The sequence below is a fragment of the Panthera pardus genome, unplaced genomic scaffold (assembly GCF_024362965.1).
Source record: "Panthera pardus isolate Hobbes unplaced genomic scaffold, ASM2436296v1 HiC_scaffold_24, whole genome shotgun sequence".
NCBI lineage: Eukaryota > Metazoa > Chordata > Mammalia > Carnivora > Felidae > Panthera > Panthera pardus.
Genome location: NW_026526810.1, coordinates 90,985,256 through 91,129,434, shown reverse-complemented (window position 1 = coordinate 91,129,434; position 144,179 = coordinate 90,985,256). Strand labels below are relative to the sequence as shown.

The window sequence follows — 144,179 nt, the reverse complement described above, 5'->3', positions numbered from 1 at the left end:
GTAGGAAATATGTTGGAATAAGAACAGAGCTGACTGAAGGATGAGATGGTGGGGGGTGAAGAAAATGGGGAAGCAAGAATGACTCCTAAGTGAGTAACAGAGAGATGGTGGTCCATTTGGGAACAGTGGAGAACATGTTTGGGAAAAGTCAAAGACTCTGTTTTGCACCCAGGAAATTTGAAATTTCAATTAAATATCCAAGTGATAATGTCAAATAGGCCAGTTAGAAGGGAGGCCAGAGAGGATGATAAACATTTGGGAGTCAGCAGCATATAGATGGTGCCTAAAGCCCAACATTCCTTAAGAAGAATGAGTAGGTCCATGCATGGACTGTACCAGGGATGGAAGTTTCTGTAGGCCAAGCCACGTTAGGACAAGAGGGACAGGAGGAAAATTTCTGACCCAATCCGAACCTACCTCAAGGCAGAGTCTCAAGATTCCGTGTAACATTTAAGGTCCAGACTCAGGTTCCACAAACTCATCCTGATTTTAGCTATAACCACAGAGGAGAGAGAAAATGTATATGTCAGAACTAGGTCATCATTTCTGCACAGACTTTTATCTTAGAGAAAGTAACACATACTTACTTGGGATCCTTCATCGTGGAGAAAACTCCCTGTACAAGCAGGAGACCAGTAAGAAACAAAGTGGTCCCTATTGATCCTTCTATCAACAAAGGATCTCATGGTGGACCATTTTTTCAGCCCAGAAGCCACCTGGGATGGGGGGTTCTCTATTCAAAATGGACCTATGGTTTAGTGTTTCACCACACACTCTAACATTTCTGTCATTGGGGAGGCATAGGGAAATCAGAATATGTAGGCCCCCCTCTGAGTTGGGGGTAGGGGCAGAGTGGGGCGATGGGGGTGAAAGAACCAACACTATTTCCAAAGAAATATCCCCAACTGCTGAAACAAACTTGCATCTGGGTTCCTTGAGAGTCACTCTTTTGAAACAGTAAGGTACCTCCTGCATCATAGGGGAATGGAAGTTCTGCCTGTCTGGAAGACAGGCACACTTAATAAGGTTTTAGGGAAAACTATGTGAATGTCACATAAAAAGAAGCACGGAAATAGAAAATGATAAAGAGGACACGAGCCCTCAAAATCTACATGTTTATGAAGGTAGCGTAGAAGAGAAAGAGAAGAGGGAAAGGAGGGGAGAGAACAGAGGAGAAAGTTTTTTTTCAGGAATGATTACTATTTAAGTATAACCCTCTTGCTCCCTCTGGAGGCCAAGGGCATGAATAACATGTCTGTAAAAGAAAAAAAAATCCTTGGATTGGAGACTCAGCTTCATTTGTCATTGCAACTTTCTTCTTCACATTAAAATAAGTCAGTATTGGGGCACCTAGGTGACTCAGTAGGTTAAGCATCTGATTCTTGATTTCAGCTGAGGACATGATCTCACTGTCATCAAATCAATCCCCATGTCGCCCTCCCTTACAGCCCCCCAACATGGAGTTGGGCTTGGAGCCTGCTTATGATTCCCTCACTCTCTTTCTCTGCCCTTCACCTCTCTCTCTCTCTCTCTCTCTCTCTCTCAAAAAAAATTTTTTAAAATAAGTCATTATTACAATAAAAGGACACAATAAGGGCAAGAAATAAAAATTCCTCTGGCTTTCGGGCACTTTCCACATATGTACTCTGAAATTTAAAGCCCCCAAATTTGAGGTTCTTTGTAAGCAAAGCCAGAGTACAGCACTAATCAAATACTTAAGGCAGGCCTTATAAGATGGGGAAAAGGCTAATGCAATACAATACTGCATTAGTCTTCTTTAATCTATTTCTCCAAACAGCTCATTTATTTTGTAAATAGGAAGATTCTTTTGGGTAGTGCTTCCTTTTTTTTTTTCTCTTTAAGAGTTTATTTTATTTTTTAAATGTTTATTTATTTATTTTGAAAGAGAAAGAGAGCACAGTGGGGGAAGGGCAGAGAGAGAGAGAGAGGGAGAGTGAATCCCAAGCAGGCTCCATGCTGCCAGCATAGAGCCCAATATGGGGCTTGAACTCACAAACAGTGAGATCATGATCTGAGCCAAAACCAGGAGTCAGATGCTTAAATGACTGAGCCACCCAGGCGCCCCTAAAGATTTTATTTTTACATAATCTCTGCACCCAATGTGGGTCTTGAACTCAGAACCCCAAAAGCAAGAATCTCATGTTCTGACTGAGCCAACCAGGTGCCCCTGGGTTGGTGTTTCTTCTCACATCAGCATAAAGCCATCTGAAAGGACAATGTCTAGACTTTGTTTCAGGTTTTCTGTATTTTAATAAGGATGCCATTGTTGCCAGGCAACTCTGTACCCTAGATGTAGGTGGACTCCTACAAAGTTAAATTACCACCTAATTCTAATGACTCTACTCTGGCAGTAATCACAGTATTACAATTTGTCTACCTAGATCTAGCAGCTGAATTAAGAAAACAGCCAAGGCGCCAAAGACAATGAACCTTCATAAAGCTAGGGCTCATGAGGCCATTCTTCACGTTCTCAATTCAGTAGTTCCAAACAAATAGCACTGAGACTCATTTAGGAAGCTTTATTTCAGCCTAATGATTTTACAATACAGCAGACACTGACACTGATAACATTTGGGCAGAAGGAGCCATGCCTTATAGCTGTGGGTTCAATTTAGGTAACAGTGTTTAATAAATACATAGCCAGAAGGTAAATTTCTCTAGCTTGATTATTCTTTCAGAACAAAAACCAATCTGGAGCATTATCTGTGGCCACAGGCAATGAGTAGGTAATATAACACCAGTCACACCATTACAAAGTACAAAAAGAGCAAAGATGAATTTTTATAGGTAATTCTATGCAATTTAGTATATGCTAAAAGTGACATCTCAAATCACTGGAGCAAAGATGGGCTTCTTAATAGTGTCAGGACAACTGGGTAGCCATTTGGAACAAAAGGTAAAATCAAATCTGTATGCATTCCATACAAAAGAATGAATTCTAAATGTGTCAGATATCTAACAAATAAAACTATACAAGTACTAGGATAAAATATGAGTAAATTCATCTTCAATTTTGGAATAGAGACAAAGATTTAAAATACAGAAGCAACAAAAGACTGGTAATCTGACCACATAAGAATAAATACAATGTATAACAAAAACAAAAGCAAAACCCACAATCATCAAAGACAAAAGACAACTGACAAACGGGGAGAAAATATTTGCAAGACATATCTGTTATATATATAAAGAGCTCTTGAAAATCAAGAAAGGACCAAAAAGCCAAAAGAAAAAGGGAAAAAAAGATATGGAGACAATTCATCCCCAAAATATAAAATAGTCCTTAAAATGTGAAAAAAAAGTTAGAGAAATGTAAATTTAAAAAAACACTGAGATAACATTTTTTATCTATCAGACTGGCAAAAATTAGAAAGTATGATAATACACTCTCTTGGCAAAACTGGGGTGAAATACTCTCATAATTGCTGGTGGGAATAAAGGCCAATAACAACCCTTTCTGGAATGAAACTTGACAACACTTAACAAAAACTATAGATGCACTTTTGCCCCAACAATCCCACTTTTAGGAATCTACTCTGAGAATAAACCTCCAACAATACAAAATAAATATGTACAAGATTATTCACTGCAGCACTGTTTGTAACTGTAAAATATTAGAAGCAACCTAGATGCTCAATGCCCTCAGTAGGGGAGTTGCTGAAGAAACTATGATATATCCACACAATGGAATAGTATGCAGCTATAAAAAAGAATGAAGATCTCTCTGAATTTATATGAAGTGATTTCCAAAACATATTAAATTTAAAAAGCAAAATGAAGAATATCTGTACTATGCTATCTTTCATGTAAGACAAAAGGGTGTATAACAATATATATGTATGTATTCATTATATATTCATTGATTTGTTCAAAAGAAATGCCAAAAGGTTAAACCAAAAATTAATGAGTTTTGCCTATAGAAAGTAAGTTGGAATAGTGCAGAAAAAAATGGGGAAAAAGAAAAGAGTATTTAAATGGGGGGCAGTGAAACTAGTCTGAATATACTTCGTTTAAAATAAATCTGACTCTAGGGCACCTGGGTGACTCAGTCGGTTAAGCATCCAACTTCGGCTCAGGTCATGATCTCATGGCTCGTGTGTGGAGACCTGTGCTGACAGCTCAGAGCTTGGAGCCTGCTTCAGATTCTGTGTCTTCCTCTCTCTCTGCCCCACCCCTACTTGCACTCTGTCACTTCTGTCTCTCCAAAATGAATAAACGTTAAAAAAAACTTTTTTAATAAATCTGACTCTTAAAATCATGTTATGTTTTCATACGTCCCCTCAAAATAAATGGTTAAAATAAATTAGGGGGTGGGGGTAACCCCAAAATGGAATAAACAGTAACAAATGAACTGAACTGTATTACATGAATAATATAACCACATGAAGAAGGTAGGAAAGCAAGAGCTAGCCTAAGAAACAGTATTTTGACTATCTACTGTAAAAAGAGCTAAGCCAAAGGAACTATGCACAAATATTATACTGTACTTAGTAAATTTGGTTTTCACGGGGTAGTTAGCAATTCTGAAGCCATCTTACTGGCTCTGAACAAATAAGTAAATACATCATGGATAATGGGAGCCATGTTTCGGACCACCAAAGAAAGATATTACGATATAAGAAAGGGCGGGGGGCGGGGGGGTGAAGACAGCTAGAATGAATCCTGTGATACTGGACTGTAATCAGAGGTATCAATATGAACTCATTGTTTTTAACATAGATACAGATAAAGAGCTATAAAAATAGATTAAAATATGTGTGTAAGCATGGGTTAACACACATACATATATCTCCTAGCTCTATCTTCTGAGAGGGCCCAGACACAATGAAATTCTCTAATTAATGGAACCAAAGCTCCTTAGAGAAATCTTAGAGATTCCAAACCTGGGACAGGAAAAACTGAAAACGTACCTGGAACCTCTTCTAGTGTCAGAAAGGAAGGAAGTGGTCAAAAATTAATAGGGGCACACTCAGGACATGGGGGCTAACTGGAAGGAGTGCCCAATAGCCAAGGTAAGAACACTTTGAGCAACAATATATGTAATAAGTAATGATGGATTATATTCATGACACAAAGTTGATGAAAATACTTAGCATTCCAATTAATCAATATGGAAGGAATGAAGTAAATAGGAAATCACCATTAGGCAAACACCATACCTAATAACTACTGCATAGAAGTACCATCAATAGATAATACAATGAGCAGGCAAAAGTTATTATGGGAAAAAGGATATTTGCATAGTCTCAAACTATCTGCCTACAAGACATGTACTAATTACAAAGGCAAAAAGAATTACCTTACAGGGAAGAAACCTGGTGTCTTAATCAAGGCATCAAAGTGAATATCACCACTAATAAGGCATAGCAATATCATGTGCCCCTGATATGATACACCGAGAAGGGTACAGCCTAACCTCTGTGGTGTTCTTGAAAAAAATACATCATCTTACACTAGTCGTCAGAAAACATCAGACAAACCCAAATTGAGGGAAATTCTAGAAAATAACTGACCAGTACTCTCTAGAAGGTCATGAAAAACAAAGAAAGGAAACCATGGAGACATGACGACTAAATGCAGTGTGTGATCCTGGATTAGATCTGGGACCAGAGGGGTTTCTTCAACGTTAGTGGAAAAATTATTGAAATTCGAATAAGGTTCATAGATTAGTTAATAGTAGAGTGTCAATGTTAATAGCCCTATTATGCTGTGGAATAAGTATAAACATGAGAGAGAGCTGAGTAAAGGTTATACAGGAACTCTGTATTATTTTTGCCAGTCTTTTCTGTAAGTCGACACTTATTTAAAAATAAAAAAAAATTTTTAAGGATTTTTTTTAAGTGTTTAAGTGAACACATGTCTATGTGGCACATTTCTGAAGGGTATTACATGCATGATACCTTTTTGGACTGCTGGATTTAAGTTCTGTAGATATTAATGTGTAAATTCTGTAGGAAGAATATTGGATACCATGAAAACATCAGCAGAACAATACTTTGTTTAAAACCATTATACAATAAAATATAGCCTATTTGTTTAGATTGGTGGAAATAGGAATAATAATGTGACACTTGTGCTATTTCTGTTGTCAGAGCGATAACCATGACGTTCAAGTCAGTAAGTGGTCACTGGATGCATAGTTTGTGCTCAGAATTGAGCTGGGTCCTATTAAGTTCACAAAAAATTTTTTTTATTTTTTTTTAATGTTTATTTATTCTTGAGACAGACGGAGCATGAACAGGGGAGGGGCAGAGAGAGAGGGAGACACAGAATCTGAAACAGGCTCCAGGCTCTGAGCTGTCAGCATGGAGCCCGACGCGGGGCTCGAACCCACAAACTGTGAGATCATGACCTGAGCCGAAGTCGGATGCTTAACCGACTGAGCCACCCAGGCACCCCAAGTTCACAAAATTTTATTGGACACTTCATTCACACCACTGTAAATCCTTTTGGTGCCACCTCTTGGAGCTAATGCTTGCATGGCCGGCCTTAGCCAATAGGAAACAAAAACCAATGGATAAAACTTCCCCCTCTTGTCCCTCAAGCAAACTATTATGAAACACATTTAAAAGAATACCCTATCAAGACTGAGCACAAGTCACCCATAGGAATGGACAACTCAATAATGTATCACTGTATGAGCTTCCCCTCCCTGCCTGTTCAATTCCCCTGACCCCTCATTCTTGCTCAGTGGGATTACTTCGAAACAAACTACTTTTTAGCACTTTTTGTCATGGGCTGTGCTTTGAAGGAGTATAGGGGAGGGGATGGTGGAGACCTAAGCTAAGAAAAAGATACATGCTTGCCCTTAAGTACAAGTTGCAGACACAAATATGAAGAAGATACCAATCAGTGACAGTATATTACTAAGTGCATAAAATAGCCTTATAGATATTTACAAATGAGAATTCTACTCATTAAGCAACATGTTCCAGATGGAGATAGACTGTGATTCCCAAAGGAGTGATAACTCTTTGAGAGAGTGATAGACTAAGCAATGAGGATATCCTACATCCATGAACAGACAATTCAGGAGCCAAATCAAGTTGGGTTTTCTTTTTGCCACATGGAGAAAAGATTGTCAGAAGATTGCATACGCACTGCTCAAGGACTTATTTGTACATGAGCTCCTAAGGAAGTCCATTGCTAAAATTGCTAAAACTTTTAATGTTTATCTATTTTTGAGAGAGAGAGAGAGAGAGAGAAACAGAGCATGAGAGGGGGAGGGGCAGAGAGAGGAGACACAGAATCTGAAGCAGGTTCCAGGATCTGAGCTATCAGCCCAGAGCCTGACGCAGGGCTCGAACTCAGGAACTGGGAGATCATGACCTGAGCTGAGGCCGGATGCTTAGTGGACTGAGCCACCCAGGCTCCCAAGTCCTACAGTTTTTTAAAGAAGAGATCTCTTTTGATGAATACCAGATAGGAAAAAGTTGACTTATACAAAGAATGAAAAAGCAAAGGAGCCTAAAAAAAATACAATTTAGCAAAATTTCCATTCAATTTAATAAAAATACATTCAGCCAGGATTGGAGCCAAGATGGCAGAACAGCATGGAAGCTTTTTGTGTGTCTCGCGTCCATGAAATACAGCCAGGCCAACACTAAACCATCCTGCACACCTAGAAAACTGATCTGAGGATTAACACAACAATCTGCACAACCTGAACCACAGAATTCAAGAGGTATACGGCACAGAGAGGTGAACTTGGGGAGAGAGAAGCCGTGGAGGGCAGGGAGCCGCTTTTGCATGTGGAGAGAGGACAGAGACAGTGGGGGAGGGAAGAGAATACAGGAAAAGCACCCCCACAAAAGCAGCTGGAGAGAAAGTAGAAAAGTGGAAACAGCCGCAGGGACTGAACTAAAAAGGGAGAAAGGAGAAAGGAGAGAGTTTAAATTTCATTAACACTATAAGCAGGGGGAGCTCAGAGTCTGAACACCACAGCTCAATACCTGGCAGTGCTCTGATGGGAAGGGCGAATCCCCAGGAGCAGAGTGGAGTCCAGGGTTCTCCAGGCCACATGGGGAGAGGTGGTTCCCCTGCTGGGAGGACACCTGGTAGAGGCTGTGTGGGTCCCCCAAAGGCAAGGCCCCAGTGGACCTGGGAAAACAACCACATTCTCTGGTGCTGGAACAAGGTCATTAAGGGTGAAGCCTGGTGTGTGTTGTGTGTTGTGATTTTCCATAATCCCTGAAACACTCCTGCTACACTATCTCACAAACTTTTTCTGGGATAGGCTGGCACCCAGCCGCAGGCTCTGGGCATCAGCACCAGCACAGTCCCGCAAATGTCCCTGGGTGCAGACAGCACCCAGCCATTGCTCAGTGAGACCCTCCTGCAGAGGGGCAGAAGGAGACAAAGTTGCAGTCTCTCAGAAGTAAGGGGACGGGAAAAACAGCCATATCTGAGACAAAACTCAGGAAGGAGGTGCTACCTGGGTCTTGGTCACAGACTGTGTAAAAGCGGGGAGTGGATGGAAGCCAAAAACAAAGGAGGGGTGTGCAGTTGCTGATCGGGGAGAACAGAGTTCTGATACTAGAGACTGTGTAGCTGGGTAACACCATTTTAACCGCTCCCACTCATGCGCATGCACACCTGCAAGTGCCACAATAATCCACCCCAGTAAGCTAAGCAGCTCCATCTAGTGGAGAATGGAGCCATTACACTAAGCCCCGCCCAACTGGGTCAACCTTGCTCTTCAGGAACACAAGTCTCTCTGCCTGCATAGTGTATGGACTATAAAGCGCTTCATAGTTTGACTTCTAGGGGAAAACAAAGTAATTTCAGTAATATTTCAGTCTGTTTACTGGTCCATCTATTCAATTTTCTTTCTTCCTTTTATTTTCTTTTTTCCCTTTTCTCTTTTTTGTTTATTTTTCTAAATACAGAAAGAGAAAAACTCATTTTTATTTACAATTGTTATTAAAAATATTTTTCTTTGGGGCGCCTGGGTGGCTCAGTCGGTTGAGCGTCCGACTTCGGCTCAGGTCACGATCTCGCGGTCTGTGAGTTTGAGCCTCGCGTCGGGCTCTGGGCTGATGGCTCAGAGCCTGGAGCCTGCTTCCAATTCTGTGTCTCCCTCTCTCTCTGCCCCTCCCTCATTCATGCTCTGTCTCTCTCTGTCTCAAAAATAAATAAACGTTAAAAAAATAATATTTTTCTTTAATTTTTTTCCACTATATTTTTTACTTTTGTGTAAATTTTTTCAAATTCTATTTTACTTCCATCATTTCATTTTGGTCTACTTCAGTGTATTCATTTTTTCAAATTTTCAAAGGATTTCCTTTTTTTTTCTTCTTTCCCCTTTTTTCTCTAATGTATCAAGCCCCTTTTAACACCCAGACCAAAACAAACTTAGGATCTAGCATCATTTATTCGATTTTGTGTGTGTGTGTGTTTGTTTCTAATTTTTTAACTTTAATTTTTTTTACCCCATTAATTCCTTTTCTCCCTTCAAAATGATGAAACGAAGGAACTGACCCCAAAAGAAACAGCAGGAAGATACGACACCCAGGGACTTAACCAACACAGATACAAGCAAGACGTCTGAACCAGAATTTAGAATCACGATAATAGGAATACTAGCTGCAGTCGAAAATAGATTAGAATCCCTTTCTGCAGATATAAAAGAAGTCAAAGTTACTCAGGATGAAATAAAAAATGTAACTGAGCTGAAATCTCAAATGGATGCCACGGCCACAAGGATGAATGAGGCAGAACAGAGAATCAGCAATATAGAGGACAAAGTTATGGAGAATAATGAAGCAGAAGAAAAGAAGGAGATTAAGGTAAAAGAGCACAATGTAAGAAATAGAGAAATCAGTAACTCATTAAAAAGGAAAAACATCAGAATCATAGGGGTCCCAGGAAAGGAAGAGAGAGAAATAGGGGTAGAAGGGTTATGTGAGCAAATCATAGTGGAAAACTTTCCTAACCTGGGGAAAGACACAGACATCAAAATTCAGGAAGCACAGAGGACTCCCATTAGATTCAATAAAAACCGACCATCAACAAGGCATATCATAGTCAAATTCACAAAATACTCAGGCAAGGAGAGAATCATGAAAACAGCAAGGGAAAAAAAGTCCTTAACCTACGAGGGAAGACAGATCAGGTTTGCAGCAAGCCGATCCACGCAAACTTGGTAGGCCAGTAAGGAGTGGCAGGATATATTCAATGTGCTGAATCAGAAAAATATGCAGCCAAGAATTCTTTATCCAGGAAGGCTGTCATTCAAAATAGAAGGAGAGATAAAAAGTTTCCCATAAAAACAAAAATTAAAGGAGTGTGTGACCACCAAACCAGCCCTGCAAGAAATTTTAAGGGGGACTCTCTGAGGGGAGAAAAGATAGATACATAGATAGATAGATAGATAGATAGATAGATAGATAGATAGATACCAAAAGCAACAAAGACTAGAAAGGACCAGAGAACACCACCAGAAACTCCAACTCTACAAGCAACATAATGGCAATAAATTCATATCTTTCAATACTCACTCTAAACGTCAATGGACTCAATGCTCCAATCAAAAGACATAGGGTACAGAATGGATAAGAAAACAGGATCCATCTATATTTTGTTTACAAGACCCATTTTAGACCTAAAGACACCTTCAGATTGAAGGTAAGGGGATGGGGAACCATCTATCATGCTAATGGTCAACAAAAGAAAGTCAGAGTAGCCATACTTATATAAATCTAGACTTTAAAGACTGTATCAAGAGATGAAGGGAATTATATCATAATTAAGGGGTCTACCCACCAAGAAGACCTAACACTTGTAAACATTTATGCACCAAATGTAGGCTACCCAAATATATAAATCAATTAATCACAAACATAAAAAAAACCTCATTGATAGTAATACTATAATAGCAGGGGACTTCAACACCCCACTCACAGCAATGGGCAGATCATCTAATCAAAAAACCAACAAGGAAACAATGGCTTTGAATGACACTCTGGACCAGATGGATTTAACAGATAGATTCAGAACATTTCATCCTAAAGCAGCGGAATATACATTCTTCTCTAGTCCACATGGAATGTTCTCCAGAATAGACCACATATGGGGACAAAAATAAGCCCTCAACCAGTACAAAAAGATCAAGATCATACCGTGCATATTTTCAGACCACAACGCTATGAAACTCAAAATCAACCACAAGAAAAAATTTGGAGAGGTAACAAATACTTGGAGACTAAAGAACATCCTACTAAAGAACGAATGGGCTAACCAAGAAGGTAAAGAGGAAGTTAAAAAGTTCATGGAAGCCAATGAAAATGATAACACCACAACCCAAAACCTCTGGGATGCAGGAAAGGTGGTCATAAGAGAAAAGTATATAGCAATCCAGGCCTTCCTAAAGAAGGAAGAAAGATCTCAGATACACAATCTAAACTTACGCCTTAAAGAGCTGGAAAAAGAACAGCAGATAAAACCCAAAACCAGTAGAAGACAGGAAGTAATAAAGATTAGAGGAGAAATTAATGCTATCGAAACAAACAAACAAACAAAAAAAGCACATTAGAACAGATCAATGAAACCAGAAGCTGGTTCTTTGAAAGAATTAACAAAAATCAATAAAACCCTAGCCAGTTTGATCAAAAAGAAAAAGGACCCAAATAAATAAAATCGAGAATGAAAGAAGAGAGATCACAACCAACACAGCAGAAATAAAAACAATAATAAGAGAATATTATGAGCAATTATATGCCAATAAAATGGGAAATCTGGAAGAAATGGACAAATTCCTAGAAACAGATACACTACCAAAACTGAAACAGGAAGAAATAGAAAATTTGAATAGACCCATAACCAGTAAAGAAATCAAATTAGTAATCAAAAATCTCCCAAAAAACAAGAGTCAAGGGCCAGATGGCTTTCCAGGGGAATTCTACCAAACATTTAAGGAAGAGTTAACACCTATTCTCTTGAAGCTGTTCCAAAAAATAGAAATGGAAGGAAAATTTCCAAACTCTTTCTATGAAGCCAGCATTACATTGATTCCAAAACCACACAGAGACCCCACTAAAAAGGAGAACTATAGACCAATTTCCCTGATGAACATGGATGCAAAAATCCTCAACAAGATATTAGCCAACCAAATCCAACAATACATTAAAAAAATTATTCACCACGACCAAGTGGGATTCATACCTGGGATGCAGGGCTGGTTCAATATCCACAAAACAATCAATGTGATTCATCATATCAATAAAATAAAGGACAAGAACCATATGATCCTCTCAATAGATGCAGAGAAAGCATTTGACAAAATACAGCATCCTTGATAAAAACCCTCAAGAAAGTAGGGATAGAAGGGTCATACCTCAAGATCATAAACGCCATATATGAAAGACCCAATGCTAATATCATCCTCAATTAGGAAAAACTGAGAGCTTTCCCCCTAAGGTCAGGAACAAGACAGGGATGTCCACTCTCGTCACTGTTATTCAACATAGTATTGGAAGTCTTAGCCTCTGCAATCAGACAACACAAAGAAATAAAAGGCATCCAAATCGGCCAGGAGGAGGTCAAACTTTCACTCTTCACAGATGTCATGATACTCTATATGGAAAACCCAAAAGATTCCACCAAAAAACTGCTACAACTGACTCATGAATTCAGCAAAGTCGCAGGATATAAAATCAATGCACAGAAATCGGTTGCATTCCTATACACCAATAATGAAACAACAGAAAGAGAAATCAAGGAATTGATCCCACTTACAATTTCACCAAAAAGCATAAAATATCTAGGAATAAATCTAACCAAAGAGGTGAAAAATCTATACACTGAAAACTATAGAAAGCTTATGAAAGAAATTGAAGAAGACACACAAAAAATGGACAAAGATTCCATGCTCCTGGATAGGAAGAACAAATATTGTTAAAATGTCAATACCAGCCAAAGAAATCTGCATATTCAATGCAATCCCTATCAAAATAACACCAGCATTCTTCACAGAGCTAGAACAAATAATCCTAAAATTTGTATGGAACCAGAAAAGACCCTGAATAGCCAAAGCAATCTTGAAAAAGAAAGTCAAAGCCGGAGGCATCACAATCCCGGGCTTCAAGCTACACTACAAAGCTGTAATCATCAAGACAGTATGGTACTGGCACAAAAACAGACACTCAGATCAGTGGAACAGAATAGAGAACCCAGAAATGGACCCACAAACGTATGGCCAACTAATCTTTGACAAAGCAGGAAAGAATATCCAATGGAATAAAGACAGTCTCTTCAGCAAGTGGTGCTGGGAAAACTGGACAGCGACATGCAGAAAAATGAACCTAGACCACTTTCTCACACCATACACAAAAATAAACTCAAAATGGATGAAAGACCTAAATGTAAGACAGCAAGCCATCAAAATCCTTGAGGAGACAGCAGGCAAAAACTTCTTTAATCTTGGCTGCATCAACTTCCTACTCAACACGTCTCCAGAGGCAAGGGAAACAAAAGCAAAAATGAACCACTGGGACCTCATCAAAATAAAATGCTTCTGCACAGCGAAGGAAACAATCAGCAAAACTAAAAGGCAACCGACAGAATGGGAGAAGATATTTGCAAACGACATATCAGATAAAGGTTAGTATCCAAAATCTATAAAGAACTTCTCTATTTCAACACCCAAAAAACAAAGAATCCAGTGAAGAAATGGGCAAAAGACATGAATAGACACTTCTCCAAAGAAGACATTCAGATGGCCAACCAACATATGAAAAAATGCTCAATATCACTCATCAGGGAAATACAAATCAAAACCACAATGAGATATCACCTCACACCTGTCAGAATGGCTAACAGTAACAACTCAGGCAACAACAGATATTGGTGAGGATGTGGAGAAAGAGGATGTCTTTTGCACTGCTGGTGGGAATGCAAGCTGGTGCAGCCACTCTGGAAAACAGTATGGAGGTTTCTCAAAAAATTAAAAATAGGAGCGCCTGGGTGGCTCAGTCAGTAAAGCATCTGACTTCCACTCAGGTCATAATCTCAAGGTTGGTGAGTTCGAGCCCCACATCAGGCTCGGTGAGGACAGCTCAGAGCCTGGAGCCTGCTTCAGATTCTGTGTCTCCTTCTCTCTCTGCCCCTCTCCCGCTTGTGCTCTGTCTCTCTGTCTCTCAACGATGAATAAACGTTAAAAAACTTAAAAAAAAAATAGAACTACTACCCAGCAATTGCACTACTAGGTATTTATCCAAGGGATACAGGTATGCTGTTTCGAAGGGACACATGCACCCAATGTTTACGGCAGCACTATCAACAATAGCCAAAGTATGGAAAGAGCCCAAATGTCCATTGATGGATGAATGGATAAATAAGATGTGGTATATATATATACAATGGAGTATTATTCGGCAATCAGAAAGAATGAAATCTTGCCATCTGCAACTACGTGGATGGAACTAGAGGGTATTATGCTAAGTGAAATTAGTCAGAGAAAGACAAATATCATATGACTTCACTCATATGAGGACTTTAAGACACAGGACAGATGAACATAAGGGAAGGGAAACAAAAATAATATAAAAACAGGGAGGGGGACAAAACATCACAGACTCTTAAATATGGAGAACAACAGAGGGTTGTGGGAATGGGGATGGGCTAAATGGGTAAGGGGCATTATGGAATCTACTCCTGAAATCATTGTTGCACTATATGCGAACTAATTCAGATGTAAATTAAAAAAATAAAATTAAAAAAAAATTCAGACTGGAATACAATCTAAACAATCTACAATAAACTATCATTATTCCAGTTAAAAAACAAAACAAAACAAAATAAAACAAAACAATGGTACATGATTTTTCAAACTATGTAATATATTCTCGATAAAGCAGACAAGTACTCTGCTAATATTAGAAACCACAAGTTTCAGTTTAAAGGGAAAAAAGTTACCAAAATAAAATACAAGACATTAATAAAAATATTGTCAACTTAAATTATAGTTGAAAATAGTAATATATGCTCATAATTTTATTTGTACTTTTTACTACTTTCTGTACCCTAAAAGTTCTAGAACCTATGAAGCCCATGTGCCACAGCCATACCTTCCATCTACATCTTGATTTCTAAAACCAGCCCAGTAAACAGAACCAGGGCCTCTTGAAGAACTGGATCATTTTAGGTGTAAGGCAGGCAATTTACAAAACAAGCTGGGATATCTTGTTGTTCCAGAAAGACCAATGCCAGCACATCATCTACTGAAGCAAGACGAAGGGGATGACCAGCCACCAAATGAGAATGATTTTGGCACCAAGAGGCCTAATAAAGGCAAATGAATATTTTTAAAAAATCTTTGGAACCACAGTATATGAGGAGAGTAAAAGGAAGAGAGAAGGGGAGCTCATTTGTCCACGGAGGGGTTTACCATTACACTAAAACCCTGCTATGACAATTGATAATCAAAGGTAAAGTACTAACCATGGATCCTGACACATTTGTTGTCTATACCCCAGTTGAGGCAGGAAAACTCTTTATGAAAGAATGCTATCTAAGAAATAAAAAAGAACGGAGGTATTAAAAAATCACTATGCTGTAAACCCCCCAAAAGCAAACTGTTGTAGACAAAACTGGTCAATGGATACCACAACCATTACTAGTGAGTGGCTAATGGAAAAAAAAAATGCATTTGCAGTGAAGAGGTCAGTCCGTTACAACATTCAAGACTGGCATCACTGGCAATGGCTGCTCACAAGGATTACATGCCCAGTGTGGTACAACGTGAAGCACGTGGCTGGCAAGTAGCTTCCAGCTTATCATGGAGAATATAGGGGATAGAGTCACAAGTTAAATGGCACCTTGTGGAAACACACAAGACAGGACACAGGTGTTCCACAGCCGGTTTGTGACATTGGAAAGTCAGGGTCAGGGGAGGAAATAGGTAACAGTTCTAGACCAAGTGAGGTTACAGGCATAAGGAGGCACACATCGTGATTGCATTTTTGTTGGAAAAATATACTCTCAGCAGATTGAGTATTGGTTAAAGAAATCTGGTCTTTGCCTGCGAGCGGATAATCAGGAGCTCTTGTTAATTGACTCAAGGGTAATGATTGAGCCTGGTGTAACAAAGGCAATAGCTAACAAAGAAAAGTAATAATTGTGACAATGTATATTTTACTCAGACATGTTTATATGTACAGACATGGTTATCATTTTGCCATATTTGCTTTAATAATTAAATAAAGACAGTGTATGTTGGCTGAAAGAGGTGATTGTAGTACGTTTTTCAGTATATTGGACTATTTTAATTAAATCTTAAAATGTTTCAGAAAAAAAATACATTCGGCCCTACTGATACTAAAAACAATTTTTTTACAAAGCAGCTGCCTAACAATTTATGCCAATTGTATCACTTTATATTTGGCACACTGAACTTTAGTTGCTCTCTTCTCCTGTTTTCTTTCTTTTGGTAATGTTCATGTGTTTTCTTTAAAAGATCTATTAGCTACTTTCCTTAAAAAGAAAAATTAGGAATTGTGAAACAAAATTATAGTGAACCAGTACCCAAGTTCCTTGCCAGTCTGAAAAGTCAGCTGAAAAAACAGTCAACAACCAAGCATGTATTTTAAGCCCAGTCTTTAAGAAATCCAGCAAGGTTTTGGGGCGCCTTGGTTAAGCATCCGACTTTGGCTCAGGTCATGATCTGATGGTTTGTGAGTTCGATCCCCACGTTGGGCTCTGTGCTGACAGCTCAGAGCCTGGATCCTGCTTCGGATTCTGTGTCTCCCTCTCTCTCTGTCCCACCCCTGCTTGTGCTCTGTCTCTCAAAAATGAATAAACGTCTAAAAATTTTTTTAAAAAAGACAAAAGAAATCGAGCAAGGTTTTGAAGATCTGCAAGACAGCCACTTCTCTTGGAATGAATAGCCCCTACCAGGTGTGGTAAACACATATACAAAGGATTTAGGTATAAATGAAAAAGAAATGTTAACATGAAAAATAAAGTCTGAGAGAGTTTACTCTTAATACCTCCACATTTAACATACCTGAGGAGGATGACTTTTTAAGTTTTTAAATCCCAACACCGTAAGACAAGTGTTGCTCAACATGTGAAATCAGGTTTCATTTAGCCTTTTCAATCTCTCAAACTATGGGATGCAAGCCTTTGGGAAATCTAACCACCATATACAGTTACAGAGTTTGTGTACTGCACAAATGTACCTCGCCAAAGGGGATGTGAAAGCCAAGTAGGGCTGGGCCCAGGAAAAGTCACAAATCTAAATATATATATGTAAGACTGTACACAATTTAAGGAGATCTCAAACCCTATGAAGCCCAGGACACAAGTTCAGAACCTTTTCTTCTATTCATTTCTACCCAAATAAATGAGGTTTGCATTTTACCATATTGAGACTTTGTTGTTGAGTCAATTGTACCTCAGGCATAAAACTAATTACAAATGTGCCTTTTTCAAGGTAAAAGAAAATTTATCTTTACCAGGTTAATTAATTATTTTGTCCTTTGTTACAAAACTGATTTTTATCTAAATAAGGTCTTAAGACAGTAACTCTCAAGTATTTTCTCTTGACTTCTCTTCCACTACATGAAAGGGTCACTCTCTGGCCTTTATAAATTTAATAAAAAGCTAACACTACAGAAAGCATATCTAGGAGTAAAAGTTTCAACATTTATAACTTCATGATATCTACTTTCTTTCATTTTAAAGTTTCATTCAAATAAGCAAAATTTATCAATTGAAGCTATCAGTTACAACAGCTTAAATGAATGAAATGACACAGGAACATACTCTTAGATACATACACTCATCTGTCAAAGTCAACTGATTTAATGAAAATATTTGACAAGAAAAGGAACAAAAGCATCACACTTAATTTCAGGATGCAGCTATAAATTTAAACTCAATTCTATGTGACATCACCACCCCATTCTTCAGTACAAAGAAGTCCCCAATGTCACAGCTAAAAGATCTTCCACAATAAAAAGTTTTTGTTAATATCTGATTTTCTCAAAACACTGTTAAAGTAATGTAAAGAGATCTTTTTAAGTGTATTGTAAAAATACAAAAAAGAACAGGAGAGTACTTCTGTTTCAGGCAAAATAACTTAGGAGGCTGGATAACTTAAGAAAAACTCCTGGGACAGATGCTGAAAAGTTCTGGATAAAATGTTTGTTTTGTTTTTTTAATCTCTTTACAATCATGGTTGGGCACTATGAAGAAACACTACACAAGCAAAAATGAAGCAAGAACGTAAATTAAGTGAGATAGCTAAGTGTAAGAGCTAACAGTTACCACTGATGCTTCTGATGATCGATGCTAGTGGATTCCAGCTTTTTGGTCTTTATGCAAATAAGAACACTGGAAAAAAGAAAAGAAAACGTGGGACCTAACATGACAGGTGAGATGAGAGGAGATGAGATGAAACCCAAAACTCCCTCGAAAATAAGATGAACACAGAAGCAGATAGGAAGGAAATATGCCTATTTTACCTTAGCTCTGGGAGAAGGAAAGATTCTTCTGGGAGTTTCTCCAAAAGCTGGCCCTGCATGCACAAACAAAATCTGTAGCGTCCTTGGGTGTGAAAAACTCCAAGGTGCGAATTTAATTTAAAACATTCCCGGATTCTAGAAGATGGCGGCGAAGGAGGATGCTGGTCTCACCACATCCTGCTGATCACTTAGATTCCACCTACATCTGCCTAATTTACCCCAATAATCACCAGAAGACTAGCAGAACAGACTCTCCGGAGCCAAGCGTAGACGAGAGGCCCACAGAAGAGGGTAGGAAGGGTGGAGGGGCAATGCGCGCTACACGGACTGGCGGGAGGGAGCTGGGGCGGCGGAGGGGCAGCCAGCCCACCAGGCAAGGCAGAGCCCCCGAGTCTGGCTTGCAAAAGTGGAGGGGCTGGACGGAGTGTGTTCTGACAGCCAGTGGGACTTAACATCTGGAATGTTATACGCCATCAGCTCTGCTCGGAGAGCGGGAGAGAGAGTTGTTGAGCCCTGGAGGACAGAACTCAGCTTGGCAGGGAACAAAGGCGGTGGGAATCACCGGCTCCCTCGCCCATCCTCCAGCCAAAATCCCAAAGGGAGCCAGTTCCCGCCACGGAACTTGTTTGAACCGCGCAAACACCCAACACTGTGCGTCTGTGGATCCATCCCTCTGGCGGGTCTGCCTCCCTCCCGGTGCTGCAGGGCCCCTCCTGAAGCGGACCACCGAAGGCAAAGAGAGCTGAGCCTACCCCTCCTGCCCCTGTGCACCTTGCGGATCCACCCCAGCTAATACGCCAGATCCCACTGAAGCAGCACCACAAGCCTGGCAGTGTGCAAGTAGCCCAGACAGAGGCCACACCACTCCAAGTGAGTCCTGCCCCTGGGAGAGGGGAAGATAAGGTACACACCAGTCTGACTGTGGCCCCCAACAGCAGGCTGGGGGCACACATCAGATCTGACTGTGGCCCTGTTTACCAACTCAAGTTACTCCAGACAGCACAGAGGAAGAGCCTTGCAGTTCCACGCCACCCCAGAGACTCTCCAAAATGATGAAACGGAGGAATTCTCCTCAAAAGAAACTCCAGGAAGTAGCGACAGCTAATGAACTGATCAAAAACGATTTAAGCAATATAGCAGAAAATGAATTTAAAATAATAGTCATAAAATTAGTCGCTGGGCTTGAAAAAAGTATAGAGGACAGCAGAGAATCTATTACTACAGAGATCAAAGGACTAACGAACAGCCAGGAGGAGCTAAAAAATGCTATAAATGAGCTGCAAAATAAAATGGAGGCGACCACAGCTCGGGTTGAAGAGGCAGATGAGAGAATAGGTAAACTAGAAGATAAAATTATGGAAAAAGAAGAAGCTGAGAAAAAGAGAGATAAAAAAAATCCAGGAGTATGAGGGGAGAATTAGAGAACTAAGTGACATGATTAAGGGAAATAATGTACGCATAACTGGGATTCCAGAGGAGGAAGAGAGAGGGAAAGGAGCTGAAGGTGTACCTGAGGAAATCATAGCTGAGAACTTCCCTGACCTGTGGAAGGAAAAAGGCATTGAAATCCAAGAGGCACAGAGAACTCCCCTCAGACGTAACTTGAATCGATCTTCTGCATGACGTATCATAGTGAAACTGGGAAAATACAAGGATAAAGAGAGAATTCTGGAAGCAGCTAGGGATAAACATGCTCTAACATATAAAGGGAGACAGATAAGACTCATGACAGATCTGTCTATTGAAACTTGGCAGGCCAGAAAGGAATGGCAGGAAATCTTCAATGTGATGAACAGAAAAATATGCAGCCTAGAATCCTTTATCCAGCAAGTCTGTCATTCAGAATAGGAGAGATAAAGGTCTTCCCAAACAAAAACTGAAGGGATTCATCACCACTAAACCAGCCCTACAAGAGATCCTAAGGGGGATCCTGTCAGACAAAGTACCAGAGACATCACTGCAAGCATGAAACCTACAGATCACAATGACTCTAAACCCATATCTTTCAATAATAACACTGAAGGTAAATGGACTAAATGCTCCAACCAAAAGACATAGGGTATCAGAATGGATAAAAAAAAAAAAAAAACAAGACCCATCTATTTGCTGTCTACAAGAGACTCATTTTAGACCTGAGGACACCTTCAGATTGAAAGTGAGGGGATGGAGAACTATCTATCATGCTACTAGAAGTCAAAAGAAAGCTGGAGTAGCCATACTTATATCAGACAAACTAGACTTCAACTTAAAGGCTGTAACAAGAGATGAAGAAGGGCATTATATAATAATTACAGGGTCTATCCATCAGGAAGAGCTAACAATTATAAATGTCTATGCGCCAAATACAGGAGCCCCCAAGTATATAAAACAATTAATCACAAACATAAGCAACCTTATTGATAAGAATGTGGTAATTGCAGGGGACTTTAATACTCCACTTACAACATTGGATAGATCCTCTAGACACAGGATCAATAAAGAAACAAGGGCCCTGAATGATACACTGGATCAGATGGACTTGATAGACATATTTAGAACTCTGCATGCCAAAGCAACAGAATATACTTTCTTCTCGAGTGCACATGGAACCTTCTCCAAGATAGATCACATACTGGGTCACAAAAGAGCCCTTCATAAGTATACAAGAATTGAGATCACACCATGCATACTTTCTGACCACAATGCTATGAAGCTTGAAATCAACCACAAGAAAAATCTGGAAAACCTCCAAAAGCATGGAGGTTAAAGAACACCCTACTAAAGAATGAATGGGTCAACCAGGCAATTAGAGAAGAAATTAAACAATATATGGAAACAAATGAAAATGAAAATACAACAATCCAAATGCTTTGGATGCAGTGAAGGCAGTCCTGAGAGGAAAATACATTGCAATCCAGGCCTATCTCAAGAAACAAGAAAAATCCCAAACACAAAATCTAACAGCACACCTAAAGGCAATAGAAGCAGAACAGCAAAGACACCCAAATCTGGCAGAAGAAGAGAAATAATAAAGATCAGAGCAGAAATAAACAATATAGTATCTAAAAAAACTGTAGAGGAGATCAATGAAACCAAGAGTTGGTTTTTTGAAAAATAAACAAAATGGATAAACCTCTAGCCAGGCTTCTCAAAAAGAAAAGGGAGATGACCCAAAAAGATAAAATCATGAATGAAAATGGAATTATTACAACCAATCCCTCAGAAATACAAGCAATTATCAGGGAATACTATGAAAAATTATATGCCAAAAAACTGGACAACCTGGAAGAAATGGACAAATTCCTAAACACCCACACACTTCCAAAACTCAAACAGGAAGAAATAGAAAGCTTGAACAGACCCATAACCAGCGAAGAGATTGAATCAGTTATCAAAAATCTCCCAACAAATAAGAGTCCAGGACCAGATGGCTTCCCAGGGGAATTCTACCAGACATTTAAAGCAGAGATAATACCTATCCTTCTCAAGCTATTCCAAAAAATAGAAAGGGAAGGAAAACTTCCAGACTCATTCTATGAAGCCAGCATTACTTTGATTCCTAAACCAGACAGAGACCCAGTAAAAAAGAGAACTACAGGCCAATATCCCTGATGAATATGGATGCAAAAATTCTCAATAAGATACTAGCAAATCGAATTCAACAGCATATAAAAAGAATTATTCACCATGACCAAGTGGGATTCATTCCTGGGCTGCAGGGCTGGTTCAACATTCAAAAATCAATCAATGTGATACATCACATTAATAAAAGAAAAGATAAGAACCATATGATCCTGTCAATCGATGCAGAAAAAGCATTTGACAAAATTCAGCATCGTTTCTTAATGAAAACCCTCGAGAAAGTCGGGATAGAAGGAACATACTTAAACATCATAAAAGCCATTTATGAAAAGCCCACAGCTAATATCATCCTCAATGGGGAAAAACTGAAAGCTTTCCCCCTGAGATCAGGAACATGACAGGGATGTCCACTCTCATGGCTGTTGTTTAACATAGTGTTGGAAGTGCTAGCATCAGCAATCAGACAATAAAAGGAAATCAAAGGCAACAAAATTGGCAAAGACAAACTCAAGCTTTCACTTTTTGCAGATGACATGATACTATACATGGAAAACCCGATAGATTCCACCAAAATTCTGCTAGAACTGATACATGAATTCAGCAAAGTCGCAGGATACAAAATCAATGTACAGAAATCAGTTGCATTCTTATACACTAACAATGAAGCAACAGAAAGACAAATAAAGAAACTGATCCCATTAACAATTGCACCAAGAATCATAAAATACCTAGGAATAAACCTGACCAAAGATGTAAAAGATCTGTATGCTGAAAACTATAGAAAGCTTATGAAGGAAATTGAAGAAGATATAAGGAAATGGAAAAACATTCCGTGCTCATGGATTGGAAGAATAAATATTGTTAAAATGTCAATACTACCCAAAGCTATGTACACATTCAATGCAATCCCAATCAAAATTGCACCAGCATTCTTCTCAAAGCTAGAACAAGCAATCCTAAAATTTGTATGGAACCACAAAAGGCCCCGAATAGCCAAAGTAATTTTGAAGAAGAAGACCAAAGCAGGAGGCATCACAATCGCAGACTTTAGCCTCTACTACAAAGCTGTCATCATCAAGACAGCATGGTATTGGCACAAAAACAGACACATAGACCAATGGAATAGAATAGAAACCCCAGAACTAGACCCACAAAAGTATGGCCAACTCATCTTTGACAAAGCAGGAAAGAACATCCAATGGAAAAAAGACAGTCTCTTTAACAAATGGTGCTGGGAGAACTGGACAGCAACATGCAGAAGGATGAAACTAGACCACTTTCTTACATCATTTACAAAAAGAAACTCAAAATGGATAAAGGACCTAAATATGAGACAGGAAACCATCAAAACCCCAGAAGAGAAAGCAGGGAAAAACCTCTCTGACCTTAGCCATAGCAATTTCTTACTTGACACATCCCCAAAGGCAAGGGAAACAAAAGCAAAAATGAACTATTGGGACCTCATGAAGATAAAAGCTTCTGCACAGCAAAGGAAACAATCAAAAAACTAAAAGGCAACCGACAGAATGGGAAAAGATATTTGCAAATGACATATCAGACACAGGGCTAGTATCCAAAATTTATAAAGAGCTCACCAAACTCCACATCCGAAAAACAAATAATCCAGTGAAGAAATGGGCAGAAAACCTGAATAGATACTTCTCTAAAGAAGACATCCGGATGTACTCACTTCAGCAGCACATACACTAAAATTGGAACAATACACAGAAGATTAGCATGGACCCTGCGCAAGGATGACATGCAAAGAAGACATCCAGATGGCCAACAGGCACATGAAAAGATGCTCAACGTCACTCCTCATCAGGGAAATACAAATCAAAACCACACTCAGGTATCACCTTATGCCAGTCAGAGTGGCTAAAATGAACAAAACAGGAGACTATAGATGATGGAGAGGATGTGGAGAAATGGGAACCCTCTTGCACTGTTGGTGGGAATGCAAACTGGGGCAGCTGCTCTGGAAAACAGTGTGGAGGTTCCTCAAAAAATTAAAAATAGACCTACCCTATGACCCAGCAGTAGCACTGCTAGGAATTTACCCAAGGGATACAGGAGTACTGATGCATAGGGGCACTTGTACCCCAATGTTTATAGCAGCACTCTCAATAGCTAAATTATGGAAAGAGCCTAAATATCCATCAACTGATGAATGGATAAAGAAATTGTGGTTTATATACACAATGGAATACTACGTGGCAATGAGAAAGAATGAAATATGGCCTTTTGTAGCAACGTGGATGGAACTGGAGAGTATTTGCTAAGTGAAATAAGTCATACAGAGAAGGACAGATACCATATGTTTTCACTCCTATGTGGATCCTGAGAAACTTAAGAGAAGACCATGGGGGAGGGGAAGAAGAAAAAAATGGTTAGAGAGGGAGGGAGCAAAAACATAAGAGACTCCTAAAAACTGAGAACAAACTGAGGGTTTATGGGTGGTGGAAGGCAGGGGTGAGTGAGTGATGAGTATTGAGGGCACCTGTTGGGATGAGCACTGGGTGTTGTATGGAAACAAATTTGACAATAAATTTCATAAAAAAATAAAAAACAAAAAACATTCCCAATGAGGCACCTGGGTGGCTCAGTTGGTTAAGCGTCCAACTTTGGCTCAGGTCATGATCTCGCTGTCCAACTTTGGCTCAGGTCATGAGTTTGAGCCCAGGCATTGGGCTCTGTGCTGACAGTTCAGAGCCTGGAGCCTACTTCAGACTGTGTGTCTCCCTCTCTCTCTGCCCCTCCCCATCTTGCTCTCTCTCTCTCTCAAAAATAAATAAACATTAAAAAAAAAAAAAAACACTCCCAAGTGACTGGCAGAAATAAATGCAAATCCTAGTCTACCCTGAAGTCTGGCTCCCAAGAATTCACAGATAAAGCAAATATGAAATTAAGACAAAAAATCCCTTAGGTACAAGAGAAAAAAAATCAGCATACGTGACTAACACTCAAACAGAACACAACCATTTCAGACTCACAGTGACTGGAAATAATTTACTGACTACATTTAAATATAAAAAGATAGTACTTAAAGTATGAACAGGCGTATTTCATAAGTAGAGTGTCTAGAAATTTAAAACATATCATTGGATTTGGAAACTCAATAATGAGATAAAAGAGAAGATTAGACGTGGCTGAAGAAAGAATTATTATCAAAGATAATTTTGAAGAAATTACTCAGGATGAAGGAAAGAATAATAGACGAAAAATATAAAAAGAAATGTAATAGATATTGAGAACAGAGGGAGAATGTTTAACACATCTCTACTAAGACTACCAGAAGAAACAAATAAATAATATAGGAATGAGGCAATGTTCAAAAACATAATAGCTGAAAATTTTCCAACACTGATAAAAGGCACAAATTCTCAGATTCAAGGATCCCGATGAGTCCTAAAAAAGCTTAAAGAGATTCACAACTAAACATTACAGAACAATGAAGGGAAGGTCTTAAATACAGCTAGAGGCAAAGATTACCCTAAAGAAATTAGTGTAACTGACTTCTAAAACTCACAAGACCTACTCCAGGAAGAAGTAAAATGGACTCCCCCCAAAATTGATTTGTGATGCAAAAATCAATGGTGAGCAAAATAAGCAGAAAGTCCATAAGAAAATCTAAGCTACTATTAACTGTATAATGCAGCAACAACTGTACTGAAATGTGGGGTTAAATATAGACAAGTAAAATAAAAAATAATAGTATATAATTTGGGTGATGAGCAAAAACAGTGATTAAATTTTGAATTTGTTCAATTAAACATGCTTGTTAGAATTTTTAGAACCACAAAAAATTAAAATAGAGACCATCACTTTCAATGGAGAAGATGAAATTTAAAACAAAATTTTAAAAAATCTCTATCAATCCAAGAAAAGGGAAAAAATATGTATGTAAAAAGAATGCTTACAAAACACAAAATCAGATGGTTAAAAGAACTCCAAAAATATTATTAACATAATAAATATTAAAGACTAAATCCTTTAGTAAAAGAAAAGGTCCATATCCAGTACCTGTTTTATAAATAAAGTATTATTGGAACATGGCTACACTCATTCATTTACAGATTACCCAAGGCTGTCTTTGTGTTGCTACAACAGCAAAGTTGAACTCTTCAATAGTGTCTCACCATGGCTTTTCCTAATTATCATAAACCTTTCTATTTGTACAAGAGGAGTTTGGGCAAGCTTTTAATGTTCTGACTCAATTTCAAGAGAATCACTAGAGGCCAAAGGCTTACTACAATCTTCTTCTTAACCTGGTGGCAAGACCTACTGACCTGGTAAGGGCGGCAGCTACAGCCGCCAACCTAGGAGAGGCTTCTGCAGACTTGGTTTTAGGGTCTCCTTTAAACTTGATGGTGTCCCATGCTGTACAATCTTTGCTGCTTACTAGTAATATACAGTTCTCACCAGGTGGGCTTATCTTCTATGAGATGCTATTTTTTTCCCACACATTTATGTTAATTATTATATTCAAAATACTGCTGCTCTACTTCTATTACCTGGAGAAGAGGACACTCGCGACTGTTTAACCTCTGTACATGAATGATCTATGCTCCAAATTGATTTATTAGAGAAGCCAGACTTAAACTTCTTTGTTGATGGACTTACATAGAAAATTATCAGGAGAGATACACTATAACAGGTCTCACACTTCCCCTCTAGGATAGGACCCCCTGCAAGAAGGTGAAATTTGCCTCAGTATATTCACCAGAGCCTGTTGGTTACTTAAAGAGAATTGATATATAAACTGATAGCACGTATGATTCTTGATCTCAGCAGAAAATCTAATTAAGATCAATAAGAAAATTAAAGAACTTTGAAGTACTCTAATACATCCTAAAGTACTGGTCATTATAATGGTTGGAACTTATCACAAAAGGGATAACATGACACTGAACAAAATGCCACGGCTGATCACGATGCGAGACAGGCATCCTTTACTAAAATCCTAGTGTTCATGAAATCCCAAAAGACCAAATCTTTGGAGAGGTGAGGCTATTACAAGATTCCAGCAATTAGATCCAGAATGAGAAGAGAAATACTGGAAGAAATCTGGATGCAAACTGCATAGGGATAATGTCTTGACACTCTCATCATGGAATATTGTAAAAAGTTTACACGAAACTACTTACCACAGCAAGGAAAAATTGGCCACAGTACTGAACCAACACTGGTATATTAGCCAGGGTTATCCAGAGAAATGGACACAACAGAATAAACACAGACAGAAAGATACACACACACACACACACACACACACACACACACACACACACACACACAGATATTATAGAAATTGGATCACATAGTTATGAAGACCAAGAAGTCCTGCAATCTGCTATCTTCTCTGCAAGCTGGAGAAATAGGAAAGCCAGTGATATAATTCAGTCCTCTTCCAAAGGCCCCCAAACCAGGAATCCTGATGTCCATAGGGAAAAGTAAAGAAAATTCAGCCTCCCTCAGCCTTTTGATTCTATTCGGGCCCTCAACTGACTTGATGTTGCCCATCCAAACTGATAGTGCAAATCTTTAGTTTAATGATTCAAATGCTAATCTCTTCCAGAAACAACCTCACAGACACTCCTAGAAATAATGTTTTACCAGCTACCTGTGCACCCCTTAATTCAGTCATAAATGTGACATAAATTTAAGCATCCCAGTGTGGAAACTTTACTAAGATTGCTGCTGGTGTCTCTGATGCATGTCCCATGTCACCAGCATAACCTTAGTAAAACTTTAAAGGTTGGCCTTGGACAAAAGCCCCAAATTCAGGTCCTCTTTGAACATCTCCAAATGGATTTCATCCAAGTATACCCTATTATGGGTTTTAAATATGCCCTGGTCATTGTTCTATCCTTATTCTCAGGATAGACTGAAATCCTTTCTTACTAGATCTTTAGCCCTACAGTATAAAAAATATTACCTAATTTCATGCTCCAACCTGAGGAATTCCAGCCCCTCTCTCTCTAGTAAACAAAGCACCAGTTTCCCTGGGACTATTTATTAAAGGGTTTTGTAAAGCCCTACCACTTACTCAGAAAGTCTGCTATGCATATTGCCCCCAATTTCTAGGAAACGTAGGGAAAAAAATGGAGTTCTGAAACTTAGTTTAGCAAAGTTCTCAGAGACTCTCCAAGTTCTATGGTTGAAGATATTCTCATTGGCTTTAATGACTCCACTGGGGTTCAACAACTTTTGCCTTATGAGTAGTTGACTTATCTGGGCATCTAGGAATATTACATCTGATTCTAGACTCCACACGCTACTAGCAAGCAGGCATGACCAAATATGGCAAGGGACTCATGTAATACCTCCGACCTTACCATCAACAGGTATGAGCAGACTTACCTTGGAATCCTCCTAAAGTATGGATAACCTTAAAACCCAAAGATTTGGCCTTCTGGAAGAGACAAATGACTCATGAACAAGTAGAGCATACAACCAAACTAACCATTGGAATTGTACATATTTCCCTTTGGGAGGAGCCACTTGGTTTCCCTTGGTTCCATTTCCTTGAATGAAATCTGGTAACTTCTGTGTAAACTCAATCATTTTATTAGGCTTTTTTTTTTTTACTTTTTTTTCTTTTATTTGCATTTATTTTATGCAGGATTTGTTCCTGGGACTTAAGTTTTTGTTTCTTCAGTTTCTTCTGCGAGATCTTTTTCTTCTGTGCAACCTCCTCTTTTGGTTTAGGAACAATCTGCTCTTTTTTGGTCAGGATCATCTTACTGTGGCAGGGAGAGCTCATGTACTGGTTAATACGACCACGAACTCTCTAAGTTCTGCATTGCATCTTGAGGGCTTCGTTCACCTGGATGTGCTCAATGTCCAGAGAATCTATATCTAAACCCTTAAGTTCAGCACTACATCTGAATTTTTAAGCATGTGCAGCAAAATTTCAGCACTCTTTTTGGGCCACCGACTGTGTGTCAAGCCCCACTGTTCAGCCTGGGCACACCTACCAACTCCACCATTGTAGCAAAGGAATGGCACACATAGCCCCTGCAAAGTGACATCTTTCAGATACTTGGTGGTTTTTTGGACATGCATATCCTTGATGGCCTGGCAGTTTCACATGTGTTCTTAAAGTAAACAAGAAGATCTGAACCTCTTGATTTGTATGATTTACTTTAGTAGGGTTTTCTGGATCCAGTGAATAGGGAACCATTTTCAGAGATCGCTTCAGGCCACTTAGGGCAAGAGTATCAGGCAAATTTTTAGATGGCAAACAACACACAGATAGACAGCCAGAAATCTAAAATCCTCTATCATGTCATATGTAGAAAAAAAAGACTCTTGTCTCCACCAAAACTATTATTTGGACCTTTTGTGGGATCTAGCTCTGGTACCTGAACTCTCAGATATGGAGCTTGGAAAAGAACTAGGGAACACATGGTAGATATTTGGAAGCTGTCTCACTTTACCCACTGCTACAGGTAAAACACACTATTTCTTTTACTTTAGATGTGCCTAAGTAATGGTCTTGACACTAAATTTTAACACCTGGAACCAGACTACTCAAGTGGCCCCAAATCATAAAAAAACTAATTGACAACCCCATTAGGGGTACTTTAACCAAAAACAGATGACTAAGTGGCCACCAAAGACTACATATGTAACACAAAACTGACTTTGTAATACAATTAGATCTGTAACACAAAAGTCTATTGGCTACAAACTGCAAAATGCCCAGGGGTTGTTACCATGGTAAATGGACAACCTGCCCTCAGGGTAGTCTGATATTACCCACTCGGCCTCATCAATTTGCCTCTCAGAAAAGGAAATTAGGTACATTAATGAAAGGAGAAAAATTGGACCTTGGGTTAAAAACTGAGCCCTAACGATTCACAGAGAATTCTGGATTGTTGTCTATTCTCTGCTAGACTATTTCACTTCGCAAGAAGCCTTGAAATAGGGAGACAGCTTACGTGCTATGGTTCAGAGAAAAGGAGAGCTAGACAAATCCACTAAGGCTATAAAGTTCCACCAAGGAAATCTTCATCCAAGAGATTCAGGAAATTGAACTGAAATAAAAGCCCATTAGATATAATATTGGTGTCTTGAGAGGAAGCATGTACTGTTTTAGGGGAAAATGATGTGATTATATCACTGCAGACCTCTCTGGCATCTTTAATACTACTAAAGAGATCTGGTAAGCTAACAAAAAAAAAAATCACAAAATACAGTAACTTGGCTAATAATCCCCTATCTGGTACTACAGACTCTAAATGGAAATGAAATGTCCTTCTATTTTAATTTGGGCACTCTTGGCTCAGGGTTTAAAAGAATTCTACAAACTCTGATCATAGTCCTTCTCTTAGAATTTGTTATACAGGGGCTCAGATGGCTGATGGCAAGTTTTAAATGTTGCTATGCAACTGGTGTCTCATCACAAAATTAAAGAAATGATCAAGAAAAAGAACAGAAAAAACTAACACTGTGCATGCTGAAACAGTCATCTGGGAACCGTGATACATGATCATGATGCCACAAATAGCAGTGACGATCTGCAGTAAAGACTGTGGGATCACATCCCTTGTTATGAATCTTTCAGCTCAGGCCAAAGAATGGCAATACTGAGAACCGAAACTATTTGCACTTACACAGCTTACTGTCAACATTAACAACTTTTACTATTTGACTGTCTTCATTCAATGGCATTAATATTCTAGGACACTTGCCCAGAAAGCTAAAGCTACAAAGAACTTTACTGTTCATTTTAAGAACTTCCTTTAAGTCATTTATCTGTACACTAAACTATTCAACGTCCCCCCTCAGCAAAGTATATACTCTTTTCTCAGAACAGGCAGCATTTAGTGACTATTTACTTTTCAAGATTTACTTTAAAATCCTAGTACCAAATTTGTCCAGCCACAAACAAGACCTCAAATCAAGAAACCCACCTTAAATCAGACCACAAAAAGAACTCACATAACTTGATTTTGCTCTCCCTTACTTCAAAACCCTAATAGGACTGTCAATGAAGTGATTGTCCTTACCACAGTAAAGAATAAACTCAGCTTTGCTTAAATCAGTAGGATTATTTTGGTATATTTTCAGAAAGCTAGCATTCGACAATTGAGTAGGAAGCTTAGATTATGAGGTGCCAAAAAAAAAGCCCCATATAAAATGAGGGTAGCATGGTATAGAAGTTACTACACTGGGGCTCCTGGGTGATTTACTCAATTAAGCGTCTGTCTTTGGCCTAGGTCATGATCTCACTGTTCCCAGGTTCGAGACCTGCGTCAGGCTCTGTGCTGACAGCTCAGAGCTTGGAAACTGTTTTGGATTATGTGTCTCCCTCTCTCTCTCTGCCCCTCCCCCACTCACACTGTCTTTCTCTCTCAAAAATAAACATTAAGAAAGAAAGAAAGAAAGAAAGAAAGAAAGAAAGAAAGAAAGAAAGAAGTCACTATACTAACATTCCCCCAAAGTACCCAAAAAGTATACTTGAAGGAATACTAATGTCTTGGGATATTTAAAGAATGTTAATTTAAAAAGAGGTTCTATGTTCAAATACAGTAAAACCTTGGATTGCGAGTAACTTGTTCTGTGAATGTTCTGAAAGATGAGCAAACATTTCTAGTAAATTTTAACTTGATAAACAGGCGATATCTTGCAATACTAGTACCTGATGCGAGATGTCACATGATCGTAACTGAGCCATGGTTCCTCTGTCTTTCTGTCTCTCTCTCTTACTGTGGGATTGTGGGTGATTTTCTCTCCCATGCTCAGATGCTCAGTCTCAGGCCAAGGTGTTTGGCAGAAATGAGTGATTTTTCAGAACGCTGGAAAGTGCCCACAACTCGCACTAGTGTGTTTTTGTCACTTCAAAGCACCTATGGACGGTCCTTTGCTTTTCCATACAAGAGTAAGCTCAGGAATGCTTTGCTTCATTCTAGGTCAGGCTGCCTTTAGATACAGACCCTTTCCTTTTCTGCCTTATTGCCAGCTATACTAAATACAGTATATGACAAGAGTTTATTAATACTGTGCTACAGTCAACATCTGAGCAAACATATACAATGGCCCCCATGCACAAAACATTCCATTGAGCCAATAGATAGCAGTGATTCCATTAGTGATAGTGAAAGTTGTCCTATATAATAACCTTCCTCTCTGTCTCCCTTACACCAGCCATGAAGGTTTTCAAAGGTAAGTGCAGATTAATTTATTTTTCTTTATATTTTGTATTTTATTATTTTGTACTGCATTACAATATTGTAATCGTTTTTATATGAATATTTTGGGGTTGTGGAATGAAGCACCCGAGTTTCCATTATTTCTCACAGGGAAATTCGCTTTGATACACAAGTGCTTTGGATTACAAGCATATTTCTGGAACAAATTATCCTCGCAAACAAAGGTTTTATTATAAAGGGAAATATCACAATGAACAAAGGTAAACTGGTCTTGTTGGTACAGGGACTGTGCTACGAGCATCCATAGGAACAGCATATACAAACCCATTTTACCACGAGACTCCATGAAACCTCTTGTGGGACTAGTGATCTAAAGATAATCTAGAAACACTGAACTCTATTAAAGTAAGTCAACCTAGGTTCAAGCCTTAAATCCACTACTTAATGGTTTGCAAACCTGAATCAGATCTATTGGCTGGAGTTTCCATTTCTTTATTGTTAAAATAATAATAATACTTGCCCTACCTACTTCTTAAGGTGGTTGTGAGTCAAAGAGACGTTTGTGAAAGCCCTTTGGAAGCTCTACCGCAGGACACATGTGACTAAAATGTTCTTCACAGTACCTCTCAGGAGAGATAAGGTAAATCCATGGGGATCAGGGGACAGTGTATTAGTGAAATAAAACGGAAAACATTCTAATAAAAATTATTCTGCACAAAGTTGGATAACTGGCACCACCAGAGTTTTCTTTGATTGTCTACTCCAGGTCAGGGGTAAACAGCTAAATAAATACACTGAGCAAACATTTAGTGAGCTACTGTAGTGCCAAGACATGAATACGACTGACATGAACTTAACCTCAGTATTTCTCCTTGATACTATATTTTATAATGATGCTTCAACCAGAAAAAAATAAGTTGTCAAAACCGCAGTGTACCCAACTGGTCTTTCTATTCCTTAGCACCAGTATAGATTTAATCTTATGCGTCTATATTTTTTTTTTAATTTTTTTTTTTTAACGCTTATTTATTTTTGAGACAGAGAGAGACAAAGCATGAATGGGGGAGGGTCAGAGAGAGGGAGATACAGAATCTGAAACAGGCTCCAGGCTCTGAGCTGTCAGCACAGAGCCCGACGCGGGGCTTGAACTCACGGACTGCGAGATCATGACCTGAGCCGAAGTCGACCGCTTCACCGACTGAGCCACCCAGGCGCCCCTCTTATGCGTCTATATTAACAAGTGGAAATGTTATTGATAAAGCTAAAATTCAGAGGCAATTATTCTCCTCCATGATTCCAATTTAAAACAGAGACACACAAAAATGAGACTGCTGCAGGCATAAATTGCACAGTAATATAAACTGTCACCTGACAGATCTATGAGCCAACAGCCCTGTTTGATCAGACTTGGATTCTTTCTTTCTTTCTTTCTTTCTTTCTTTCTTTCTTTCTTTCTTTCTTTTTTTTCTTAACACAGGAGGCTAAGTTCATTTTGAGAGAGTGAGAGTGAGTGTGCATGTGCACACAGGGGAGGGGCAGAGAGAGAGAGAGAGAGAGAGAGAGAGAGAGAGAGAATTCCAAGCAGGCTCCATGCTATCAGCACAGAGCCCAATGTGGGCCTCAAACTCACAAACCATGAGATCATAACATGAACAAAAATCAAGAATCAGATACTTAACTGACTGAGCCACCTAGGCGCCCAGGTCAGACCTGGGTTCGATGTAACGATATGAACAGAACATTTAAGCTTACAGTTGTATAACATGGCATGGCTTCCAATAACCCCACTCAGGGAAAAATTTGTGAAGAAAGAAGAAATCACTTGTGAGGAGACCTGAATTTTTATTTTCTATTTGCCTTTCATGAGCCGTCTAGGGAAGAAACTTCAGTTTACTCATCTTGGACAAGATAAGTGGTTCCCAGACTTCAAAACTTTATGGTCCAGTAAAACTCTCCAAATTTGGGATACTCACAAGAGACTGTCAACTCTTAACTTTAGTAAGGTAAGGCCATTTTTTAAAATCTAGCATTTTTAATTTTAAAACATTAAGAAGGAGGATATAACCTCAAAATAAAAAACAGCTCTTTAAAAAACTCATCATATTATCCTGTCTCTGTATACTATAATTTCTCTGTAAGCTCATATCCAAAGGTAAGAGTAAGTAACATCACTTTATGAAATTTACATATCTCCAGATTAAAAATCAGCCTGAAGGCTGGAGCCATTTAACAACTTGAACTCACACATAAACACTGAACACAACTAAAAATGTTTACATGCAGCATGCATATAACTCAAAGTTAGCAAGGCATCTGGTTCCTTCAACAATGAGGTACTTCAAAGCATGCACTGACAGCTCAAACATCAAAAAAAGTAATTGCATTCTCGACGGTTTTGCGAAATAAACACTTCAGGCTACAATGCAAGTTATAGTCTAGTAAGCAGTAGGGTTATTTGACTGGAATCCCCTTTCATAAACATTAAGAAATATTCCATATCAAGCTGTTTGCATGTGCTAGGTTATGACTGGCATTTGCACATACATTGTCATTTAATCTTGACAAAACACAAACAAGAAACTTAGAAAAGAGAGAAACATTCCAGAAGACATAAACAAATGTCACCCTTTACTCACCCATCCTTTTCTTCCTCCTCTTCAAAGGGGACAGAATGGCAAAACGATTCCTTCTTACCATCTTCAAACTTATATTATTCCCATTCTCAGTAGAAAATTCAAGTTACTATCAAAAATGATACATAGGAATTTGCTCACTAAACAAAATCCAAAGAGGATCTTACAAGCTAAACAAGGCTATTTTAGGCTCAAAGCCTGAGTTAACACGAAATGGTTAGCTATACTTACACTCAACACACTATTTTTAGCTTCTAGGATTTCATCTCTAATGCTTACAAGATTCTAATATTAATGTAATAAAATATGAGGAATAAAAAAATAGCCCCCCCAAAACAGAAAACTATACTCACTTAACTTCTCACTACCAAGCCTGTTTGGAGTACATGTCTGACTTAACCCATCAATTGCTTTCAACCACATACATGAAGATTAACTCTTTTTCCTGAACTTGGGCTGTCACAGTGAGAAAAGTAAACCATGGCTTGAGGTTAGCAATCTGATGATGACATGGAATTGAGCTAAGTTAACCCAAATCAAGACACCATTGTTCACAGAGTCCAGAAAGGTGACAGCCATGTTGATACTTTAGTTATAAGTAAGTGAAAACGGCTAGGGAATAAGGAAAATTATCTCAAATAACAAGATGTTCAGAGATAGGGAGTGTTCTGTCAAAGCTCAAGCTTTGCTTTTCTGATTCTCTTGGCTCTGTCCTCCTCTTTGTTCACTTCATCCTCAGGATGTGAGATGGTCACAACATTCTAGGCATCACATCCAGAAAATGGCAAACTCCAGAAAAATGAGACATACCCTTGAGTCCTCATTTTTAAGCAGAGACCTTACGAGAAGCCACCATGTCCTCACTGGCTCAAGTTGGACATGTTCATTGACCATGTCAATCACTGGTTTGGATTATCATGTGTCTTAAGAACCAAAACTCACCCCTAGTAAGTGAGGAGAGTCTCAGCTTGTCCTGAAGCACATGGCTGTCAAGAAAAAGATGGAGAACATAAAATCTGGTTCTGCTGTGAAGGATGTGAATGTCAGAAAGTATAGGATAGCAAAGGCAGAACAGCCTTTTCCTTTTCCTGCTTCTCCATCTCGACAGATTGAGGACCCAAGCTGGTGCCTAATGACACCCACGATTCACTGTCAACATGACTAACTTCACAATGGTCTCCATTCACGTGGCATTTATGTTCTAGAAAACCTGCCCAAGAAGCTAAAGTTGCAAATAACTTCATTGTTCACTTCAAGAGCTTCCTCAAAGTAACTTATCTAACAACTAGACTACTCAACTTGCACTCATTTCACAAAAACAAAAATCAATGTACAGACAGGCAGTAGTCACATTCTGAGTCAGGGGCAGAGACAAGACTTGAAGCCAGGTCTCTCGACTTCTGTCAAATCTCGCCAAAACAGCATGCTCTGTCTCTAACAAGTATTTTCAGGCCTCACAGTGATGACAGGTTTTAGAGACAACTTATGAATGCAGTGACTATCTTCTTCAAGGTAGAGAACCCCAGAAATCACTTAACTCATAACTTGAGACCAAAGGATGTATTATGATTTGCTCAGTGCCAGTTAACTGGTATAACAAATGCAAGAGAAGAAATATAACAAGACAGAATGTGATTTAACTGCCAGGGAATGGTGAAAATCCACATTTTAGGTTTTTTGGAAAAAAACAAAACAAAAGATTGTGGGCCAGAAAGGACTTAAGGGATTTGAGCTGACTCTTAAACCAACAGATGGAATGTGAGACATGTTGACAGACAAGAGGATTTGTTAAAATAGTTTCAGGAATATTAGTTGGGTTGGGTGGGGGAGATGAAGTTAATAGCATTTAACATTCTCAAAGTGTATACTTGATTCTGTGGAAGCAGAGACATCTAAACTTTAGAGAGCTTCTGTGGAATGCCCAGGTAGCAGTAAGTTGAATCTTAAGTACTTGAGTTGATATATTCTAACCTACTAATAACCTTATTTCTGTGACATGCTTTATTTAAAACACTGAAAACTAAGGATGTTTTTTAAAAATACTTAATTACTTAAGTTATTCTTCAAAGTATATGTACACTCAGTTTAAAATGGATTTAATAGGGGCGCCTGAGTGGCTCAGTCGGTTAAGTGTCCGACTTGGGCTCAGGTCATGATCTCACAGTTTGTGAGTTTGAGCCCTGCATCGGGCTCTGCACTGACAGCTCAGAGCCTGGAGCCAGCTTCAGATTTTCTCTCTCTCTCTCTCTCTCTCTCTCTCTCTGCCCCTCCCCCGCTCGTGCTCTGTCTTTGTCTCTCAAAAATAAAAATTTTTTAAAATAATAAATAAAATAAATAAAATAAAAGACTTACTTCTATTTAGATTTAAAAGAAATTTCAGATGGGCACCTGGATGGCTCAGGTGGTTGAGCATCTGATTTTGTGCTGACAGCACAGAGCCTGGAGCCTGCTTTGGATTCTGTGTCTCCCTCTGTCTCTGCTCCCCACCCCCCACCACCCTGCTCGTGCTCTGTCTCTTAAAAATAAATAAATGTTAAAAAAAAAAAAAAAGAAATTTCAGAGAAGCACACCTCTATTTGGTCAATTACTTGTTATATTTTCATTTTTCATGTTTTCATTTTCAGGATACAACCAGTCTGAGTTGTGGTAATAACAAAAATAGGCTTAAAAATGTTACACACAGCCAAATGGGTAGAAAGGAGACAGTTGATTTCATTAATGGCCACAATACTGATATTATCATAATCATCTGTAATTAATGAGTCAAAAGAAACAATCATTAAGGGAAAGGATATATTGGGGTGCCTGGGTGGCTCAGTCAGTTAAGTGTCTGACTCTTGATTTTGGTTCAGGTCATGATCCCATGGTTCATGAAATTAAGCCCCTGGGTTGGGCTCTGCACTGATTGCAGCATGCCCGCTTGAAATTCCCTCTCTCTGCCCCTCCCTGGCTCATGCTCTTTCTCTCAAAATAAACATTTTTCCTAAAAAGGATATATTTTAGGGGCACCTGGGTGGCTCAGTAGTTTAAAGGTCTGAGTTCAGCTCAGGTCATAATCTTGCAGTCTATGAGTTCAAGCCCCGCATCGGGCTCTGTACTGACAGCTCAGAGCCTGTAGCCTGCTTCAGTTCTGTGACTCTCTGTCTCTGCCCCTCCCATGCTTGAGCTCTATCTCTCTCTAAATAAATAAATAAACATTAAAAAAATATTTTTTAGTAAATAAAATAAAATTTAAAAGGATATATTTTAGATCTGTTCAGATAATGACTTTACTACTTATATATTATCAAACTTCAAATTTAAATTTGTTGTTCTAGCTTTAATGGTTTTAGAACAAATGCAGAAGTTGCTAGATACACAATATATACCCAAATCTGTAAGTGATATATTTAAAATTTTACTTTTAGGGGTGCCTGGGTGGCTCAGTCGGTTGGGCGACCAACCAACTTTGGCTAAGGTCATGATCTCACGGTTTTTGAGTTTGAGCCCCATGTCAGGCTCTGTGCTGACAGCTCAGAGCCTGGAGCCTGCTTCTGATTCTGTGTCTCCCTCTCTCTCTGCCCCTCCCCAACTCATGCTCTGTCTCTCTTTGTCTCAGAAATAAATAAACATTAAAAAAATTTTTTTAAATTTTACTTTTAGAATTATACAATTTATTCAGTAGGACCACTCATTTAAATTCCATCTCAAATTAATTATCTTATTAATAAAAGATCCCTATCAAAAGTAATTTGTTTTGGCAATCATACCTCAGTAAAACTGGAAAGAAATAATTTATTGAAAGAATTATACCTTAAACTAGTGTTATGCATCATAATATCCTAGGTAATCCTAAAATGAGTTAAAATGTTTATTCAAAAATGTTAATCTCGTAATATAATTAAGTCCAGACCTATGCCTTTGATGCACTCGGTTGAATAAGGACACAATTGACTTGACAGAAAATTGCTTTCAAAACCATCATTTACAAATGAAACTGGACCACTTCTCACACTATACACAAAAATAAACTCAAAATAGATTAAAGATCTAAATGTGAGACCTGAAACCATAAAACATCTAGAAGAAAACATAGGCAATAATTTCTCTGACTTCAGCCTTAGTAACATTGTCTAGGTATGTCTCCTTAGGCAAGGGAAATACAAGTAAAAATAAACTATTGGGACCACATCAAAAGAAGAAGCTTTTGCACAGCGAAGGAAACTATCCAAAAGATAAAAAGGCAACCTACTGAATGAGAGAAGATAGATTTGTAAACGATCTATTCAGTAAGGGGCTAATATCCAAAATATATGAGAATTTGTACAGGGCAACACCAAAAACACCCAAGTAATCCTATTAAAAATGGGCAGAGGACCTGACTACACAATTTCCCAAAGACACACAGATGGCCAACAGACACATGAAAAGAGGCCCAACATCACTAATCCTCAGGGAAATGCAAATCAAAACCACAATGAGGTATCACTTTACACCTGTCAGAATGGCTAACTCAAAAAGACAAGAGGTAACAAATGTTGGCAAGAATGTGGAGAAAAAAGAACCGTCGTGAATGGAAGCTAATATATACACAGGAATCTTCATTACAACTTGTCATTCTTGCTGACCTAGGCAGTACGTGGTAGACCTGCATTTGTTTTTAAAGGTTTATTTATTTTTGAGAGAGTGCACCAGCGGGGGAGGGACAGTGAGAGGGAGCGTGGCAGATCTGAAGTGGGCTCTGTGCTAACAGCAGCAAGCCCGATACAGGGCTTGAACTCACGAATCACAAGATTATAACCTGAAGTCAGACGCTCAACAAACTGAGCCCCCCAGGCATCCCTAGAACTGTCTTTTCTATTGGAGTGATCAGTTTTACACTTCCACGTTAGCACTGAATAATTATTGCGGGGTGGGGGGCAGAGTTCTCCAGGATGCTGATATCGCACCTTAATCTCTCCTAAGATTTATAACTAACTGCTATGTTGAGCCCCCTTAACCCAATAAGGGAAACAAAAGGAGTCTGTTAGAGGTAAATGATCCTGTAGTTTCTATATGCCTCTCGTATGACAGAAAATTGATTATTCAGGTGTCTAGAGTGACAATCTTGAAGAAATGCAAAACCATCTGTTTTCTGAAATATCATGTCTCTACCTATTCAGGCTACTTTTAATTTTCTGTATATACAGTATTTTCTAATTAAGAACTTAAAGTCTATGTCTTGTATACTAGAATACTAGAAAGTGGAACACCTGATTAATGAGTACTATTTTCCTCTATCATCTCAAATAACAAAAAAAAAAAATGTGTAGAACTCTAGCCTTTTGATTAAACAAATCAAGAACAGAGTGACACAACTATTCATCTGAACATTGTTAAATACAAAGTAATGAAGTACTTCTAAATATGCAACTAGAAATCACACTTGTCTCCAGCCTTTAGTGAAGTGCTTAGAAAAGTTTATTTTGTGCTTAGTCTATTTTTCTAAAGCATCACAAAATTACTATACATCCAAAACTCTTCAATGGTAGAATATTTAATATTCTAAAGGCAAGGTCTTTGAAGAAAACTGTTGTACATTATGATACTGTATAAGTCTAATGGATTCACACAGCAGAATCTAGACAAAACAGGACATTACAGAAATTGTCTATTAAATAATGGGCAAGTGATTCATTCTGAGTTATGGCTTTTCCCCTTCTTGTAGATAATACAGTTCTTACTGCCACCCAACACCCCCCCCCCTTTTGCTGTAAAGTGAAAGCTCTGTACTCTTTGAGGTGTAAAATTATATTAAATGTCCCATCCTGCTGATGCTCACCTGTGAAACACTACACAATAAAAAGTACAGCAGAATACAGACTTTGTGTTCAAAAACGTAAGAATGTTATGATTTTTAAACATCAAGCATACACAGACTTTGTAAAATCAATTAAGAATTTTCTGTGATGATGAATATACAGTGAAAACATACACTATAAGATGCTTTTTCCTGAGTAGAATGGTAACTTTATTTTATATCAAATTAAGCTTCTATGAATTTTCAAAATGTAAAATATCAAGGCTTTTCTACAAGATCAAATAAAAATCAGGAATGTTCACCTTCATGTGCAAAACAAACGAACAAAAACCTCAGAAGTTCAACAGAATGACATAAAATCTGAAATGAGTGGCCAAAATTTTAAATGATCAGTAAACAGCTTTTCAATTTTAAGGAATCCTCAGTAAGCTTCAGTTGAAACAAAAAGGGCTATTTATTAAAGCATGAAAAATGTTTCCAGAAAATTATCCAATTTAGAAAAAGAAAATGTAACCCATGGTAAGAAAAACATAAACCATACAGTGAACAGAGGGGAACAAAAAAAGGCAACCGACCTTTATAGGAATCAAGATAACACCATGGACTTACATAAAAACTTCCTAAATCAGGAGAATATCCTATATTACCATGTGTAGAAAACTAATTAAAGCAAGGTAGTCTTTATTAGTTGCATAATCTAAAAATATGAAGAAATTTTGGACTATATTTGTGAAATGACCAGAGTTGTCACTGAACCACACATTTCTCGAGTCAATGGGCAAAGTTCCCATTTATGGGAAATATGTTCTTTTTTTCACACAGTGAAACTGAGAAAAATTATATCAAATGAGAAATCTTCTCCAAAGTAATCTCCAAAAATACCTCAATAATGCAATACTCGGGAAATGTAATTTTTCAACTCAGAAGATCTGAAACATTATTAAATAAAAATACTCAAACCTTATTGCTTGGCACCAGATTTTTCAAAACCTAAAGAATTGTTTAAACCATCATACTGTTGTTCTTAAATCCTATTTCAAACTTTTTTACGTAGTGCTACTTTTATTTTCTGAAGATAGTCTGTCCAATCTAATGACAATCTAGACTGAACCCTGCAACGTACAAGCATGTCACAGTTTACTTCAAACCAAAATGATCCATCTTCTGTTTCTGCCAAAATCATATTATGATATCTATAAAAATCAACTAGGATTGATCTGTGGCCAAAGAAGGACCCACAGAACGTTGCCTAATGGCGTTCCGTGGAAAGTCTTTGTTTGTTCCTTCTTTACTTCCTGCTTCCTCTTCTGAAACATCTTCTTCATCAGCCTCTTGTTCCTCCTCCACTTTTTTCAAAGGTTGAGAAGATTCTGGTAATAATTTTTCTTAAAGATAAAGACCAGAGGGGATTAAGAGGTACACACTTCCAGTTATAAAATAAGTAACAAAGATGAAAAGTACAGCATAGGGAATATAGTCAGTAATACTATAATCACATTGTATGCACACAGACAACATTCATGGTGGGCATTACAACAGAAAAAGATAAAGACCCAGAAGTGGTTTTGTTCATTGATGTATTAGAGTTCCACTACAGTAAAATCAAGACACGATTCATAGGCCCATAAACTGCTTCGGATTTTATTTATCAATCATAAGTTTAGATTTCTAAAAGGAAAAAGTTATCTTTAAAAATAAGTGACACCATAAAAATGAAAATTGGTTTGAAAGATCCATCTTATTTACCAAATTCACTGTAATCACCTGCCTGTTTATAAATTGAACCGAAATTAATAAACCAGAATTAATGCTGTGCGTGCATGTGGATGTTGTAAGAAAATATACTAGGTTAAATAGAACCATATTTATTTGCTCTTAAATCTTCCAGTTAATAAGTGCAATGAAACAAACTTCAACACTACCCGTTTCAGTTTCTAGGTGAGCAGCAATCAGACATTTACAACGTTATATTCCTATCCATTGTGTTTTTCTTCTCCAAGGAGTTTCACAAGTGTGCTTCCTCTTCCTCACATATATAATTTTGTTAAGGCATAATTACAAACAATAAAATGTATAAAGCTTAAGCGCACAGCTCAATGAATTTTTAACTATGTACGTGTACACATACACACACACACACACACACACACACACACACACACACACACACACCTTTTCCATTTTTTTTTACAGGACCTGTTGCTAGTTAACCTAAACTTCGAACACACCATGTTACTGAGATACAGAACACAGAACTGGGCCAAGAGACTTTAGTCTATTCCGCGATCCTAGACTGCCTTAATCTTAGGCAATCCTGAGCAGAGTAGGGAGGCCTGAGAGCGTAAGGCAGAAAAAAACACGAGAAGAAATGACCACATGGTGGGCACTCTGTGGTTTGGTCTGACATTGCTCTTTCAGCTGGGTTAATGGCCCCTTCCCAGTAGCACACCCCATGTAGCTGTGGTAGGCACTACAGCCTACAACAATGGTTCTCCATGGGGGGTGGTCTTGCTCCCCGGGCCCCACCACTGCCAAGGAACACTTAGCACTGTCTGGAGATATTTCTGGTTGTCACCACTAAGAGGAGCGGTGCTGCTGCCAACGTGTGGGATGATGCTCAACACCCAACAATTTACAAATGACAGCCTGCCACAATTAAGAATTATCCATCTCAAAAGGTAAAAAGTGTCCATGTTGAGAAACCCTGGTTTACACTGACTGTTCCAAAAAGTGAGCTCTTTACACAAGTATAGTGCACCAAAATTTTTCCAAAAGATAGCTGGGTGTAGGGAAAAAGCATACTTCCTACTCTGGATTGTGAGCCACTGCTTTCTTACTCATTTTATGCTAAGGACTGGAAAGAGCAAAAATGAAGCAGGGAAAGACATGGAAAACAAAGCGGTTCAGAAACACAACATCTTTAACATTTGAGCCCAAGGATCCAGCCAACTCTGCCCTCAGACTTCCTTGCTACATGAAGCAGTAAATCCCTATTTTGCTTAAAGCCAGACTGAGTTGGGTCTTTCCCTGGCAACTCAACATCAAAGCTGAACACAGACATTGAAAAACAACTCAAATCACGTGGCCTGCTATAGAAGGGGTGGTATCATATTAAAGTCCAGGTTAAAATCTATCAGTCGTGCCACAGATTACTTGAAACTAATTTGCTGTTAGATTTAAGGTTTTTCAATGATATAAGTATTAAATGTACATCCACCAACTTTTAAATTGTCTTTTAAGTAATCTGTGTTCACATTTCTTTCCCTACAAGTCAGTGGCTCTTGCTGGATAGAATGAATTCTTCCCCTGTACGTGTCCTTTTCGGTATTGATGCAACCATCTAAGAAATGAAAAGATAACCTGTCAGCTATCCGATGAACAAGGTAGACTGTAAATGCAATCTTGACTGATTTCACTTCAGGAGTTCTGACCTCGATAATTCCTAAAGTCACAAAAGGTGGCACAATGAAAATGTCATGCCTGTAGTCTACTTTAGGTTCTACTCTCTACTCTGTCACTTCTTTGTGACCCTAGAAAAATAGTTCATCTCTCTGAGCCTTACTTTCCCCAACCACAAAATGAAGAGTATCACTCATACAATCTAGAGAGCTGCTGAAAAGTGAATGGGAGGGCACAAAGTGAGAGTTCTTTATAAACAGCAAACAGGAGGGCTTCCCTAACAGTGTAATTTTCAAGATTAAACCAAATGCTGAGAGCAATTATATTAAGACAGATAGCAGTGAATACTTCTAATTATATCAACTCATCTTGTAGTACAGTGTTAATGCAAATCCTCAATCAGCTACAGGAACTGCTTTCCCGAATATCCTACCAGAAAAACTTAGACTTGGCTACGATTCAAAGAAAAACCTTCAAATGTGGCCACCATAATAATGAACGACTACCAGAGTAGAACATACTCAACTCTTTCTGACTCCAGTATACTCAAATGGATCCATGAATATCATGAAATTTTCAAATAAAATGACACCAGATCAGGGTTATTAAGTATCTGCAAGTTATACGCGATGTTAAAAATCTCCACATTACAAAAGCCAAGAAAACAACTATGTTCTAAAATCCAGGCTGGAATTCTTACATGAAATATATATCCTCCTTCCGTTTCTGACGTAAACTATTGTTCCACATTTAGAAACCTAAGCTAAACAAGCAACTTGCTATATGTGTGATTGTGTTCACAGAAATGAACAGAATTATGGCGAATAAAAAATAAACGTTAAAAATATACTTACTGGAAGGGTATGGCTGTGGTCTACGCCTTTTTGAAGGAAAAAGGCAATCTGCCACAAATATCATACACTGCGAAAATAAACACAAGTAATCTGAATGTATATGATAGAGCTTAGTGTACCTACATTCAATCATCAGATTTTAAAATATTTTTCTTCCATGTACTCTGAAAATGAAGTACTTACAAGTCCCAATAATAGTCCTGAAAGCAGAGTTGCTAAAGCAAAAACTGTGTATGATCCCCAAACTGGTAATCCAAGGTCTTCAATAAAATAGTTATGGCAAGTCTAAAATCAAAAGGAAAGAATAAACTTAAAAACCCTGGTTGTTTAAAAAACTCGGGTAGTGTCAAAAATGTTTCAAATAGAAATAAAACTCTAGCCCATACCCTGATCCACATGGATAGCTGAAAGAGTGCTGACATACTACTCATCCTGAAAGAAAAAAGGATTAAAAAACTGAATAGGACACATACCTTTGAAAGAGAATGTGTGCATATCTAGATCTTCTATTTTTCAGGCTATAATTTCCCTAACATAACAGATTTTATTGCTGGTGTTAATCAAGACTAGCAATACATCGCTGATTTCAAGCTTGTATTAGGAATTCCTATTAATAAAAATGAACAGTTCTTGAACTGCTGTCACTATGTGATGTCCTCATAAATAAAACTTGGTAACTTTTTCCCTTTCCCTACTGCTTTGACTTTAGCCTTTCACCTTTCATCTGATGATGTCTCCAATATACTCTGCATAACGGGTTACAAGCTCTAAGGAACCAGTTGCCTAAAGTCAAGTGTACTATAAGCAAATGACAACTCTTATTAACCCTTAAAATCCCTCCAAAGAATGAGGAGAGAAGGGAGCCTGAAGGAAGAACTGGGAATACTTGTTGAACTGATCCTTCCCACCTAAGAATTATTCCCCTTTTGTATTAAAATTAAATAATCTTAATTTGTATTAGTTTGATATCATTTAAGGATATACAAAGAAATTTCATATGAAATAAATGCTAAGACATCATATAAACATAAATAATTATTATTTTCACATAAACCCAAGTAGTTTAGACAGTTAGAAAAAGGCAAAACTAAGAAGGGTTTGCTTCCTCTCTAGCACAAGGATTGCCACCAACATATAGATCAATTCACACCTAAGCCAAAGTTCCTGCATGCAGGATGACCTACTCCGACTGCCCACACTGGGTGGGTGAGCCTGCCGACACTACAAGTGTCTCTCACTCGGTCCACCAATAAAAAAGGCATGCACTGCTGAATCCCTGAGGATTCAACAAAGACGTACAAGGAATACCTTCTTCTACTAGAGAGGGTAAGATTCGTCTAGGAGATTTCAAATTAACAAAAATCAGGAGCAATTTCAGTCCGACACAAAAATGTGGTTCGATCATGTTGCTTCTGTCACTTAAATTGCAAATGGGCATAGGAACAGGGAACTGAAACATAAAGCAATGTGTAGCCTCACTATAATCAGCACTAATTAGATTCTATCAGGAATACTAGGGCATGGTGGTTCAGTAAGGGGAATTCTGACAGCTACAGGACCATTCAATTTAGAGATTTTCACAGGAAAAGAGGTGAAAAGGAAAGGAGCTAAAGACAAAATTCGATTTCAAAATATCACTTAGGGCTGATCTTTCCTCCACTCCCAGAATCCAGAGCATTTTTATACCTTACACCGTTGGTGTAACAACTCCCCAACCTCTAAGGGCAAATGTGGTGAGGAGACAGGAAGAGATAACTTAGCCAAACCAGGATGAGTCCATGGAGACCTCACCAAAACTCATTATTTCCAGATATCTCTCATATGACCTGAGAGGCCTTATACCCCAAAGGCTAGCTGAAAATACTCTTGCTATTTCCAATCACTACTGCTCCATATATCCAGCTATAGATTAAGCCCAGTGGTTACCCATACCATTAAGTTCATTGTTCATCCATCCCATTCAACCAAAAAATTATCAGATGGGTAGAATAATGCAATCACATTAAGAACTAAAATATAACGGTATAAAATATAACAGTAACAAGAGTAGGCACACGTTTGAGGCTTATTCAAATATTAAGCTGAAATGATAGCTTTACCAATTACATTGCTCAGGGAGATCGATTCGTTTTTGAGGATACAAATGACTATTATCTGCAGAGCTAAAATATTCCTGAAAAGGCTTTCAACTTAATTTTAGCGTACGCCTCCTTCTAGCTTACCAAAGATCAAAGTATCTGACTTAGAAGAAAAAGTCAAACTACAAATATCGCAGTAAGTATGAATGTACCTTAAGAGTCCAAGAACTAAAACTGGGTATGAATGCTTTATTTCCACAAAATATAATTATCTGGTCCAATTAATTCTGAAATAGATAAAAGAAAAATCCCTCATACTTACAGAACAGAACCTGGACCAAACCACGATGAAACGGGTTCAATACTCTTCCACTCTTTCTCACTTACAAAGTTTATGAAGTCCTTCTTAGTCCTTGGACCCTGATAGCGCCTAAATTCACCATCTTTACAACTAAAGGGGATCAGAATTAAATATTAAACAGCACCAAATAAATAAACTTAGCATTTGTTTTGCTTTTTCTTTAACCTCATTTTATAATCAATCCTTATATTCAAAATCATTAGTAATGCACAAGTAAGAAATTGCACAAGTAACAACACTAATTACCAACTCATAACATCTTGGTTCCAAATTTATTTAAGCAGTGGCATTATAAAGAATCATAAGCCTTACAATTATTATTACTTTTCCAAATTATAAAATTATGAAACCATAGTTCTATGTAAATTATACCTCAATAAAGGTGCAATGCACATCTTAAAAGGATGGCTACATGAAAAGTTGTTAGACAGTATCTGGCACTTACTAATTATTAGCTATTTTAAGCTACAGGTTAAAAATTGAAGGCATTTTTCTGGTATTTTCAGCCATGATCACATCATCTTAACCATGCTACTTTAAATTGCTGGAGGTATCTGGTAGTGTTTCCTTTCCTCCTATTTCAGTGATTCTATTTTACAGTATGCTTTGCATTCTTCCTGACATCTGCCTCCTCCTTCCCCTTCCCAATGTATGGAGTTCTCAAAGGCTCAAAAATGCTCTCCCTACTCCCACAACTTCACTATTTCCAAACTACCCTAAATAATACTGCCAGTCTAGGGGCATCTGGGTGGTTCAGTCATTTAAGCATCCAACTTCAGCTTAGGCCATGATCTCATGGGCCCAGGATTCGAGCCCCATGTCAGGCTCTGTGCTGACAGCTCAGAGCCTGGAGCCTGTTTCGGATTCTGTGTCTCCCTCTCTCTGACCCTCCCCCGTTCATGCTCTGTCTCTCTCTGTCTCAAAAATAAATAAACGTTAAAAAAAAAAAAAAATTTTAAAAAAAGGACAGGAGGGGCGCATGGGTGGCTCAGTCAGTCATCTGACTTTGGCTCAGGTCGTGATCTCGCAGTTTGTGGGTTCGAGCCCCGGAACCCCGTGTTGAGCTCTGTGCTGACAGCTCAGAGCCTGGAGCCTGCTGCCTGCTTCAGATTCTGTGTCTCACTCACTCTCTGCCCCTCCCCCCGCTCACACTCTGTCTCTCTCTCTCTCAAAAGTAAATAAAACATTAAAATAAAATTATAAAAGAAGGACAGGAAATTCTGGAAGTTCAGGGGATGTTAAGAAGGGAGAAGGAAAATGGAAGACACTGATTAGAACCAGTAAAGGGGGAAGTGGAGAAAAGGACGGAGTAAAAAGGAACAGTAGCACTTCCAGAGAGGAAGAATATACATATGAATAGATACAAAAGGAGCAGGGGTGAATACAAAGGCACAGAGAAACAGATACACACATGAAAAAAAAGATGCCAAAGAAAAGTGAGCTAGAAACACAAAAAACTGCCAACTTGCTTTCAGAAATTTAAATGAGGAAAGTACCTCCTGCCACACAAGCCACCAGCTGAATGAACTTTATGTCTAAAACATTATGCATATCTTCATCTAAAAATACTTTCTTGCTAAAAAATGCTAAACATCATCTGAGCTTTCAGCAAGCTATAATCACTTATTACAGACCACCAGAAGACATAATAATGAAAAAGTCTGAAATATTTCAAGAATTACCAAAATGTGACACAGAGACACAAAGTGAGCAAATGCTATTGGAAAAATGGTGCAGACAGACCCACCTGATCCAACGTTGCTACAAACCTTCAATTTGTGAAAATGCAACATCTGTGAAGCACAGTAAAACAAGGTATGCCTGTACAGATTTGAGATTTCCTATCCCCAGTTTAGAAGATAAATTCAAACTAAAAGACCTGACACAGAAAACTACATAATCTTGTTCATTCTGACTTAACACTCAACCATTTCACCAATTACCGTCTGAAGACTGAGCTACAGCCCTTTCCTAGCTAATTTTTGAACACACCGCGTTCCTATTTATGACTGTTGGTGAGAGTATCCAAAGGATGGAATGCTTACTTCTACACTCTTTTGAAAATTCTACCTCTGAGGTTGCGTTTATATTCCCATGTTCTCCAGGAACCACCCTGCCCAGTGATTTTTTTTCCTCACCAAACTTTCTACAGGACTTAACACAAACCTGGGCTCATAATCTTTACTATGCTACATGGTATCACACCATGTCATGTGAACCTCTGAGTTCAGGAGGTTACAAAATAGTTACAAACCTCTGTGACCAGAAGTATTTCATACGTCATCCATCTAACGCACCTACAATAGCATGAAGGACAAACTGAGCCTTACTGAATATAATGCTCTTTAAACATGATTCAGGCCAGAGGTCTTTTATTCTGATTATACTATGCTGCATCCTTCCCCTTAACGATAGAATCTTCAAATACTTACTGATAAATAGTAGGAAGAGCAGTTATAATAAATCGTCCACTCAGTCCTAAAAATGATAAGGAAACATTAGAAACAAATACAAGAAACAACAGGTTTTATATGAGCCAACAATCACTTACTACTTAAAAGTTGATTCTGAATTATTTAAATACTAATAGGGAATGAATATGAAATTATACCTAAAAACAGTTGAGCTTTGTAACAATGAAAAAAATCCCAATTATGTACTTGAAGCAACTTTAAAATCAACACTACTGCACATTATCTCAATTAAAAGTATGTAAGGCTTGAATACTGAAGATGTCTGTGAATATATATATTAACATTTCATCAACTATACCACTATGTGATAAGACTACCAGCGATGAGTCACAGGGCGGCACAATATAACAGTAGTCTTAGAAAGATCTAAAATCAAATGAAATACCACTTGCCATTCAAAAAACAAAGAGTTTAAGATGTTAAAAACGGAAAATATTTTCAATCTTTCCTAAGATGAGCAGTAACAATAACATTATTAACCATGTGTTAAGCTCTAATATAACTGAGAGTTCATCTCTCTATGCCTCAGTTTTCTCATATTACCTAACTCACAAGGTTGTATAAGGATTATATAACAAATGCAAAACACTTGGAGCAATACTTGTACTAAGTGCTCAATAAATATTAGCTCTTATTACCATCTGGGGTGAGAACAGAATCAACAACCCAGGTTTACTGTGACCAAGATCAGGTAAGATGAGGCTGGTCTAAGAAAGGAGCATCCTTAAGAGCAGGGCCTGCCACTTGTTCAGGGGGCCAAGTCAGGAGTGTATTTGACCCCACAGACATGAGAGCTTTGTATTAAGGGCATGCCCTCAAACCACAGGTTATTAAATTTGAAACCCAATTAAGAGATTGGGTTCACTTGTCAGAGAATGTACCCTTGGCTCTACAAAAAACCTCCACCACATGCTCTTTATTCTGAAGCTTGGTATATGGATGCAAATGGTGGCTTGGCCAATGTCCACCTAAACCACAGTATTCTAGGACTTCTCAAAGGCATCTTACATGCTAGTCTGGGGTCTGGGATACAAAGGAAAAAAAGATCAAAGGCAGTTACATGGGCCAGAACAGGGAGAGGGCACGGCCCCCAAGGTCCCTTACAGCAACACCTAAAAGGAATGAGCTGCATACACAACCACAGAATCTGCTTTTTGTAGCCACTGCACAAGGATCCCTCACCAGGGAGGCGGGTGAGTCAGCATAAGTACTGCAGACAGTTATGCAGTTATGTGTTTTTTTTTTTTTAAATGTTTACTTATTTTTTAAGAGAGAGAGAAACAGAGACAGACTGCGAGCAGGGGAGGGGCAGAGAGAGTGGGAGAGACAGAATCTGAAGCAGGCTCCAGGCTCCCACAGAGCCTGACGTGGGGCTCAAATCTACAAACTGAACCTCGAGATCATGACCTGAGCTGGAGTTGGACGCTCTACAGACTGAGCCACCCAGGCGCCCCCAGACAGTTATGTTTTCAAAACCTAATGAAAGGCAGTTAAGACCAAGTGATGTGGCAAACAGGATGAACATATCAACCCAATTTGCAGACTAACCACAGACTTACAGTACCTGGCTGCTCTGTGACATCTACTTTTGCAACATTAACCTCAAGATCTTCTCCCCATTCAGCAAAACTTTCCCATTCTGGTTGAAGATTCTGACAGGCAGGACACCATGGAGCATAACTATAAAATACAGTTTAAGAAAAAAGTTAAGCATTCTAATATGACCATCTAGATATAACAATTCTAAATGTGTAATTTGTGAAGACTGTTTTATACTAAAAACAAGATAGCAAAGTGGTTAATTCTGTGAAGATGAAAGAGTTTTAACTGTGGAGCTAACATTCTGAAAATCAAAACTATAACTGATGATGCTCATTATGTAAAATTTTGAGAATAAGTTCTTCAGACACAAAAATAAGTTCGTAAGTTTACATGCCAGTCTTTGTTTTTTAATCAGTTTATATATTTTGAGTGAGAGAGTGCGCACCCATTTGAGCAGGGAAGAGGCAGAGAGACAGAAAGAGAGGGAGAGCCCCACGCTCAGCTTGGAGCCAGAAACTGGGCTTGATTTCACGTCTGTGAGATCATGAACTGAGCCATGAACTGAGCCGAAATCAAGAGTCAGATGCTCAACCGAAGATCAACACACTGAGCCACCCAGGAGCCCCCCAAAACAGCTCTTTGAAAACCTTTGGATCTCTCTATGAATACGTGGCCACCAGAAAACTCAAAACCAAATTTGGAGTTCACCCGTTCGAATAATTTGCACTACAGGAGTCACAAAGGCAAGGGGCTAGTAAGGAGAAAAATAGGAAGTGCCCAGGGCTGTGGCGAAAAAGGAAATGCATGCTCCTTATGAGGGGAACCTCCACTCAGCATGATTGCCACAAGGGGATTTCTGGCTAGGTAGCAGGCTCTACCTTATTTAAAAGAAGCTGAAAATCTGCATATTTATGTAAAAATGTTACCTCAAAAATTAACCCGGACACAAACACTGGACAGACCATACAAAATTCCTTTGGCCAGTCCTTGGTTAGCCAGTTTCTAAAACCTCAGGTTTACAAATCTATGGCCAAGCTTATTAGCATTTTAATTACTCCTCTGGTATTCAGCATCTTTCAAGGCCCTGATTTTTCTCCAGGATTTTATTCTTCACTTTATTGTGTATTATCTTTCAATTTGACTCAGTTTTTTTTTTTTTTTTAATGGAAGAATAAAGCCTGTACTTGCTGAACACAAGAGTTCAGTTTCTGCATTTCATTATATTTTAACTTATGTTATGAAAATAAAACTCCTAAAAGTAATAGACACTGGGAAACAAGACCAGTACCATACATGAAAGCAAAAGTCCTTAACAACAGATTGTATTTCAATAAAAATATCTCGGCAACAAAACTGATCAGGATGGGTTTAATGCAGATAACAGACTTGTAATAAGAGCAGACTATCATTCATTAGCAATACTCGATCCCCCTTACAAGTTCCTTTTGTGCTTTTTAAAGTCTTAACATGTAAATCAGTAAGCTAAGGGGGAAAAAAATAAGAACAAGTTCTACAGTATAGTCTAATTTCACAGAGAAGTTCTAATTCAAATCCCCAAATACTTAACTTTTGACCACTGTATTTACATAGATTGATCAAATCAGTTAAAAAAAAAAAAAAAAAAACCCTCAAGGGGTGCTTGAGTGGCTCAGTCTGTTGTCTGACTTTGGCTCAGGTCATGATCTCACAGTTTGTGGGTTCGAGCCCCGTGTCAGGCTCTGTGCTGTCAGCATGGAGCCTGGAGCCTGCTTCAGATTCTGTGTCTCCCTCTCTCTCTGCCCCTCCCCAGCTCGTGCTCTCTCTCTCTCAAAAATAAACATTAAAGAAAAATTTTTTTAAAAACCCTGAAGTATTACTTGACTATATTTTGTATATAAATTCATAATCACTATTGTTTAATTACTATTTATGAAACCGTAAATATTTTATGGGCACAATCTAAAACAACTTATTCATGACAATAAAAATCAAATGTTGTCCCTGGTTATATTTCCTCTTGGCTGCAGCTTCAATGTTGCCTAAAATTTCATTTCACTAAGTTACAGATTAAATGTATAGTGCATAAACAATTTCCCCTATCTTTTACTCCATATAAATGTTCTATGCCTTTTTTGATTTTATGACTCAACAGTTATCGATTTGGCCTTCTGCGCTCTCCCTTGGGGACGTCCACCTTCATCCATTAACTGGCAACCCAAGCATACAGGAAAACACTCATCTGAACCCTGTTAAAGAAGGGGACCATTCTAACAATTACTGCATACCTACGCTTAGGCACTGCAAAGGAAAGCCAGTATAGCAATACCAGGACAGATTAATTAAAACCCTTAGGTATTTCTCTCACCTGTAAAATGTGGGAAATAATGCCGATCTTAAAGGATTGTAAAAAATTAAATAGTATAATGTATATAAAGTGTTTAGCAGTGTCTGGTACAGTTAACACCCAAAAGTGGTGTTTTTTACTAATATCACTAATACCACTATGATCAATAGCACTACCACCATCACCAATTTAGCAACTAAAGCAAAAGCAATTTATTTTCTACAGATGCAAAGGGGACCTTAGTAGAACAGAATCACCACAGACACGTGGTTTCCTCCAAACAGTAAATGATGACCTGATGGTCCTAAGAGTTTATAATCACTCTCATACGTTAACTTTATTTTTTATTGCAATAACACTTATATCTGAGAGTAACAATCCAGGACATTGAGCAATAAGTACTTTGCAGAAACACGAATCCAAAAGAAAAATGAGACGTGCAGAGAGAAAAAAACAAAAACAAGATAAAGCAAAAAAAAAAAAAAAAAAATTAACAATAATCCAAGTTGAATTTACTCAGCATTTAAAATTAAAATATACTTAATCCATAAAATAAAATGTGAAAAGTCTCAAATTCCAACACTACGAATGGACTTTTAAAGGATAAAAGACAAAAGGAGAGGAGCTCTGCTCAATCTCCTCTTTTATAAAGTTTGGTGAAGAGTAAGTCTAGAAGTTTGCGAAGGATGATTCTAAAATAAATAACTGTATAGGAATTAGTCAAACCAACCACTTCCACCCCCAAAGTCATGAAAAGTAGAAAAAATGCGAAGTTGAACTCTATCTCTTAGGCGCACCACAGTACTAGAAACGAAACCATTTAGAAGAAACTTAATATTCCCTGGTTAGAAACGAGGGGGTGGGACCAAGCCAGCGGCCGATCCGAAGAGGACTTTAGGGATCTGGAGGAGTCAGGCTCTGGGTCGTCGGCTCCGAGTGGCAGTTCTGGGTAAGCTGGGACCCGCCTGAGCTGAATGGAAGTGAAGCGTGTGTCCAGATTTAGATACAGCAGCCGGGACCTCCCGGCCCACCGAGGGGACCCGAGACAACCGCCCCACACTCACAATTCTATCATCCACTCTCCTTCCAGCAACTCTTTCCAGTTCTCGTCTGTGATGATGCGCACGTCGCTCCGCCGCCCGTGGGTCCAGGGAGCCCCGCAAGCCAACAGCAGCAACACTGCCACAGGAACCACGGGACTCCTGGAGGCCGTCATTTCTGCAGCTCGCCCACCCCACAGCAAGCGCAGCGCCCCCCACCTTTGCGCAGCCGCTCCTCACTTCCGCCCTCAGAGAGCTAATCTGCTCATGCGCATGACCGCGCAGTTGCGCGCGCGCGCGCGCGTTCCTGGGAAACTCTCAATGCGCAGGACGATGCCCGGTCCTACTGGTTTGTAGAGAGGGAAAAGAGCCAATCCCTAGTGCGCATGACAGAAAAGCGGTTTCTTCCCTACGCCGGGCGAGCCCTAGAATTGTTCGGAAGGAAAAGAGCAAGCAGGGGGCGTGGTGTAGGGAGTGGGGCGGGGCTACGGAGCGGCCTGGCTTAAATATTGTTTCACCTTTTGGCGCCAAATGATTGGTATTCATACTTACTCAAGCCAGTTGGTAAGTTTACACTAAAGAAGTGTCCAATTAAGCGCCCTTTAGAGTTTTCATTTGTTTCTTTTGGAAATTTTTGTAGTAAAGCTAATGGATGTTTATGTAAGTCAGAATTTTGATTTTCTTGTAGGGGATTACAGGCTGGAAAGGTGCACAAGGGAATCTTCTGGGATACTTTTACATTCCTTATCTTTGAACAGTTGGTTACAAGGGCGTACACATAAAAAACCATCAAGCTGTACCCGTTGAGATTAGTGCACTTTATGCACTTTAGAATGTATGTTATACCTCAATTTGTTTTTAAATGCAGTAGTTACAGAGATGCCAAATCTGAAATTCAACATGGGAACAAAACACATAGGCTTGTAGCAAATATTTGAGATTTTTTTCCCCAGGCATTTGTAAATGCAAATACAAATCAAAATGTGCACTGTCTTTAGAAAGTATTAGTCAAATGATAATAGTTGCAATTACATCTCACCTCAATTTCTCTCCTAAACTCACTCTAGTTGGCTGACTCCCTCACCCTGACACTGAAGGCTCTTTCTAGGACACTAGTGATCTGCATGTTAACAAAGCCAATTGTTTCTGCTCAGTATTCATCTTTCTTCACTGACAGCAGTATTCTACAGTGACCACGCCCTCCTTGAAGCTGCTTTACTATCTTGCCTTCAGTTGAGCCTCACCTGATTGCTTTTTTTCCTTCCTCACTAGCTGCTTCTTCTGAAACTTCTTGGTTGGTCCTCTCTGTGATTTCTAGGCATTGGTTTGCCCTAGAAATCCTAGTAGGATGCTGTACTGGCCCCTTTTTCTCTTTGTATCTGCACACTCCTCCAGATAAACCTCAATCTGGACGTAAAAGACCTCAGTCTTACCTGTCATTCCCACTCTGGGCACTTTGGACATATGTATTCAACTCTTTGCAGGACATCTCTTGGATATAGAATAGGCAGCTCAAACATTATGTGGCCAAAAAATAAAATTCTTGATTCTCCCTCTCTTAGTCTTCCATGTCAGTAAAAAGCCCCAAGGTCCATCAGGTTGCTCAAGACAAAAATTTCCATTCTAATTCTTGATTGTTTCTCTCTTCACCCCTTCCTCATGTACTCCATCAACAAGTCCCATAAACTCAACCTCCAAAACATATCCTGCATTTGATCACTAATTTCCATCTGCATAGCAACACCCTAGTCCAAGGTTCTATCATCCCTTGCCTCTACTAAGATAATAGATTCCCAACTGATCTCCCTGTGTCCTCTCTTTGCTTCCTTAAATAAGATCAAGCTGTTTCTCTTGAAAACCCTCCAAGTGCTTCCCACTTTACTTAAATCCAAACTTCTTAAACTCATTACTAGTACTTAAAAAGTCCTACTTGATCTTCTACCTACCTAACTGCTCCCTCACTTAGTATTTGCTCTCTTCCTCCTTAGCCTGCTACCCTCCAGTGGTTCCCTGAATGTGTCACATGCATTCTCACACTAGAGAATTGGCATTGTCTGTTCCCTTTACTTACTACTTATCCACCAGTCTTCATATGACTCCATTTTGTCATTGATCTCAGCTTGAATGTTACCTCTTAAAAGTCATATTAGAGCCATCATATTAGTCCACTCTAAATATTAGTCCACTCTAAGTATTAAACTGATGTCCTTGTTTATTAACTGATTTCTTTCCTCACTCAGTAAGAATGTAAGTTTCACGACAGTGGAAAACTTCTCTATTTTGTTCACTACTATAATCCCTAAGGTATAGTGCCTAGCCACTATTAGAAACTAATATGTAATAAATGCTCAATAAATATTCGTTGAATGAATGAATGAGGAAAATGATAATTATAGATATGCCATGCTTTTATTATAATGTATGGGGTGTACATAAAAAGAATAGGGGCACCTGGGTGGCTCAGTCAATTAAGCCTCTGACTTCATGTCAGGTCATGATCTTGCATTTCATGAGTTAAAGCCCCACGTCAGGCTCTGTGCCGACAGCTCAGAGCCCAGAGCCTGCTTCAAGTTCTGTCTCCCACTCTCTCTGCCCCTCCCCTGCTCACACTCTCTCTGTCTCTCAAAAATGAATACACATTAAAAAAAATTTTTAAAGAATATAAACATATTCTTATGTAATATGGAAATAATAGCTGCATTTATTTTTTTATTTTTTTAATACTGCCTTTTATACTCACAGGGTTGATAAAAAGATAAAATGAGCTTATATTCATAAATAATTCTTTTTAACAGTACATCATTCATGATAATTTATTAAAATTTCATTTTAAGTGCATTTTTATATTACAAAAAAATGCAGTCTTATGACTTATATGTGCAAGTATCGAAGGCTATAAAGTGAATAGAGATACCCTCTAAAATCTTTTTCCATCTTCGGTGACAATTTGCACCCCATAGGCAATTGCTAATAACATTTTCTTTTGTATGCTTTCAGAATTTTTCTATGTACATAAACTGTCCTTAAAAAAAATACACAAATGAGCTCATCCCTCAATTACTACTCAGTTTTTTTCACTTAACAATACATACATATCAACTTAAAAGAATTCTAATATGATCTCTGAAATATTTGTCTAAAAGTATAAATATCAGGAAATATGTGAAAATATCTATATAATATAGTATTGATAACTTAATATATTAATAATTAACCATCAATTTAAACTTCATGTAATGTTATTATAAATTAAATAATATCAGATAGTATTCTTTATATAATATAATATTGAATAAGTTATTGATATTATTAATATCATTTTTCTCATAGTGTGAACGCTACGCTATCCTCTCAGTTAAAGCTTGTATGCAGAATAGGCCATATACACTCTTGACCACTGAGTTATGTGTGGCACATCCTACTTTTCTGTATCGACCAAAATACATTTTACTCTGTATCATGAGTATGTTCTGAGATTAGTGCCACCCCCCGAAAGATGGAAAGGTAGCTTAGTGTAGTGATTAAGTGAATGGACTCAAGCCAGGCTGTATTCAAATCTTGCCTTTACCACTTAAGTTCTTCAGGATATTTGGCAAGTTGCTTAACCTCTTGTTATCTTGGTTTTTGTGTTTGTAAAAAGGGGTAATGGTTATCCTACCTCACTGTTGTTCTGTCAGAGCTGTTATGAGGATTAAATGAACTAACATTTATAAAGTGCTTAAAACAGAGTGAGTCAGTTTAAATCTTCCAAGAAACAGATGCTAAAATGGGATTAGACACAGAAGGGATTTATTAGGGAGAAGTTCTGGGAGGAACGAGGGGAAGAGGAGCAGGAGTAGGCAGGGAGCTTGCAGACTGCAGTATTTTTCTGACACCTGTAAAAGGACAAAGGGAAGGCTGGGCAGAGCCTCAGAACACAGTACAGTTCTAAGAAAGGCTCAGCCGGATCCATGGAGAGGCCTGAACCAAAGCTCCCTGGTAGAGGAATCTCATATCAGGCAGGAAAAGCTGGCACAAGTATATCTGCCACTCAGTCATCAGCTGGCAGCGGTGGTTAGTTGGGCGGGAAAGGGAACATGGCCTCAGCATTCAGTGGCAGCAGCTGGGGACCATCAATCAGTAATGCTCCCCACAGCAGCCTCTCTTGTAGGCAGGCATCTGAGTAGTGCTTCTCTATGATTGCCACACAGAGCGTGGCAAACAGTAAATACTAATAAGTGTTTGATAAATAATGATTTAATACATAAGAGTATAGAGCAATGTTCTCCAATAAAAATAGAATGAGAATCACATATATAATTGTAAATTTTCTTATAGCCAAATTTATAATTAAAAATTAAAATTAGGGGTGCCTGGGTGGCTCAGTCAAGCATCCGATTTGGCTCAGGTCATGATCTCACAGTTTCTGAGTTCAAGCTCCATATCGGGCTCTGTGCTGACGTCTCAGAGCCTGGAGCCTGCTTCAGATTCTGTGTCTCCCTCTCTCTGCCCCTCCCCTGCTCATGCTCTGTCTCTGTCTCTCTCTGTCTCTCTCTGTCTCAAAAATAAATAAATGTTAAAATAAATAAAAATAAGTTTCTAAAAAAATTAAAGTTAGCACTCATTTTCATAATTCTTGAATAATGTAATTAAATAACATCAATTTAATAACCCTGTATCAAACCCTAAATTTTGGTAACAGAATATTTTTTTTTTCATTTACTCAGAGACCTTTTACTAAAATTAACTTACATAAGGCCATAGAGAAAACCTCAAAAAATTCTAGAAAGTAGAAGGATAGTGTAGCAGTTAGCCTGTCTGGGGGTAAACCCTACCTCCACCCTTGGCTAATAACCATGGGCAGTTTTCTCTTGAGCATCCTCAGTTAGATATCACCAGTTAGGAAAAGTATGGACCATAATGCTTCAGCAATGTCCTGGTGGCCCCCCTGTGCAGGAGAAACTAAAGATTAATATCTTTGTTGCTGAAGATCTCAAGAGGGAAGGTGGAGGGCAGGGGGAGCAGCCAAGATGACTCTAGTAGCTGGAGGCTGTGTAGAGGCAGGAGTCTTGGGGGAGGTAGGTGGCTCCAGGTAGCAGCTAGCTGCCAACCATCATGGAAGTATTTCAATATTTTAACAAGTGGCACAGCTTTACTGTCACAGTGTCACTCACTAATTCTCCCAGGCTAAGGCTGTACCTCTTCCTCTGAGAGCTAGTTTTTCATTGTTTTGGTTTATTTCATTAGGCTTAGGGGGAGGAGCCACTGATGATCTAGCTTTGCTGCTAGATCTTACCACCAAAGATCTGAAGGAGACACTATTTGAGTTATTAAAACTAGATTAGCCCTCCTAACTAATCAACCAAATCACCAAGTTCTGTTGCTTTTAACTCCTAAATTCATCTGAAATCTATCTTTTCATCCCACTGTCACAGCCCTGGTATATGCCATGATCCTTTTTCCTCTGGCATCTTGAAGGTTTTCCTTCTTTTAAAAAAAAAAAAAAAAAAACAACAACATTACTGATATATCATTATTGATATATAATGTATTGATATATAAATCGTGTACCATACACTATAGCCATTTAAAACGTACAATTTAATGGTTTTTAGTATATTTACAGAGTTGTGCAACCATCACCACAATCAAATTGAAAACATATTTATCACCCCCAGACAGAAACCCTGTATTCTTTAGCAGTCATTCCGCATTTCCACCCAACTACCCCTTTCCCCAGCTCTAAGCAAACACCAATCTACTTTCTGCCACTATGGTTTTTTTGTACTCTAGATATTTCACAGAAATTGAATAATATAATATGTGGTCCTTTGTGACTACCTTCTTTCATTTAGCATAATGCATTCAAAGTTCATCCATGTTGTAGCATGTATCAGTACTTCATTTATTGCTGAATCACACTCCATTGTATGAACAGAACATACTTGATTATCCATTCATCACTTGATACTCTTTGGCTATTAGTAATAATGCTGCTATGAACATTCATGTACAAGTTTTTGTGTGGACATAATGTTCCCATTTCTCATGGACATGTACCTTGAAATGAAAGTGTTTATGGTACGGTATCTAAGAAATGATTGCCTAATTCAGGGGTACCTATGTTTTCATATGAGAATTTTATAGTTTTGGCTCATACAGATATTTGGTAGATATTTGGTTCATTTTGAGTTAATTTTTATATATGGTGTGGGATAAGAGGTCCAACTTCATTCTGTAGCATCCAGTTGTCCCAACACCATTTGTTGAAAAGACTATTCTTTCAACATTGAATGGTCGTGGCAACTTTATCAGAAATCAGTTGATCATATATGTATGTGATTTTGTTTTTCCCTGAATTTCCAGTTCTGTTTTATTGATCTAATGTCTCCCTTGATGCTATTACCACATGTCTTCATTACTTTAGTTTTGAAATGAGGAAATGTGAGTCTTCCAACTATGTTCTTTTTTAATATTGTTTTAGCTATTCTGGGATCCTTAAATTTCCATTTAAAATTTTAAATCAGCTTATTGATTTTTATAAAAAAGCAAACTAGAATTTCAAGAAACTACATGGAATCTGTAGATCAGTTTGGGGAGTTGCCCTTTTAACAATATTAAGCCTTCCAGTCTGTGAACAAGGATGTCTTTCCATTGATTCATGTCTTCTTAATTTTTTTCAGCAATATCTTGTAGTTTTCAGATTACAAGTTTTGCAATTCTATTAAATTTATTAAGTATTCTTTTTGATGCTTATATTAATGCAGTTGTTTTTATTGTTAAGTTCATTTATCTATATTTATAGAGACAGAGCTCCCACATGAGCAGGGAAGGGGCAGAGTGGGAATCCCAAGCCGTCTCTGAGCTATCAGCGTGGAGCCCAACTAAGCGGGGCTCAATCTCAATTTCACAAACTATGGGATCATGACCTGAGCCAAAATCAAAAGTCAAATGCTTAACCTACTGAGCCACCCAGTACCCCCCACCTTTTTTTTTTTTTTTTAAGGTAATGCAGTTGTTTGCTTAATTTCATTTTTGGTTTGTTCATTGCTGCTATACAGAAATGCAATAGAATTTGTATTGTATATTTACCTTGTATCCTGCAATTTTGCTGAATGTGTTTATTAGTTCTAATACTTTTTAGTGGATTTCTTACATTTTTTTGTATGTAATAATATGTGATCTAAAAATAGAGATAGTTTTACTTCTTTTTATTTGCTAATATAGATGCCTTTTATTTAATTATTTAATTTTCCTACCTAGTTTCCCTGACTAGACCTCCACTACAATGCTGAATAGAAGTGGCAAGAGTAGAGAACCATCTCTTGTTCCTGTTCTTGGAAGGAAACCATTCCGTTTTCATCATTAAGTACAATGTGAGTTTGGATTTTTCACAGATGCCCTTTATTAGCTTGAAGAGGTTTCCTTCTCTTCCTAGGTGGTTGTATATTTTCATTATGAAGGAATGTTGAATTTTATTACATGGTTTTTCTACATTTTTTGAGATGATCATGTGGTTTGTCTTTTATTCTATTGATATAGTGGATTGTATTAATTGATTTAAATCAACCTTACATTCCTGATATAAATCCCACTTGGTTATGGTGTTTAGTTCTTTTTATATATTGATAAATTCCATTTGCTAGTATTTTATTGAGGATTTTTACACCTATATCCATAAGAGATATTGGTTTCTTTTCTTGTGATATCTTTGTCTGGTTTTGATATCCAGATAATACTAGCCTGATAGAATGAGGTGAGAATTGTTCCCTCCTTTTCTATTTTTTGAAAGTGTTTGTGAAGAATTCTATTAATTCTTTATTTTAAACATTTTTTTAAAATGTTTATTTATTTTCAATAGTGGGGAGCAGGGAGGGATAGAGAGAGAGGAAGACAGAGGATCTGAAAAGGGCTCTGCACTGAGAGTGGAGAGCCTGATGTGGGGCTCGAACTCACAACCATTAGACCATGACCTGAGCCAAAGTCAGACCCTTAACTGAATGAGCCACCCAGGTGCCCCAACAATTATATTAATTCTTTAAATTTTTGGTAGAAGTCAATAGTGAAATCTGGGCCTGGGCTTTTCTTTGTGGATAGTCTTTAAATTACTAATCCAATCTTTCACTATATATCTATTCAGAATTTTCTACTTTTTCTTGTGTCAGTTTTGGTAGTTTGTGTCTTTCTAGTAATATGTCTTTTTCATCTAAGTTATCTAATTTGTTGGCCCACAGTAGTTCATAGTATATCCCTTTATAATTCTTTTTATATCTGTAAGGTCAATGTTAAGTCTCTTCTTTCATTCTTAATTTTACTAATTAGTAATTTAGTAATGTGAGTCTTCTTGTTTTTCTTGGTTGGTTTAGCTAAAGGTTTGTCAATTTTATTGATCTTTTCGAAGAACCAATGTTTAGTTTCAGTGGTTTTCTCTATTTTTTAAAAATGCTCTCTTTCATTATCTCCTTCCTTTTGCATCTTTGGTTTTAGTTTTCTTCCCCACTCCTTTCAAAGTATTTTAAAGTGGATATTTCTTCTTTTTCTAATTTTGGCATTGAACCCCTAAGTTACCTTCTAAACACTGCTTTAGCCGCATCCCATAACGTTTGTCAGGTTGTGTCATCATTTCATTGTTGTGAAGGTATTTACTAATTTTCCTTTTGATATCCTCTTTGTCCATTGGTTTGTGTTATTTATTTCCACAAAGTTCTGAATTTCCCCAATTTCTTTCTGTTATTAATTTCAACTTCACTCTATTGGGATCAAAGAGCATGCTTTGTGTGATTTCAGTTCTTTCTAATTTATTGGGATTTGGTTTATGGCCTAGCATATGTCTAATCCAGGGAATGTTCCATTCCTTGAGAAAAATCTGCATTCTTCTGTTAGGTTAAGTGCTCTATAGATGTCCATTAAGCCTAGATGATGTGTAGTGTTGTTCAAGTCTTTTAATTCCTTGTTGATCTTCTGCCTAAATATTCTATCCATTATTGTAAATAGGGTATTGAAGTCTACAACTGTTACTGTTGAACTATTTCTCTCTTCAATTCTGACGGTTTTTGTTTCAGGTATTTTAGGGCATATTTGTATATATCTTTATAATTGTTATATATTCTGATGTATTGGCTCTTTTACTATTATAAAATTTCCCTCTATATCTAGTAACATTTCTTTTTGTTTTATATTTTCTTTTGTCTGATATTAGTATAGTCACCTCTTGTGACTTTGTTAAATTAATACTTGTTATTAGATGGCAAGTTGCAGTTTATTAAAAGACCATAAGAGAAATTGAAATAGAGAAATTTATTACTCACAAGTCCTGGAGGAAGTACACAGTATGCCTTGAGGGTCAGTGAGTAGAGTGCTTGGGGGTTCCCGGGCTAAGGCCAAATTTGTTGATTCAAACCAAAAAATAGCAGGGTTTGGGTAAATTTCACTGGGTTTTTATCTAAGGGATGCACAAGGTCCTAGGAAGAGGGTGGGGACTGTTTATCATGTCAGCCATTGAGGGAGTCACAGCAGGAACTTACATTTTCCTATGACTCTATGGACTGTTACAAGGACATACACACACAGGAGGGGCTGGTGTCAGTTCAAGGCCCCTGCAGTCTGCCTTGAAACACCAATTGTATGCCAAGGCAGCACTATTATGCCTTTAGCTTAGCTAAACTCAATGACAACTACACTGTCTATGAGATAACATCCTTAGATGGTTTCACAGCTCTCTAAGCCACCATTAGGAAGATTAATTATTCTCCTTTCCCATCTAGATGCAGAAGGGCGAAAGTAAGGGCCATTCTAAATTTATGAGATTGACTTTAAAATTTAACTTTAAAGAATCTTATTCAATATTTTATAATGTTCTCATTCATGCATAAAATGTTTAAACCAAGCTAGAGAAAATTCTAAATGTTCAAAGGGGTACTATCACATGAAATCCTGTATTACAGTTAAATGAAGATTTGGCCATCTGAAGGGTAACTAATCACTGACGTAATTATTTGTCAGATTTTAATGTGGGGAATAAGCTTAGGAATCCCCTGGGCTTACACCAGTGGGTTAACAAGGCATAAAGAAGTACAAAGCCATAGGATGCTCACACCAGAGTTTGGGTAAACAAGATTAGGCGAATTAGGATAGAGAAGGGGGACTTAGGCCCCTAGAATAGAGTAAAGGGGGGCTGGAGCCCCCATAATAGAGTAGGGAGGTGCAAAGGCACCCAGAATAGAGTATGAGGGTACAGAGACCCCACAATAGAGAGGGAGGGGCAAAGGCCCAGAATAGGGAGGTGCAAAGACACCAAAATAGAACATAGGTATATGAAATAAACAAGATTAGGTATTCAGGGTAGAAGCACCCCCTGATTTAGTACTATAGCAGAAAGCTGCTTTCACAGGAAGGAAGGACCAAGATAGGTAACAGGTAAATTGGGCTATAGACCGCTGTGCTGCAGGTGAAGCAGCCCAGAGTGGAGATGATTAACAAAAGAAAAGATGCCTTGTTAACTCTGAGGTCACACATCTTACTGGTCTCATCCCCTAGGCTAGCTAAGACAAACAGAGGTGGTGCCTCATGTCTGCTGTAAACAACCTTCTGCCCACTACCAGGTGTCAGGATTTTCCTTTGTATTAACCCAAACCCCTAACCCTGAATATCTGCAAGAACCCCTTTCCCTCACATCCACAAGTTAATGGTCACAGATTCATTGTCTCTTTGTACACGTCCATGCCGTGTATGTAAGCCTTCTGATCCTAATAAAAATGGGGCAAGGACCCTTATTCGGGGCTCTTGTCTTTTCCCAAACATTAGCCATCTCCCACGTTCATCCTGCATCCCACTCTCTTGCTAGACAAGAGAGAACTTTAGACCCACAGTCTACAATAGTTTTAATATATGTTCTTGCAGTTGTCCAAAGGCAGAAGGAAAACTGAAACTTAGACACCAGACTTAAATTTTGAAGTCTGGTCAATTTCAGAAGAAGAAAGAGTGTATTCACTTAGCATTGACATCTCTGACACAAATAGCAGTTCTTCCTACACAGATGGCCCAAGGCAGAGGAAGGATCATAAATGATACAGAGTCAGGACAACAAAAAGTGCTTGAACTGGACCTGGACAGAAATGCTTATCTGAGCATACCATGGATATCACAGGTTCCCTACCCATGAACACTGGCAGTTAATACAGAGCAACATTGCATACTAACTCTTATTTCCTCTTTTTTTTTTTTTGTATTTTTTTTAATGTTTCTTGCTGAGAGAGAGAGAGAGAGAGAGAGAGAGAGAGTGGGGGAGGGGCAGAGAGAGAGGGAGACAGAGGATCTGAAGCAGGTTCTGTACTGACAGCAGAGAGCCTGACATGGGGCTCGCACCCACAAACCGTGAAATCATGACCTGCCCTGAAGTCAGACGCTTAACTGACTGAGTCACCGAGGCGCCCCGCATACGAACTTATATTTACCTATTAGATGAATTATAGTAGGTTAAGTATCAAATTTTATAAGTGTATTCTGATATACCATACTTATACTTAAGTATCTGTCTAAAATTCAGTCATCCTAGAAAATGGCCACTTAATTGTTGTTCTGGACTAAACGATTCTGTCTCCCTGAAATTCATATGTTGAAGCCCTAACTGCCCCCCATGCCATGGTATTAAGAGGTGGGGCCTTTGGGAGATCATTTGGTTTAGATGAGGCCATGAGAATGGGACTCTCATGATGAGAAGAGTGCCTTTATAGGAAGAGGAAGAGACACCAGAGCTGTTTTTCTCTATCATGTGGGGGTCCAGCAAGAAGGCAGACATCTGCAGATGAGGAAGAGGGCTCTTACCAAGAACCAAAACTGCCTGTACCTTGATCTTAGACTTTCCAGCCTCCAAAACTGTGGGAAGTAAATATCTATTGTTTCAGCCACCAAGGCTATGATGTTTTCTTGTAGCAGCCTGAACAGGCTAAGTCCTTTTTAAAAATTAAAGCAAATAAATATGCTTGTGGTTCTTAATATTTCCATTCTAAGTAATATTTGGATCTGACAGTTTAGGGGGCGTTTGCTATCACAGAAGCCTAATTAGTTATCTATTGCTTCCCCAAATTACCTCAAGATTTACTAAATTAAAACAATAGGCATGCTCTCTCACAGTTTTCTGTGTGTCAGGAATTTGGGAATGGCTTAATTCCTGGTGGTTCTGGCTCCAAGTCTTTCATGAGGTTGTTGACAAGGTGTCGATCGAAGGACATTCATCTGAAGGTTTAACTGGTGCTGGAGGATACACTTCCAAAGTGGCTTCCCTGTGGCTGGCGTGTGGGAGGTGCTGGCTGGTGGAAGGCTGTAGCACCTTTCCACGAAGGCCTCTCCATAGGCTGCTTGAGGCCTCCGTGGCTGGCTTCCTCCGGAGTGAGCTATCCGAGAAAGCAAGGCAGACATAGTGATGTCTTTTATGACCTGGCCTCAGAGGCCACTCACTGTCAGTCACTTCCACAACATCTTGTTTGTCTTAAAGGTCAGACTTGTTCATTGTGGGAGAGGAACACACAAGCATATGACACAAGCAGACAAGGATTACTGGGGGCCATCTTGGAGGCTGGCTCCCACACCTAACAGCTCCGTTTTAATGGTCATGATAGCTTAGGTCTGGTGGCTAAGAACCTGGTTCTGGAGTCAGACAGACCAGCATTTCAATTTTAATTGCACTACCTACTTACACTTTCTAATCCTCTGTTTCCTTATCTGTTGTGTGGAAATGATAGACCCACCTCACAGGTTTGCTATAAGCATTACATGAGTTAATGCACACAGAATAATCCTTTCTGTCAGATCATGTCATTTCCCAACTCAAAATCTTCAGACTTACCAGAACCTGACCCACCTACAACTGACTTAGCTACTACCACTATTGCCACTACTACTCCTACCACCACCACCAGCTGATCTTGTTTCTTCTCAGTATCACCTTCCCTCACTCCACTCTATCCTTCTTCTTCAGACATGCCAAGCTTTCTCCTACCTCAGGGCCTTTGCACTTGCTGTCCCTCTGCTTGGAACACTTTTCCCTAATGTTTTCATGAATCATTTGCCCACTTCATTCAGGTCTCTACCTAACTGTCACTTCCTCAGAGACCTTCCCTTGACCATTCCTCTTATCTTTTAATCCTTCTTGACTTTTCTATGTATAGCATTTACCACTACTTGATATTATATATTTGTTTGCCTATTTTGATTATTGTGGCTCTCCTTCATTAGTATGTCACTTCTATGAGGACTGTGTCTTATTCACCACCTTTCTTTAGTGCTTAAATGTATGCCTACCATAGGCGTTTCAAAAATATTTGTTTAAAAATTAAGTAATGCATATGAACTACTCAGCACATTGCTCAACCCACAGCATCATAAGAGTTCAATAAATCTTAGCTGACTTCAACTTCATCATCATCAACATCCTTCCCATTATCCCCTGACCATCCTAATATCTCACATGTATATGGTACTTTACAGTTTTCAAATTCCTTTGTTGTTTATAGAGAATATGTTATAATACTTTGAAAACAAAGCTGTAATTGTATAGCTGTAGCTGAAATGATCTGACAACTAATAAAACTGGGAAGTGCAAGGGGAGGATTTGTCTCTTATAGGCCCTGCCTGAGAATTGGTCTTTCCCCCCAAAATACGCAGGCTTTCCTTAGGACAAATGAGTCTATTATGAACAGGTCATTTTAAGTTCATTTATGATTTGACCTTAAAAGAGTCTTTAGTGGGGCGCCTGGGTGGCTTGGTCGGTTAAGCGTCCGACTTCGGCTCAGGTCATGATCTCACGGACGGTGAGTTCAAGCCCCGTGTCGGGCTCTGTGCTGACAGCTCAGAGCCTGGAGCCTGTTTCAGATTCTGTGTCTCCCTCTCTCTCTGCTCCTCCCCTGTTCATGCTCTGTCTCTCTCTGTCTCAAAAATAAATAAACGTTAAAAAAAAATTAAAAAAAAAAAAAAAGAGTCTTTAGTGACTGGGTAGTGTCCTGGCTCTTTCTTGCCCACACTCTAAAGCAGAGGGTCATGTTTTATGACTCTTCAACCTTGGAGTTGCCCTAGAAGCTTAGTAATTTCTTCCACACCCTCACTATCCCCCTCGTCTACCCTCACTGTCCCTAAAAATCAGATCCCCTTACAGGGCTGCTTGCCTATATTGTGCCTTCATGTTAATTAGGAAAAGGCAACCTTTTGTCCTGGCAGAGGAAGCCCTCCAGGGGACCTGATTTGGTGTGGACGATGGCCAGGGCACATGGCTTTGCCAACGAAACAGAGGCTGAATTTGAGCCCCAGTCAGCCCTTGGCTGGAGGCCCGAGAGCACAGTGGCAGGCAGTGGACACCTCTGTTCCCTCCGTGCTGCTCACAGGCTGCATGTATCTCCATTGTCATCCTAGGAGATGAGTACCCTGCTGAATTATACCGAGTAGAGGAATCTTCGCTGAGAGGCAGTCTAGCACGGTGGGGACTGCAGACCAAAGCATGTAAGAGTGAAGGTTCTAAAGTCAGATGTCCTGGCCGTGAATCCTGCGTCTCCCAATTAATAACCCGAGACCTTGGGCAAGTGATGCAGTCTCTCTTACCTCAGTCTTGGGTTCTTGTGAGGCTTACATAAGTTAATATATGTAATCCATACTCAATACACGTTATTTTGTTAATACAGGGTAGCCCAGAAAATCTAGGAATGTTGTTCAAAATGCCTCCTCATGTGTTAATGAAAATGCAGCTCCACCTAAGAATGTTTCACTTCCATGCCTTCCACCCACCCTTGCTGGACTCAGCATTGAGTCATTCAGCAAGCATCTGAACACTTACTGTGCACGGTGGTAGACAAAAACATTTAAAGAGGCAGCCCCTAGCCCCAAAGTATGTTCCCTACTTCTCAAAAGGTCAATCAAAATAAGAGAATGCTATTATGTATTATCCTAAAACAAATGTGACCCTATCAGGAAGCATGCAATAGGCCTTCTGGCTTACTGGAATGGAATCATCCTTTAGAGATAGATCACCTTTGAATTCAACCTCCTTTACTTATTGGCTGTATGACCTCAACGAAGTTACTTAACTTCCATGAGCCTCCAGTTTTCCAATAGGTAAAATGAGTGGGGGAAGTTTCAAGGGTTATTTGAGATAATTTTGGAACAAAAGGGGTCTGGCACATAGGAAGTGATTATTTAGTGGTAACTTTTGTCCTTATCACTATTTTGTTATTATCTAATTTCTTGTTGTCAAGTTCTATGATGGCCTTTAATATCCTACAGGTTAAAGTCAAGATATAGCACTTCCAGGCTTTTGGGAATCTGGCCTCGCCCACCTTTTTACCTACACCTTAAACCTTGAACCTTGTAGCCCAAACGATTTGTGGTTTCCGAAACCTGCTATTGTAAGTACCCCACCCTTGCATCCAGTGTTCCCTCTGTCTAGATGATCCTTCTTGACTTTTTGCCCAGTGAACTACCATTTTTACATAAATTATATGTATTTGGTTAAAAGAATCATATTTCCTTACCCCCAAGTTAAAAAGCAGAAATAGAAGGCCTCTGAGCACCCCACATTTTTTTTTAAATCAACATTTGTGACATTTGTGTTTTAAAAGCATGGAAGACAAAATCCTTATGTTTATGGACCACCCGTGCCATGAAAAAACCAAGGAACTTAAATGTGCCATAAAAGCCATAAGGGCTACTAGTCACTCTGCAGAATTGCTGTTAGCAACTAAATATTCAAATGCAATTTGACCAATGCAATATTATGGAGAAAAAAAGAATGTTTAAATATTTTAAATTTAAGCAGTTTTTTCCTACTGTGTATTGCTTCTTTTGAAAATCTACAGCATGATTCTTTTGTTTAAATTAAATATGGTATGGGGGGGTTCTTTGCTTGCTTTTTTTTTTTCTTTTGTTTTTTGTCATTTTTGGCATCTTTTATGTTTTTCTTGACTGGTCATAAAGTGCCACTAGGTGGCAGAGGATGCTTTTTTTGATTACAATAAGAAAACATTTTTTAAAAATTCAGTGGGAAGCAGGTTTTGGAAAACAAAGTATCACACTGTAGACCTAACAGGTTAACACGTTGCCCTAGTACCCCATGGCCCTGCAGTTTCGGCTTCTTGGCTATATTTTACTAATAACAACGATAATATCAAAACCACAAAGATATACTGAATGATTACCGTATACCAGGCACCAGACTAAGAGGTGTCCACACATTATGCTGTTTGATCCTCACAGAAGCTGGAGGAGGCAAACGCTGTTAAGCTGCTTTTTGCAGAAGAAGAAGCTGAGTCTTGAAGAGAGAAGAAACAATGTGCCTAGACAGTGATGGGTAGCAGAGGTCAGATTCAAACCAGGTTTGTGGGATTTCAGAGACTGGGGGATTAACAACTTCACAGATTCTCAGAACTGAGAGAATATTTGAATTTTTTTTGGAAGGATTAACTACTCTATGATATAATTAGTTTCAGACATGTGTTGACTTCAGATATTTTCTAATAGTTTTAGATGTCACGTTAATATCTGTGAGCTTAATCCTTAAAGAACTTACAAAATAACAAGTTTATTAAGGGCTTTACAAGTGGGTAGGCCCACCCCCTTATCTCTTTTTCCCATTTAGTGATCATTTGAACCCAATTCCTATTTATCATGTTTAATGTGTTCCCTCAAAACCTCCTTTCTATTATACCCGTATGACAGGAAAAGGCAATTTATGAATGAAAGCCAATTTTTTCTCTAACCAAAAAATTTTAAGGTCCCTACAATAGTGTAATTGACAAGAATAATATTATAATGGTGTCAATGACCACATGTAAAAGATAAAGTGAAATCAAATGACACAGTCATTAATAGCTTTTGCAATCCTATGTGTTCATCTTCAAAAAACTACACCATATTCTAAAGCCTCTAGCTGGCATAAGGGATCAAAGAAGCATTTTATTTCCTAAATAACACTTAATAACTGTATTAAAGATATACAGAAAAGGGAGAGACTGTAGACACAATATTGGTTAATGTTAAGCTTTGTGACAATATGTGACTGTTATATAAATCTGAAATGGGGCATTGATCATGTAGAAATTTCATAGGGCTATGGGTGGTCCTCCTTCTGATTAGTAAAGTTTTATTTAGTGTCTTTATCCTCTTGTTTCCTTTATATGTTTTCTTCTTTGGAAGAAGAAAAGATCAGGGGAGGGGAAGGAGTAAGGTGATATCCAATACCTTCACAGATCTTATTTTGAATAAAAGAAAGAGCATCCCCAAATCTTCATGTTCCTGGATGTGAAAGTAGGAGTGCAGGCCAAAAGAAAGAAGCTTAAATCTCACATGTCTTTGTTACTTGTTAAGTTTTGACATTATCCTCAAGTCATCTAGATTGAGTGATGATATTTTACACTACACTACATTCATACAATGCTTTACAGTTTAGAAGATACTTTCAAAAACATCAGTGTATCCTTTGAAATAGAGAAGGGAGAGAAGCAGACAGAATAGAATGGTAATTAGCAGTTCATTGGATATTGGTGGTTTGTTGGATGTTAAATATGATACTTATTTATATTATTATTTAAACTAGATTTTAGTGTTTTTTTTATTTTTCACTATGAAGATCTTCAAATTGTAGTAGGCAAAATGAAAATTCAAAAATAATACTCCTTTGTTGGTTTCTTTTGAAATTATTTATTTTTTTATTTATCTATCTATTTATTTATTTATTTATTTTTAAATATGAAGTTTATTGTCAAATTGGTTTCCATACAACACCCAGTGCTCATCCCAACAGGTGTCCTCCTCAATACCCATCACCTACCCTCCCCTCCCTCCCACTCCCATCAACCCTCAGTTTGTTCTCAGTTTTTAAGAGTCTCTTATGTTTTGGCTCTCTCCCTCTCTAACCTTTTCTTTTTCCTTCCCCTCCCCATGGTCTTCTGTTAAGTTTCTCAGGATCCACATAAGAGTTAAAACATATGGTACCTGTCTTTCTCTGTATGACTTATTTCACTTAGCATAACACTCTCCAGTTCCATCCACGTTGCTACAAAAGGCCATATTTCATTCTTTCTCATTGCCCCATAATATTCCATTGTGTATATAACACAATTTCTTTATCCAGTCATCAGTTGATGGAAATTTAGGCTCTTTCCATAATTTGGCTATTGTTGAAAGTGCTGCCATAAACATTGGGGTGCAAGTGCCCCTATGCATCAGCACTCCTGTATCCTAGGAACCTCCACACTGTTTTCCAGAGCGGCTGCCCCAGTTTGCATTCCCATTAACAGTGCAAGAGGGTTCCCATTTCTCCACATCATCTCCAGCATCTATAGTCTCCTGATTTGTTCATTTTAGCCACTCTGACTGGCGTGAGGTGATATCTGAGTATGGTTTTGATTTGTATTTCCCTGATGAGGAGTGACGTTGAGCATCTTTTCATGTGCCTGTTGGCCATCTGGATGTCTTCTTTAGAGAAGTGTCTAGAGAAATGTCTATTCATGTTTTCTGCCCATTTCTTCACTGGATTATTTGTTTTGCAGGTGTGGAGTTTGGTGAGCTCTTTATAGATTTTGGATACTAGCCCTTTGTCCGATATGTCATTTGCAAATATCTTTTCCCATTCTGTCGGTTGCCTTTTAGTTTTGTTGATTGTTTCCTTTGGTGTGCAGAAGCTTTTTATCTTGATGAGGTCCCAATAGTTCATTTTTGCTTTTAATTCCCTGGCCTTTGGGGATGTGTCAAGTAAGAAATTGCTGCAGCTGAGGTCAGAGAGGTTTTTTCCTGCTTTCTCCTCTAGGGTTTTGATGGTTTCCTGTCTCACATTCAGGTCCTTTATCCATTTTGAGTTTATTTTTGTGAATGGTGTAAGAGAGTGGTCTAGTTTCATTCTTCTGCATGTTGCTGTCCAGTTCTCCCAGCACCATTTGTTAAAGAGACTGTCTTTTTTCCATTGGATATTCTTTCCTGCTTTGTCAAAGATTAGTTGGCCATACTTTTGTGGGTCTAATTCTGGGGTTTCTATTCTATTCCATTGGTCTGTGTGTCTGTTTTTGTGCCATGGTTTCTTTTGAAATATTCAGGATTTATGTTGGTCACACTTCAGTGTCTACTATGACTGTACATTTTAAATGTGCCAATAAGTTGTGAATATATATAATGAAGAGCTTTTCTAAAAAACAAAACAAAAGAGATAAATAAAATTTTAAGAATCCAGTATCTTAGGAATGGGGGAGGAAAAGTTGCTATCACACTGATTATAAATTTTATTGACAACTTTTTAATATTATTATTTCCTTAAGCTAAAGAAATAAACAGAAGTATGTTAGGGATTACTGTTGCTTAATTGATTTTTCATCAGCAATTTACCCGCTCCTTTTTTCCTTTTCTTTTTTTTTTTTAAAGAGGCCATATTTACCTACAGCTCGTTTACCTACAGCAATTAAAAGAGATTTCTCTTCTAATTTTACAATTTAAAATACCATGCATTTAGAATGTCATTACCCTGTGTAATATTATTTTAGCCTAGTTCTTTTCTCTAGCTGTTAGGTAGTATTCTACTCTATCCATTAATTGTCTAGGAAGACATTACTGCCTGCATTTTTAAGTTTTGCATGATTTGCGTATGTATGGTTTTGCAATAAATCAGTAAAAGTCAGATGTTTTATATATTCATAACTTTCTCCCTTTCTCCGGACCTCTTTGATGCCTTTTGTTTTCCTACTAAACATACCTATGTTTTTAGTTACCCAATAAGCTTCAGGAGCCATCTCTCCACTGAAAATAGTAGTGTAGTTTTAACAGATAGGGGGCAGCCATGGTATAAGCATCAAGGATAAAAAGTTTCATATTGTGGAAGACTGCTTCCCCTTACCCAATATACTAGAGTAAGGAAAGCTGGCTGCTCTGACAATCAAATCTCAAAATGTCAGTGGCTTACCACAATTGAAGTTTATTTTTTGCTCTCATGTAAAATCTAATGAGGATGTTCTGGGTTGAAGGACAACCTTCAGTGTAGCCACTCAGAGACACTGTCTCTTTCCCATGTATGGCCCCAGCACCTGCTGGGATCGCAGACTTCTCTGCCTAGATGTCTGCATCCAGCTGGCAAATAGGTACTAAGAAGTTGTGGAGAATGACACAGAAGGTTGTATGACAGGTCTGGAAATGGTCGACATGGTTTTGCCCTTGTTCCATTGGCCATAAATCAGTCATGGGCAGGGCAGGCTGTGAGATGCTGTTTAGCCATGTGTCAGGGGAAAGGAAAAGGTTTTGTTGAACACATGGCCGTCCTTGCCTAGTCCTTGGTAGGAGTCCTATGAAAGAAGTTGCTTTCAGCAACTCTCATGTGTACCTTATACAGAAGCAATTGGAGCTTGGGACTGCAGGATCTTCAAGCCACATCCCTGCCCTGCTACTATGCCTAATCTTTGAACCTTTAGAGTAAACTACTATGTAGTGAAATCTGTCGTTGAGAGGCCTCAATGTTGTATGGCTCTAGAAGGCTTTAGAGCAGATAGCAGTTGGGTACAGGCATGAAAGAGGGAAAATAGACACTCAGGAGCTGAACAGGGGCTCACATTTCCCTGCCTCTGCTAAGAGCAGTGCCCAATGCCATGATGAAAGCTCTATTGCCATTTTTCCAGCCCTCCTCGAATCCATTTTCCAGTGCCTCTAGTGTGACCTGGCCTCCACCTCTGACTGCCAGAGAACTGATGATCAAAGTGGCCAGTATTCACTGGTGGAATGAAACCTGGAACACTGGACAAGAAAATTAGCACGGCTATAGGTTCATTAAGCAAATGTATTAATGCATAGTTTAGTGATATTAGCGATAGGTTCAAATGTTGTGTTTAGCTTTATGCTGTGAAGGACACTTGTGCCTAAGCACTGAATTTGGTAATTGAGTTGTTGGTTATTGAAACTTATATCCAAGTGTACTGATCACCTTTTTAATCTTTGAAGCTGACTGAATATAAATTTGATTTGATGGCTTACATTTGCATATGTCATAAAAGGACCTTAACCTCTTTTATGGGGATTAAGGAGAAACCTCTTCTGTTAACTTGTTTTATTGTTGTTGCCATGGAGACCACAGGAGGTACATAAATGTATAAATTCATAACCCAGATGAATTAGCCTCCAAGCAATGGATGCTTTTGTACTTTATTCGCTTCAAATAACTTTTGAAATGATTTACATTTTTGTCAAAAATGAATATGGATTTTTTATTTTTACTTGCCTGAGTTTCATAAATATGCAGCCCAGGATCATAGGTTATAAATACAAAATTAATTCACTGAATATTCATTTTATGAGCCTAAAGTTATGAATTAGTTCATCACAACATGTCATAACAAAAAAAGCAATTTAATGGTATCAATGCTTTTATCAGTTGCAGATCATTAAAATGTGCAATTATAATGAAAAATCTTACACATAACATCAAGATTGATGTTAATATTCGGTTCTAAATTACCTAATATTCTATAGGACATATACTATTCTGTTATAAATCTCAGAATAATAATTATTATCCTTTCAAAACATATACATAAAATGAGAACCACGAAAAGACATGCCAGAAAGTAATTGTCTGTTGTCAGTGTGGTGTTAGTAATGGTTATGACCTGCAATATTTAATTCTAGTAACAAACTCTTTGCTTAAATGGTAACAGTTTCTTCCCCTAAATATTATGTCTCTCATTTAGAATTATGACCCACTCACACATCTCTATAAGGATTCTGGAGAAAAAAACAGATTTAGCCTAAATGACTGTTAGGATTCTATAAATTCATTCATCTTAACCAGAAATGACTTGTATAAATTTAAGAAGAAAAGTAGCTTCACGTTGCTATTCTTCCCAAAGAATATTCCACAAGATTCTGCATATTGGCTTGAGTTCAGATGCAGCCCCCTGCTGGGATGCAGAGGAAGTCTTTTTTAGCTTCTTGGAGTATCTTTCTAACCAGTTTTCTACCCATCTAGGCTGGAGAATCATCCACTCATCCACTCCTCCCTAAAATTATCCTCCCCACTAAAGAGCTACAAAATAGTTTTTGTCACAACTAGTAATTAGAATGGAAATAGAAGTGAATTTGGAGTCCCTGGGAACTGTTGTAAGTCTATACTTCCCCACCAGAGAAGTAGAAAAACTTTGGAGCCTGAATTTGCTATCCCAGCTCAGCCATTCACCAATCATGGAACCATAGGCAAATCACTAAACTTTACTGAACTTCTCTCTTCCTCACTTTCCTCTTAATGTAAAATGGGGATAATAATAGTACCTACTTCATAAGCAGTGGTGTGAGGGCCTATGTGTGTTTACAAAAGCCAGTTGTTAAATTTTTGGGAATTTTGCATGTCACTGTTAAACATAGTCCCTGTTAAAAGTTAAATTATACAATTTAATAAGCGAGTCATATTAAATCAAAGGCAATACTCAAAGTCATCACTTCCTAATTATTTTACTATATTTTACCATTATCTATGTTTTCCAAGTTACTTATATCTATTGTATCTGTATGGTCCAAAAGCATATAATGGTGGCTGCTGCGAATTTCTACCCAGCTCCCATGTTCAGTGACATCAGATTTGTACCTTGACATTGGCATTGGTGGGGAATATTTATACATGGAGATTGGCAAGTGCTACAAATCAGGCTTTTTAAAGAGTGCTGGTGGTTAAACATTTATCAGTACACCAGGACATCCTTCTTCGTGGTGGTTTTAGGATTTGGTACCATAAAATTCAAATGTTAAACATATTATTAAATATGTAATATATAGTAAAATGTAAATATATTAGATGCATGTGTGTATGTATAAAAACAAAATAGCATGGTGGTCCCTGTACGTTTTCAAAACGTTTTAGCCATCATTACTTCTGAGTTGTGTTTATTTTTTGTCTCTGTATTCTTTCCTCCCTTCTTCCTTCAGTTCTACTTCTTTTCTCCTTCCCCCTTTCCCTTCCCTCACCCCCAAACCTGAAGCACAGGGTATGGGGGGATAGAACAATGACTGGCAGCCATTCCGATTCTGTCTCCTTACTCCTAATCTCTGCTGATTTGACTTTAACCCCAACCGCACCAGATCAGGGACCACATCTATCTGATTTAGCACTGGATCCTCAGCAGCAAGCAATGAGCCCGCCAACAGCAGCCCTCAGATAATCCCAGCTCTGCAGATCCACCTGGGGGCTGGCCGGGAGAGTGTTGCAGAAAAGCCCTGCAGGACGTATACTTGCAGCGACCCTTCTGTTCACTGGCTCTCTTCCATCCCATAGTTCTAGAAAGTCAAAGCTGTGGTTAGAACTGCTACATTTCAACACTGCTGCCCTCCCTAGACTCCTCCCAAGACTCACTAGAAAGATTTTAGAAAGTGTCCTAGAGAGTAGGATTGTTTAAATGACCTCAAGCAGCTGTAAACAGCAGTGGACTGTTCTGGGAAGGAGAACGCAAACAAATATAATGACTTACTAAGGTTTTCATTTGTCCCTAATTCTGGAAGCCCTTTATCCTCTATTGTATAGGCCTAGTCAAGAGCTTTTTGATGGAGTGATTGTTGTCAAGCTGGCTCTGGTTTTGAGAATCAGATAATTCATCCTGTTTGTCCATCTAATGACCTTCTTTGGCTCGTTTTACAGTTAGAATTCCCTCTGCCCCATGGCCTAATTCAGTTTTCATTAATTTGCCTTTTAATGAAGAACTTTGAGATTTAGCTTTTACCATGTCTTGGCTGCGTTCTACTTTAAATTATAGGTTACCGTTTTGTCCTAATTCAAACTAATAGTAAAATCTAAATTTTGAATTGCAGTTGAGCATATAAAAATACTGATTTCCCACGGTGTATCTACCTGTAATTATACTCTTAGTAAACAGAGTCACTTCTAGATTCTAAAACTTAGAACATCCAAGGGATTTTTATGCATGACTTTTGCCACAATCCCCAACGTTTTTTATGATCAAAATAGTTCAGGAATCTGTAACCGGCTCTTTTATTTATGCCACTGGGGCTAGTTTATCTAAATATGTAAGCCTGTATCTTCAAGTAATTGTAGATTAAAAAAATGAAATTCTAAGATAAGAACTTTTTTTTAAATGACCAATCCCTTAAAAGTCTTTTTTTTTTTTTATCAAATACTTCTTTCTCAATTTTGCTGCTCAAATCATCTTTAATAAGAATATGGATTAGCATTAACCCACCATCTGGGGCTATTTGGTTGCTTTTTAGGTTAAAGGTGACCCTCTGCAGGGGTAAGTTAATTGTCTAACACAGACCCTGTTATTGTCCCAGCTGTAAAGCAGATGGTGCAGTGAGCAGAGGGCAGCTGCAGGGAGCCTGCCTTCAATTTCATCTGCTTACAAGCCACAGCACACACTTTCTCATTCTACTGGGGGCTCAGAAACATTCCCTTCCCATCAGTATCTCCCCAGCTCCCGAAAGATACATGAAATATTAATTTGTGTATATGTGTAATAAAAGTTATTAGAATGACTTCCAGACAATTTTCAAAAAAAAAAATTCTCTGAGTTTACGGAGAAGGCCTGGGTTAGAGGTCCCCTAAGGAACAGGTGTTACAACGCGTTTCAATGGTGGACCATCTGCTAGGCTATGGGAACCTGCTGGGTACAGCTGACTGCCCGACACATCAGAATGTCACTAATTAATACATCACATGAAATATGTTACACCATAGTTGTAGGAAATGGTGCCAATGTGGTATGAAGCAGAAATTAAAGACAGATCTGTAACTTGTTTGCTCTGTTTGGTGTGGCCTAATAGGAGATATAGTGTGTCATATTTGAGAGTCTAAGTAATACCCTTTCCATTCACTTATTACTGACTAAAGCTATAAAACCTGTTACTTTTTCTTGAATATCATGAAGATCCAATGACATTAGTCTTTTAAAATGTAAAATACTTTCCTCCTTTAAAATATAATGCAATCAAACAATATTCCACCTGAAAGCACGTCTCCCAGAGATCAGATTATCTCTTCAGTAAAAGATTCTTCCATCTTAACCCAGATTTTGTTTATAGTAGCACCAGAATTCAAGCTTTTATTTCATGAATGTAGTATATACCCAAAATGCATTACTTTGTGTTGGCTTCCTTTGAATGACATTTCTGTCTCATAGAAGGTATTCATATTTTTGAGGAAAGTAGATGTGGAATCATTTGCAGCCATTATATAGCTTTTTGAAATTCTTTGTGTTATCTGAGTGATCTGTCTACTGCTCTTATATCTTTCAGACAGGCTGGCAAAATACTGGTAGTGCTCTCCATCTTGAAATATGGTTGACAGAAACAAGGAAACACATTACAACTACTGGGGAAAAGGTTATAATTGGAGTGTAATCTCCCTTCCTGAATGGAAAATACTATTTAGACATAGGAAATAGGCCAGGAGACATAAACTGAGCTCAGGAGCAATGGGATCTGTAATACACTGATAGCTCTTGGTAACCTTCAGTGAAATTAGAAAAGCTCTTCTCCACGAAGGAAGTCCTATAAAAACAGAGCCGTGCTTTCTGTGTTTTCCTTTGTTGGATCTCTCCGGCTCTCACAGAAATTATACAAGTGAATTGTAATAATGTGCTAATAGTCCTAGAAGCTAGAAGCATCATCAGTAGTATTTGTTGGTTTATGCACATTTATTGCAAGTTCCATCTCAAAACTCAAGTCATCATCTGGGGCTTTGCTTCTCCTTCTTGCAAAGAACATGGGAGCTGGGATCAGACCCCTGGGGCTCTGGCCAATTGAAGGGTGTTTTGCCCATCTATTTGAATGCTTTGTGGGCTCCTGTCTCATCATTCCAAGCCTCAAGACACAGTTGGTCTGGGCCTTCAGGGAGCAGCAGTTGGGATGGAGAGAGAGCAGGGTAGAAGAGTAGGAGACAGGCAGCATGGGCCCACCAGCCACAGTCCATGGGAAGAGGCCATCCTGATCCTGGCCTGGGAAGAAGGAGAATTCTTGCAGTCAGACCAGAGAGGAGGCCCTATTTATATTTACACAAAGAATGCAGAATAGATATTGGCACATTAGCACCTCCCTGCCTAAATTAAAATTCAAACTCCCAAACTAAAGACCTCCTCCTATTCTGAAAGTGCTACAATTTGCCAGCGAACCAGTGGGCTTCCCCTAGCAGCATCAGCCTGTGATGACAATGAGCGGTCAAAATAATTGTCATTCATAAGCAGTAAAAGAACATTTTAAGGATTTGTTAAATGCTTCTTTGTGAGATGATGTGGTTCTACAGAAATTCTGGTTCATCCTGATGAAATGCAAGGATTATTAAAATTAGATAAACTAAAAATAGTTCTAAACACAAAAACATAAGTTTAAGATGTTGCATGCATCCTCCTAAGAACAGAAATCTGAGCTGTGTTCATAGCAGGTATTTTTTACAAAAGCAAGGAGCGATATAAAAATAGAAACTTGAGCAGTGGCTCACAGCCAACTTCTATATCATTTGGATTGAGAACAAATTGTGCCACATCTATGGTTAGAAAAGAACGTATCCTGCCCCAATGGGAGAATGGGTAAGAGTGATTGATGAGGTACTCATGAAGGAAACACACGTTCTGGAAAACAAATGAGAGACAATCAATGAAACAGCTGTAAAGGGTGACTATTAGAATTCAGGATTGGACCCTGTAAACTGAAACATGAGCATAAGATGAATAGGTGAGATAGATACTCATCTCCGACTCTTTGTAGTCAAATAGCCATAAGTAAGTAAGTCTCTGCTCTTTCATTTTCCCCAACGTATGTAAATTGTAGCTGCCAGTGACCTAAACTTGAAGTTATTTCATCTTGGTATGTGTTCAAAAAAAAATAAAAATCTCAAAGAAAAATCACCCACCTAAAAGGAGGTCTCTTAGCCACCTAGAATCTTCAAGTTTAGAAACATTGAGTCATCTGAGTTGATGTTTAAGGAGATGGTAATTTTTATTAATCTGGAACCTAGTGCCATCTACTAGCACTAACTTCTGGGATAACACAAAAGGTGTGTCTGATATCACATTAGGTATTTAGTATAGGAAGTACAGAGTACATCTCCATTTTTTGAACTGGGCCGCAGAGACACATGCCCTAGGCAAAGTAGATGTGATTTCTTCATCACATCTCTCATCTTCTCATGTCACAGCCTTCTCCTCTGCCTTTACCAGCCCATGTGGCCACTGGTCCAGCCTATGTTAATATGACATTAAAAGCAGCAAAGAGTGAGAAGGAGCTAGCTCCATCAGGGAACAGAGACCAGGCTGCTCTTTGGCATGGCTCCTCCTGGAGGAGACCGGCTGGAACAGAGGAGCAGGTGGGTCTGGGCTTCCCAGCCCTCTGCCACATTATGTGCTGGATGCTGGGAGGCAATCATTCCGTGCAGAGTTACACATTGTTCCACTATGGCTTTAAGACATCTCTGCTCTCCCCCACTTCTATAGAGAGGAGACAGCTGTGCTCAAATCCTGCTGAGACCAGAGAACACACACAGCTAGCTATCAGCTTGATGAGGGAGCATGAGGCAAGCTGCCGCCCCACAAACACTCCCCCACCCAGGTGGGATATGTGTGGCATTCCTCCTCAGGCACTTCTGGATGTCCAAGAACAAAGGAAAGGGGAAAACAAATGGCTAAGTGATGGAGATCACAGTCATACAGGACATGAGTTTCCATCTAAGTCTTGGTAAATCACAAGAGAAAGGAAATCTTATCAACAGCCTAATCTCGAGAAACCTGTAGACTCTGTTTCCTAGAGCCCCAAACATCACCCTCCCTCCATAAGGCTGTGGGGAACACAGGCAAGACAGAAATGGTAGATAAAGTTAAATTTATTTATAACCTGCAGCCCAGTAACAAATACTTGGGACAAATACAAAGTATAACTTTTCTCCAGGAACCCCTTCTGTCTTAATGTTAATGCCTTCCTAGAGGGCAAACAACCTTAGCTTGGCAATAGCAAGGCCTCCAGTATCTCCAGAGTCCTCTTTAGCATATGAAAGTCCTTTTGGAGTCCTCCCTTCTGCCTTTACCTCCCCCAACTCCAAAGTGTATAACCAGTCACTCTTCACAACCCCAGTGCAGCTCTTTCTGCCCAGGGTCCTGTCCCAGTGCTTTAATAAAATCACCAGAGACATCTTCAAGAATTCTTTCTTGGCCATCAGCTCTGGACCCCCTCCATTCTAAAACCCCATCAAACTGACCACCAATATGCTTGCCATGCCTGAGAGCCATGCATTTCTGTTTTAATAATAATTTTAAAGAAGAATGCTCTATGCAAACTTGTTGCCAAGAAAAATGAGCATTTCTTTCTCATTATGGAGAAGAATGCTAGACTCTGAATGTGATAAATGCATGAACTGGCCCTATCATTAATTTTTCTTAACTGACAAAGGAAATTTACACAGATTAAATTTAGTTTTCATTGACACTTTGTCCTGGCTCAGTCAGTTAAGCATCTGACTTCGGCTCAGGTCATTATCTCATGGTTTGTGAGTTCAAGCCCTGCATCGGCCTCTACTATCAGCGTGGAGCCCACTTTGATCCTCTGTCTCCCTCTCTCTCTGCCCCTCTGCTGCTCTCTCTCTTTCTCAAAAATAAAATAAGCATTAAAAAAAACTTAAAAAAAAAACTATTCTCCTGTAAACGTTAATTAAAAAAACATTTTATGAAAGTTTATAAAAGTTTCTAATACAAATAGTACTGTATTCTATAAATACAATAAATGTAATAAAAATAATATGCAGCCATTTATACTTAGTTAATACAAAATAACAGTGAAAGCAATTAAATTAAAAGAAATATTAAGTATGGTAATCATCCTTCAATGAAATACTATAAAAGATATTTGCATGTTTCATTTAATCCAGGTATGAGGAGAGAAATCTGGTCTCACTTAAAGGTTTAATTTTCAAAAACACAAAAAAAGCAAACAAAAAAAGAATAAAAATAGAAATTAACTGTCTAGCAGATTAAGCTTCATACTTTAGAAAAAGGTTTCTTAAATTCCATAAGTAATGATAAATGAAAATATTATACTGCATTTGTATTGACAGTTTGTGGAGATCCATCAGACATTTGAAATTTAGTTTTGAAAAGCTTTATTCAGCTCACCCACACTTCACCTCACCAGGGATAATTAACATGTGAGCTGGTAAGTTCTCCGTTCACCCACTTGCCATTTTTACCAGGTCTTTCTTTTGATATCGCGTGGTGTTTATTGTTAAGAGCAATGTTCCCTCTGGAAATAATACATGAGAAACAATCAGAAATTATTAGCTACAGGGGTGTATTGAATTACAGCTAGGAAATCTTGGAGACTTAAACTCCAGTGGGGACTAAACTCTCAGGAGACACAGTCACCTCCACCATCTTTACTTCCTTCTGTCTCTTCCCACAAGTTCCGCTTTGCTTCTTGTATCAGAGGATTCCAGCTTTACCTCCTGTGGTATATAGATGGGTAAGAAAAGTCGAGCAAGTTTCAAGTTCAGTCAGAAAACTATCAAATAAATCGTGAATGTGGGTCCCATGCATTGTCCTACCATCACATGTTACCAAAGTCGTTCTTGAAAGAAGCTACAGAAAGGGATTCGGTGATTACTGGAAAACTTCAGGCTAGACATACAAGGAATTTCATGGAGGCAAGACTGATTATGCACTGAAACTGGCTGTTGAACAAGGTCATGAGATAGCTATCTGATAGAAGAGTCATTTTTTAATATAACTTTTATTAAAATATGACAATGTTTTATGACACAGTAGCAACTTGACTACAGGCAGAACACTGGATAATGGGTTATCAGATGAAAAGTGGTTTTGTGCAGTGCCTATGATTATGTAAAACATATCTCTGATCTTTTTCAAAAAGCCAGTAAAACCCTGCCTGTGTTCATGAAAGACATTCTAATCATAAAGCATCTGGACCCTGATGTATCTCCATTTTTTTTAGCCTAGTTGACTGCTGGAATGATTGAAACAATGGATTTCTCAGACTGTATTCCAAACATAATAGATTCAAAAAGGAAAAAAAAATCTCATTTTTCCCATAGGCAAGAATATCTAGCATTCCTCAGACTTAAACTTATTCCAATCTGTTTTTTATTCATCTAGTCAATTTGTTTGCCAAAGGATTATTTCCTCATGCACCGTAAGCTATGAAATGAATGGATGAATAACGAAGTGAAGATAACTAAAAATTATACCCCATAATATCTATTGCAGAAATTATAAAAGTCACAAATTTAAAATCCACTGTGAGATAAGCATCCCTTCCTTCTCCTCTGTGTTCTACCACAGAGGAAATTAACATTATGGAGCTATGTTGCTGCTTAAATCATGACTGGTGGCATTTTTTTTTAAAAGGAAATGCCAAACTGTTTTAAGAAGATTTCAGACAACAAGAACCAAGGGAGAATTGGGACTGAAACTGGGGTAGAAAGAAATCCCTGTCACTAAGAGATTGACACTTTCATTCATCTAATTATTTCAGTCAGACATGTCTTCTATTATACCCTGCTGCTCTGGAATTAACAATCCCTCCTACTCTTTTCTACACATTGTCATCCATATATTACTAATTGTATTCTTGGCATCCTCCCAATTACCATATTCTGCCCTATGAAAGACAAGATGAGCACTGTTCCCAAGGAATTATCTGGTTCCAATCTATTGCCTTCAGGTAAATAAATAATGAACCAGCTATCCAAACATTCACATCTTGTTCTTCTTCATACTAATAAGCTTTACACTGGGAGAACCATATTAAGTTTGTTCCAGGATAGAATCTGATATTTAAAATTGTGCTAACAGAACATGCTATGTTCTGATATAATCAGCTTTGTGACTTCTAGACCATTCTTTTCTCAAGCTCAGGCATGTTTTTAGATTCACAGATTTATTCACTATCTTGTTTAATCAAGATACTTTCATGTGTATCTTATAATTCAACAGGAGGCATAAACTAATTTTCTCAAAGTGTCTGAGGTAAAGAATCGTTTTTAAAATTTCTCTCATTGTTACAGACCAGTAGTTTTGTAAAATACAAAGAAAATTAGTTACTAGAAAATAATACTGGATAACAGCAAAATCACATTGCTATAAGAAACATCTAAAATCTTATTCTCAACTTCTCCTACAGAAATTGAGAATCCAGCATCATAGCATCGGCCGTGTCTTATGTAGCACTATTCTCAAACATTCTTGTTCCTTTCTCAGAGTCTTTTGTCATGTGTGTGCATCATTGTCATGCTAAGAGCAGGGAGGTGGGAGCAGACCACCTGGGCATATACAGTAGGAAGTTGTATTATGGGTAGAAAATTTTTAAACAGTCATAAAACTGACTAAACATCAGTGTGACTTTTGTTATCATTATTTACCATTTGATCATTGACAATTCTAAATATCAGTGGTAAAATCTCCCTGAAAAAGATACTTCTTTCCTCCAAAAAATCTTTTCCACACATACAGAACCTACTGTTTGCACTTCAATTTTGTCAACTGTACCAAACGTGGTCTGTAGTTTCTCCACACTCCATGTTAACCAAATAGGATGTACTATTTTACTAAAAGTCTGGCCAATTCAGAAAATAATGGAAGACTTCTTCTTGACTGTTCAGACATTAAATTTCTTCACCATATCTCTGTCTCTAACAATATTTTAAGCAATAGCACTGTCACTGCTAATTAATAACTGGTTTTTGAGATCAACTGTTACTCAGTTCTTTTTTCCTCCAGTGTTTAGGCTTAACCTATATTCTGTAGATTTAATATCTGTTGGGTTTTTTTTTTTTATCTCCTGTAACTATACCATGGGATTCTCTTCCCTTCTAAAATCCACCCATTGTTGATTTAGTCTTGCAGTTGATCTAAGTCAACTTGAAAATAGTTTCTGCCTCCTAGAGTCAGAAATGACATAGTATCAGGTTAGCTTCCCTAGCAGCAGAGCCTGTGATAGGGGTTTGGGTCATGTGTTTTATTGAAGGAATGCTCTTCAGGAAAACAATCTGTAAGGGACGAAGGAGGCAGGATAGGGAAGTGGAAGGAGCTGAGCATGGATGTATTCTCAGGTAGCCTAGCCTTGGCCTGCTTCATTAGTGCATGTGTATGTATGTGGAGATAGAGGTGGGGAGGGGGTAGTCTGGAGTAAAAGTCACACAGAATTTTCCTGCATGCAACAGTCCGTCATTGTCTGTCTCCAGGAAGGGAGTATATAACCCCCCCTCACATATCCTACCCATGGAACTTGATGAAGACTGAAGATATGTATCTGAGTGAGTATCTGCAGCATCTACTATAGTTCATCCTATGCAGTGCTCAGATCCACTGTCTTCCCACATTAAGTTCACTCCATCCAGATAAAACTTCTCTAGGATTCTAGTTGGTCACAATTTCTGGGGAAGCTTCTAAGAGGAAGGTTAGAGGAAGAAAGCAGATTTCATCTGTAGCATTTGATCCCAAGCTATAACTGATGTTCATTACCACCCTCCTTTACCACCTATTTGAGATTCTCCTCATCCTTGGCTAGTACTTCTAAGTGGCTTGCTTGGTGGGGTGACCTAGATCCATATCCTGAAGTGTCCCGGCTCTACCTTACTGTGTTATGCTTGCCATTTTCGGTTAAAATTGGGTGTGGAAGGATCATAAGATGCCTCAGTAGACCACCAAATATATTCCTCCCAACCCCATTTTGTATCAGGCTTACCTCCTTATAATGATCAGAGTCGACTACCTCTGGCAGTGTGAGAACTCTTGTCTATGTCTGCTAGTCTACTGGCACACGGAATCTTAAGTGACCAGACGGCAGCCATAGCAATAAGTTTAATGGAGATCTTGATATACTCCCTGTTGGAAACATCCTCTTTATGTGAAGGACTTCTAGACCCACAGGGCCAAAAGTTGTAAGACTGGGAAGCGCAAAGTCCCCAAGTGGGTCATTGGTAATAATGGAGAGCGGTGCTGTTCCTACTACTATTCCTTGGTTGCCCACCCTATGTGGTCTCCCTGTTTGGGACAGAATACTATAAAATGGCTTTCAATTTACATCTCAAAGGATAGCACCCCCTCCTTACGGAGTGTCTACTTTCAACCTGGCATCAGCTATGCCTTCTAATGTCTTTACCATAGCTCTATCAAGCTAGCAGCTTCTATATGATGATGCATATCATAGGACCAATGGATCTCATGTTCATGTATCCTTTGCCACGCCTTCTTTGCCGTGAAGGGTTCACTTAGTCCAGGGTGTTTTTCTCAGGATCCTATGTCAGGATATTGGATCATCTGTGAGCCTTTAGATAGTGGTACTAGCTGAAGCACTGAGAGGAAGAAAGGCAAACCCATACCTGAATTATGTATCAGTCTTGATCAGTATGAGTCATTGACCTCTGCAGGATAGAAGGCCTATGATAGAATCACCCTACCATCAAGTAGCTGGTGTGTCTCCTCAAGGGATGGCACCATGTCAGGCGGTCAGTTAGGGTTTCTGTTTCCGAAAGTTGAGATATTCAGTAACAGAAATGGCTTCGTCTTGTATCAGGCACAGACATAGTTCTCTTTGACTCTGTGGATGTTCTTTAGCCCATTGGGTAAGCACTGGGGTGGCTAGTGACAGAGGCTGGTTGATATCTACTGGTCAAGTCATCCTGTCTACTTGGTATGTAGTGCTTCTTCTACAGTGGATGCTCTCTGGAGGGAGTTAATGTGGAATGTGAAGATCTCACACTTTGTCCACTCTAATAATCTCATTCACATGCCTCTTCCATAGTTCCCATATCCTCTCAGTGAGCTAAGCAAAGGTTCATGTATACACACAGTTTCATGCATACTTTTCTATATTTATGTATAGTAAAATCTGTGAGGGGTGCCTGGGTGGCTCAGTTAGTTAAGTGTCTGACTCGACTTTGGCTCAGGTCATGATCTCACGGTTGTGAGACTGAACCCCACGTTGGGCTCTGCACTGAGCCCAACTGCACTGGAGCCTGCTTGGGATTCTCTCTTTTTCTCTAGCACTTATGAGGAGGACAGGACAAAAAGAATGGATGATGGGCACAGCAGAATTTGAGAATTCCAATATCATCAACTATTATGTTCCTAAAATTAAGCCCAATAAGTGATAAAGATATGAACATAAAAATAGAAAAACATAGGGGCACCTGAGTGGCTCAGTCAGGTAAGCATCCAACTTCGGCTCAGGGCATGATCTCTGTTTATGGGTTCAGTCGCCGCATTGGGCTCTGCCCTGACAGCTTGGAGCCTGCAGCCTGGAGCCGGTTTCAGATTCTCTGTCTCCCTCTTTCTCTCTGCCCCTCTCCTACTTGCACTCTAACTCTCAAAAATAAATAAGCATTAAAAATGGGAAAATATAGAAGTATCATTGTTGTGTGCCAATATATAAGACATTATTAAATTACCTTTATTATAGCAGGCAGTATACAGAACTCCTTGAGTATAGCAGATCAATCACTTCTCGGCCTTTTGGCTAAGATCAAGTGTGGAGTATAACAGATCACACACAAGATAATCACAAAGGCCATATGTGATGGATGAGAATTGCCTTTAGTAACAGCTTTTTAATCTCCATTCCACAACTCAACACCATAATAATTGAACTTTTCATTTTATTATTCTACATAATCCTGGAAGTACTTCAGTTTCAAAAGAAAAAGGCAGGGAAAAACTTTCTAAAATGAAGTACATCTACTGTAATAATTGTGTTTTCACCATAAGTGATGAGATTATGCCCGTATCTCCTTGGCCTTAGGAACTGAAACTGGAAATTGAACTGCAGTTATTGCTGGTAGGCCAATCACATAATAAAAGAAAAAGCATATTTTAAAGTGGGTTAAGATTAGGGTCACCAAATAAAATACACTTTGTCCAGTTAAATTTGAATTTTAGATAAGCAACGAATACTTTTAGCACAAGTATGTCCCAGATATTACACAGGGCATACTTACACTAAAAAATTATTTGCTGTTTATCTGAAATTCAAATTTGACAGTGTGTTCTATATTTTTATCTGCTAAATCTGGCAACCCTAGATAAGAAGAGAAGCCAAAAAAGTTCTCATCTACTTGTTTTTCTAAAGCAACGGAACAATCCCAACCAGCTTACCCAAGAAGGAAAATGTAACCCAGATAAAAACACCTGGCACTAAGCTGGGAGTTTTCCAGGTATTACCAGGACTGAAATTAATTGGTAAAAATGGAAGAAACAGATTAGGGGAATGTCCCAACCCTAGGAGAAGTAAAGGAAGTAAAAGAGGGAGAAACCAAGAAGACAGAAGATAGAAGGAAATACAAGGAAGAGAAAAGAGAACAAGAAAGAAAGAAGATAGGAAAGGAATGATGGAAACTAAAAGGAGGAGGGAGGTGGAGCCACCTCTGTGAGGACACAGCCATTTCACCAGCTCAGCAGGGGTAGGATGGAGCCAACACCTTCCAGAAGGGAGCCACATGGCCATTCCATGTCTAGCTCCGAAGCACAGATACCTCCCATCTCAAAAATCATGATCAGATGCTTATCAGAGGCAGAATCTAGTAAACTTAATGCTCCAGCCCTCAAAAAGAATGACTGGAAAACACTTACATCTGTGCTTTATAGTAAAGCCATATACCCAGGGTGATTTCTGATTATGAAAACTGTTTCTGTAGCATCACCCAGTATCCACTTACTCCAAAATGAGCCTCTATAAATATGTAACAAACATATTTTCTTGCCCTTGGCTTAGGAAATTATTGCAATAAAATGTACTGGAATAGAGAATCATAGTAACACCCCAAAAGATCCTACTAAAAAATCAGATGTTTTGATACCACATACTACAAATAATATCCTAGAACATAAATTTCCCTTCATAGAAGAAGCACTAAATATTCCATTTATATTGTAATAGTAACAGCAAGCAAGCATTAACTCTGGCCACAGAGTTTAAGCAGATGAGGAAACTGAAGGATATCACAGAAACTTCAGAAAACATTTGACCCAAACATATTTCTCCTAACAGAAAAGATATTGACTACTAGGTCAACATCTTATGTAAGTCAAGTTTTAAGAGTTCAGTTAGGAATCATGGTAGCAGACACCCTTGGTATTCTGCCCGCAGTCCCTGTACTCACTAAGTTACTCAAGCATGATTTCCAACTACCAGCACCTCCATTTCTTTACCTGAGGACAAGAACTCTTGCCTCTAGAACCAGCCGGATGAAACTGGACTCTCAGTTTGTGATGGTCAGCAGGTGGGAAAATGAATGCTCTCTGAGTGCAACATTCAAGCCCTCCCTCATTAGGGAGGATAACTCTGAGGTGTGAGTGAGGTGTAAGTTGGCTCCCCAAATTCCTCCAGTGGGATTAAGTTCGGCCTCCCACATTGGCTTGTTAACACACCCTTAAGTAGCTGCCCTCCCTTCTTTGTTTCATTCCTTCACTCTGATCAAACAGCTACCTGTATTTGAGTCGTTGTCTGCTGTTGGGGAACCCAAACTAGGGCAAAGCTCTAGAATCATTCTGTGTCTCCAAATTGCCAATCAATATAATGGATTATTAGAATGCATTTGGTTAATAAATCTCTTTCTATTATACTTTGATAATATGCTGTTGTGCATGCAATAATTGCTATTTTAACACTTAATGTTTTCAAAGAACTTTTTTTATTCTCTACAATGTTCTTTCATTCACTTACATTTTCTCTCTTAGGTGAATTTGTAAATTAGTAAAATACCAACGAGAATAGTGGAACTTTACAATCAGTAAGCAGTTATCAGCAGGCCCTTCAGATGAAACACAGGAAGAAAAACAAAACTGCTTAAAAAAAAAGTGAGGTGAGGAGGACAGAGGAGAAACTAGAGTCCATTTAAAGATTCTGGCACCATTTAAGTTGCTAATTACTTCTTATAGCAGCTAAATAGGCTAGGTTACCTTTGTCCATGTCCTACTAAATCAATGCCAAAAAACTGTACAATTGGAAACTTTTGAAGTTTCTCTGAACTCTAAAAATTTCTTCTTAATCAGCTACTGGAAAGTCATCTCAATATTTCAGACCATCCATTTCTCAGGCAAAAAAAGATTTAGGAAAGTCAAAAGGAAAAGAGCACTTCATTCAAGCCCCATGGAATAGGTGGTTAGTATAGTTTTGGCTGCCCTACTCCTTGGAACACCCTTCCTATGTTGGGAGAGTCTCTATCTTTTGAGTCCTATCCTTCTCATGACAGAAGCCAGAAATTCTTTCCCACCTTCATGCAGCTAGACACCAGCATGTGACAGAGTGATAGAGGTCACCCCAATCAGAAACATGAAACACCTCAGTTCAGAAACTGGTGACCTACCTAATCTAGTGCTATACTAATTCATTCTGGAGAACATGACTGCAAAGACATGGGCATCCAGAGGCAGCCAAGGCCAAGGTTCAGCTACAAGTTAGCTTGTTCTCCGGGCAGCAGTAAGCTGTGGTTTTTGCCTCCATCTGGTAACCCTACAGGACCATCCTGTGGTAGGATTTGCACATTGTACCAGTCTGTATAACCTGTGACCTGATTCTCTGGTTCTGGAGAAGAGTCTGTGTGCTACTAAAATCATTTGCTACATTTATTTTCTGCTTAAATTACTGGAGTTTAACAAATAACCCAGTGAAGAAATGGGCAGAAAACATGAATAGACACTTCTCTAAAGAAGACATCCGGATGGCCAACAGGCACATGAAAAGATGTTCAACGTTGCTCCTTATCAGGGAAATACAAATCAAAACCACACTCAGATACCACCTCACGCCAGTCAGAGTGGCCAAAATGAAGAAATCAGGAGACTATAGATGCTGGAGAGGATGTGGAGAAACAGGAACCCTCTTGCACTGTTGGTGGGAATGCAAATTGGTGCAGCCGCTCTGGAAAGCAGTGTGGAGGTTCCTCAGAAAATTAAAAATAGACCTACCCTATGACCCAGCAATAGCACTGCTAGGAATTTATCCAAGGGATACAGGAGTACTGATGCATAGGGGCACCTGTACCCCAATGTTTATAGCGGCACTCTCAACAATAGCCAAATTATGGAAAGAGCCTAAATGTCCATCAACTGATGAATGGATAAAGAAATTGTGGTTTATATACACAATGGAATACTACGTGGCAATGAGAAAAAATGAAATATGGCCTTTTGTAGCAACATGGATGGAACTGGAGAGTGTGATGCTAAGTGAAATAAACCATACAGAGAAAGACAGATACCATATGGTTTCACTCTTATGTGGATCCTGAGAAACATAACAGAAACCCATGGGGGAGGGGAAGGAAAAAAAAAAAAAAAAAAGAGGTTAGAGTGGGAGAGAGCCAAAGCATTAGAGACTGTTAAAAACTGAGAACAAACTGAGGGTTGATGGGGGGTGGGAGGGAGGGCAGGGTGGGAGGGAGGGCAGGGTGGGTGATGGGTATTGAGGAGGGCACCTTTTGGGATGAGCACTGGGTGTTGTATGGAAACCAATTTGACAGTAAATTTCATATATTAAAAAATAAAAAAAAAATAAATAAATAAATAAAATAAAAAAAAAATAAAAAAAAAAAATTACTGGAGTTTACATCTGTCCCTTGCAACTAAGAACTGACACACTCTTTATATGCAAAGGTACAATGCAGGACATTTAAGGATGAATGGGGTCTTGTCCTCTAGGAGCTTATATAGCACAGCAGAGAGGAAAAAAGAAGTAAATGACCACAATATACAAGTAGACTATGAGAGGGCAGAAGAATGTTGTAGGTAAGAGAAAACCCTTTGGAGACGTACTGCCTGGGGTTCAAATCTTGGCCCCACTATTATTTGCTTAGTTTACTTGGACAGGTTATTTAACCTCTCTATGCCTTAGGGTTTTTTCTTTTTTTTTTTTTTTAATCAATACAATGGGGATAATAATATGACTATCTAATATGGTGTCATGATGGAGAGTCTTGATTATCTCATCATATCCATTCTCTCTTTCTGGGCATATAGCTGATCACCTAAAGATTGTATTTTCAACCTTCCTTAGAACTAATTCAATGCAGCTATGTGACTAAGTTTTAACCAGTGGAATGAGAGCAAAAGTAATATGTACAGCCCTGGCTAAGAAGAAATTCCTTATCCTGGACTTAGAGTGTGCCTTCCCTTTCTTCCCATCTTTTGAAAATGGCAATTACAAGTGATAAATGATGATGGTGAAGCCTGATGCTGAGGATAGCAGAGCCATCCTGCTAGTCTGTGTTCATAGATAACTCTGTGGAGAACCGCCCATCTACCATCATTGCATTGTTGTAAGCAATCAATATCTATATTAGTCAGTGTTCTCCAGAGAAACAGCCAATAGGATATATATAGGTATGTAAGAGGAGATTATTATGGGAATTGGCTCATGCAATTATGGAGGCTGAGAGATGCCATGATATGCCATCTGGAAACTGGAGACCCAGTTTTCAGTAATTCAGTCCAAGTCCAAAGGCCTGAGAATGCAGTGAGGGAGCACCTTGATGTAAGTCCAATTCAGTCTGAGTCCAAAGGCTTGAGTCAGGAGCTCTAATGTCTGAGGGCAGAAGATGGACATTCCAGCTCAAGAAAAGAAAAAGAATTTGCCATTCCTCCATCTTTTCATTCCATTTGCCCCTCAACAGATTGGGACTGGACGATGCCACTCCCATTGGTGAGGGCAGATTTTCTTGACTCAGAATACTGATTCAAATTGTAATAACTTTTGGAAATACCCTCACAGATGAGCCCAGAAATAATGTTTTACCAGCTATCTGGATGTCCCTTAGCCCAGTCAAGTAAAATTAACCATCGTGATATCTTTATTCATTAAGCCTCTGCATCAATGGGACTCTTCATCAAAGCACTCTGGCTTTTACCCTGCATACTATAGTTATTATAAAGATTAAATACACACATTTTATATTGAGTCAGAACAGTACCTGTCTTAAAGTAAGTACTATACATGTTTAGCTAGTATCAGGTCCTTTTTTTTTTTTTTTTTTTCATATGAAGACACTGAGGCCCAGATAGATTAAGCAAATGGCCCACGGCTACACTCAAAATGTCATAATTAAGATTTAAACCCAGGACTGTCTGCTGTAGAACTATAATGAGTTTCAAAATACAAGTGTCTATTATTTAAACAAGTTTCACACTTATATAAAAATGAGACCCTAATCAATATTGTCATCCCTGAGAATTTATAATTATTAGATTCCCTTGAAGGTCAAGAGGGGTACTTTCTATCCCAGGCTTCCATTAGCCTCTTATAACACTGAAATGAGCAATCAGAGGAATGGGAAGTAGGTGGCATTGCCTCTAGAGTTGGGGCAAAGGGAGGTGATGGTGAGAGCATGAGTCTAAGTGTCACTGAAAAGACTATCCATGGGATCCAACCAGGTAGGAAGAAAGTAAAGGTAAAAGGCTTTTGTCTAGCCAGGCACTAGTTATCTCCCTCTAGGGATATAAAGAACAAGTGAGACACAGTGAAGGCTGGGAAAGATAGAAGGTTGAGAAGTAGCAGTCACAACAGGAAATAGCATAAAGACTATTTCAACCTCTGCCTCTGTGCTATGTACATATTTTTTTTCCCTTCCATTTTAACGGTCAGTAAAAAGTAAATTATTTTATGTTAACAGCTCATATCATTTCACTATATTCTGCTTGCAAAGGATTTAGTCATTTAATGGTTCATTTGCTCAAGCTGACTATTTAATATCTATACAGGAAGCTTCTCCAGGCTTGATTGCACATGGATCTAAGGCCATTTTTGATTGACAGTTCTGCTATCCAACAATGGTGGGGACCTCTAGGATTACAAGGGAAGGGAAGGAGAATGAGGATTTATTGAGCACCCACTATACATTTGACATTTTAAGCATGTCATTTTCTTTACTTCTACTAACTCATGACATTTTTTAACCCAGTTTTGAGACTAGAAACCTGAAGTTTAAAGAGGTTACATAACTTATCCAGGATCACAAATTTAGCAAGTGGAGGAACTGGTGTTCAAGCTCAACCCCTTCTGACTCCAGAGTCTGTGCCCTTGCCACTCTACTCTGTGCACACACCCATGAGGATGCTGAAATGAATTTCCTCTATATAATGGGGATAATAAAGTTACCTCATGTAACTGGATAAAATGAAATAACATAATAATGTATGGAGCACTGTGGCACAGCGCCTGGCACATGATAGATGCTGATTGTGCTTGGAAACACATACACACTCTCTGCATGTAATCATGAAATGATGCAGTTTTAATGGTATTTCATTTTGTACTGAATCCAGAGATCTATGAAATGGACAGATATTTCAGCTTGTTGAGCCTCCCTGAGCTATGAGTGTGCACTTGAGTGGAGTGTGCACTCCATTTTGGGAGTGAGTGAAGAACTATCCTATTAAGACCAATAAATAAATAAATAAATAAATAAATAAATAAATAAATAGTGACTTTCCATGGTTGCTCCAGAAGGTAAACAAAAGCAAGTGAGTGGACATTACAGAAAGGCAGACTCCAACAATATTTAGAGGGAGAAGTCCAGTTTAAGGATGTTTCCTAAGGAAGTAAAGGTTACCGAACATGTCCAGATGGACTGGGGGACCACCTAACAAGGATGCTGCATGACAGCATCTTGTACTGGGCAAGACGCCAGGCTACAATGTTCTGATCTGGATTCCTGGCCACATTACTGTGGCTTTTTTTTGTAGGTTCAGAAGAACATTCTCTTTGCTCCCAGGGTAACTTCAGGACATCCCAACCCTAAAATTTATGTGAATTATGCTTGACTGAAGACTGCGTTCTTCTTCAAAAGCCACTTTTCCCATTTGTTTTTCCCCACACCTTTTGAGGGAGGAGCCATGTTGAGCATCTGCTCCCGGATTTCTGTCCTGTCCTCCAGCTCTGAAGAACACCCCCATGCCTGTGGGGGTGGGAGGCTTGGCTCTCCTTTTAGAAATTCCCTTCTGTGCTGCGCTAATCACACCCTCGGTACATTTTACATCTTATTTTTAGGAGCAAAGTATAAAGACTCCTAGCACCAACAGCAGTTTCTGTGGCAACCTGCATCGCCCCCTTGCTTGTCCAGCTGTGCAGAATTAAATTCTAAAAGAGGCTGTTTTACATCATGTAGAGGAGATCCACAGTGAAGGTGCTTCTTCAATGAAGGTTTTCTTCTAAGTTAAGTGGGACCTAACTTGGAATTAGGTTGGAGGGTTGGGGTTGTGAATAAAAGAAACAGAACCTTTACTTAGAACTAGAACTGCTAGAAAGTCCCAGGTGCCCACAGTCATGCCCTAGTTGCCCTGATTTTTTTTTCCCCACAGAGCATCATTTTAGACACAAAAATAACATTTAGACCAATGGAAACTAGGTTTGAATATTTATATCAGAGGAGTTTGTTGATAAGCCCTCCTTCCCTCTGCTCCCCTCTTAGGGTTTTCCTGCATAACCTTCTAGACTGGACTAGATTATAAATTGACATGCCTTTTACATTCATCTGAATAGATCTTTCAGCCCAACTATCCCCGCTCCCAGGAGGCTTTCACCAAACGTGTCTACCTGACACAGGCAAAGCAGGCAGAATCTACCTGGGCCGGGCCTAAGAATGGACCTGTAAAGGCAGTGTCCTTGGACTGTGATTTAGGGGACACGAAAAACCACCAGTCCAAAATAATCTCCCAGGGCACGTCATGTCCCTGATTAACATAATAACCGATGCTTTGTGTTAAGTCATTTGCTTCCATATGATTCTGGAAGGAATAACATTTTATAATTAAATTTATATTCTACATTATGTTACGTCCAGGAACACATGAGGTGGGACATAATAAAAAGGACATTTCTCCTAAGACCATTAATATAGAGACCACACACAGAAAAGAATAAATAAATACACCCCAAACCTAGACTATGTTTACACATTTGATTCAGCTCAATGTTTCCTAAAACTAGTCAAAGGAATTTTTTTATTACAATTCCTTGTTTGATTATCACCTATTCAAAAACACCAATTTGGGGCGGCTCACTGGCTCATTTGGTTAAGCATCTGACTGTTAATTTCAGCTCAGGTCATGATCTTGGTTCTTGAGATCAAATCCCATGTCCACCTCCAAGTTCAGTGTGGAGCCTACTTGAGATTTTCTCCCTCTCCCTGTGCCTTCTCCCCCAACTTATGCTTTCTCTTTGTCTCTTTTTCTCTCTCAAAAATAAATAAAATAAAGAAAAAAAGATGCCTATTTGTCAACAGAGAGACACTTCTCTGACACTAAATTTTTTAAATAGACCCTGTGTTTAGGAAACAGAAAAATGAACTCCTTTCAACAGTAATGTAGGAAAAGATGCATTCTCCCATGGTCATTTATTATATTGACCTTTGATCACATCTGAGGGTATCACCTCAAAATAAAACTCAGTGAAGCCACCAATGCAATGCTTTAAAACATTTAACAGCTATAAATACACTAACTCCATCTATGTGAGCAGATTGGCTCCAGGAATGTTTGCAGGAGAATGATCTTTAAGGGAATATGACATAAAAAGCTAGGTTTTGTTAGGAACAAGTGGCAGCAAAAGCCAGCCCTATGGGGTTGGTGAGACATAGTGGGGTTGGGGCTGGCAGTCAGACATGGGAAAACTGGTCATATTAAAGAAGGGAGAAGGGTAACTAGGAAAAGGGGAGGGAGGACTAGAAAGAGAAAGTGAGAGGGGTCAAAGATCACCTACACCTCCTTGGTAATTTTGCCCAAGGCCATCCCTACAACATGCAACACGAAAAATGTGACAGTTGTGCGCAGAGGGACATCCATCATAACTCAAATAACTTACATTTGGTTCTATTATGCATAAAACACATTGGTTGTGGGTAAAATTGCACTCTGAAAGTGGTAAACGAAACTCAAAATTGTACCTCTAAGACAGGAAAATTTGTCCCAAAATGTCTTTTCACTGAAAGCTTGAAAGTAGAGTTGTTGTGTTTTTTTTTTGGGGGGGGGGGGGGAGGCGGTGGGCATAGCTTTTGTTTGTTTGTTTGTTTGTTTGTTTGTTTGTTTGTTTGTTTTCAGAAAGCCATTAGTAATCCAGAACCAAACAGACTAAAACCCTCTAAAACATTTGCAAATGAGTTCCAAGTCCTTTCTGTACTGCAATGTTGTGATTTTTCCTTAGCATACGACTCAAGCAGTATATGTTGGGTGCCAGAAAATGTTAGCCCTGGTTTCAAGAAACATAGCACAAATTAAATACTGACACAGATTTGATTTTATTCTTTTAAAGCAGACAAAAATTTCCCTTTACCCCTGATTTTCAGTAATGCTAAAATGTCAGCACAACAGATTTAGCTTGTAACAGCACAAGCCCCTTATTTTCTGTCCCCTTGCTTCCAAAGGTAACTGTTTCTTGAAGCAGGAAGGGACCCATCGTTTCTAGGGTCCACTCCAATCTAAGTGTTGTAATACCTATAGAACTAAACGGAGTGACCAACAGTCACCACACTCTTGTGCATTTTTGTCTATATTTGTGCATTAGGGGAAAGTAGTAGGAGAAGAATGGAGGGAGTTTTATTCTTGAGTTTTTTTCTGTCCATAAGTTCATCAAAGGCAGGGGACACTTTTTATCCATCATGGCATCCTCAGTACCTAACATAATACCCTCCATACAGGTGACATTTGGGATATATTTACTGACCTGACTAATAATAAGAGCAGTTCTTCAAAGCATAACCTCTAACATCTCAGAAAAATTCACCCTGACACTGGATTTAAAGTGTTACTGAATCATAAATTTGGAAGACTCCTATTTCTAAGGATATACGAGAGGGGAGTCCAGGTGCCATCTCTGCATTTCCACCCCCTTCACCATGCCTGCCCCAGCAGCTCCTCCACTCATGTCAGCACCCCCTTATTTGGCTCTGGAGATAATTGGGGAATGTGTGTAATCTTTCCTGGTAGAAATGGCTGAGGCTGGGGAGATGACATCATAGCAGGTGCTGGCATTAGGAGGAAGCCTAGTCAAGTGCCCCCTGACAGAAGGCATGACCAAGGCTGCAGTCAGTGACAAGAATGCTGGCATGCTCCTCAGGCAGCACAAACACAGAACAAGCCCAGAGAAGCTCAAAGATAGGAGGCTTCCTCACCATTTCTGTCCTTGGGCAACCCCAGAGGATGAGAGTATCTCCTTTACCCACTACATGGAGTCATGGCTCCTTTTCAGTATCTCTCCAGTGGTAAGAGCTCTTTAAGATACTTATGTATACAATTTTTTATTAAGTATAAAGGAATAAATAGGGCAGATAGTATATACTAAGTAGATGATTTCTAAGCACGAAATCCCATCAATTGAATTGGCATGTAGTTTTTGGTAAAACTGACTTCTGTGTCACTTCTACCTCTCCTATAGACACCCTGCCCTGAGACTATTTCACCAAGGGCTGTTGGATCACTGACGAAGTGAGGCTGGCTTCCTCCCAGTCTTTTTCTCTCCAGCTGAAATAATTACTGATTCTCTTAGTCAGCTTACAAACAGCTATCTGGAATTTGTCACACGGAATTTCTTGAAAGTACAGTTCCTCTTCTCCTGGGAAAATTCTACCTACACCAAATCCTTTCTGTTGTTCCTCCTCTGAACTTCTTTATCCAAATGCCCCAGGTCTCCTGACAACTCCAGGCTTGACTCATTGTCTTACCTGATGAATGTCAACATGTTTAGTGGAGGACGGTAGCCCACTCACATTTATTTTAGCCACCAATACATTTAATCATATTCCTTACTTTTTATTTTAAATTCTCTCTCTTTTTTTTTTTTTTTTTTTTTTTGTAATTTGCTATTTGCTGTTGTTTCTTCCTTTTTCCCAACTTGTACTGGATGACTAGGGTTTTTTGGTTTTTTTTTTTCTGTCTATAGCATGGGCATTTTTTTTCTGTTATGGGCCAGATAATACATATTTTAGGTTCTGTAGGCCATACGGTGTCTGTCACAACTCGTCAGTTTTGACGTTATAGTGTGGAAGCAGCCAGAGACAATGTAGATATGAACGAACATGGCTGTGTTTCAGTAAGACTTTGTTTACAAAAACAAGCAGCAGGCCAGATTTGGCCGAGGGCTGTCATTTACCAACCCTTGTTGTAGCGGATTAGCAGTTCCCCACCCTCCATTTTAAACAAATATCCCTGGCATCAGTAGAATATACATTCAACTTCTATTACAGGCAGTCTGAACAATATGATTTAAACAAGATAGTTTATTTCTCTAATTATGTGTGAGTAGTCAGGGGCTGCTTTGACAACACTGTAGTCTCAGGACCCAGGATTCTGCTTATTGGTCCTCATCACTAAGGTGTTGCCCTCAACTGCACTTACATCCTCATCCACATTTCAGTACATGGACAGGGGGAAAGGGAAGTGGACGCCATGCTTCTTCTCTTTAGGGTTTAGCCTGGGAGATGCACATACCACTTCTGCCTGCATCCCTTTTTATCAAGTTTGTCTTAGGTCACAGCTGGCTTAGAAGGAAACCTGGGAAATGTAGACCAACCGGTGGGCCATGTAGTCAGCTACAAAGCCTATACCGTAGAAGATGGGAGGATAGATATTGGGGAGCATCTGGCAATCCCTACTACAACTGAACTTTGGGATTTTTACTTACTTCAAGTAAAAATTACAATCTATAACCTTCATCCAAGCAAAACAAAACTTGTAGCATCTATTTATTGAGCACATTTAAAATCCAGTTATGTTTTTAATGTTGTCCTCTCCCTAGATTCAGTTTCTTCTCGATCCCATGTGTGTTTGGGTGCTCCACCCCCCTTTTTTTCTCCCCCCTCTTTTTAAAAAAATGTTCATTTTTTTGAGAGAGCACAAGCAAGGGAGAGGCAGAGAGAGGGGAACTTCTGGGATCTAAAGTGGGCTCCACGCCAACAGGCTGACTGCAGAGAGCCTGATGTGAGACTCAAACTCACGAACCAAGCGATCACAACCTGAGCCAAAGTTGAGCGCTCAACCCACTGAACCACCCAGGTGCCCCACTTCTTCACCCCCTTTTTAATATATGTAACTGCTTTGTTGATGATTTTTTTCTAAGATCTGACCTCCAGACTTTCAGGACAATTATTCTACATCTTCCTCTTATTTTTCATGGGAAAAGAAACAGCAGCACGTGGGAAAGGCTTAATGTTTCTGCTTAGAAAGACCTGGGTTTTAATTACTGTAATTTACATAAGAGTTTTGTGTTTAGTGGTGAACAACATGAAATGAAATACCTGTTAATGTGACATGACACTAAGGGAAGGAACAGCCCTCCACAGACAACATGTCAGTGAATCAATTCCCTGCTGTTATAACCGTTCTGAGAACCTCTGGCATCATCCCCCTTTATGAATAATTTTCCAGCCGTATGTATGGGTGTCTGACAGTTTGTTTATATGCACATTGGGAAGAAGAGCCAAAATTATTTGGCTTGGTGTCAAAAACTGCCTCTATTTTTGTTGTCTGCAGTGCTCTGATTCAGTGCATTTTAATAAGTTTTTAACAATGCATGAATTTGAGTCAGAGGAACTAGAGGAAAGGCTGGGATGACACACACTTATTATAGGATATAAAGGGATGATACGTCATCTGTTGTTTCCCATGCCAACAATCCTTAAATCAGTGCCCCTTCTCCCTTGGAACTGAACTATTCTCATTAAGACGGGGCATAAGCAACTTGGCATAATTTGATGTTTTCCTTTAAAAGGTTTTAAATCCGAAGTTATACTTGAGTTCATTTCCAAGTTCTGTCTCACCCAGATTTTATCCACTTTGGGTAGGGTCTGGGCTTTGGAAGCCTTCTTTTCTATGTAGCCATTAGGCCTTTGTACTTATTGTATGGGAATATATCTTGATCCATGTGAAGGCAGACAAGATATGCAAATAGTATGCTTTTTAGAGTCTGGGATAATCCTTTTCTTCTTGCATGTTCTCCTTCTGCTCTTTGGCTTACAAGGTTAAACTAACAATGAAACACAGTAAAATTTGAAAGCACGGGAGTGTATTCATTTTTTTTTCTTAAGTGAAAAAGTGATTTGGACTCTGTCGTGTAAGTAAGTCCTATATTGTAGACAAACCAGTGTATTTGAGCTGCCTGTATCTTCTTCCTGTGGCTGCAGGTAGCGTTTGAATTCTCAGTTGCTTAAATGGAAAAGCTGCTATCTGGGGGCCTATAACCAATTTCTGCATTTTAAAATGGAAACTGGAATCTATTCTGTGGGCAGGCCTTTGCTAGGTTTTGCATTGCAGATAGATGTAAAGCAAATAACTTCACATTAATTTTGTGAGCACTGAACCGCTGAAATAGCACAAATATAGATGCCTCAGACTATGTTTTCATTCAAGTTTAGAAATAGGAATTGGCTATGTCTTTAGCAAGACTGCGTCCTTGCAGAAAAACGTCTTTTTTCTAAATATATATTTGACTGTGTCCCAAATGAGTAGTTATTTAGGACTGAATAATCTACTCTTTGGTTAATATGTTGCTCATTAATTACTGTGATTGCCTTGCAGGATGGGTGGGGCATCAGACCACACTGCATTTCCCCCCTGTCAGTCATACTGGGGCGTATAAAAGAAAAGTGGGCTTTGCAATGATGGAAAGAGAACTCTCTCTGAATGGCTGAGAGGGGTGGGAAACTAGGCTCTTAGGGGAAAGGACGTGGAATGTGCTATTTGGGGAACATAAGCAGATGCTTGTAAATAGTGACAGATCAGGAGAAATGACCTGTAGGGGACCTCTGTGAGCATGGCCCATGAGCTCTACTTAACTTTTTTAGCTCAGAATTTCCCAAATGTATTGAAATAAGGAACTCCTCTGTTGCATAACACTTGTTAATATGCCACGGAATACTTTCTGAAGCCCATTCCATGGGAAATGGTGGTAGCCAGACTTCCTCCTAGTATGCATTAAAGTTACCTGGATGACTTCTGAGAACACAAATTGCTGGCCCTACTCTCAAAGTTTCAGATTCAATAGGTTTGGGGTGGGCCTGAGATTTGCACTTCTAACAAGTTACTGGGTGCATGCTGATACTGCTAAGTCTAGGAACCACACTTCGCAAATGAATCACAGACTAAAAGGGTTTGATCCATTCTTTCTCTTTCTAGAGTAACACAAATCCAACCAAGAAGAATAGTCATTGAAATAAAGACCAAATATTAAAATCCCACAGCTAACAGCATACTCAGTGGTGAAAAACTTAAACCTTTTCCTCTAATGCCAGGAACAAGGCAAGGATGCCCACTGTTGTCACTTTCTTCAACATAGTGCATTGGAAGTCCTAGCCAGAGAAATTACCCAAGAAAAGTTAATAAAAAGACATACAAGTAGAAAGGAAGAAGTAAAATTATCCCTATTTGTAGATGACATGATCTTATTTTTTTATTAAAAAATTGTTTTTAAGTTTATTTATTTTTGAGAGAGAGACAAGAGACAGAGAGATAGGATATAAAGGGATGATATGTCATCTATTGTTCCCCATGCCAACAATCCTTAAATCAGTGCCCCTTCTCCTTTGAAACTGAATTGTCCTCATTACACCTGGGCACAAGCAACTTGGCATAATTTGGTGTTTTTCTTTAAAAACAGAGAGAGAGGGAGAGAAAGAGAGTCCCAAGCAGTCTCTGCACTGTCAGCATGGAATCCGATGTGGGGCTTGAACTCACAAATCATGAGATGATGACCTGAGCTGATACCAAGAGTCAGATGCTTAACCAGCTGAACCACCCAGGCTCCCCTGACATGATCTTATTATACATAGAAAACCCTATAGACTCCACAAGGAGACTGTTAGAACTAATAAATCTTTTGGTAATGTTGAAGGATACAAAATCAACATACAAAATTCACTTGTGTTTTTATACATGAACAACAAACAATCTGAAAAGGAAATTAAGAAAAACATTCCATTTACAATAGCACCAAAAAGAATAAAATCCTTAGGGATAAATTTAATCAAGGAAATAAAAGACTTGTATGCTGGAACTATAAAGCATTGATGAAAGAAATTAAAGAAGTCACAAATGGAAAACCATTCTGTGTTCATGGATTAGAATATTTAATATTGTTAAAATATCAAAGCTATCCAAAACAATCTACAGATTTAATGCAATCCCGATCAAAACCCCATTGGAATTTTTTACATAAATATAAAAAATAATTCTAAAATTCATATGTCAACACAAAAGACCATAAACGGGTAAAGCAGTCTTGAGAAAGAACAACAAAACCAGAGGCATCACCCTTCTTGATTTAAAAATATATTACAAAGCTAGTAAAACCAAAACAGTATGGCACTGGCATAAAGATAGACATATAGATTAATGGGACAGAATAGAGAGCCCAGAAATAAATCCATGCATGTATGGTTAACTTATCTTCAACAATAGTGCCAAGAATACACAACGAGGAAAGGACAGTTTTGTCAACAAATGGTGTTGAGAAAACTGCAAAATGGGCAGCCACTATGGAAAACCGTATGAAGAGTCCTCAAAAAATTAAAAATACAACTATCGTATAATCCAGTAATTCCACTTCTGGGTATTTATCCGAAAGAATTGAAATCAGGATCTTGAAGAGATACTAGCACTTCCATGTTCATTGCCGCACAAAATGTGGAAACAACCTAAATGGCATTCAACAGATGAAAGGATAAAGGAAATGTAGTACCTACATATAACAGAATATTATTCAGCCTTTAAAAAGAAGGAAATTCTGCAATATGCAGCATGGATGAACCTGTAGGACATTATGCTAAGTGAAGACAAATTCTGCATGACTCCACTTATATTAGTTATCTAAAATAGTCAAATTCATAGAATCAAAGAGTAGAAAGGTGGTTGCCAGGGACTGGGGAGAAGGGGAAATGGGGAATTACTAACCGACAGGCGTAAGGTTGCAGTTAAGCAAGACGAATACGCTCTAGAGATCTGCTGTACAACACTGTACCTATAGTCATTGATAATGTATTGTACACTTAAAAATTTCAGAGAGCAGATCTCATGTTAACTGTTTTTAGCACAATATTTTTTTAAAAAGACTACTTTCTTACACCATATACAGATATAAATTCAGAATGGGTTAAAGAACTAAATATGAGACCTGAAACCATAAATTCCTAGAAAAAAACATAGGCAGTAATTTCTTTGACATCGGCATTAACATCACTTATCTAGGTATGTCCCCTCAGGAAAAAGAAACAAAAGCAAAAACAAACTGTCAGGATTACACCAAAATAAAACGTGTTTGCACGGCAAAGGAAACTATCAATGAAACAAAAAGGCAGCCTACTGAATGGGAGGAGATATTTGCAAATGATATATCCAATAAGGTTAATATCCAAAATATACAAAGATCTTATACAAAGATCTTATACAACTCAAAAACAAAAAACAAGCAACAAAAAAACCACCAAATAATACAATTAAAAATGGGCAGAGGACCTGAATAGACATTTTTCCAAAGAAGACAAACAGATGGCCAACAAACATATGAAAAGATGTTCAGCATCACTCATCATCAAGGAAATGCAAATCAAAACCCCAATGAGATATCGCCTTATGCCAGATAGAATAGCTAGTATCAAAAACACAAGAAACTACGAGTATTGGTGAGGATGTGGAGAAAAAGGAAACCTCTCCCACTGATGGTAGGAATGTAAAATGGTGCAGCCACTGTGAGAAACAGTATGGAGGTTCCTCAGAAATTAAAAATAGAAATCCCATATGGCCCAGTAATTCCACTCTTGGATATTTGCCAAAGAAAACAAAAACTAAGTCGAAGAGGTATATGCACCCCTGTGTTTATTACAGCATTATTTACAATAGCCAAGATATGGAAGCAATCCAAGTGTCCATCTATAGATGAATGATAAAGAAGATGTGGTATATACATACAATGGAATATTACTTGGATCTAAAAATGAATGAAATCTTGCCATTTTCAACAACATAGATGAATCTAGAGGGTATTAGGCTAAGTGAAATAAATCAGTCAGAGAAAGACAAATACCATATGATTTCACTTATATGTTGAATCTAAGAAAGAAAACAAATGAACAAACAAAACAAGCAGATAGAGAACCATAAATACTGAGAAGAAACTAATGGTTGCCAGAGGGGAGTGTGGGAGATGGGCAAAATGGGTGAAGGAGAGCCAGAGACATAGGGCTTCTGGTTATGGAAGGTGTAAATCACAAGGATGAAAAGCACAGCATAGAGAATGTACTCAATGATACTGTTATAGTGTTATATGGTGACAGATGGTAGCTATATTTTTGGTGAGCATAGCATAATGTATAGAGCTGTAGAATCACAATGCTGTACACCTGAAACTAATGTAACATTGTGTATCAACTACACTCAGTTAAAAAAAAAAAAAAAAAGTAGTCCTTGAACTCCTACCATGAGCAGGGCATACAGGGTTTATTCTGCCCAGTAACACTGGGGCACACTGATAAAGAAGACCCTAGAGACAAAAATTTAAGTCACTCCTCAGTTATAGCAAGGCAATTTTAAAAATTAATAAACAGGGTGCCTAGGTGGTTCATTCGGTTGGGCGTCTGACTTCAGCTCAGGTCATGATCTCACAGTTCGTGGGTCCAAGCCCTGCCTTGGGCTCTGTGCTGACAGCTCAGAGCCTGGAACCTGCTTTGGATTCTGTGTCTCCCTCTCTCTCTGCCCCTCCCCCGCTCATTCTCTCTCTCTCTCAAAAACAAAAAATAAAATAAAAATTAATAAACAGTTATATTATCCAACCTTATTGGCTATTTTGACCATTTTATAATTCAGTAGTGTTTTTGTTTCAAGTGTAAAATAATTGAAAGGCATTTTACGGGGCGCCTGGGTGGCTCAGTTGGTTAAGCGGCCGACTTCGGCTCAGGTCATGATCTCGGGGTCCGTGAGTTCGAGCCCCGCGTCGGGCTCTGTGCTGACAGCTCAGAGCCTGGAGCCTGTTTCAGATTCTGTGTCTCCCTCTCTCTGACCCTCCCCGTTCATGCTCTGTCTCTCTCTGTCTCAAAAATAAAATAAACGTTTAAAAAAATTTTTTTTTAAAAAGAAAGGCATTTTACTCATTATTATTAGCTGTAGTGACTTTTCTGCAGTCTTGCTACCTTAAAAGCCATTTGGGCATGTTGGTGTATGTTATCACAGCAGTTCAACATCCAGTCAATTAAATCTGAAAAAACCCAGTTAGTCATTTGGCAATTTGGACCACATAACAATAAACAACTGGTTTTGTTGATTGCTTCAGCTGAATTGATTAAATGCCTCAGAAATAGTAGAAACACTTCAGTTTGTATGACAGCTTTACATTTTTGCTTTCCAGTAATTATCATCTCTGTTGAGCCAATACTTCCAAAGGAAATACTGTGAAATGTTCTGAATTGGTATCTCACTTGCAATGTATTATTATCTTCATTATATTTACCTGAAATAGAGAATTAGCAAAACAAAACCAAATACAGCAGAATAGATGAGCTGTGTTTCCCCAGCCAAAGTTCATCAAAAGCAGTTAAATATGTACATGATAACTATTTCTGCATATGTGAGGCAATTGGAAAGTGATATGCATTATCAGCCCACAAATTCAAATGTGCTTCACTCCAAGTTACTTTAGGCATTGCCTCTCAGCATACCTGCTAATAGTGATGAACTTCAAGAAAAGATCAAGGGCACTCATTCTGTGTTTCAAAGACTTCGGGAACCAGCCAGGCTGCCATCTTCCTGTAACGTGCATCTTAGTGACTGTGGTGGCCCTGAACTTCTGTTGCATAGATACCCATTTGTGGTGAGCATAATTGACCTTGGGCCTAATAGCCACCCCTCTGAATGTACCACTGCGTTTGCATCAAGGTCATAATGCCCACAGACTGCCCCCAGTCAGTGACTGAGCATGATGAGGTACAAATGTCTCTTCGTGTGAAAATCAAGACTGCTTTAATGGATAGTGTGGCTCAAGGACTCCCCTTTGGCCTGGCTGAACCTCTCTTGGAACTGCACTGCAGTCTGAGACTCTTACTACCCAGCCTCCCTTCCCTCTCTTCTTCCCCAGGAATTGGACCTTTGTTTCCAGCTGAAGGCTCTTGCCTGCCTATTCCTGTTCTCCCCTCCCCATCCTTTGCAGTCGTTACCCTCTCCTGCACATCTAACCTCATCTTGGAATCTGCTTCTCGGAGGACCTGAACTCACAATGACCATGATTTTTATACTATCATACAAGACAAAATCAAGGTAACCTGTGTTTTAGGAGTGAATTTTAAACACTGGGGGAAAAAATGCCCAGCCTAGAGGAAAAAAAGAGAATCTGAAAGTTTAATAGTTTTCTTGTCAGGGTCACAAATCAGCTGTAAACCCAGTTGATATTTTCTTATGTTACTTCCTTTGTGTTTGGCATGTCAGAGATATACACAGCAGCACTTTGCTCTGATGAAAAGTCTGGCTTCTCAATATGTACCCTCTCTTATTCAAAGATTGATGCAGAGATATTGAAAACTATCTTTCAAGTAAAAAGTTATAGGTTTTGATTAACAGATCATCTTATTGTTTCTGTTTAAAAGTGTTTCCTGTTAGAAAATCATTATGAAAAGTTTAGAACTTTACTTATTTTTAAGTAAGCCCTACACCCAACATGGGGCTTGAACTCACAACCCTGAGACTAAGAGTTGCTCGCTCTGTGGACTGAGCCAGCCAGGTACCTGGAGAACTTTTTTTTTTTTTAATAGGATTCATGACCAACATGGAGCCCAACGTAGGGCTTGAACTCATGACCCTGAGATCAAGACTTGAGCTGAGATGAAGTATCACACTTAACCGACTACCACTCAGGCGCCCTAGAACATTATTGTTTAAAAAATTAAAATCACCACCTAGTTTCAGCACCTAAAGATCCATGATAGTTACCATGTCAGTATGCTTTTGTCTCTGTCTTTTCTATGTTTTATATTTATGTCCATCCAGGTGAATTAATACTATATATAAGTTTAGTATCTTGCTTTTCCCTCGTGGTATTAAACTTTTTTGTAGAATGCTCTTAATGGCTGCCCAATAGTCCATTGAGCATTGTTCTATTATTCCATTATCCTATTATTTACTTAACCATTACCTTATTGCTGGAATTAAAATAATTCCTTTTTTTTTTTTTTTTTTGTATTTTTAATGACTGAAACAAAACAGATCTAAAACTCCAGCTTCTGGAAGAACTATTTGTTCTTGCTGGTCTTGTACCTCTCCTGGAACTTGACCTTGGCCTCTTGTCGGCCCATGCATTTTTTACCGACAAAGGTGGAAACAGAGCCATCTGATGTTTTACAGATTGAAAATAAGTCAGATACAAACTCTCACAGAAATAATAATTTAGGTAAAGCAAATGACAGTGCAAATAAGTGATGGGAGTTAGCATGGAGAACTAGGCTCAGTGCTCAGATGCACTAAAGTGCTTACATGAGAAAATGCAATTACTTTCAATTGCACGAAACCTAATTAGGTCCCCTTATTGCTTCTAATAACAACCACTCTTTATGAAATATAGTAGTTCCAGCTATTTGCTTGCTCATATTGTGAGCTTTACCTGGCTTTGTTACTGGACCCGCAAGAGCAGGTTTTTGAGTCTCAGTGCCATAGAAATGAACACTGAGTGCAAAAGTAAGACAGCAGGTGGAGCTTATTAGAGATAGCTTGTATTCAAGGGAGCCAATGAGAAAGAGGAATGTCGCTCCCAGAAGCAGTGGCAGCAGTGTGCAAGGCTTATAAAGGCACTTTTCCAAAGGGGGAGGGGCTGTGAGTAGGGAAGCCTCCTTTAGTCCCACGGTCATTATCTGGTGGCTGCTACTTTTTAGTAGACACAAGACAGTCACAGGATGCCTTTCTTGATGACTGATGTTCTTTAGGGCTCCTGGAAGATAGAAGTACTTGTGCAAGCTGGCTTTAAATTGTTACTTTCTAATTTTGCTCAGACAACCATTATTCCCTGATGGCTGTTATCTGTCACTTGTTCTCTTTCCCATAAGGAGGTATTTGTCTCTGACCCTATGAAAACTTTTAACCCTTGCCTCAGACCGGTGGCTTTACAAGAGTTACGTCCCTCTTGCTTTTCCTGTACTGTCTCAGCGTTGCTACCAAGGCCTTTCTGCTGGGCCTGGGGAATATTTGTAGGAAAAATATTGCCACTCCCCTAAATGGACTTGAGGTAGAGAGAGTGAAATGTACAATTTTGAGAATGTCTGTGTTACCAAGAATCAGTTAATGCTAAGCTAGGATATGTTTTCCAAATGAGGATATTTTAAATTTTTTTTAATGTTTTATTTATTTTTGAGACAGAGAGAGACAGAGCATGAACGGGGGAGGGTCAGAGAGAGAGGGAGACACAGAATCTGAAGCAGGCTCCAGGCTCTGAGCTGTCAGCACAGAGCCCGACATGGGGCTCGAACTCACGGACCGCGAGATCATGACCTGAGCCAAAGTCGGCTGCTTAACCGACTGAGCCACCCAGGCGCCCCAAAATGAGGATATTTTAATAGGCTATCTGGTGCCCAATGTACTATGCTACCCAGACATGAATTTTAGGAACTTGAAATTCTAGCACAGAAGAGCCGTCATTTGGGCTCCCTTAAAAACATAGTGTGAGACAAGAACTGGGGTGTGATAGTTGAATTGGGAGGTGATCCCAGAGAGCAAGAGTGAGGCTACTGAGACAGGGACAGAGAAAAAATAATACATGGTTACTTTCTGCAAAAGAGAGGCCAAGACAGGGAGACTTTTTACTTCTGTGGACATCGGGGACTCAGTCCCACTACAGACCCTCAAAGGAACTGTGGAGACTGTGTCTCAGAATTATCCCACTGAAGGACAGAAGGCTGGGAGATTCACTCCTTAACATCTTCCTCATTCATTGAATTTTGTCCCCTAAGGTTTTAATTTCCTCCACACTTCCACATTGTATCTATGTGGACCGAAAAGACTCTGGAAGAAGTCCTAAGGCAAATGGCAGAGAGATCCCCAGCACATGCTTGAGATGAGACGTTGGCCATTTACAGGCACTGTGCACTGACCAGCTGCCATGTCCCGTCCTGAGGTCTGAGGTGTAGAGGAGTATGGTCTGAGGCCTGTGGGGCCAGCATTGACTTCATGCTGCCAGTGCCACTCTCACCAGTGTGGTCCTTCTTGTCTTAGTGAAGGGTCCCTCTTCCTGGGGACATAGTTATTGGTTAGGTTCTCTGGTGTCATTTAGTAAATCAGTTCCAACATACCCTTCTGACTTTTCTGTCCATACTTTGCACAGGCGGTTGTGGCATTTCTGTCTCATTAATTGTAAGTTATTGTCATGTCTACCATCAAAGAACCCAGCTAGCAACCCATTAAGTTTTCTCATCAGGAAGTTAAATCCTGCATCATGGGAAGATGCTTCTGAGTCAATAAATGCTTCCCTACAGAACTTTACATCCCACTCCCTCTGTCCAACACCATGAAGATCTATTCACACACACATTTCTAGGCTCCTGCCAGCACATATTAGTAAGATCCTGAAGTTCTTCCAGGAAGAAATCTGTCCCCCAGCAGGGATTATTTAGGCTATGCTGAGAGCTGACCCTAATTATTTATCTGATGGCAATGGTGGAAGGTGTGGGTAGACCTTGGAAAGGACAAACATCATCTTACATCTGCCTCAGGTAAAGGCTTTATGTCATCTGTTGGCAAAGGGGAGCTGCTCTTCTCTAGGAAGATGAATGGGAATGTTTGTTCCCACTCAGAAGAATCCAGGGCTTCAAAATTTTCAGGTACATCCACAAAATATGCCATCCCATGTCTCAGCATCTTCCTCCTTCCCTATAAGGGCTCTGACCTTCCCAAAAGGAAACCTGCCAATGACAAGCAATCAGTCTCCTTAATAGCACATCTGCCACTCCCCAGTAGAAAACAAGCATCTCCGTAATACTGCCATGGACACTTTCTGGGTTTCACAGCATGCCCTGAATTGGTAGTGAGACCACTCTTTTTCTTCCAGGTTTTTAGAGCAGATCATAAAAGTCAGCCAATTCCATAATCCTCATACTTACCATCATAAGTACTAGAGCTGCTGTGGAAGTCAGTACTTTCCCCTTCTACCTAAACCTCATGCCAGTCCTCCTAGCACTAGTGAGATTTTTTGGCAGTTATGAGGATAGAGCTCACCAGGTGTTCTTTCCAGGCCATGTACCACTGGCAGTGGGGTCCTTGTTTTCATCTCACCAGTTGCAGTGTCTTGTCCCAGGGTCCTCATTTTCTAGCACTTCAATTTCCAACTGTCTTACCTCAGGTTCCCCTAAACCCACGTACCGACTGAGCAAATTTCCACAACTTCTGAGAAAAGACTAAGAGAAGCAGAGAGACACCATGCATACACTTGAGGTAGGATGTTGTCCATATGCGTGGGATAATGCATCATGACTACTGAAATCAGGTGGGCCAGCAGTATGGCTCAGGGCGCTCCAACTGTTGGCTACAAGAGGTTTGTGAACTAGAGGTAACTCAGGAAAACTGACAGACATTTTAGAACCTTGGTTAGTCAACCCATTCCCCCAAACCATCAAATCAAGAATAGATATAAAATTCATTAAAATAACTTCTTTAGTCAAAACCTGAAGAATGCCAGTGACTTAAACCTAAGACCCATGGATAAAAGTGTTTTACTTTCCCAAGGACCAAAAAAAAAAACTAAAACCAAACAAAACCTGAAAGACATAGCTCAGACATTTTAGAATAAACTAGAAAGAAGGGACAGCAATTGTTCCATCTGAGTGGGATGAAAAAAGACCAGGAAGTGACTAGAAGATACCGGGCAACACTTCCCTTCTGAGGTGTACTAATGATGTTGGGAAGCTAGGACTCTATGTGTATTTAACATTATTTTGGATATAGTTTTACCCAGAAGGCCCTGCCATTGTAGCAGAAGCACCTTTTGTGGTACTGTGAATGGGAGCATTTACAGCATCTAAAGCCTATAAATCTAGAGTCTTATTCATGGTAGGGAAGGCCTTGTTCTCTCACTCCCACCAAACCTCAGGTGGTGGCAGCAGAAAGTTGTGCAAGAAACACAACAACACCATCTGTTCAAGGAGCTGTCTACCTGAGATTCAATGTAGGGATGTTTGCTTTACACATAACTGGAAAAGAAAAAACTTCCAGCTGGCTTCAGCTATGTGTTAGGATAGGATACATGTTAGGATTGACTAATTGCTGTAACCAGCAACCCGAAATCTCCATGGCTTACACCCACACAAAAGGTTTCATTCTTGCTCATCTCATAATGCAGTCAAGTTGGCAGGGGCTCAGGGGGCTCAGGGGCACAGGCTTCTTTCATACGTGGCTCCTCTGCCCCTTAGAGCCTTGGAGTCCTCCCATAGATCCTCTGCCTCCACCCAGCACAACTGCAGCCCAGAGAGAGAGAGAGAGAATGATGAGGGAGGGTGAAGGACCACCTGGGAGGTGGAGACCTGGTGACCTATATGATTTCTATCTGCATTCTTTTACCCAGAACTAGTCACATGGTCCCACCTAGATACAGGGGTCTGGGAAAAGTAGTCTTCCTGTGAGCCCAAGAGGGAAATGAAAGAGTCTGGTGAACGTAGAGAAATGTCTCTATCGCAAGCTGTATTCTATATATAATTGCACTGAACGATGTCCACCAGAGAGGAGATCATCACTGACATAATCCTAAAAACTCAATTCTTTACACATTTCTGATTTTGGGTAAGAAATTTCTTAAATTGATGCTCTTATCATTTCTCCCTGAAGGTTGAATAGAACTTATTTTCTGAGCTTTCCTCCCTAAGTCTGTCAAGTTTCTGCCCAAGTGTCATTTCTCAGTGAGGCCTATCCTGAGCATCCCACTTAAAACTGCAGCCGATATATCTCATCACTCTAATTCTGCCCTATTTTTCCCCAAGACATGTATCATAATCTCACTTAATACATTATTTATTTATCATATTTCTTTTTTATGGAATGCCTTCCATTATTGAAATTTAAGCTCCAGTAGGGCAGGTGCCTTTGTCTGATTTAATCACTGAGGTATCCTTATGCCTACAATGATTCCTGACACATACTGGCCATAAGGAATGAACAATGAACACATGAACAAGGAACCACAGGCATTCATCAAGAAGGAATTCATAAATAGGTATCTGTACACTCATGTTCATAGCAGCATGGAAAGTGGAAATAACCCAAATGTCCATGGAGGGATGAATGTATAAACAAAATGTGGTGTATACGTACAGTGGGATATTATTCAGCTTTACAAAGGAAGGAAATGGTCCAGCAATCCCCCTTCTGGGTATATAGCCAAAAGAACTGAAAGAAGGGTCTTGTTTGCACATCCATGTTCGTAGCAGCACCCTTCACAATAACCAGGAGGTGAAAGCAATCCTAATGTCCATTGACTAATGAATGGGTGAACAAATGTATACACATACAGTGGAGTATTATTCAGCCTTAAAAAAGAAGGAAATCTTTTGTCATGCTACAATGTGGATGAACCGTGAGGACATTATGCTAAGGGAAATAAACCAGTCACAAAAAGTCACAAATATTGGCGGGTGGTGGACTGCAGAAGGTGAGGGAATGGAACTCAGGACTGAGAGCAATTCTCCTACTTCAGGCCTAGTTTGGACTAGGCCATATTCTCATGGTATCTTTCTTACTTTGTCCATAATTTGGGCTCTCAGTCTTCCTTCTGGATGCATTTCAGGAGTGAACTTGATTGACATCCACATAGTTGCAAATGGCAAGATTTCATTCTTTTTGATTGCTGAATAATACTCCATTGTATATATATACCACATCTTCTTTATTCATCCATCGATGGACATTTGGGCTCTTTCCATACTTTGACTATTGTTGATAGTGCTTCTATAAACATGGGGGTGCATGTGTCCCTTAGAAACAGCATAACTCTATCCCTTGGATAAATATCTAGTGGTGCAATCGCTGGGTAATAGGGTAGTTTTATTTTTAATTTTTTGAGGAACCTCCATACTGTTTTCCAGAGTGGCTGCACCAGCTTGCATTCCCAGCCCTTCTTCTTCTTTTTTTAATGGGCAAGGCTAAATTATATAATGTCCAGAGACATTTTGCCACAATTGGGTGATAAGACTATTTGCAAAGCAGCAGTTACTATAAAAATAATTGGGGAAGAAAGTGTTCATCATTGGGAAGTATCTTATAAAAAGGGGCTTTTTATTTTTTTTTTTATTTATTTTTTTTTTTTTTAATATATGAAATTTACTGTCAAATTGGTTTCCATACAACACCCAGTGCTCATCCCAAAAGGTGCAAAAAGGGGCTTTTTAAGTGAAAGGCAAAGTTTTATTTTTTGGCCTGGGTTGTAGTTACAAAAGTGTTCACTTTTACAAAAATTCACTGCCATATATTTGTTTTGTGTAGTTTTCTATAGATTTACATTACAATAAAAACATGTTTTAAAAGAGAGAAAGATCCTTAGGGGTCACAACCACCAAATATAATATGTAGACCTTGTTTGGATCCTGATTTGAACAAACAAATTATAAAATATTTATGAGATAATCAGAACTATTGGAACACTGATTAGATCATTGTTGACATTTAGGAGTTATTGTTTAATTATAGATGTGATAATGCTACTGTGTGTTTAGGAAAAGAGTCCTTATTATTTAAAGATACACACTGAAATATTTTAGGTAATGTTTGAGATTTACTTAAATCCATTGGCAGGTAGAAATGACAAGTAGGGGTATAAATGAACCAAGTTGGCCAATGTTGCTCATTGGTGAGACTGACTGCAGAGTACATGGGGGTTCATTCAACTATTCCCTCAACTTTTGTGCCTGTTTGAAATCTTCCATAACAAACTATTTCTCTTATTGTCATGATTTGGATGAGTGGTTCATAAGCAAATGATAGATGGACCCGGAAGCTCTGTATGTTAATTGCATGAGCAGCTTCCTCTCTTTTCATTTAACTGTTCTGAAAATTCTCTCTATGTGGGACAATTATTTAAGTAAACCATAACTTCGGAGCCAGGTGTCCTTTGTCAGATAAAATGTCCCTGAATACCAAATATCCCAATGCTTCTTTCAGACCAGACTGGCAAAATAAAACACATTTTAACTTCTCTCTGGAGGTCTGGAGACCAAGACGCAGAGTCAACATTGTAGCCAATGTGCTGTCTGGGAGCTGCTGCCCAGATTTGTACACCTTGTAGGACAGAACCTTCCACTCCATATTCTATGAGTTTCGGGCCCAGACCTAAAATTTGTCTTTGAAATGCCTCCCACACTTGTTGAACAGCTGCTCAATCTCAAGTTAGCACCCAAAGTAAGACATAATAATATGGGTTGTTTTTTAAGGCCTCACTGCCTCAATTTTATCATGCTGGCATCAGCACCATATGCCTACTGGTGTGGCAAATTGAGAAGAAAATGTTTCTATGACCATGCTGCTGATTTTAAAAATAACATATCTAATGAGCCAGCTGTGATTAGACAAAAAATTAATAGTCATTTCTGCAGTTTATTTCATCCTAAACATTTCTCAAATGTTATTCTCTCTTTTCAAACTCTAATACAGATATTGTACAGATGGTCCATTTGATGGGTTCTATTTTAAACAAGCCACCAGGGAGATCACCGGTTTATCAAGAGATAGGAAAAATTGCTTATTCCAGGTCAAATGGGCAGAACTAAAAATAATGTATGATTTTGACAAAGTGACATACATTTTATAAGCCAGTGTTGTCGGTTCATGGAGATATAAGGCCCTGTCCCCTTGGAACTTGCATATATAGGAAATAAAGATTGACTGGAGCATTAAACTGTACAATCAATATACAGTGATCAGAGCTGACAGTGCAAATTAAGCAGCTGTCAGGTCAGCAAGACTGGGCTATGAAAGAATATGTCATGATACCTTAAAGAATGTGTCCATCCAAAGGTGTGTGGGAGGGGATGATATTGGTCTGTGACAGAAATATAGAAAAACAAGTGTCACTAAGGCAGGTGTTGGCTGTGTGCATCTAAACACTATTTAGAGGACAGAGAGCCTTAACCAGTGGCTCTGAGTTACTCAGGCCTTACAGCAAGATCCCCTTCCTGTGAGCCAAAGGCATCAGGCTATGGAAACCCAAGGCAGAGGTCACACGCCTAACCTGGCTCACAGTTAGATTTGTCTGGATCCTGTAGATTTTCTTTTTAATATTCAAACTAACTGGGAACATCTTTTTTTTTTTCAAGATTTTATGCAAGACTCTCCATTTATTGCTTTTCTTGAAAAAGCCCACAATCTCACTTGCCAAAAATCAGCTAGGACTGAGTAAAAGCTGTCACCTTCACTCTCCCAGTCAGTCACCGTCACTCCGCTATCTTAACTGCCTGGACTCCGGAGGCAGCTGTGTTGGCCACCCCCAGCTAATCCATTGGTCTCACTTCCTCGCTTCTAACTTCAAGCTCATCATAGAGTCTTGTGTTTTCCAGCCTCACTTCCCCTGTTGGTCTTTTTCTTTTAATTTTATTTTTTTAATGTTTCTTTTTGAGAGACACAGACAGAGACAGACAGTGCAAGCAGGGGAGGGCCAGAGAGAGAGGGAGACAGAATCTGAAGCAGGCTCCAGGCTCTGAGCTGTCAGCACAGAGCCCGATGTGGGGCTCAAACACACGAACCGCGAGAACATGGCGCAAGCTGAGGTCAGACCCTTGATCGACTAAGCCATCCAGGTGCCCTGTCTCCTGCTGGTCTTTTGACAGGGAGGGAATGAGCTGGTCGTGCTGAGGTGAGGACTCCTGCATATGTGACAGTTTTATGTTTCATGGTATGGGAAGTGTGGCATTTTGATTTTACATAATCAGTCTCCAGTAAGTCAGCCTGAAAGAGGTGGATCCATTCTTGGTGTAACAACACCAAGTGTCAGTCTTCAAGGCTGAGGACTGAGACCCCATTGCTGCTAAACTCACAGTGGTGTGTACCCTGTTGCAGTGACTTGGGATTGAACTACCCAATGTCAGCATGTGGAATCCTCCACCCAGAAGACATTTTCCAATTTTCATTTTATACTTAGAAGGTACCTCATGCTCTAATTTTGTTTTATATATCACACATGCTTACGTTATACTTTTTGTATATAGCTCTGAGTGTGTGTGTGTGTGTGTGTGTGTGTGTGTGTGTGTGTGTGTGTGTGTGAAATCTGAAAATAGAAGTTAGGTTAGTAGGAGAGCAACCAAAATAAAAGTTTGGGTTCAAAATAAAATGATCTTTGCCTTCCTAGCACTTCTTGCAGCATGCGGGTGTATGTTCCTGATTGTTCTATCCTTTCTATTAGTATCACGTGTCATGGTTCTTTATTAATGGTGAGAGAATTACTGCTTTTTCTAACTCCCAAACCTTATCTTCCCTACTTTGTTAATGTCATTGCCTCTGCAGTCACCCACTAGCCTCCTGTATTTTATAATTTAGAAAATGTCCACCTACATATTGTACCTCAATTGTGTCATCTGCCAAAATGCAAGATGACTGGGAAAGAAAATCTTAAAAACACTTCCTACACGTTCACACATTGCAACGGCTTTACATCACAGGCATTTGGGAGCCCCACTGTGTCTGGGAGAACTTTAGAATGATTCATGCAGGCAACAACTTAAGCGAAGATGAACTCTGAAAGATTCTCTTTAGCATGAGTGTTGCAATGCTGCCTCTTGTAAAAACTCTGAAATGGTTTAGGATCCTCCAACTCTTTCCACGTTAGCCATAAACATAGACATCTCATTCATTCATTCAAAAAGTGGTTATTAAGCATCTACTATGTGCAAATGACCAAAGACACCCCTAAGCCAATAGAAAGCAGTTTTCCTGGGGGCGCCTGGGTGGCTCAGTCGGTTGAGCGTCCGACTCTTGATCTCAGCTCAGGTCATGATTTCACAGTTCATGAGTCCGAGCCCTGTATCAGGCTCCATGCTGACAGTGCAGAACCTGTTTGGGATCCTCTTTCTCCTTCTTTTTCTGGCCCTCCCCTGCTCATGCTCTCTCTCTCTTAAAATAAATAAACTTTAAAAAAGGAAAAGCAAGCAGTTTTCCTAAACTGAGTCTCAATGATCATAATGATGGTGACAATAATAAAACAGACAAGGACGTTTTTTGCTATTGCAGCCACGTAAGTGATTTCAGTTGTTTTGTTTTCTGCATTACAGGATAGGACTATCTGGCAGCTTGTAAGAATGTCCAGAAAGTATCACATAGATCTGTACTTACGATTTGTGTTGTCCTCCTGTAGGGAGGTGTCTTTGGACATCAAATCAGAGTTCCCTACAAAATGCAGGCTGAAAGCTGGCAACTACTTAGAAAATATTTCTCAGTATTGCTCCCAAGTGATTTTAAAAACACACCAGAAGGTCACACACCCATTTTCTATCTCTGTCTCTGTCCTCCCCTCTAAGTCATTCCTGTATCAGAATCACTTACGGTCAAAGCATTACAGTGAACAATGAACATGTGCATACTGAGAAATAACAAATAAATCTCTAAAAGTTGTTTTTGAAATCACACATACATTTGATTGACAAAATCAGTCACGCATAAGAGGATCCTAACTGCGAAGCTTCTCAGTTTCATCTCTACAAATGTAATATTTCCAAGGTTGACATTTCAATAACTAAAATAGATGTTCAATGACAGAAAGAAGTGTTTGGGTCAATTCTTTACCAGAATTACAAATCAAGTTTATTTTAGATCTTGCTTTCTAAGAATCAAAGACATTAACAGAAGAAAACTAAAATGACCACATTTGGGGGGAACCTGGGTGGCTCAGTCAGTTAAGTGTCTGACTCCTGATTTGGGCTCAGGTCATGAACCCACGGTTTGTTGGATTGGGTCCCACATCAAGGCTCTGCACTAACGGTGTGGAGCCTGCTTGGGATTCTCTCCCACTCTCTCTCTCTGCACCCCCTACTCTTTCTCTCTCAAAATAGATAATAAAAACATTAAAATTTTTTTAATGACCACCTTTCTGAAGGACTAAATAGTGATGTTTCAATTATAGAATTGAAAGTCCCTCTCTAACAACTCAAATAAGACAGCTGGCATTGGCCTGGGAATGGGTTTTATCCCATAAAGATGTTGTGTATGTTACCCTTAATGAGTACTTAGAATTTAGATAGAGATGGGAATATCAGAGATTTAATTTTAACGTAAACATTATTGTAAATAGGATCTCCTTTACTAAAACCTTGTTTCTTCTGTAAACTCTGTTGGCAACAAGCCAGAGAATTTAATAACCTGACATAAAGTGTTGTGGAAGTTATGTGAGATTGTGTGTTTTTAAAACCGTTAACTTTTAAATGACTACTGTTTTATCATCGTAACAAAGCAATGACTCTGTGAGTTCCATGTGGGAACCCTGTAATTTTTAAAACTGCCTGGCAATCTACAAGTAGGCTTAGAGATCTGTCAGCCAATGAGGACATTTGATGGCCTCAAAGGATTGGGTTTGATTTGGTATTTTATAATAGAAGGGGGAAAATATCAAGCTGATACCAAGCATCATACATTCTGTAAGTAGCCACAGAATGACCTTCTGGGAGATAGGATACAAATTTACCTGTACTAACCAAAGCCACTACCAAGCTGTTCTAAACTTGAAAGAAGACAAATGACTCACCTGCCTGATATTTATTTTGCAAAGCAAGGACTGCAGTGAATCAATTCCACTCTGGAATCTCAGGCTTCAGAATTAGCCACATAGGGTCTGTGTGACTTTGGCCAGTTTCCATAACCTGAATCCACACATTTTATGTATAAAATTAACAAATGTAATCTATGAAGACAGAGTAGAAATAGCTATCCCATAGCAACTAAGTGCTGTTATAAAGGTCCAATGAGATAATGTGCTTAGCAGTGTGCCTGATGGATGGTAAGTGCTCGATAAATGAGAGGACTCTGTGTTACCCACTGCACGCACTGTGTGCCACCATTGGAAGCAAAGGGACAGAGCTGCTCCCATTTTGCCTCCGCTTCGTAGATGTGATCACCACAGCTGAAATGTAGCAGTTTCTTCTGGATTCTTTGTAGACGAATAAAGTTCTGTATCAGCAACATAAAGTGTGTGAGTCCCCTTCGTTTACACTGGCAAGATGCCAAGAAAGAGAGGTGGTTTTCTGGAGAAGGATCGCCCGGGGGGAAATGTGTGTATCATTCTGTGTGTCAGAGTGCTGGCCCCCTCCACTGCAGTTGAGAATGAATGCCACCTGTGCACATAGGAAATAGGTGAAATCATTTTTCTCATTATGAATGGAATTGAACTTTTCTCCCCCATGAGTATTTCTCAATTCAAGTCATTGCTTAAATATCACTTCCACGGGGTGGTTCAGTTGGTTGAGCATTGGCTCTTGATTTTGGCTCAGGTCATGATACCAGGGTGGTGGGATGGAGCCCTGCATCAGGCACCATGCTGAGCATGGAGCCTACTTAGGATTCTCTCTCTCTCCCTCTCCCTCTGCACCTCTCCCCCCACTTGTGCGCTCGGTCTCTAAAATAAAAAAAAAAAATTTAAATCACCTCCTCAACGAGGGTCCCCCTGACTACCATGTTGAAACCAGCAACCCACCTCCCCATATTGATTCTCCTTCTGTAATGTTTTCTTCTTCCTTAACCCCATTAATTTAATGGAATATATTGTTTTCAAACTTATTATGTCTTGATTATTTTCTCTCTTCCAGCTAGAATGTAATCTTTTTGGGGACAGGAATCTGTATTTGTTTTTTGCCTAAACAGCTGATAATTTGTTGAATGAACAAGTAAATACATAGATTTATTCACATTTGCTTGTATATGCGCAGAGAAATTCTAGAAACTTCCTGAGAAAATTAACAGTTGTTACTAGGGCAAGGAAAATGGGACAGGTGGTCTAGATGAATTGGGTATGGCAGGAAGGTGATATCAATTTTTGATTTTTGAACCATGTGAAGTTTTGATATATGTATATATATATATACATACATATGTATGTATATATGTATACATATACATGATATATATACATATATATGTGTATATGTGTGTATAAATGTATATAGTATTGATACACATTTACATACATATTGTATTTATATATGTATATATATATGTGTGTGTGTATATATAAATGTATATTGTAAAAATCACTGTTTCTTAAGTCACCTACCATTATAGGCCTGACTTCCATTTCTCCACTTTCTCAAAAGCGATCTCTCTTCCTTCTTTTTCCTATGCCCTTTTACTTTCTCTGTCAAGCCTCAAAATAGCAAATATTTCCCACTACACATACATATGCATCTGTACATATTTGTGTGTGTGTGTAAATGAATCTTGGAAGAAAAGTGTGAAACTGAGCTTCAGTTTCAAAACGGAGCTATCCTACTCAAATACAGAATGTAACCAAGTTGTTAGTAAAGGCTTATTGGGCAACAGCAACAACAAAGAGTTGACTCCAAAGAGGAGGGCCAACCAAGGAAGCATGATGGTGATCTTAGAGGGCATGATAAACTGATGGTCATGCTGGCAACTGCTTTGCGGGGCATTAGCTGTCTCTCCCAGGGGTCATATACCAGAAGGTTCGTTGTGTAGCAGGTGAAGTGACCACTGTGCTAGGAACAGTTGCTTTGGGGATCCCCCTGCTGAGAATTTCCCTGAGGCCCTATATCTGCTTCCAGGCTGCACCCTCCCCCATTCTAATGGAAGGGCTCACTGGTTTTCAGCCATCTGAAGGGAATGCCTCCTGGAGACTGGGAGAACACAAACAAGCAGATCTGCAACGTGGTGTGAAGAAAACAGAGGAGGCACGTGAGTTGGGATGCATTAAACATTATGAATTCATTTGCACAGTCACCAGCAGAAGCAACATGATCTAAAATCAAGACAAAGCCAGGAGCCTTGCCCTCAAATCACCAGTGAGTGGAACATAAGTAAAATTTAAAAATATAGATGCGTTTTTCTTCCCCTCCAGCCTCTTCTTCACTGCCGCACATGTTTTCCAGCCAGTTGTAGGTGAGTGAATTATTATTCTGGCCAAATTCCTCTAGGAAGGAAAGAGTAAATTCAGTCCATTTTCACTTCTCTTCTCTCACAAAGTAGGTAAGACAGTGATGGTATCAGTCTTTTTAACTCACTGGATTTTGTTCACCGGGATTTAATGAATATTCATTAATACACTGTGACAAGCAATGCCAAAAATATGAAGCAAAGCAAACTGATAAAGGCTGTGAATTACAAATTCCTAAGCCCTTATGTAGAAAACTAATTTCTTCTTACTGCATTAAGATCTGACCATCCCTAGATCCGGTGCCTTTTATGTACATCCGTGAATTTTAGTTATGTAAATAATTAAAACCTGAAGAAATGAGTCATTTTTAAATTTTTATTTATTTCTAGTCAAAGCATAGTTGACTAGTTGTCATACAATATTATATGATTTTCATGTACAACATAGTGGTTCAGCATTTATATACATTACAAAGTGCTCATGAAGGTAAGTATAGTTACCACCTATCACCATACAAAGTAGTTGCTATATTAGTGACTCTATTCTCTATGCTGTACTCTACATTCTCATGAGTTATTTATTTTATAACTGGAAGTTTGTACCTTTTCATCCCTTTCACCCATTTCTCTAATCCCCACCCTCTCCCATCTGGCAACCGCCAGTTTGTTTTCTGTGTTTATGAGTCTGTTTCCATTTTGTTCATTTGTTTTTTTAGATTCCATATATAAGCGAAATCACATGGCATTTGTCTTTCACTGTCTGACTTATTTTACTTAGCATAACACCCTGTAGGTCTATCCAGAAAGGAGTTATTTTAAATATAAAGATTTGTTCTTACTTTTTCACAAAATCATCCCTTTATACAAAATATTAGTGAACAGTAGTCCTCCAGAATTGAAAATTGTGAAAGTCACATATCACGATGGCCTGTCAATGTCTTGTATTAAAACAAAGCCTAAAAAAGATTTTTTAAAAATTTTTAAATGTTTTTATTTATTTTTGAGACAGAGAGAGACAGAACATGAGCAGGGAAGGGGCAGAGAGAGAGAGGGAGACACAGAATCCAAAGCAGCCTCCAGGCTCTGAGCTGTCAGCACAGAGCCCGACGCGGGGCTCGAACTCACAGACTGTGAGATCATGACCTGAGCCAAAGTCAGACGCTCAACCGACTGAGCCACCCAGGCGCCCCCAAAGCCTAAAAAAGATTTTTTAATCAATTTGTTAGACTGTGTTTTATATTTAATCCACTAACGTAGAAAATCGTGTGAATGATATTGGAAGGTGAAAGCAACATTTTCTAAGTTGTTGCTCAATATTTCTCAGTGTTGGCTGTTGCTTCTATCCTGAAACATTATGATGACACCCCCCATAAGATCCTGCCCCCAAACAAGACTCTCTGTCATGTGATGCCACAGCAGCAAGTAGTTGACATCTTTCCTACTTAACACCATGACTGTAGTTAGCTCTCCACTCTAGGAGTCCCCCAGTGAAAGAGGAGCACATCCCATCACACCGCCAGGTGACGTATGCACCCAGCCCGAAGGGAGCAACTCAGATCCTCTGTGCAACACCCGGAGAGAGAGGGCTTCAGACCCCAAATAGCAGCTTTTCTGGGAGTGGCAAAAAAAAGGCACAAAAAGAATGCTTATGATAAAGACTGCAACACAGCCTATGAAATTGGGCTTTCCAGAGCACTACAGAGAAGTCACGCTTCAGTGGTCAAGTGCTGGAGGAAGGGCCAAGACAGAGAACCAAAAGCTCTAGCGGTTGCCATGGCAGCAAGCAACAGGACTAGAAAAGGTTTCCAGATGCAGGTCTGTCTCGAGAGTGTGTGCAATCACATGCTGTCTGTGTTTACCACATGCTGAATGAAGACAGATCCAGTCTGTTTTCCAACTCCCTCAGTCAGTTTGCATTAAGATGATCTGGTGAAATTCTGGAGGGGCAGGTGTGATGAGCTCTCTGACCTGGGTCTTTAAGTTAGTCTGCATAAAGAAGGCTCAGGCCTTTCTTCCCCAGCTTGAGCAGGAAATACAACATAAGCCGATCAGCCGCCGAGGCGGGTTTAGCCTGGTAGGCTGAAATTTCCAGTTACACCGTGACATGTGCCAGTCTCCACCTGCAGAGTGATTGATCTAATAGTAAAACTGATGTGGTCGCTATATATTATCATTTGGAAATATTAAGAACTATTCCAGATAGTGCAGGGAAATGTTCTTTGGATCTGATTTCATTTCAGAAAAGCAACAAGAGGATATTTCTTTTTCTCTGTATTACTTTAAGTAACTTGCAGTGGAAAAATAGGCTCTGATTGCAGATGTCCGCTCTGTCCCTGGGACAATGGACATGTGGGTCCATTCTCTAGATAAATTTTACCCTTCCCCCTCCCCAGAGGAGATCAAGTTACTTCTTTTATTGTGGTAAAATATATATAACTTAAAATTTACCATTTTAAACATTTTTAATGTTTACTTATTTATTTTAAGACAGAAAAGGAGGAAGCACATGAGCAGAGGATGGGCAAAGAGAGAGGGAGAGAGATAATCCAATGTGGATAGTTCCCAATGTGGAACTCAGTCTCAACAACGTGAGATCATGACCTGAGCCAAATGGAGAGTCAGACCTTAACCAACTGAGCCACTCAGGTGACCCTGAACCATTTTTTTTAATTAAAAATTTTTTTTTAATGTTTATTTATTCTTGAGAGAGAGAGAGAGTGAGCAGGGGAGGGGTAGACACAGAATCCAAAGCAGGCTCCAGGCTCTGAGCTGTCAGCACAGAGACTGACGCAGGGCTCGAGATCATGACCTGAACTGAAGTCAGATGCTTAACTGACTGAACCACCCAGGCGCCCCATCTCCTTAACCATTTTTAAGTGTACAATTCAGTGGCATTAGGTACGCTCACAATTTTGTATGACCACTATCCATTTTCAGAACTTTTTCATCATCCCAAACAGAAACTTTGTACTTATTAAAAAATAACTCCCTATTAATCCCTCTCTTCAGACCCTAGCAACCCCTATTCTACTTTCTGTCTCAATGAATTTGCTTATTCTAGATACCTTATGCAAGTGAAGTCATACAGTACTTGCCTTTTTATGTCTGACTTTCAGTTAGTATAATGTTTTCCAGATTCTTCTATGTTGTTACATGTATCCGAATTTCCATCCTTTGAAAGGCTGAATGATATTCCATGGTATGTAAATACAACATAAACACATTCTATGTGTATTTTGTTGATCCGTTCCTCTGTCAATGGGCATTTGGTTTGTTTCTACCTTTTGGCTATTGTGAGTGATGCTGTTATGAACATTGGTGTCAAATATCTGTTTGAGTCCCTGCTTTCAATTCTTTGGGGTATATATCCAGAAGTGGAATTGCTGGGTCACATGGTAATTCTGTGCTTAAATTTTTGAGGAACCACCAAACTGTTCCACACAGTTTTCACAGTGGTGCAGTGCACATTAGCACAACAATGACTGTACCATTTTACGTTCCCCCCAACTTTCTCCTCTGAATGCCTTTGGAAAGATACAACCTCTGTGTTACTCTCCCGAATTGCAAAGTGCTAGGGGACAATTGCTAGTAGAACCAACCCTGCGAGTCAGAGTCGATACATTTCCTCGATGGCATGCCGAAACCCTGATAATTGAAAGTCAGTAAGCATTTGCTGAGTGCCTACGATGAGCCAGACAATGTACCAGGCATTAGAGATAACAAAGAACTCATAGCTTATTGAGGACAGTAGACATTTTTGTGCAAAGGTGTAATGTGATGAATCCAATAATAAAATAGAAAGATGTGCCAGGCAATAAAAGGGCAGGAGAAACTTTGCAGAAAAGATCACTGAGCTGGGTTTTGAATGCTGAACAGGGGTTTGCCAGGTGGGAGGAAGGAGAATAGCCCCCGTAGAAACTATAGTAAGTTCAAAGAAGAGCCAAGAGAACATGGCATTCTCAGGGAATGAAATACGGTTCATTACGGCTGCAGTTTATTCCCTGGTTTCTGGCCTGTTGGTGTCCTTTCAGAAACTCTGTGGATAGGAAGGGGAAAGACATGTGTATATACAAGCATGTGTTCATAGATGAATTTGTACCTGAAGGTAGGAAGCAGTGGGATTTCCTCAGGTGGCGTCCAGTCTTGTGATTTGTGGTCACATGTAGGAGCCTAAAGATACTGAGTAGGAAGGTGACTGCAGGATGATATCTGACTCTTTGAGGCATTGAAGTGGTTGTTACCAAATAAAATTTTAAGGCACTTAAAGACAAGAAATATGATCCAATTAGATCTTCAGAAAAATCCACTTCTGATTGATCTAATTTCAGCAATATAGTAAACTAAGAAACCTGAATACCCTCCCATAGTAACTCCTAGAAAAGATTTATAAAGTAAAATAAAAATTTTGATAAATGCAAAGCCAAACTGACACATACACAAAACAGGCACATCTCCTGTGCCAAAAAAGAGGTCCCAGGAAGCCAGAGCAGCAGCCTGGAACTGTAGGCCATGCTCATTCAGGGACAGGGATGCAGGATGGATAGGGACGGAAAAGGCAGAGTTTACTTGCTTCTATTAAGCCAGCAGGAGAGCAAGAGAAGAGTTAGCAACAAGGGGTCTTATCTAATGTAACATAACCAGTCATGGGAATGACATCGCATCACCTTTGCCATATTGTGTGATTATTAGTGGGTCTTAGGTCTCAATCACACTCAAAGGGAGGGGATTTATAGGGCGTGAATACCAGAAAACAAGTATCATTGTGGGTCACTTTAGGGTCTGTCCACCACTTAGGATCTGTCTGTACAGACATTCTGTAGTGCCACCTCCCATGTGTATCTATCAAGAAGTTTCTTACCAATGTCAGAGCAGAGTATTGACTTCCCATGTCACCTCTGGTATGCTAGTAACATGGTCTGTCCCACACCCATTGCCTAAGAATATAGAGGAACACAAGATTTATTAGTTTTTCATTTGTGTACTTTGTGAAAGCATTGCATGGTTATGGAGTCATTCCAAATGGTGCAGCTAAGGACAAGTACAAAGCAGAGATCCTCTTTACCACTCACCAACTTGCCAGAAGTAATTTTTAGAAGTAGTTTCTGGATAGTGCAAGTTATCAAGACTATCACCATTTCAGTAAAACAAGAGCATCGTCTGTCCAAGAGAAAATAGGAGTTGTACCGGGCAAGCTTAGCTATTTAATTTTCTGAGGCACCCAAGGTGGAAATGAAAGAGTAAGAGATTTATTAAGGGGGTTCAGGGGTGCAATAGGGGAGCTACAGAAGCAGCTTCTGGTCTGCCCTGTTGTGCTGTGAGTCAGAGAATGAAAGTTTAGTGGTAGGTTAAGGAGAGATTAAAACCAAATGGTTAGTTATAAAATAAGAGAATTAAAAATTGAAAGGAATGAAATTTACATAGAAAAAAGCAAGCGTGTTTTTTTTTTTAGGAATAAAGAAGAATAATATTAGCATGAAAAGAGTGCAAAGTATAAAAGTAAATAAAGGTCAAAAGTCAAAAGAAACCACGTTGAAAATTAAATTAAAAGTTGAAACAAAGTATTACAAAAGTTGGGGTTAATTATTTTTTAAAAAGATGGTGAAGAGATGAACTGATAATTTACAAGCAACACAGATGGCCCATATATGTGAAGGGAGCTGCTTCTCCCTTCAACCAAAAATTTCGTAAAAATCACAAGATACTATTTCTCGCCTATTAGATCAGCCATGATTTAAAAATTTGATAATATCTAATGTAAACTTGAGGAAAACAGTCTCATACACTGTGGGTAGGAATACAAATTTTATGGCAATTGTTTAGATGACAATTTGACAATATCTCTAATAATGTATAAAGCTACTTGAATTAATAACTCCATTTCTAAGAATGTAGGTTTTAGTATTTTTGCATGGGGTGTGTGTGTGTGTGTGTGTGTGTGTGTGCGTGTGTGTGTGTGTGAATACACCATTTACCTTTATATGTAAGATAGACAAATACATAGATTCTAGATAAATCACTATTAATTGAAATAGAGAAAGAGTAGAGCAGCTTGCATGTCTATTAATTGGAATTGGTAACATAAATTATTATATCTCCATTAAATATTATTCACATAATATAGCTTCTTCCCACCTGAAATGGGTTTCCCTTCCTTCTCCTTCAGGAGATCTTCTCAGGTTATTTTATATCTTAGTGATGATTTCTTTAGTTGCTGCTCGGGTATTACCCACCATACCAATTTTCACTCACTTTTACTACCCTTAAGTGGTAGGTTGATCACATTAATGGTCCCAATCAATGGCCACTCTATATGCATGCTCTCTGCCTTATAACTCTGTGGTTCTGCTCCAATTTAAATCTGGACTTGGCCATGTGACCTGTTTAGGTAAATAGGAAAATAACAAATTGAAGACACATACACATGCAGGCTTGGAAAAAGAGTTTGCAGATTTCTGCTTCCTCTGTTTACACATTTCTGATGGACCCCCATAACTGCCAAAAAACATGCCTAGTAGGACTTCTCAGGATAAGGTATGTGGAGTGGAGTCCAATCATACCAGCTGAAGCCGTCATAGACCAGCAAACTGCCACTTAATTGTCAGGCCACTGAGTAAGCCCCAGCTAAAATCAAAGCACTGGCTAAACCAGTGAAGATCAACAGAACCACCCAATCAACATGTAGATTCATGAGAAATAATAAGTGAATGTTGTTTTAAGCTACTACAATTTGGAGTTGTTTGTTATACAGCAATAGCTAACTGATATACCTGTCAAGTCACTTTTTCAAAAATATGTAGATTTTCCCAAGCTACTCATGATTATCAATTAGCATTCACTATCTTAAAAAATATTTTTAAAATAGAGTCTACCATAAAGTTCAGGACACTCTGCTATCCTTATGGTGGTTTAATCATTATGTCTTCTACAAACCTAGATATTTTCTTTTAGAATTTAGTTGTTTCTTAAGTCAACTTCCATTAGCCTTCTTAAATTATTTCCTTATTAAAATTTATTTAATTTTTTAATATTTATTTTGAGAGAAAGAGACAGAACATGAGTGGGGGAGGGGCAGAGTGAGAGGGAGACACAGAATCTGAAGCAGGCTCCAGGCTCTGAGCTGTCAGCACACAGCCCAATGCAGTGCTCAAACCCACAAGCTGTGAGAACATGACCTGAGCTGAAGTCAGACACTCAAGTGACTGAGCCACCGAGGCGCCCCTATTTAATTTTTTTAAGTAGGCTCTAAGCCTAATGTGGGGATAAAACTCCCATCCCCATGGTCAAGTGTCACATGTTCCACTGACTGAACCAGCCACATAACCCTCCATTAGTTTTTTTGAGACCAACCTACATTATTTTCAATAGTGTGGTAACCAAGAGGATAATGATTATGAACCCAGTGGAGAGAAAAACCTTTGGAGAGGATTTCCTAAAGTCATCACTTTGGGGGTTTCTTTTTTTCTCCCATCCTATGCCAGTTCCATCAGTAAGGGTCTCAGTTGACACAGAACTTGTTTCAAATACAGGAGGAAGAGATGTACCCACAACCAATCACCCGTGGTAAGAGAAGTTTTGAGTTTTGTTTTTGTTTTGTTTCGTTTTTGTAAAGCAGGAGTCTTTCAGACAATGATGAATATGCCTTTATTCTGATCTTGAAAAAACTTTAAGGAAGCATTTTTACAATGCTGTGTAACACAAATTGGTTTAACCCACTTTTATACATTTAAAAGCCTATGGAAAATAGACTTTTAAATCCATCAGGTTTTTTTGTTGTTTTTTTTTTTTTTTTTTTCTGCTCAGTGCTTTTCCTAAAATCTCTTTTCCTTGCATTCTGGGTTTTTTTCCCCCTTAAACAGTCTTCAATTTTTCAAAACAGAGGAGAATTGATTAGGACCTTCGTTCATGCCTTATTCTCAGAAGATGAAATGCTTCTTCAAAAATCCTTTGCAAACAAGCTCTCAAGTCAATTACTCTCCATTTTTTGTAATGTAAAACAAATTGTACCATTAGTCATTTAACACAAGCAAAACATCTCCCTCTGTGGAAACCACCAAGCCATTTGTTTTAAAAAAACTGAAGAATAAATCACACTTACCTAATGGATGAAGCCTGATAATTTATCCATATGTCATTACTAAAATTGACATGGAAGAAGTTGCCAAGAGGAAGCGATAAACAGTAACTCTAAAAAAAGAAAAACAGTTATTGAATCATCATTAATCATATCTTTGTTTTAAAGTTTGATTCTGTTTCTACCAGGACATTAATTGACATTTTCACTTACTCTTTTGCCTACGATTGAACAACTTTAAAAGAGCTGTTTACAAAATAACTATTCTCATAGCCAGTCTGTGGAAAAGGTACTATTCCCAAGTGACTTTTTATGATACTTAGGTTATCAATGAGTGGCTTGTGCATATGCCCTTTTTACATCTAAAAAGCAACGAGAAGATGCTCACATCTGCATCATTTGTTTTTTAAGATCGTCGACCTTGGTACTGGGTATCATCAGTGAGACAGGAACGCAGAACCCTCCAGAGCAAAATGACCTAAGTTCACATTGCGTTCCCTAAGTCCAACCTGGATCTCCTGAAGCCATTGGCCATACTCAAAACCTACACTCACTTCTGGCAATTATGTCATATACCAATGGAGCTTCCTCTAAGAAACTGAAAATTCTGTTAATTGACCTTAATCTCTTTTTGCTGTTTGGCAATGGTTTCCCAGAAAATTAACTGAAAAGGCTGTAATGACAGCCCCAAATCCCTCTTACTCAATGGTGCAATACCACTATTAAATATACATATATATTATATATATATATATATATATATATATGTTTATATATACTATATTTATTATATTTTATATATATAATATATATTATATATAAGTATATTATATTTATTTTTATTTATTTATTTATTATATTTATTATATTTATTTATAGTTATTTATTATAAATTTATTTATTTTATTTATATATATAATATATTTATTATATTTATATATATTATATATATATATTATATATATATATATTTGCCTCACTAGTCTCCTTTGTTAAGTGGCTTTTTTAAAACTTTCTGGGCAGGTCATGGCAAAAGAATTTTGTTGTTGTTTTTAATAATAAAATTACATTCATGTTGTGGTTCTTTGAATTGTTGGGAAGGTCCCCTTCTGTATCCACTAATGAAAGGTGTGATTCAGGGGTGCCTGACAGGCTCAGTAGATGGAACATGTGACTCTTGATCTCAGGGTTATGAGTTTGAGCCCCACATTGAATGTAGAGGTTACTTAAAAATAAAACTTAAAAAAAAAAGATAGGTATGATTCAAAGAGAGGGAAATATACTTAGTGGTAACCATGAGCTTGGTACTTTACATACATTAGCTTATTTAATCTTATACCACTTTGTAATGTACTATTGTCATCTCTTGATTTGTAGTTGAGGAAATGAAGGCTCTCTAAAAATGAGATAACTTACCCAAGGCCACATATGGAGTCAGAATTTGATCCTGTGTGGGTCTGACCCCAAGGCCAGTGACCTGTGTCTTCTCATTGTCCAGTCAGATTTTAATAAGACCTGTTTGAATGACATTTATGAGAAGCCACTGAGTTTCATCTAATTTACTTTCTGGATCTAGGATTACTTTCTCCTCTTTTTTATGTAATCTACAGTTTGCTTACATTTCATCCCTTTTAGTTGCCCAGAATGTAAAAAACAGCACTGAACAACAGTCCCCTATTACAAAACCCAAACTCCCATGACTTGCAGACAACAGAAGCAAACTGTCCGCACAATGGTTTAAATACTCTGACGTCCTGCTTGCTGCGGCAGCACATATACTGAACACTGTCATCAAGCAGGCCAATATTCAAATTCTCAGGGGGTTGCTGAGTATTAAACAAGGTCATGTATGTAAGCACCTGATAGACGTACAATAAACAGTCACTTGATCTGACAAATACTTCACTGAGTGGCAAACAAAGCTGACCCGACTTCTGTCCCCATTAGACAGCCTTGGAGGAGAGGAAGGGAATGAAAAGTGAAGGTGGGGGAATAACACAAAGGGCCAGGGCCTCAAGGCCGCGCAGCCAAACGCAGCTGAGAGTGTGGAGACCAAACCTCCTGCTTCACAAAGTCAAGGTCTGGGGCTTTTAACTGTGTTCAGGGCTTGGTAAAGCTTTCTTCTCCATTAGGGAAGCTTCCAGTTCCGGTTGCCACTTGGGAGGGAAGCAGTCAAGCCTGGCAGGTAACAAGTAGCTCTGTGATGACAACACTGCTCAGACATCAAGCCTATTGACAGAACAAGCTGACAAGTTCATACCCCCATGCGGGATTGCAAATTCTCTGATGTGTTTTGCCACCTTCAAGTGTGGACAGATGTATTTGGGGGGGAAAATGATTTTATTGCAAGTTAGGTTTTTCTTGTGTTGCTCAGCAGCCCCTGTAGTTTTGACAGGTGCAAGAGAAGCAGTGGATGTAGGTTTGCAAATCTAGCTAGGATGCCTCGACGCCTCCCCCAGTTGTGCATCGTGGAGGATCAGCAGGCTGTGCTGGCATTTGTCCCATCAGGATGCATGTGGCTAGTGCTGCTTGGAAGAAGCCTTCCTGGATAAACTCGCCCCACCCCCGTCTTTCAACCTTTCTGGTGAATTCCTTTAGGGAGCTCACGGTGTGCCAAGTACTGTTCGAAGTATATGTAACTAATCACTTTATCTTCACATCAGCCTGTGAGGCAGCCACTATATTTGCCGCATGTCACAAATGAGGAAACAGGGACACAGGACAGTTAAGTATCTTGCCCCCAGTCACCTTTGTAAATAAGTGGCAGGGCCATGTTCTGGACCTAAGCAGAAAGATGCTGGAGTCCACACAGTGTGCAGGACCTTGCACTGAGAGGCTGGAGATGCTGGGATTCATCCCTCACTCTGCCACTTCCTCATAGTGACGTCTACTTTCGCTGAGCACGTACTGTGGTCCTAGCCCTGCGCTAAGCACCTTCAATACATTTTTCACTTAATACAACAATAGGAAGTGAATACTACTGTAATCCTTACAAATGGGAGGATTGAGGGGTGCCTAGCTGGCTCAGTGGGTTAAGCCTCCGACTTGGGCTCAGGTCATGATCTCGCAGTTCATGAGTTTGAGCCCTGTGTCAGGCTCTGTGCAGACAGCTCAGGGCCTGGATCCTGCTTTGGATTCTGTGTCTCCCTCTCTCTCTGCCCCTCCTCCACTTGCACTCTGTCTCTCACAAAAAAAATTTTTTTTTAATGGAAGGTTGTCCTTCTAAAAAAAAAATGGGGAGACTGAGTCTTAGAAACGTAAGGAACTTGCCCAAGTTTACAAAACTAGTAAGAGTTGAGGCCAAGACAACTTTATCTCTCTGACCCCAGAGGTCTTAACTACTACAGTGTCCTGCCTCTGTCCCATATTAGTTGTCTTGAGTATTTGACCTCTCTAGGCCTCATTTTCCTCATCTGTGAAATGGGCATAATATTAGTAACTATCTCAAAAGATCAATGTGAGGCTGAAACAAAGGTATATGAAGAAAATCTACAAACCATAATGTACCAGACAATTTTTAGCTACTATCATTTTTTTTAATTGCCCTTTCAAGTACTTATCTAACCAGGCCCCCAACTAAATGCAAGTTTCTCAAGAGTGGAAACCATGACTTCTCTGCTTGTCATTTTATCTCCAAAAGAATTTGGCATAGAATTTGGATGTATGGTCAGGTGCATAGGTAGAGCCTGGTGAATGTTTCTTAAATAAGCATAAGCATGTGGGACAACAATGCCAGAAGTTTTGTCTTAGAGGAAGCTTGGCTAAGCCACTTTGCAAAGACAACTTCAGGCTTTTAGCCAATAATTGTCTTATCTATAATAATTATGAAAGACATGTACATTGTTTTACTTTAAAACAATACACGAACTAATGTGAATCAAATCAATGTGGGAAAAGACTCCAAGAAAAAACCCATAATTTCACTCTAAATCCATTAACCTGAGGTATCCATCCCTCCACAGCTATTTCAAAAGCTCACTCGGTTTAGAAGAAAGGGAGTCTGCTTTGTGGGAAATATGTGATTTATGTAGCAGGACTAGTGACAATGACCTCCCTTTCCTTGAATTTTCTAACCTATTCTCTACAAGGATAAACTCTCTTGTGTTAATTGAGGGATTCTCTCCATGACTAGTTTGATCAATGTGTGACCATTATATTATCAATACACATTTTCTGTAAGACGTGCTGTAATTCACATTCTTCTCCAAGCAAATTAATTCAGTCCTTCTCAGAGCTGAAGCCTCTGGCACGTGTGACCTCACTGATTTACATGCACTGAGACATAACTCAGAGGGTGGAGGAGAGAAGAGAGAAAAGAGAGGGCAAATCTCTTGCCTCTGTCTTCTTCACCCAGTGGTTTTGTGCAGGGGAATCCCAGACAGTCCTGTAGCACGACCATGTCTTGAGTCTTGAACAAGGTAATGCAAATAAATGAGGCTTTTTCCTTCAAACAGGACAAGTTCCTTGTAGGTCAGGGTCTTTGCATTTGTCACTCCTTCTGTCTTGGGTGTGTATTCCCAGATCCCCCCATCACTGTCTCCTTTCTGCCTTTCAGTTTCTTTCCCCAGAGGCCTTCATCCCTCGCTAAAGTAGTCCACTTCCCAGTCCCACCCAGTAAGCCTGTTTAAGTATCTCCACATTTACCTGGGCCCAAAGGTATCTTACATGTTTCTGTACTTCCTACCTGTCCCCCTCAACTTGGGCTCAAACTCCTACAGGGCAGACAAATCTGCTGCACCCCTAGATGCTTGGCATAGTGTGACTTCACTCTGGGGAGACGGGCCGCCCTCCCTGCCAACCTCACTCCTACCCCCCTCCCCCATCTCCATGCCAGAAGGGCTGTACTGAGGGCACATCCAAGGAAGTGGGGTGCCCTGGCCCTTGGTGGTGCCCTGTATTCTCATGGTGACTGGGGCACTGTAGCTCTGTCTGTGGCACCACCTCAGCTCAAATCCTGATCCACACACTTGGTGTACTATTTCAAGGAGTCTATATCATGACTGCGAGGGTACAAATTCCTGTGCCAGCTCTTAGCAGCTGGGTGATCTTGGGCGAATTATTTAATCCCACTAGGCCTGAATTTCTTCCCCCTAACAAAGGGGACATAAAGCACCTATTCTGCAGAGTTGTGAAGATTCACTGAGATAATGAATGTACTGTGCTGTGCCCAGGGCCTACTACAAGGCAAGCTGTCAATAAATTGTAGCTCTGAATTTATTAATGATGGAAGATCATTTATGCTTATGCTGCCAGTCCCTCTCCCATGGTGGACCCCACTAATTGATTATACCATTCTTTCTGTTAAAAAAACAAAAAGAATGGCTTCACAACCTTCATGTAACACCACTGTCTCCTAGAGGGTCACTACCAATCAATCATTCAGTGTTGGTGTGCAGACTGAGGCCTATTAGCCCTTCCTGATTTAGGAAGCTCTTAACAGGCTGTCAGGATTATTAACATTGAGCTTGATGTCCAAAAAGGAGATTTGTAGTTAATTTTGCTTCTGGACAAGTGATATATTCAGAAGTATACACCCATGAACAAACCCACTAATGTGGGAGAAAGAATAGTAATGGGAGAGCCTGCTCTTGATAGATGAAGTGGAGGGGAAGGCCCCACCTCCTCCCATTAGGTCTGGCTCCCAAGAGGTTACAGAAACAGGACTATCAGAAGGCAAGTTGTGAGCACTGCTCTGATTTACTCTCTGATATATCGCTTTAGATGTAAGAGCTCTGATGGAAACTGGAAAAAAAATGTCCTTCATGATTGGTTCCCTTTGAATTCTCATTAAGTATTCCAAACACCTCCTAACAATTTCTGGGTTCCAATCAATATCAACAGAGGACTACAGTTTTTAATAACTTATTTTTAAATTAGAATCAAGCAGCTTATTACTTTTTTTTTTGGTACCATTTTAGAAGTGACAATGAGATTATTAAGGAGCTTTTCCGACAGCTGAGAAGCCTGCTGGCTTGGATGGATAACAATAATACTTTCAGAGCAAAAATGTAAAGAAGCTAGAAAGATGAACTATAGACATAAAAATAGAAAGTGAGGCTTGTGTTTAACTTACTTCTGTTAAGTCTGGCCCTCCCCTAAAAAGCAAATTAGGAGATACCAGCTTCCCCACACTCCCAGGTCTCCTTTCTTATTCCCACTTTCAGTGGGTTTTCTTCATTTCTTGAAGGACCCAGTGCCCCAACTTTCTCCATCAGTTTCATCATTGAAATCTTCCCCTAAGAAATTAGTTGGGGAAAAGATAATTCATACCAGAGTGGAAATGCCTAGTGGCTTAATATTTCCTCTTATAGACAATATACAGACTTCATCACTTAAAGACTTAGGGCTGAATTGTGTCCCTCCACCAATCCAGTGTTGGAGTCCTAACCCCCAGTAACTCAGTATGTGAGAGATAGGGCCTCTAAAGAAGTAATTAAAGTTAAATGAAGTCATTGGAGTGGGCTTTAACCAATGTATGACTTGTGTCCTTATAAAAAAGAGGAGATTAGGGGCACCTGGGTGGCTGAGTTTATTAAGCATTTGACTCTTAGTTTTGGCTCAGGGCATGATTTCATGGTTTGTGAGTTCAAGCCCCTTGTCAGGCTCTGCACTGGCAGTGTGGAACCTGCTTGAGATTCTCTCTCTCTCTCTCTCTCTCTCTCTCTCTCTCTCTCTCTCTCTCTCCCCCCCCCCCTCCCCTGCTCGTGTTCTCTCTCTCTCCCTCTCTCTCTCTTTCTCTCTCTCAATAAATACAATCTAAAAAAAGAAGAAGAGGAGGAGATTAGGACACAGACAGGCACAGAGGGAAGACCTCTTGAAGGTGGAGACAGAAGACAGCCATCTACCAGCCAAAGAGGGAGGCCTCAGAAGAAGCTGACTCTGCTGACACTTTCATCTTGAACTCCTAGCCTCCAGAGCTCTGAGGAAATAGATCCTTGTTGTTTAAGTCACCCACTCTGTGGTATTTTGTTATGGCAGTCCTAGCAAACTAGTACAAATAGATTTGGAATCAGTGAAATTTATGTTAGAATCTCAACTCTCGCGTTTAGTAACTGTGAAATCTCAGGTAGACAGCTCCCTGAACTTTAGCTTTCTCAACTATTTTTTTTCTTTTTTTCTTTTTTTTTTTAATTTTTTTTTAACGTTTATTTTTGAGACAGAGAGAGACAGAGCATGAACAGGGGAGGAGCAGAGAGAGAAGGAGACACAGAATCCGAAACAGGCTCCAGGCTCTGAGCTGTCAGCACAGAGCCCGACGTGGGGCTCGAACTCACGGCCATGAGATCATGACCCGAGCTGAAGTCGGACGCTTAACCGACCAAGCCACCCAGGCGCCCCTAGCTTTCTCAACTATTAATAGAGATGACAATCCCAAACTCATAGGGTGCTTGTGAGGGTTAAGTGAGACAGTATGCATTATTGGTTAGCATAGTACTTTCATGGCACCTGGTACCTTGTCAAGTATTATTATTACCACCATTACTACTTTTATACTGGAATTTTAACTGGATACAGATCGATGAGATCAGTACTTTTATACCATCATTTGTCTTTACATAGCAGATACTCATAAAACATTTATTCCTGGATCATGCTTCCCTGGGGGCTTCTCACTCCTAAGGGACCCTCAATTCCCATACAGATGGCACTGCAAGCTACAGGTGGCCTTGGTCTTCAAGAAGGTAGATAAGAATTGTGGAAAAATATAAGCAGAGTCTATCCCGCAACAAAGGAGGTGAGATGAGTCTTCACCAACTTTTCATTTGAAATAAATTTTAAGCTTACAGAACTATCAGTGATTATAGTTAGACATAGTTTATTAAATGATTCATACTAATACTGAAGCAGCTTGTTTCTAATTAATTTTCTGAGAAAGACACTTAAATGTAGGCTTTAAGACAAATGTCTTGACTTGTGGAACAGTTATGTAATAATTATTGTTTCAGGCCAGACCCATTAAATTTCAAAAAAAAATTCTGAATTTTGACAATTAAATTGTTTTTAGAATCTATGGTTTTTCTAGCAATCAAAACTTCTGATAAGGGAAGGGAAGACCTCACTAAAACTAATACCATATCCCCTACCCTACAGTTTCACAAAAAGGTTATAGAACAGATCACTCAAAACCATTTATCCACAAGGCGTTCTACGCAGTCAATACAAATAAAGTCACATTTCCTTGCATTGCATCAGGAAGCAGACATAGAGCCCCTTTGGACCTCTGGGTTCTAGGATTTTAGAAGTGAGCACATTAGCATCAACTGTACATTTTAAGGCTTTCCCACAAGCTTAATCAGTTAATGGAAGTAAAGCTGAGATTGAACCAGGTAGGTATATAACACCAAAATGCAAAACCAATGTAGCCTTTCTTCTAAGTTTTGTCCCTAGTGTGCACACTCTATCGCCGCCATTCCTTGCCAGTAGCAGTGAGGTGTCCCCTTTTTGTCTCTCTACTCCAACTTTCACAGGAAATGTCTCTATTCATTTATCCTAAGTCCATAATGTTCCCCATCCTGCAGCTGTATGTTCTACTATGGCCCCCTCCACCGTCTGGTGCCCGAAGCCCACTACAACCTCCCCTTCTCAATTATCTATCTCTTATCTATTTCCTTGTGCAATACAGCTGATCACACTGTGCAACAGACTCAAGAAATCCTGGGTAGAAAGGCTGAGAAGAGGGGGGATCTGGGTCCCACTCTCATATCTGGCCTCTGGGAGTTCCTAGAGCACAGCTGTTAAGAGTATATCATTAGTTCTCACAGTTCGTGAGTTCGAGCCCCAGGTTGGGTTCTGTGCTGACAGCCTGGAGCCTGCTTCAGATTCTGTGTCTCCCTCTCTCTGCCCCTTCCCCACTCGTCCCCCCCCCCACCGCCTCTCTCTCTCTCTCTCAAAAATAAATAAACATTAAAAAAAGGGTACATCATTAGATTGCCAATCAGTACCTCCGCAAATCTAGAACTGACCCAAATAAATGCACATTAAAATCTTTGAAGAAGTAGCCTAACAATAGAAAAACAGACAAAACATTGAGTTGTTTGTTTTTTCTTTAGACTTGTTTTGTAGTTGATTTCCCCTTCAAGAAGAATAAGAGCAAGATAACTTTCTTTGAATTGAAATGAAATTCTCCATTGGGAATGGTTATGTACACAAGACTTGCAGAAAACCATTTCCCAACTTCTCCAACAGCACACAAATGATCACGGGGACATGTTCTCTTCACTTCCGTTAGTGTGTCACCTCCACATTGTCCAGCAGAGGAGAAAAGAAAGACTGACTTGTGCTTAGTCACACAGGATAACCGAAACTTCACTGCACGTATATTTTTGCTCGCTACATCGCTGGGCCCGGCAGAACACTAAATTGTTTTCTGCTTTTCTTAAGTAACGATCAATCAATACATTGATTCAGCTTAGCCTCCCTGTGTTTACAATCTCCTGGTAAACCAGGGCCTCGCTTGATTTCCTTTGTCCTGCATCCTTCAGTCGCCAAGAAGCTTTTCTGCCTGTTCAGGTGACCCTACTCCCTCCCCAGGCGAGCTTAGCTCTTCATGGGTAAACTTGGTTTGCAAGTGCACACCCATAGTCTTTGATTCAGCAGTTCCCCACAGCTTTTGAATCCGACCTGACTATACTGTCTCTCCTTTCTTCACATTGTAATTTGTCCATCAACTTTATCAGCCAGTCAATGTGTTCTATTTTAAAAATTCTTTTAGGCTATACTGGTGACAGAATATAGAAACGAATAATGTTGTGATGCTCTGGACTTCTTTTTCTTCAGTGTCTCATGGAGGAATTTGGATGAAGATTGCTGGATATGACAGCCTCCGTGAACATCTGCAACATCTCTTGCAGGACCCAGTAAAATCTTCCCATGCTTTCACAGGCAGATCTGTTATTGTACATGGGAAAGAACCCACTAGAGCCTGCAGTTACGATGAGCTCAGTCACAGAATCCCCTGGAATAGTAGCTAAAGGAATAAAGGCAGAAGTTAAAAATGAAATTAAAAGCAACAAATATAATGCAATGCTCCTGGTAAGCATGTAGTAGATACCCATTAACCAATTAAGAGACAAAGAAAACACAAAATGTAGCTCAGTTGTACACCTTCAGAGACTGCAGTCACTGACAAACCGCAGATACTTAGGACACGAGGTTTCATCATCCCCTGTGCAGGTGATGGGAAGACTTGAATGAGGCAAGTGTCATTTAAAAGGGAAAGCTTTGGGGGCACCTGGGTGGCTCAGTCGGTTAAGCGGCTGACTTCGGCTCAGGTCATGATCTCACGGTCCGTGAGTTCGAGCCCCGCGTCGGGCTCTGTGCTGACGGCTCGGAGCCTGGAATCTGTGTCGGATTCTGTGTCTCCCTCTCTCTGACCCTCCCCATTCATGCTCTGTCTCTCTCTGTCTCAAAAATAAATAAACGTTAAAAATTTTTTTAAAAAAATAAATAAATAAAAGGGAAAGCTTTGGAGTGCCTGGGTGACTCAGTCGGTTAAGTGTCCGACTCTTGGTTTCAGCTCAGGTCATGGTCTCTCAGTTCATGAGATGGAGCCCCTCCTGGGGCTCTGTGCTGAAGGCCCAGAGCCGGTTTCGGAGTGTCTCTCTCTCTGCCCCTCCCCCACTCTCACTGTCCTAAGTAAATAAATAAAATCTTTAAAAAAAGAGAAAGCTTCTTTAGTCTTCAGCAGTGGTAACATCAGTGAAACTTCCTTCTTTTCTTCCCTCTTTCCTTCCTTCCTTCCTGTCTGTCTTAAAATCATCAACCTAAGCAAACACATACCTATTGTTTGACAGAAAACTCTGCCTTCTCAATATTAACTGGAATGCACATACTTCCAATCGAGATGTTTAGTCTTCTGTTTAATAATGTATTGGATCTATTTCTGCCCTTGTAATCAAAGATTTTTATCTAAGTTTAGCCCTAGACTGTAGTGTCTTTGAAAAGTATTGTTCATTCTAGGACTTTGTAAAAATGGAATAAGCCAGACTTTAGGAAAGGTACTATCAACTATTTGGACTTCCCAGACCTAGGACCAGAAGCTCTGACTGATATGGATTTACTCCTAAAGGGAATGGATGGTTCCCTGTCAATCTCTGGTGGCAGAAAAGGACAGCCCACCGACAGTCATTCTCGAACAGGAACACAAGTGGGTCTTGCAATGAGGATGGGAAAAGGAACTTTTTCTTACTCTTCGGCCAGAGGTTGGACTGGCCATCCAGAGTATGTATGGTGGTGGGTGGAGATCTTAATTTTTAAGGTTGAGCCAACCTCTACTACTCAGAGGCCTATCCAACCGTGGGCCTAAGAGTAGTCACTTTTGATGGCCTACCTAAACTGTTCTCAAAAGTCAACTGATAAACATGAGGCAAAGCTTCACTATATCATCTTTGTCACTTGCAAATCTCATCCTGAATCTAAAAGTAGAATGAAGTTTTTTAATTCACGGTACCCCTAGCATATAGCACAGCTCTTGGCAAACGTATTATTGGATTGAAGTTTCATAAAATTCTATGGTATTATCAGTATAGGAGTTTTATCTGTATTGACTAAAGGGAACAAGCCCTTGATTGACTTATTTCTAACTTGAGCGGCAAAAGTCTAGCTCAACTAGCTTGCTTTCATTTTTGTTAAACTAAATTGGTTGATCCTGTCATTGAAAACAAGTGAACCCACTGGTGTTCCCACAGGCACAGAGGAGAAAATCACTGATTCACCCCACTGTCATTCTGAGCCTTGTCTCCATTTCTCTCAATGTAGGTGCTGACTGGGCCAGCAAAAAGCATCAAAGCCAATAAATGTTTTGTTTTCCCAATCCATGTAAAGACACATTTTCATCATGTTCTTGGACCTACTGAAATTAACCCACATATTCTTTTTTTTCTAATGTTTATCTTTGAAAGAGAGAAAGAGAGAGAGAAAGCACAAGCGGGGGAGGGCAGAGAGAGAGGAGACACAGAATCTGAAGCAGGCTTCAGGCTCTGAGCTGTCAGCACAGAGCCTGATGCAGCACTTGAACTCACAAACCATGAGATCATGACCTGAGCTGAAGTCAGCCACTTAACCAATTGAGCAACACAGGTGCCCCAAGCCACATAGTCTTAAAAACCACCTGTACAGTCATAAAAATAAAAAGGGAATTAATCAATGAAAGATATAGTTAGGTGCACCTTGATCGGAGAATGTAAAGAATATCATGTTTTTAGAAACCTGGTGCGTGAAAGGTACTGTTAGACACTTCCCTTAGCATTTTCTTATGCAATTTCTCAATACAACTCTTTAAGTTAGGTATTACATTCCCCACTTTATTAATGAGGAAATTGAGGTTGATTGTTAATTCACTCAACAAGTATTTATGAAGCACTCATATTCCAGGTGCTGTTCTAGATGCTGGATATACATAGCAGTGAGCAGAAAAAGGTCCTCATGGAATTTATG

At 39.2% G+C, this 144,179-nt stretch overlaps 1 protein-coding gene, 1 long non-coding RNA gene, 2 other non-coding genes and 1 pseudogene across 4 annotated transcripts; 2 read left to right on the top strand and 3 right to left on the bottom strand.

Moving 5' to 3' along the window:
* Window positions 1-23,728: 23,728 nt before the first annotated feature.
* On the top strand, window positions 23,729-23,830 carry LOC128773161 (U6 spliceosomal RNA). The gene has a single exon (XR_008417442.1). It is a non-coding gene; the product is annotated as a U6 spliceosomal RNA (small nuclear RNA).
* A 4,649-nt stretch (window positions 23,831-28,479) lies between these two features.
* Window positions 28,480-29,232, bottom strand: LOC109268184 (60S ribosomal protein L17-like; annotated as a pseudogene).
* An 11,023-nt stretch (window positions 29,233-40,255) lies between these two features.
* On the bottom strand, window positions 40,256-54,968 carry TMX1 (thioredoxin related transmembrane protein 1). The gene is made up of 8 exons (XM_019451826.2): window positions 54,714-54,968; window positions 51,349-51,464; window positions 49,743-49,788; window positions 47,272-47,400; window positions 45,258-45,303; window positions 45,055-45,156; window positions 44,872-44,938; window positions 40,256-42,003 (listed from the first exon to the last, which is right to left on the bottom strand). Exons 1-8 carry the CDS (start codon window positions 54,863-54,865, stop codon window positions 41,825-41,827), a joined length of 837 nt encoding a protein of 278 aa, XP_019307371.1. The 5' UTR covers window positions 54,866-54,968; the 3' UTR covers window positions 40,256-41,824.
* Window positions 50,867-51,000, bottom strand: LOC128773273 (small nucleolar RNA SNORA70). The gene has a single exon (XR_008417549.1). It is a non-coding gene; the product is annotated as a small nucleolar RNA SNORA70 (small nucleolar RNA).
* A 14,962-nt stretch (window positions 54,969-69,930) lies between the features above and the next one.
* On the top strand, window positions 69,931-141,963 carry LOC128773012 (uncharacterized). Its single transcript, XR_008417191.1, has 3 exons — window positions 69,931-70,057; window positions 123,346-123,582; window positions 141,522-141,963. It is a non-coding gene; the product is annotated as an uncharacterized LOC128773012 (long non-coding RNA).
* Window positions 141,964-144,179: the final 2,216 nt, after the last annotated feature.

Coding starts and splice junctions, on each gene's coding strand:
- TMX1 (XM_019451826.2), bottom strand. CDS start 54,865: ATGACGGCCTCCAGGAGTCCCGTGGTTCCTGTGGCAGTGTTGCTGCTG. Junction 45,304..47,271: donor TTTGGTCCAGGTTCTGTTCT/GTAAGTATGAGG, acceptor TTTTTCTTTCAG/GATGAGTAGTATGTCAGCAC. Junction 42,004..44,871: donor ACCACAGCCATACCCTTCCA/GTAAGTATATTT, acceptor TTTATCTTTAAG/AAAAATTATTACCAGAATCT.